Genomic DNA, 144179 nt, shown 5'->3' on the forward strand with positions numbered 1-144179 from the left:
GACAACGACAATGGCAAATTATGTTCGGCAAGAAAAGCACATAATTTGAGTTCAGCTCTTTTCTTTAGCTCTTCTTCTTTTTTTGGTTTAAAAGCTTCTTCTATAGATGTTGATTTACAAATAGCGTTAACATTTTGTTTGTGTTTTATAGTACTTTGGTGCTTTACAAGAGCAGGCTTATGGTTCAGTATACTGCAATTACATATTTTACAAAAGGCCGTGACTGAGCCGTTTTGTTGCTCCCTTTTTGAAATCCAGTTTTTAAACGCGATGTCTACTAGCCATTTTTCGTTAAAATTATAAACTTGCTTCCTTTTTTTTTCGGGCGGAGCCTCATCTACTGAGCTATCGATATTTTCTCGATCATTATTTTTTTCTTTGGAAGTAGATGCTTTAGCTGACAAAAACCTCTCCATTATCTTCAGATAGTGATTTTTTTTTGTCATAGCGAAACATGCAATACATCATTGACCACCACACCATACATGCAAAAAAGAGCGATAGACAAAGTTAGTACATTAAAACAGAGACAAAACCATGTCTCTGTGAAAAAAAAGATATGTGCGTAAATACCTATATCATGGCATCCCCAAAAAGTAACGTGCATCGAAACACAAGATTTATTAATCAAATTGTTAAATTAGTTCAAAGTAAATAGAAAAATAAATAGTACATGTTATGACTATGAGAACAAAATTATGTTATGCAAACTAGTTATTTCGACGTTGCAAAGATAAAAGCTCTCATGTGTAATTTTTTAGTTCTCGAGAATTTTGGAAATAACTGCGTATTTATCTTTGCAATTCCGATTTATTGTAGGTTATTTACGCAAGTACTAAGTAGGTTCACAAAATATTTTGCGTCGAAAGATACATCAATATGGCGAATAAGCATAAAAATATTGAGCTGGCAACACTGGAATGTAAGAGATTGTCCGTACTGCCCCCGTATTATGTAACTCCGAGTCGGGTTGGTTGGTATAAAATGGCTGACAACTTAGAGCATTATTAATTAATAACTTTTTACTGACTTATCTGATTTCACAAACGTTTATGTTGAATGTAAGGATATATTGGTAGGCTTCTTGCATATTTCTTTCACTAAGATTTTTGGTGTTTTCGGTTAATAAGTCTCTAAGTTGATACCAATTATCACCGGTTGCTAACTCTCAAAAAGTTACAAAATACGGGGGCTGAAGCCTTCTAGATTGCCATAGCATTTTGCTTCATATTTAAAAGACAATAAAGACTTTGACGCGTGACATATATGATGGCGCGCGGGCTCTAGTGATATTCGCGCGGGCTTATTAATTTGATTTGAAACATTCAAATTATAACTAGAAACAACTTACCTTGTTCGCATTGGCCGATATAGATAAACAAAATGAAATTCTAGCCCACTCTAGGTAGTTCCTGTAAATAAACCAAAGTTAACCATAAGTAAGTATATAAATAAACCATAAATACCTAGTAAGTAAGTACCTAAATAGCTAGGTGCATTAACTTATGGAAGCTAATGTGCAGTAAACACCACTATATTACGCTTTTTTACTTGATAATGAGAAGACAATACCAAAATAAACTTATTTCAGTTGCAAACACGACTTTGCTGTTGAATTACTGATTATCATTTACTTACCAAGTATTGTTAGCAACACAAATTAATGTATAGGGAACCAACTGTTCACAGCAATGCGTTCTGCAATAAGTAAAACAATAACCCAATCAAAGTTTATAAAAGTTGAATCACAACAAAACATCACCGAATCGAAAAGTTAGAAGACATTGTTGATTGTTTTGATTCGTTCGCGCCAGTTTCTCGCCTGATTAAGCGAGATGGAAGATGTATAAATACAATGCGAGTGAGTGTGAGGACAATGTCAAGTGCGCCAACATGACGAACAAAAACTTTCTTGGATGCGTTCCGTTTTAGGATTATTATTTTTTTGCTGATAAAAAATTCTGTATTTTTTATTGACCTAAAAGTAACTTGAAAGTAACATTTAGAGTCGTGTAACATGAAGGTAACATGAGAGGGTCAAAAGTAACGTAAAATGTTACAAAAGTAACATTCTGGCAACGCTGCTTTTTATGGCGAAACGAAGGTCACACGAAAACATAAATTAAGGGTCGGCAATAGGCAATCGAGGGTTGGCATTGTCATAGAATTATGTAGTAAATGATGCTCTACAGCCTTGAAAAAAATCACACAGGTAGCCGAAGAGTCTAGCTAGGTGCTGAATCATTCGAATTTAAGTAAATGCTTATGGATAACTGTAAATTAATTACGAAAAACCAGTAAATCACACTCCCGTATTGTAACAACTGTGTCGTAATTATCAAGAATTTTCATATGATTCTTATCAAATTATAAATATAAATGCTTGGACTAGGCGCTAAATACCTTGTTTTTTAATAAACACACACCTATTTTGTGTAAATAATCCCAAACTTGAGCAATTTTTTTCCCTCAAATCTTCATACAAATATCTATGGCGGCTTTCTGTGTTATAAAATCATAAACACAAGCGACGTTTGACTTAGTCGGCCGGTGGCCTCCAAAGAAGGGTCACGTCGGTTTAGGCGGCACTGACAGCTCGCGATCTAATTGTGTACAGACACAAAATCACTGCACATTGGTTGTCATTGCACTTTTTCAACTTTTATGACACCAACATAATTTGATTTGAAATTGAGGAAGCATAGAAGCATAATTCTTATACTATATTCAATAAATTAAATGATAATGTTTTTTATTAGTTAAGTTCATGGTACTTCTTGATTAAATTATAATTATTAATGCCTAACTAAAACTCACTAATATAAAATTAAAATTAAACTAAAAAGAAGATGCTGGCCAGATCGCTGCCACTGTCGGGTAGGGTACCCAAGACGCTGGCCGCGTTACCCCGCTATATAGCGATGCTTAGCCTTTGTGATAGGTAAGTGCCAGCCCTAGGGTCCCTTGAGACTTCTATTAGTCTGCTGCTGATGTCTTTAAAAAGCTGACGTGCCTCCCCACGGCCCTGGGATGAGGAGCAGGAATATAGTGAATGGATCTAAGTGATGACAATACGTAGGAAGATTAGGTTAGGATTCAAAAACACAGTCTCATGGTGCTGGTTGAGGCATGGTCTCGTGAGGATCTGATGAGGGCAGTAACACGGAGGTGACTGAATTTTATTTCAAAGATTTAATAGCTAAAAGCATCGAGTTTGGGCGCGGTGGTAGCTCAGTCGGGTAAGCGCCCGCTTCTCACGCAAGAGATGCGGGTTCGAATCACGGCGCTGACATGTACCAATGAGTTCTTTTAACTTAAGTACAATGTATACCATCGCTCTAACGGTGAAGGAAAACATCGTGAGGAAACCTGCATATCTAGATTTAGCACATCTAGATATGTGAACCCACCAACCCGCAGTGGACCAGCGTGGTGGGAAATGGTTCAAGCTTAGGAAGGCAGTTTAGACCTTGGGGATATGCACAAAGGTTCCACTCGAGAGAGCCAGGTGCAGGTACTTACACCCCCACAGAGAATAGAATAGAATCGAGTTTGGGCTATTAAGTATGTTTTTCAAAGAGAGAGAGAAAGATATTTTAGGTTTCCTCTGGATTAGTTAGGTTTACTGGGTTTACTAAATTCATTCGTAACGTAAAATTGTCAATGACGGAATATCTTCTATAGACAGTAGCCACTAATAAAAACAACGATATATGGCGTGATTTGCAAAAGTACCTATCTAGTCAACCTGCCACGGGGTGACTTCGGTGGGTAACTCAGAATAATACTACTTATATGTTATTGCATCAATAATAAAAAAATCAAGAAAATATTCAAAGTTTCCATCCTCGCTTTTCACGCACACAAATCACAAACTCATGCCTTGTTCTAGGAGCAGGGTCTACCCTGGTGCATTTCCATGACCACTTTTCATTAGCGTCCCACCGGTTTCGATGCTCAGCGGAATAGCACCATTAACCATTATTATTCTGAGATATCATCACTTCTTATTCTGAGTTACCCAACATAAAATCACGCCATCTATTAAAATCATTTTTTAAATTAGGTTTTGTCTATGGTGTGGTCCCCAAATTTAAGGGTAAAAGCCAAATAATTATATTTTAACCTTTTTTTATACCTATTATATTAAAAGACCTATTCAACGATACCCTACCTACACCATCAAAATAACCGGAAAAAATATCAGCCCCAATTTACTTGTATGGGAGAGGGAGTACCCCAATTTTTTTTGGGTACTCCTCATATCTATGCGAAATATCAGCATGATATCTTTACCCGTTTCTGAGAAAAAGGGCAGTGACAGACAGTCAGTCAGACAGACGGACAACAAAGAGATCTTATAACGGTTGCTTTTTTCCTTTTGAGGTACGAAACTCTAAAAATATGAAAAAATATTATTCTGCCACCAAAAAATATACTTACAAACATACATACATACAATCAAAAAACATTACTCTCCTCCTTCGGCAGTCGGGTTAAAACAAGTGAGACTGATTCTGAACTTTTGTTCTACGAGTTTTAAAAATTAACCAAAAACAACCTTTATCATAGAAACTTTGTTGACACGTGACTTTTTACCATGGAAAACGATTTTTTTTTTCCCGTTTTTGCAAAACTCGTAGAACTAAAGTTGTTCAGAATGACCCCTTGAGTCATCCCCTTTCGGCTTAGTATATCCTTAGTATAACTTATTATCTACACTTTAATACCTGTAGTTACCTTTCTACAAGTAAATACCACATTTGTTTAGAAATCTAATCGGGTTCCGAGTATGGAGAAAAGTGGCACCCCTATTAATTTCTACTCTTTCCTGGTGCTTACCAGTGTAATTAAAAATTAAACCTACCCTCAAATCACTACTTGAAAATAATTGTCAATAAAGTTGGCGAGTAAAAGTTTATCGACCCACTGTGCAAACTTACATGTGTGCGTGTCACTGCGTGTGCTGTGTGAAGAGCATTGAAAACCCAAAATTGGCGCGGCACGTCACCCTGTACGGGCCCTTAAATACGAGTAAAGAAGGTAAGTAACCACATTGGTACTGGGAAATGTTTAGAAAGTTCAAGTGAATGAATAAAGTTTTTTTTGCCGGCTGGCTTGACATTGCTCGATTGGAAATTTAATATCGGGAAATATCTAAGAAAAACTCAAGAACTTTTTATCGGACTGCGGAAGAGTCTAACTTTATTTTTTCTTAGATTTCATCTTTAACATTCTGCTATTTTTGTGACCAACATACTTTTACCATTTCTAAACTGCTCTAGAAAAAGATTTATATAGTATATTGTTTCGTAATGTAATTACTAAATATTATACATACCTACCTATTTTCTTTTTACATAATTATATTACGAAATTGCTCAATAAAACCTATATTTGGTGTACCACAGAAATTTTATAACCATTTATGCATGCCACCATTCTTCTCAAAGAATAGGCTTATTTTAAATTCTCGGGAGAGACTGAGTAAAATATTTATTAGCGAACTTGATATGTGTTCAAACTTTACCAATTGTTTTCGGTAATTGGCTACGTGATATGTGTGAGATAATTAAACTTTAAATATTTTAAGAATATTGTATTGGTTGTTTTAATAAGTATTATTGTAGCCCGTACTGTGGAGACGAAACACGCTTCAAAGTTTAGAGTCGTTAAGAGTTATGTCATTTTACAAGAAAAAAATTACATGTAAGCTACATACATATATACTTATTTTACTTTATCGATATCTTCTTTTTTACGTAATGTATTCATAGAACCAACTGACAGTTTACAAAACGCTTATAAAGCGGCAACTTACCTATTCACGAATTTTGACTTTTCATTTCAGAGTGGAAACTCTGGTTTCTCTCCGATTTACGAAGCTTTTACAAACCCACAGCATACGAGTATAACTTCTATGAATACGAGGTTAAATCTTTAATACCTAGCTAAATTGAGAAATAGCTAATGATCGCTCGTTAAAAATTCCTTTGTGAAAATAGCAGTGTCGTTCAGGTCCTCTGTACAAGCACAAAGAACGAGCCAGGGGGGTCACTCTATATGACGAGAAACTAAGTTTTGGAGCACTGCTGCGCGAGCCACGACTCTATCTCGCTGCATTAAACGATTTTGCACGACAGTTCTCGTTCGTTAGTTTTTCGTCAGTATAAAGTAACCCTCCAGGTGCTTCTATTGGAGTAGAATAGAATTTGCGCAGTCTATACGTTCCGCTGAGTGTGTTAGTATTACCGACACGATGTCTTTTATGCAAGCAATTTATATCTCCTTGCTCGATTTTGTAGTGAAGGAAATATGCGATAGTCCTGAGGCGGTATAAGACTGTTATGTCTAGGACAGCTATACTCAAACTGCGGCCCGCGGGCCGCATGTGGCCCGCCGGGCTTTTATCAGTGGCCCGCGTGCCATGAGAGATAATAGAGAATATACATTCTGTATAAAAAATATCCATAAAACAAAAAATGTTTTTAATTAATCCAAATTTATTTTATCACCTTCTAAGTTTGCTCCTTCAGAAACGATACACATACGCCAACAAATTATCCAATCATCACAACATTTTTTTAAACGCTGGTTTCAGAGTTGTGTTTATTACTCGCGGCGATTTTTTCTTAGTGTCTTCTATCGATTAAAAAAAGTGCCTCGAAGTGGTAATTTGAGTTTAGGGAAAAAATAGGCTAGAGCCGTGAGCTGCAGCCATATATGTTTAATACGGTGGATCATCAACATCATCATCACGACCCATCACGTCCCCACTGCTGGGGCACGGGTTTCCTTCCAATGAAGGAAGCGTTTTAGGCCTAGTCCACCACGCTGGCCTAGTGCGGGTTGGCTGGATGATCGATGGTATTTTGTTGAGTGTTTGCTCAAAAATTCATTCACAATGATGATCCTTGTGAGAAAGAAGCGATATCGTGGTAAAAAATCTTTTCTCGATTTTTTTTCCACAAATCTGGACTTTTTCGTCGAATTTGCTGTATTAAATTCTACATAACCCGCAAATAATATTATTTGCCTACCGTTTGACTTTATTGCAAGAATTCCGAGTGCACAACACCACGATAGTCAAAGAAAACAGTCAACATGACTTTACCGAGTACTAAACACAGCCTTTAAAAAAATGTTGTGATGATTGGATAATTCGTTGGGGTATGTGTCTCGTTTCTGAAGGAGCATACTTTAAAGGTGATAACATGAATTTGGATGAATAACAATCATTTATGGTTTTATTGATCTAATCCCGATACTTTTTACAAAGAGTAGTATATGCATGTGTTTTTTTATATTATTATATAAACATCTCTTTATAATAGTTTAAAAAAATAGCTTGCGGCCCGCGACACCATGACTTAAACGTGTTTGTGGCCCTTATATAAAAAAGGTTGAGTACCAATGGTCTAGGATGTAGATTATAACATTGTGATATTATGATAAAAGAGGAGAGAAAATCCTGTTGATACTCGAGGCTGGTTGAGAAAAGCCAAGGACAGAGTGTTGTTGCTTCTTGAGTGAGGTTCTGGGTCTATATCCAACAGTGGATGACTCGCAAATTTCCAAAACTTTTACAACAGAAGTTGTTTAGAATGAGCTCTGTATTTATCTTAGTCTGGTTTAATGGCACTTTTAAAACTAGCCAAAAAATGTATTGTAATAAAATGAATAAATAACATTAAAAACAAATTAACTCTACATTTTGTTGTATTAATGGACAAAAAAATACATTTCTTTGCCAGTCAGTGGAAGCGAATAACAACGGTGAATAAAACGATTCAATTCTCATGCCACACCTCAAAGTGTTCAATAAAGCCATTCTTAGAAAGAAAACATAGCCCTTTACCGCACCCACAGCAATAAACATATTTTTCTCTTTGAATAAACAAAAAGAGTATTTATGGCAGATAAATAAGAACCACAGGATCTATTCACTACCTATACATAGAGGTATTATGAGATGTTATAACTTCTGCCCCTTCCCTTCTGCGGAATCCCTTGAAATCAGACACAATAGAAATCTATTGTCGTCTTCGTCAGGCGCGATGTCGCAACTTCGGGACGCAAAAGGTTAAAACTTGAAGGTTTCCTCTCGTAGCTACATTCCATACCTTTGAAGCTAGCTTCAATTTATGTAAAAATAGATAATTCCCAGTGCACCAGAGTTTTACAACTGAAAAAGGAGTGAAATATCGCAACTAAAGAAATTCACAGTTCACATCACGCTCTGTTTTCCATTTTATTTACTCTTTCCTCACAGCTGAGATGAGTTTTTATGTAAATTGCTGCGACATTGTTATTTAAAAGGCGTTTTCTCCTTTTAAGTGCACCAGTTTTAAAATCCTTTTAGAGCTCTAAAAGGTCCACTCGCCGTTTGAAACATGAGGTTTATTTACGACGCAGCAATATGTTACATTTTATCGGCTATGTATTCTGAAATTTTATCATTAACTTAGTGGGTAAAAGTTTTAAAGTTTTGGAGCAGCTAATGTTTTTACTTACCAACTTTGAATTTTCTTGATGGTTTATTAGTGAAGTTATTATTTTATTTGGACAGTTGGACTGTATATCCATAGGTCGCTGGTTCAAATCCGGCTCGCAGGACCAATGTTTGATTCATGGACTGTGGGTTTGGCTGGCTGGTCTTCTTGATTAAAAACCAAAGTTTCACAGCGAGACAGTATTTTATTTTATCAAAACAACAAGAGCACCGTAGAGCAGTTTTATTGTAACAGCATATGATACGGAAGTGACCATAAACATTAATTAAAAATAAACTTGGATTTATAAGGGCCGCTGCTGCGCTAACCGCGTCCCTATCGCGTTGTGTCTCTCATTCGATTGATTTTTGTTGAACTTGAGTAGCCCTCCTAGTAACATGACATATACTTATTTGGCCAAAAGTGAACCTTAGGACAGGAGGGAAACAATGAATAAGATGGGAAGTTAAGACAACTACCCACGGAATGAGAATTTACGGCTGCGCTTTTTTTGTTAGAGTTAGGGTTAGAGTGTGTTAGTCAACATCGTGCCGGCAAGAGGCTATCGCTCGTCATTGTATACAACTTTTGTTCTAAGAAACAAAAACGCGAATATTTTCTTTTTGGCACTCTGAAGGACAAATAAATAACTACCTTTTTCAATAGTCAGATAAGTATTATCTGAGGAATAAATTTGTTCCTGTCACATCTGAATGTTTGTAATTTTAATTGGTAGATAGTAATTTAAATTTTGGGCAAGTATATAATTTGTGATTGGTACACTTACAGTATAAGCACTCCATTGTAGAATTGGTTGTTGTTGCCAGAGTCACCTTACTCTTTGCTATGCTTGCCGGCTGCCGTTTCCCAGATGTGGCTGTCTCACTGTGAAAAAAAAAAAAAAAAAAAAAAAAAAAAAAAAAAAAAAAAAAAAAAAACAATGTATATTGCGTGGACTGTAGATTTGGCTGGCTGGTCTTCTTCATTAAAACCAAAGTTTCACAATGAGACAGTATTTTATTTTATCACAACACAAGAGCACCGTACAGCAGTTATATTGTAACAGTATAGGATACGGAAGTAACCATAAACAATAAATTAAAAATATACCTGTGTTGCCATCAACATATTGCCGCCCAAGAAAGAGCAAACGATAAATTAACTCAAGAGATAACATTTGTATGACCAAATAAAGTGCAATCATGCTTAAACACTTATACCTAACATAGTTTACATAGTATTTACTTAGGCATTTTTTGTACATTAGATATTATGTCAACTCTAACTTGAAAGATACCTATCGAACAACAAGTTATGAAAATAAAGTTTATATAAACAAAGCTGACCGTTTTTAATTTATGTATTTACCTAACCAACATATTTTATGAATACCTACTATAACCATATAGAAGAGTACTTAAGTATATAATAGTAAATCTAACTATAACGATTATGCACCTAAATGTAACTAATTTCAACAGTAAACACACATGTAAGGCATATACTTTAATTTAACAAAATATTATTTAACTGCATCTTAAATGCTAATCAAGTATGTAAGTATATAACAGCATTTTACTAAATCTTAATCAGTAGTAAAACTTTATATAAGGTAAGCACACATTTAACTATAGTAACGTTTATCTAGCAATTAAGGTTGCAATTCTTTACATTATACAAACAACTTAACTAATTTTTAACTATAAGTACCTATTCATAACAACAATAGACATAGTCTTAGTAGTATCAATGACATACAATGAAACAATCTTAAATCTATAAAAAAATATCTATTTATAATCATTTTTCAATAGGTAAAACGCTTATGCTCTGCAATGACCTAGTATACAATTTACCATCAGCTGTTTTTAACTGAAAGGCTCTGACCTTGCCATCATTTCCAGGGAATACTTTCACGACCCGTGCCATGGGCCACACCAAAGGTGGAGAATTGGGCTCTCTCATAAGAACTAGTGAACCTTCAGTTACATTAGGCATAGATTGACACCACTTACTTCTATTTTGCAAAGTATTTAAATAGTACTTATACCAAGCCTTCCAAAACCTTTGTTGCAACTGTGTACATTGTTGCCAGAAGCTTAGCCTATTGTTCCTAGTTTCAGAATTATCTACCTCGGGATACATAGTTAGAGACGTGCCTATAAGGAAATGCCCCGGAGTCAGGTAGCAGTAATCATTTATATCCTCAGAGAGGGGCAAAATAGGGCGTGAATTTAGCACAGCCTCTATCTGACATAATACAGTATTTAACTGTTCATAAGTTAATGCAGCATCTAACACAATGCGCTTTAAATGATATTTCATGCTTTTCACAGCGGCTTCTGCAAGCCCAGCGAACACCGGTGCATAGCTAGGTGTGAAATGAAACTTTATGCCTTCTTTGGCAGTATATGCTTGCAGAAGTCCCTGATGATCAGCAGAACTATTAAGTTTGTACAGTTCCACCAGCTGGTTCCTTGCTCCTCGAAAACAACCACCATTATCACAGAATACCTCGCTGGGCAGGCCTCGTCTACTTGAAAATCGTTTAAAGGCTGCAAGGAACGCCTCAGTAGTGAGATCAGAGGTCAATTCCAAATGAATTGCCTTCGTGACAAAACACACGAATATACATACATAACCTTTGCTAATAATAGCTTTTCTAACACGCGAATTTTTTACTTTGACAGGCCCAGCGAAGTCAATGCCTATTTTCTGGAATGGTCTGCATGGTGTGACTCGCTGAGGAGGCAAGGATCCCATTAGCTGCTTCGCTGCACAAGCTTTGAGCCTAAAACAAACCAAACATTTATGAGTTACCTTTTTTACTTGTCGCATTCCATTTATTAACCAATATTTTTGATTTAAGTTAGCAAGAAGCGATTTAGGCCCGGCATGTAATAACCTTTTATGCTCACTTTGTATAATAAGTTCAGTTATTCGTGAATTTTGAGCTAAGATGATAGGATGTTTTTGTGATAGCGGTATGTCCGAGTTATCAAGTCGCCCCCCTACTCTGATCAAGCCGTCTTTATCTAAGAAAGGATGTAGAGATTTCAATGGTCCTCGCACGCAGTTGCCCTTTCGCAATGAGTTTATTTCATCATAGAAATAAATAGATTGCTCATGCTTTATTATTAAATGCAACGCATGTTGTAACTCATCAGGAGTTAGTGTTTTATCATGAATTTTTGTACCGCTCTTCAAGTTATTACAAAACCTAAGGATATAAGCTATCACCCTAGTCATTTTATCTATATCTGAATATTTATTTAAAATTTCAGATAATATGTCCTGTTCGATACCTGTAGTAAGTACCACTTTAGCAGGCAGTGGTGTGGTCTTGGATTTCTTCATCTCTGGCAAACTGACAGGCAGATCTAAGTCTTTACTTTCAAATTTGTACTCTGATTGCAGGAACTCTGGCCCCTCCCACCAGAGGGCGCTGTTCGGAAGCTCCTGAGGACTTATACCTCGACTTATGAGATCAGCAGGGTTAGCTGTGGATGGCACATATAGCCAGGGCCACTTATTAGTTTTCTGCTGTATTACCCCTACTCTGTTCGATACATAAGCTTGTAGTTTAGTTGTTTCAGTTTGAATCCAAGCCAAAGTTATTTTAGAATCAGTGAATAAGTACACATCATCAATTTTTACATTTTCATGCAAAGTGTTATACACTCTCTCCATTAAAGTGGACAAAAGCAAGGCAGCATTTAGCTCTAACCTAGGTATGGTTAGGGGGTTCGCGCGTGGGTTAACTCGCGACTTTGAACAGAGTAGGTATAATTTAGCCTTACCTGTTTTGTCGACCACACGATGATAAATGCAGCACCCGTATCCCGTCGTACTAGACGCATCAGCAAAACCTATTAGTTGCTCAGTTACTGCTGTGTTCGTTGGAATGTACCTATTTATATTGATAGGCTGCATAGCCGCTAGACTCCTAACAAATTGAAGCCACTCATCAGCTAGCTCAGCTGGAATACGTTCATCCCAAGCAGTATTATTAGACCAAATCCTTGATATTATACTTTTAGCTTTTATAACTATTGGACCCGCAAAACCTAAGGGATCATAGAATTTAGATATGTAGCTAAGCACTTCCCTCTTCGTTATGACCTCCTCATTGAAAGGCACTGGGCTGTTTATTATAAAACAGTCCTTCTGTACATCAAGATTAAGCCCCAAAGCCTTCATACTATAGTTACCTTTCTGAAGTTCAAGCTGACTAAATTGCTGCTCAGCCTCCGGTATGTCAGCCAATATAGAGGGTGTGTTAGAAGCCCATTTATGCAAACTAAAGCTCCCATAACTTAACATTTCACACAACTGCCGTTTTGCTTCAATTAATTGGTTTAAATCCGAACATGAATATATAATGTCATCAACATACGTACAATTTTTTATTATAAAAGCTGCTAGAGGCAGGTCATGCTCGTGGGTTTTTGCAAGCTCAAATAAACAGCGCGTCGCTAAATAGCTTGAAGATTTCATACCATAACTGACGGTATCAAGACGAATACACCGTATAGCCTGACTAGAGTTATCGCGCCACAGAATGTTCTGAAGTGAAGTGTGCTCCGGGTTTACCAGTATATTGCGGAACATTTTTTTAATGTCAGAGCTCAAAGTGTATTCCCCATATCTATACAATAGCACAATGTCAAACAATTCTTTTTGCACTGTAGGTCCATTGAGTAAAATATCATTTAAAGATATTTTTTTATTTGTTTTCATACTACAATCAAATACAACCCTCATGGGCGTACTTTTACTATTTTCGTTTATTACCGAATGATGCGGCACAAAATAAATTGGATCCTCATTGAAATTGTATGAGTTAATATCTACATAGTGCCCATGCCCCAGGGCTACATAGTCATCAATAAACTTTTGATAATTTGTAAGCAAATTGATGTTCTTTTGCAGTCTTTTTTCTAGACTGAGAAACCTGTGTAATGCTAGGTCAAATGAGTTGCCTAGAGTTTCATTAATGTTGCCGGTTTCTATTTTCAAAGGTAAGTCAACAGTAAACTTGTTATTTTCAAGCTTTACTGAGCTTACAAATAATTTTTCTGCCAACTCTTGCTCTGAATCCCGCTCTTTTAGTAACTCCGGAACACTCTCCACTTCCCAAAGCTTTTTTATATTGTCACTTACATCTGATTCACATTTAGCACAAAAAAGAGATACAACCTGATCCTTTATAATGGTATCTGTTAATGCTCCGGCGATGACATGGCCAAACTTAGTGTTGATGATGCTTGGAGATGAAGATGGTAGCTGATGGTTGGTTGAAGGTGAGCGTTGGGCCTCCTCAAGCTGCAGCAACACCTGGAAAAATACACCAGCACCAATTAGCAGAGATTAGATGATTGAATGACGGGTCAGCCAAGGTGATACCAGCGGGAATGTTCAAGTTTTTTAAGTCTACTGGTGACTGTGGTAATTTGCATGTGATCTTTTCCACCACATGACAGTCCACCAGGGTACTAAAGTTAGTTGTCAATGAATGAACTTGCAATGGTAAACAATAGCTGACTTTATTATTACTCCCAGTTACTCCGATGAGGTTTAGATTGTTTTGCTTGGGTGTAAAGCCCAAGACCTCAACGGCTCTTGCTGTAATGAGTGACACCTGTGAACCGGAGTCAAGGATACATTTTATATGAACTTCCTGTCCATTTTTCGCAAATACTTTGACCCGTGCTGTTGGGATTAATATATCATTTGCAGAGTCTCCAGAAAGGAGAACTACTGACCCTGGGCCACTTTCTTCGTCGAGGTGGAGCAGTGTGTTATGATTTTTCTTGCATTGCCCACACCTAAAGTGGAATTTACATTTGCCAGGATGTATATTTAAACATGTGTTACATAGGTTATTTTTTCTTGCAAATGACACTCTGTCTTGGGTAGATAGTAATTTAAATTTTGGGCAAGTATATAATTTGTGATTGGTACACTTACAGTATAAGCACTCCATTGTAGAATTGGTTGTTGTTGCCAGAGTCACCTTACTCTTTGCTATGCTTGCCGGCTGCCGTTTCCCAGATGTGGCTGTCTCGCTGTGATCGGTGTTCTCCAAAGCAAGAGCTCGCCTCTCCAGATAGGAGAGGAAATCTTGAACTGTTGGGTCATTCTCCAGGTTTCTCTCCAGCTGATATGACCTCCAGCTGTATGTGTCTAACTTACGCTGCAGAATACCCAGTAAAAACGGGTCTTTGTCATCGACATTCACCTGTAGGTTGGTGAGAGCGCTCATAGTCTGGTTCACTACTGAAACAAAAGCCCTTAAATCGTTAGCGCCTGCATACTTGGGCAACTTTTCCAAGTCTAACAGGGTGTTAACATGCTCGTTTACTATCTGATATTTGTTGTAAAACCTTTTGCTTAACAACTGCATGGCTTCCTCGTAACTCTCTGAGTTGAGTGGTAAATTTTTTACTAAGTCGAAAGGTTCACCCTGAAGGTAAGATCGCAGGTAGTATAATTTCTGTACATTGTCTAGGGATTTGTCATTATGAATGACTGACTTGAAAATCTCAATGAACGTTACGTATTCCGAGTATTTACCTGAAAAACTTGGAATGTTTATACTTGGTAACTTTGTCCTACTAGAAATGCTACTGGTACCTGACTCCGGGGTTTCACTAGCACTACTATGCGACTTAATGCTTTGGTTTAACACAGTTAAACAATGAAAATATTTATCCTCGACTTCACCAACATCCTCAGTGTCTGACAAGTCTAATGCCAAAATATCCTTATTAAGCTGATCATAATCAGCAAACGTGGTTGTTAACCTATCTCTTTTTGTAATGAGAGTTTCCACTTCACTTGACTTAAAATTTTCGCTATTTACAAATGAAAACAATCGCGTTACAATACCTTTTGCATAGCCTCTCTGGGCCTTTAGAGCTTTTAGTTGTTCCTCCATTATGATACACAGTTAAATTACACAATGTATCGTATTTGTTGCGACTCTAATGTTAGCTATTTACAATTACAGTTATTTACAGCTAAACTTTGCACTAGAAATCGAAAATTGAAAGCAAATTACAAATTATTGCAACCACCACGCCAAATAAAATAAGATGGCGAATTTGTTGACGTCGCATACGCCGTTCCGCTAGAGGGCGCAAGTTTCGCAAACGCAGCGCAGGCCTGCCAACCTAACTATTCTTACTTGACGTATGGTATGAACCAATGAGACTCGTCCGCTGCAGACTCGGAGTTCTTTGACGCGACGTGATTGGACGATGGTCGCTTCCCACGTCTCGCTGTTGATTCCGTCTTCGGTCTTCGCCGCTCGAGTGGGACGACTGGCACGATGCTATCTTCTTTCCCTTTCTCTCTTGCCGCGATATGAATTGGAATGGCGGGAATTGTTCTTGGTTTATTATTTTGATGCTATTTCTTATTTATTGCAACAACTTCTATCTTGAAGTTGTCGAGAAATATATCACTGTATGACGTTCGGATGATTTCGCAGATACTTGATAGCTTGATTTCGCAAGTATACTGATCCTCCCGCCTTTTTAGTTCTTGCTGCATGCACGCATTGCGGCTCCCGTGTGCAATTTTATCTCGCTGTCCTTTCGCACAGGAAACTCCGTCGGATCGTTATGGACCAATGTATATTGCGTGGACTGTAGATTTGGCTGGCTGGTCTTCTTCATTAAAACCAAAGTTTCACAATGAGACAGTATTTTATTTTATCACAACACAAGAGCACCGTACAGCAGTTATATTGTAACAGTATAGGATACGGAAGTAACCATAAACAATAAATTAAAAATATACCTGTGTTGCCATCAACAGTATTAGACAATGACAGCAACAATTTTATTCTTCAGATAACACTTATCCATACAGACTTAGGGCTGATTTTTCAATACCATTGAAAAATCAGCCCTAAATCTTCAAGTTTATTTTTACTTAAACATTTTTTAAATTTTTTGAAATCCATAAAACATAATTTTTCCAAAATCCGGTCTAAATGAAACGATATTAAACGTATCGGTTATCGCAATTACGAATCATTATAACTCCTAACGTGGGATCTTATGCCCACAACATAACCTTTCAAGCGATAACCCACGCTAACTCTACGCACATAAAATTGCATTATACGATTCTTTATTCGCACACACAAAGCAGCATTTCCTCGGACACATACAAAAGGACAAACACCCGTTGGGAATACACCAAGTGACACGGCCATGTGCTATTTTTCCAGGCAAATGCGAAGCGGAATATGTTTTTCTGGGCTTCAATTGCTGCTGGTTAATGTCGGAAAAATTATAAAATGTCTGTAAATTTTACAATAAAAAAAATATGTGGGGACGTCTCACACACGGCCATCCGACCCCAAGCTAAGCAGAGCCTATGTTATGGGTATCGGACAGCTGATTTATCTACACAAATACATAGATAGATACACATTAAATATAAATATCAACACCCAAGACCCCAGTACAAATATTTGTCTTTAAACAAATATCTGCCCCAGCCGGGAATCGAACCCGGGACCTTCGGCATAGCAGTCAGGGCCACTAACCACTACGCCATTCGACCGTCATTGAGATAGTGGGCCGGTCATATACGGGTATTCCGAAGATAAACAAGTTATAATAAGACAACAACCAAAGCGTAGTGAGAGGATTATGAGGAAGGCTAAGGATAGAGTGTTGTGGAGCTTTTTGGGTTAGGCTTGTCCGTATAGTCTTGTCCAACAGTGGACAACATTATAACATTAGATCTAAAAACAATACTAGCAGAAAGTGTTTTTATGTGTATTGTAGAGTTACAGTTTTATACAGATTTTTTATACAGAAGGCACTCAGAGTGTCTTGGACCAAACATTTAAACGAAATTAAATCTATTGCTGTCTTGCTCAGTCAGTATACTGTCAAAGCAATAGATTTTATTTCATTTAAATTTTTGATGCAATTCACCGTTAGACGATATAGTTACATAATATGCATAAGCACACATCTTATTATGTTATGTTATAATTACAGCTCCCCGTAACCATAACTATTACTGTACATAATGAGATGCTTAGAAGGATTATATCCAGTTCATTAGGCGGATTGTGCGTAATCTGAAGATTTCATGCGTAAGTGAAATGTTACGCTTCTCGTATTATAATACCATATAACTAGGTTATTACCGTAAAATTCACGATGACGCCTGGTTTTCTGATCTCGCCCACAAGCGGCAAAAACGTCACAGTCGTGTACCGACCACTAGCTGCACTTTCACTTGTAGATCCTGCGGGAGGCCTTGCCGCTGCCGTATCGGCTTATATAGTCACGAAAAATCGTGTTCCAGACACTAACTAAATCGTCTGTCATAGACGTACAACCCCACGATGATGATGATGACTTTTAAGGTGCGAATTGGCCGCAGACGATATGATGTTGCAAAAGAGGCAGGTCGCGACGTCACCAGTAGACTCCACTAATGGTGTATTCTGTATCTTTATGGGGATTCGTTCGGCGGGTAGCGACTTGACGCTCGACGACAAGTCCATATAAATACGTAGGAACAGTGCGAATTATACCTGTAATTTATGTATCAAATTACCTATTAACTTCAGCAGCTCGCATGACGCATACGCAAAATCCTATCCTAATCCTAACTAATATTATAAATGCGAAAGTAACTGTGTCTGTCTGCCTGTCAGTTACTCTCTCACGCCAAAACTACTAAACGGATTTAAATTAAATTTGGTATATATATGGTCTAGACCCTGAGAAAGAACATAGGCTACTTTTTATCCCGGAATTCCCACGGGAAAACTATTTAAGAGGGAAGTATATCACTTGCTCGTCCATGCAAAAAGAGAAAACGTTTACATCAACAATCTCCATGATTTTTTTGTATGTTATTGACACAAATAATAACTAGGTTTCTAAATTTTCTATAGATTTAAACTTAAAGGCACCTCAAATAACGTAATTTTTGTGATAAAAACTTTGTTGAATCAAAGCGTTTGTTGGACAATAACAATGTATTTTTTAAAAAGCGAAAGCTATAAACCTACAATATATTATGCTGAAGCGATTGCCATCAAAATCAAAGAGATTGGTTGATATTTAGTTAGTGTAAAACGTTTTCTCCCGAAACCTATTTTCATCAAGAAAAGTACCTATTATCAGTGGCGTGCTGCAGTGCATCTCTATCGCACCCGTACCCGGGGCATGAGAGTACAAGCGATAGAAAATGTATTCATAAATACCTATTTCGCTAGAATCGCGAAGGTATACGTGTCCTCTTAAGGCAAAGCGAAGCTCGCGGGAACAGCTAGTATGTAGTACATAAAATACAGGATAACCCCCTACTGTATCCAGCGAAACACATTCATCGAACGATTATGAATTTTAATACCTTCTAATAAGGACTGTGAAATCTGAAACACGTAAAGTGACGAGATAATGCCTCCAAGCGTTACTTTGATTGTTTATTAACAACTTTGTTTAATATTGTTTCACTCGTTTCGTTTTACTCTTCATGGATGAATCGGGCCTAATTACAGCCGTGGAGAATTTTAATAATAATATTTAGGCCCTGTTTCACAATGTCTGGTTAGTGGCTACCAGTGAGGTAAAATACATGCTTCTACAACTACTTTTTTATGTAAGTACCATTGTGTAAGTATCAGGGCCTCAAGTCTGCTAATGAATGGCGGCTCAATGCTGTGTCGTCTGAATAGTTTTCCGACTTTAGGTATCTGTTTTCTCTTGGTTAGTGAGTCTCAGTAGTGCAATATACAACACACAACACTTATTACTATTTTTAACGTTAGTTCTTTAAAAAATATGCAATAAATATTTACTAAAACGCAGATAATGAATACCTACAGAGGCTACAGAGCGAAACCCATACTGCCGACACACAACTGTGCCGCCATTCCTTAGCAGACTTGGGGCTCAGTACTATTGTTATGTACCAACTATATTAAAATCAAATCCCTAACGAGTTCAGTAAAAAAGCTTCGCGATTAAAAGCGTTGATGACCAAACATAAACTTTTCAATACTACTTATGGGTGGATTTCAACAAGTCCTAAAAAATCTTCATTTCCGTGGACTTTTTTATCTTAAGGTTTTTTATATCAGAAAAACGCTTTTATTAAAGTTTTTGTTAATGTTAGTGTTCTTACTAAATGGGTAGCAGATAAGTTAAAAACTTAACAAGATACGGATGATTAAAAATTTCGTGCCACGGCGATGAAACATGCGTTCACGGCAATGAAACAAGCGTCCACGGCAATGAAACAAAGGCCCACGGCAATGAAACAAACTTCCACGGCAATGAAAGAACTGTATACGATGGAAATGAAAGAATCAATCCACTGCAATTTTTAAAAAAGACTGTGAGGGAAACGCAAACTAAGACAGGCATGTATGGCAGAAATATTTGGATAGATATTGGAACGAAAGAAAGAACGACAGTATGTATAAAAAAATAAGAATATAGTATGGAATTCTCTAAGTAGCATTGTGGGGTCCGTATTGCGACGTATAAAACAAAATGTTTCATTTCACACTAATAACGTTTACAATATATAATAAACCTTACCTATAACATCTATATTTTTATTTATAAGGTATAATACCCAATATGTATACTGTTCATTTTATGTAAAATTCATAAAATATACTATAATATGACATATATTATCTGTGCTGAATTACACAACACCGGCAAAACACCTAGCACCAAAATATAAACATAGGCGTGTGCGGTTAGGTGCACATGTTGGTCAGCTAAGCGTCTCCCTACATAGCGCCAATAATAATAACGCAGTCAAAACTCCTTGCACCAAAACCTAAACATAGAGCGTCTCCCCATGTAGCCCTGCTTCGCTTTTGCTGAACATGTGCACTTAACCGCTCCTCCTCGCTTTTCTCGTTATCGCACCTATCTTTAGGTTGTGGTGCTAGAGGTTTTGATGGTGTTGTGTAATTTAACACACATTATGTGATATGATAGAATATTTTAATTGGTATAATAAAATGAAATGTACATGTTGTCATCATCAGCCTATAATCATCCAATGCTAGACATAGGCCTCTCCCAAGGAGCGCCACAACACTCGGTCCTCGGTCTTCCAAATCCAGCCACTACCGGCTGGTAACCTTAGTCCTCTGACGTATAACTTCTTTTCTGATACCATCCATTAGAGAAACCCCAAGCATAGCTCTCTCCATAGCACGCTGAGTGACTTTAAATCGGTGGACCAGTCCCACCATCAGTGTGTCCAGGTCTCTGCACCGGGTTCCCCTCATCTCGCCTAATCCTTATTATCCTAAACTCATTTCGCATAACTAGTAAGGTTTAAACTTTTTTGGTAGAATCATCACTTGGCATAAGACTCGTTTCGTCTAAAAGTCTTTTGGCACAAACTTGAAACATCTAAGTCTCGTTTGCTCAAATGGTTCGTATTGGTATAATCTTGTTTCTCCTAATATTATCTTACTATATTCAGTATGTTTTAAATGTACAAATTGTGGTATTTTTCTCCTACATCCCGAAAATCACGATATTGAATGATCAAAATATCGAAAGTGAATGACCATTATAATTATTACAATCGCCATTAAACCCGATGGGATCGAAACCTAAAGGTAGGTGCGACGACGAGCAAAGCGAGGAGGAGCATGTTAGGTGCACATGTTCGTCGAAAGCAAAGCGGAGCGCAGTGAAACGTTACCCACATAGCGGAAAATTAAATACCTAATGCAAGGCACCAGTTTGCGCTATATAGGGAGACGCGTCGTCAAAGTTAAAGCCAAATGAATATTAGTAGTTTTTATAAGCTATGCCATAGTATTGTTAGCCTATTTGAGATTTGACCATACCATTATTAGGCTAAATAAGATTATGCGAAATAACTTTTTACTAAACGAGATTTATGCCATACAATTTTCGGCGAAACGAGACTTTGACCAAACGTTACTATGCAATACGAGATTAGGCAAATAAATCTTAGGCCAAAAAAGGTAGAACCCTCTGCACCATATGTCATAACTGGCAGGGTGCAATGGTTGAAGACTGTCGGATGCGCCTTTCAGCCTCCTTGTCGAAGTTGCTTATGCCTAGCCGAATAGTCTGCCTCAGGTAGTCATATTATTGCACAACTTCGATAGTTGTCTCACGAACGATCACCGGCTCCGGTTTTATGTGAACATTCTACATGACTTTAGTCTTGCCCAAGTTCATACGGAGGTCTACACTCAAGCAGCATTAAGGCCACTTAGCATCCAGATGAGCTCCTGCAGAGATGTATGTTCTATTATATTCTATTCTACTATCTGTGGGAGGTGTAAGTACCTGCACCTGGCTCTCTCGAATGGGACCTTTGTGCAATGTGCATATCCCCAAGGTCTAAGCTGCTGCCTTTCTAAGCTTGGACCATTTCCCACCACGCTGGTCCACAGCGAGTTGGTGGGTTCACATATTACCTAGATGTGCTAAATCTATAGGTAGATATGCAGGGTTCTTCACGATGTTTTCCTTCACCGTAAGAGCGATGGTATACATTGTATTTAAATTCAAAGGAACACATTGGTACATGTCAGCGCCAGAATTCACACCCGCATTATTGGAGTGGAAAGCGGGCGCTTACCCGACTGAGCTACCTTCGGTCTTATTTATACATAACGTTCATTATAATTATGTTGTTATTGTTATTATTAATGTAATATTATATATTTCGTTTTTATACATCGCGATACGCACCCGTTTTAACGCACTGCAAAAAGAGGTAATTTGACTAGTTCTGTAGGTAATGTCAGTGATCGCTATTACCTGTATTACAGGTAAAAGATATGTTACTTTGCCTAATCATACATACCACGGCGATGAAAACATAAGTCACGGAAATGAATAACCTGGCCACGGAAATGAATAACATAACCACGGCAATGAATACAAATTATTTTACAAGACATGGCAATGAAATTTTTTTCATTGCCGTGGCTTTTTTTTCTTTGCCATAGCAAATATTGGCCACGGAAGCCACGGAAATGAAAGAATGGCGATGAAAATCAAGGCATTAAATATAAATAACTAAAAAAGTATTAACTATTCGAAGAAATAAACACTTTATAAGGTAAATATTTTCAAAAAGCTTTCTTTTGAATGCTTACTCTAGAAGACAAACTTAATTTTATAGAAGTTATATCTATCCACAGCAATGAAAGAAAAAATGTCCAGTCCCCAAAATTTTTATTGATTTTCACTATAGCGCAAAAACGCGGGCACCGATGTACCTCCTTCCACTTCGAGCAGTTAGGCGACACTTGTAAGAAACGATTAGCGCACTGAGGGGGGCACCCAAGTTCATAGGTAAAACAATAGCCTTGATCACGTTTAGGACACGGCAATGAACAGAAGTTTTGGGACACATGAATTTTCACTTACCGTTCGTTATATTCTTTATATATTTCAATAAATGTATTCCGTGACTATACTTTAACTATTAAAGTATCAAATGAAACTAAGTTTAACTATCAATACTCAATATTTTTTCATCAATGAAGAATAATACAAAACGTGGTAACGTGGGGACAGACACGGCAATGAAAGATTTGGGGGTTTAATATTTTTTTTTTAAATATCCATTAATCCTATTAATAAAATATTTAGTGCTACACATAGATAACTATTTCACTTAACCGGAAAAAAATATTAGAAAATTATAACTTGGTTCTTTAGTACCGATTTCATTGATGCCACGCAATTTTTGGCCGCGGGAAATTCACCCTTATGCGGTTTTTTTTCTATTAAAAAAATATATATATATTTACACGCTTTTTACTGTAGAAAATACTGTTGTGCGAATGAGGCCTAAGACTTCTTCGAAATAAGAAACCACAAAGTGCCCAACCCCCAACGCTATTCCAATGTAAAGTGGAAAGTCATACAGATAAAATCTCGATTATGTATATTGCCCTCAAATGGACCTGCCCCATTGTGAATAAGTCCACCCATACTCAATACCCAATATCGATACACTGAGAACCTTTTCTGCCCCGTATAGGACCCGTCACTCTTATTACTTTCCCCTTAGTGGCTACTTTCATCTAATTTCCAAGTTTCAAGGAAGGACGGGGCTAAAACTAGCGTAATTCTCAAACCGATGGCACCTAATAACATTTTGTTGACAGCCGCGAGAACCAAGAGACAGAGATGGGTTGCATTCAGTATGTATATAGAGCTGTTATGTAGTATTGAAATAAATGTATGTGCTCGTATATGGGTAACGAAGTAGGTATCCTTGAGGGTTAATTGGCCAGAGGATGAAAATGTCCATGACACAATGTCCATGTTACAACCGTATGTACACATAAAACTTTGATGGTCATGTGAATTTTTACTATGGAGAAGCAAAACAATTTCAATACTCAATCATTTTCAAAAGTCGTAGTGATTCACCCCTTTTCGGCTTAGTATTACTTACCACTATCGACAGACTGTATTGTGTCTAAAAATAAAAATTCTACCTTGGAACTTGCACTAGCAAAAAAAAGGCGAAGCAATGCACTTTTTAAAGCTACTATACGTTATATTTGCTTTAAAAAGTCATTGCTTCGCTCACTTATATTATTTATTTAAAATAGGTAGAAATATCGAAGCTAAGTAAAATAAATACTTAATTGCTCGCTAACAACTTTTACAAAAGACAGTCTTCAGGTGGCTACATTAGAATTCTGTCGCAAAAGTACTTATATTACCATGATCACAACCCATCACGTCCCCACTGATGGGGCTCGGGTCTCCTTCCAAGGAAGGGTTTAAGGCCTAGGTCCACCACGCTGACCCAGTGCGGGTTGGTGGACCCCAACACACCCCTTGTGCTGAGAGAGTTGCCGGATAAGTAGGCAACCCGACCGTCAGATGTTTTAAAGCTGCCTGAACGACCTATATTTTTATTTAAATATTATAAATTTATCAGCTCCAAAAACATCCGCCCACAGAACACAACCGCCCTTCAGTATAAACGGGAGCGCGCGCCCGCCTCGCGTCATTCGAGTTCTGTCTTGCGCCGCGAACGGACGCATTTCTCGCGACATCTCTGCTACCGCGTGCGTACGTAACATCTCTTATATTAATTGTTTTTTAATTTCAAAACTATTAGAGTTTTTCAGGTTTAATCATCGTAAAATATCGGTTTAAGATAACAGTTCATTTATCTTAAAATATTGGGTACTTAAATATTTTGTGCCGCAAGTTTTTTTATTGAAACCGGCACTTGTTTGGTCTATTCGATTTGGTGAGCGGTTTTGTTTTTTTTTCGGTCGCCTGTGATTGGATAGTGACGGTGGTTTTGTGTTCGGAGTGTTTCAGCGGCTTTTCTTCGGTGTTTGGTAAGATTAGATAAGGATGTTATTTGTGTAGCGGTGGAGAAGTGATCAGCTCAACTTTTGAGATCTTCGGGGTCTGTTTCTTACTGAATCGACCGTCTGGATTCTTTTCTTCGAGAGATTTGGCTATATGATCATCATTATTTCTACAAATATATATTTTATTTTCAAGGTTTTCGTCAGAGCTTTACATACTGAAAAATATGTAACGATAATCTACATCTACATCATCTACATCCATTTGGTAAAAGTATTGCCCACTTTTAGACATTACTGTCATATATAATACTCGTATATAGATCAAGCCTACCCCGGCCGGGAATCAAACCCAGCAGCTTCAACTAAAAAGTCAGTACCCAACCACCACACCTACACCAAGATCTAACCAATTTAAAAATCCCCAGCGGATATCGATCGACGGCACAATATTATAACAATATTTTCACCGAGCGCCGCTAAGTCAACAAGTTGAAGACCCACGCTGCGTGGCTTTCCATATTTATTACATTAGGAAACATTACTACGTGACCTCCGAGCCTGAAAACTCCTTAGCGCGTATTTGCGTTCCTAAACAAACATATGATTCAATGTTTTCCCGGGAGGCCTCGACGTAAGGCTGTCCACCAGAGCGGAGCGAGGTAGCGGAGCGATGAGCGAGGTAAAAATCTACATTTAAAAACAGACTTTAGTGTCACCGATTCTCTAAGAAGAAGAATGGATACGGAGCTGAGAAGCGAGTTGGAGCGAGGTATACTATTTAGCTCTAGCTTCGCGAATAAAGAAAAAGCCACAACTCCGCTCCGTTTCTACGCTCCGTTTCCCAGCTCCTATATGTAGCTCCGCTCCATTACTTCGTGGATGCAGTCCATTTATCCACTCCGCCTTTCCTCGTATCCCTGTATAGCTGCCTCGCTCAGCTCTGGTGGTCGCGCAGCCTAACTGGACCAGTAACAGACGGCGCTGGTCCAACTTATGATAAGCAGTATTTCCAGCTTCCCTAAGTTTCGGGTTAATTTGTAACTTTAATTCATAGTTGCCAGGTTGCCACCCCGAGTTTGCTTATGAATATGATAATTTATAAGTAAGCTGTTTGGTCTAACTTTCAAAGTATGAATATTCTTTGGAGATAATTAATTAATTATTTTTATTTCAATTAATTTGGTAAACTTTTCTTGGCTGTATTTCGAATGAAGATCACGTAGAGCTTCAAGCAAGATAAGGCTTTAGAAAGCTACATACTTTCGATATTAGAGTCGAGCTTCACAAATAAAGCTAGGTTTGTTAATATTGGACTGAAATAAAATATTTCACTATGCCGAAATATGTTACACATGCGAGCAATTAAAAAGTTCCAATGACAGCACCAAATTACTACTAACCGGAAAGCAATATCGAAGTACATTAAACTAAGAACATAATGTTCTGCAACAGTTTTTTGTATTAAATTGTAGCTATCTAAAGGTAATTAGATAAAGAAAAACCATTACCATTTGGGGTAGCAGAATTCTGGCCAAACGATCCATTCGATTACAAACTAAATCGGGGGGCATCTTTGGGTCTTCCAATTCTGCAGCGGACCGCACTAAGCACATCATTCAATACACATTTCAATTATACCGATCCAAGAGGATAGTTATACCTATGTATTTACCTCTAGGGTTGATTACTAGAGCAAAAGACGAAATACTCACATATTTTAGATTCTTACAATGTACTTAACCATGTACCTATTGCAATATAGAAATAGTTTTTTTAATAGATAGATAGACGTGTATAAGTAATAAATACATTTTCTACGAGTAGTTTTACTCGTACATAACGCTTTTTTATATAAATCATCAACTGCCATTTCTGAACAATTGTTGTTCTACAAAATTTAAAAGTTCGTGAAAGAAATCTCTTTCTCGCGAAGTCCGTGTCTTTGTAGAAATGGATAACCAAATTTTATGTTAGAAATGAAGATCCTAGTTTTCCGAAGCCATAGAATAATAAAATTACAGAATTACCATCTATCAGTCTGATTGATATTACTAATCACCCTGATATTACACCTAACGAGTAGAGTGGCCCAGACAGTGTCCTCGGCCTAGCACTCGGTCTTTGATCGGCCTTGGTGATTGCTAGCTATTTGATTGGTCGAGGATCGGCCGAGGATACTGTCTCGCCAGTCTACTGGATATAAGTGTAATCAGGGTATAAGTGTTCACTTTTTGCTAGTACTTATAGTGATCTGAGGGTTACTGATTAGGGGGTGTGTCAGTGTGTCTGCGACTGTACGGAGAATCAATCTTTCGGAATGGTTATTTTTTTTTCTCATTATAAGAATCTTTACTACCTAACATATCAAAAAAATCGACCCCGTATCTAACTGAAGTACTCACTTAGATAACGTTTGTATTTTTAACGAGTTATTGCTACTAAGATAATATGTTATTCATGGATAACGGATAATATTATATTCCAATAACATGCAAAACAACACAAAAGTTTTACATCGATGCATCAATACTGTTTTAGTTTCGCAAACTACAAGTTATAATGTGATACAGATACCATGTACAGAATATTTTCATCCACTGGAGACTTGGAGGTTTATGATGGATCAGTGATCATAAATTACATAGATATTTTGAAGAATTGCTTGTAAAGGCACATTCTCGCCCGTAAAAGATATTTAATGTAGAATTGCCAAACTGTAGTTTTCCATTAGACCTGAAAAATATGAGAGGTTTTTGAGAGTCCCTGAAAAATTGAAATAATATTTTTTTTCTAATACCGCTGAATTTTCTTGCTTTCTTTTTTAAAATAAATAAATAGCAAGATACAGCTCATGCATTATGTAGCGTTCACTTCCATTATACAGTGTGACAGTGTTTATTATCGAATAACAATATTTTTGCGCCCCAAGCTTTGTTCCACGGGTCAGTATCGATATTGTACGTTATGATATTGCTTGCATAAGCCGCTGAAACAAGCGCTGCTAGCGGGCTATTCTCATTATTATCGCAGGGTTATTCCGAGCAAACAACGCTTTACTAGTGGTGAACTTCCACGAATGGCTGTTTTCATAATGCACGGTTACTGTACTGACAAAGTGATACTGTACAGTGCTCCAAAATTGATAATGCGCATAGAAATCTTTGACAGATCGGTTGTTTTCGATTATGTGACACATGATATTGACTCCTATTTCTTTCGAACAAGGTGCAAAATGCAAGTGTTTTTTTAAGGCTCTTACGATTTGATGATTCGGGTGTGAAGATCTGCATGTGCATTATTAATTTTGGACAAGTGTACAGATAAGTATATATGGGGAACCGCCACCAACACTAGCATCGCTCTCTTGTCAAATCTGACAGATGTTTGGCTAGCGCACGACGCTGCTTATGGATTGCTTATGTGTCGGTGGTGGTACGGTAGCTGTTTACAGTCTGCAATCATTACTTAGACGGATGATCGGTGTAGTAAACGTGTTCTCTGCTGGAGACCACGAAAGGAAAGCTTAGCGTGGGTCGTCCCATGTAGCCCGTGGCTGGATGAGGAAGGCCCAGGCCAGAGTGGTATATGGTGTTCCTTGGGAGAGGCCGATGTCCAGCAATGGACAATCACGGGCTGATGATGACTATTTGGACAAAGTGCTTTCACTGCCTATACAGGGTGTTCGGCACATGGACCGATTGTTTTCTGTGATAAATGGAATGTATTTTATGTGGAAATAGGTTATGGAAAGTATTTTATTCTATTTTATTATTTGACCCGTATGCCCAAAAGCTAAAATTAGAATTAACATGTCCGTTTGAACGATAACTTCATTTTTAAGCGTCTGTGCGCATGGCGGCAGTGGCGAATAAAAAACAAATAAACTACAGCTTCCGACTCCAACAATGTAGTATTAATGGATGAGGCCTGAAAAAAATGGCTTTGCCACTGCGCTCCATTCTTTTTTATCGCTCTGTTATTTCGGCCTCAGAACACGGATCGGGGCGGGAACGGACCTACATTTTCGGTATAAGTTTTAAATTGAATTCCTACACCTACAGATTCAAATATTTTCAGTAAGGCAATTGTCTAGTTTTAATTTTTTTCTAAACCCGGAAAACGATTGCAAAGACGAATTAATACGCATAAGAGAAGTACTTATGTTCCTTGATTTCATGTTACTTATGAGAATTCTTATATCTTGTACAATGAAAACAAACAATGATTCCGTATTTTAAACATTTATTTATGATTCGAAATTAGGAATTATTGCCCTCCCTATCTATCTTGAGCATATCGAGCGAGAGGTAAAAAGGGAGTACAAACAGAACGTAAATTACTTTTGCGGCCGGTAATAAGAGTATTGAAATAGCTGAACAATCGTCGGAACTCGTATTTTGTATTGCCTCATATAATAAGAAAAAAAAGATTGAAGAATGTTTTTTTCCATTGTATGAACGTAACATTTATATGTAGGTACCATTCTATGGTATCGATATGGAAAACGTATACCTACTCGCGCTCGCGAGCAATGAGATAGTTCCAGAGACAATAGCACCAAATTACGCCTAAACGAAAAAGACTAGCTTAGTACGGTCAGGTGCAGAGAAACCTGACCCCCCTCTCATAGTAACAATGTTTCTGAGAGGGGTCAGGTCTTTCTGCCCTTTACTGTACAATACAAAACAATATAACTTTATTGGTCACCACAAATATTAATCTATGTATTAATATTTGTGGTGACCAATAAAGGTATATTGTATTGTATAGACAATACTTATAAACTAGAAACAATGAACAATAGGCGGCCTTATCGCTAAGAGCGATCTCTTACAGGCAACCTTAAACATAAAGAAATAAAGAAAATTTGAGGGCGGTCTACCTACTACCTAACTACTTATATTATAACTAAATAAACCATAAATTTAAATACTATAAGTAGCTACATAAATACTAACATAAGTTACATAATGACGCCGTCTGCAATATTGAAGTACATTTAATAGCGCATCAGAATTTACCATTTAGAAATCAGTGCGTAAGTATGTATGCATCACGTATTTACAAATGCACCCACCTACGTAGGCAATATTGAAACAAAACTTGGCAGTTATTCAACGGGCCATTCTCCACATAGATGGCTGATTGGAGAGAGGACTTGGCTCTCTCTACACATAACTTTCCTTTATTGTACCGACCCTCATCATTATATGGATACTTATTTTGAATTATTATCGTAGGTGCTGTATATTGATAACTCATTCATGTCGTTTACACACATATTATGTGATAATTGTATAAAGAATGGACACGCTTAAGGCATTTTGTAACAGTCAGCTTATAGTATTGTTTTTTCGATTCTCTGTATAATATATATTTAATTTATGGCTTGTCTGTACATGGCTTTAATATTTCAGTAAGTCGTCAATACCAATAATAGAAGAACGCGGACTCTGGTGTACCCTCAATCAATGATACCAATGGATCGGTAGAAATTCGCCTTTAGTGATAGTGGTGAATAATATCGTAGCACTTCCTGTCTAAGTATAACCTCAATTCGAGTTTACTTCCGGATAATATAGTAGGAACCGACATTATGGAAATATTCCTCAAGTTCCGTTTCGCTTCCGCAGACTTTGATGGAGCTGTTATAAATACTTCGGCTTTCTTGGCGTTAGTTTCAGTTTGATTATGTTATCAGATGTCACTTAGGATATGTAATACTTTCGAAGAATATTTGGGAGGTTTTCGGTTAATATATCTACAGTCTATGCTGTTTTATTTTCATTCAGGACTTTTACGAATGCGCTTTAAATAGCTAGTTTAAGGGTCGATTATTCAATGGGCAGATAAACCTTATCTGAGGAATAATTCTGATGCTGTCACATCTGAATATTTGTATTAAACAGTGACAGCAACAATTTTATTCTTCATATAACGTTTATCTGACCATTGAAAAATCAGCCCTACATAATATGATATACTACTTTGTACACAAGACACTTTGTAATCATTGTGCATCTCTATTCAATTTTAAATTTATTTACATTTGACTTACAATCCTACCAAAGTAAGAGTAACAATAGCAGAACTATTATATATTTCCATCCCCAAATAAGGACACCCAAAAATTTCTGTAGAGTTTTGTAACGTATCATTATACTGGTTCAGCCCAGTAGTCTGGAAGTTAGGCAGCTATCATTTGACACAGCTGACCTGGCACGTAGATATTGGGTTCGCTGAAAAACTTTTCATATTTTGATTTGTTTACCTTTTAAAGAAAGAGTACGAAGGACCAGTATATGTCCCATACAGGTAGGAACTTCTCAAGCCAATTTTTTCATTCACTAACTTGACTTCCTGATACTCATTTATGCCAATCCATTTTACCTTTTTTAATTTTCTTCAATAAAAATATTTAAAAATTCCAGGATTAAAAAAAAGCTTTTAATATAATATTATGTTACACGATCACCCAATTTAAGATCCTTTGAAACAAAAACCAACTAACAAGCAAAACCAACAAAAACCTAATTACAGTCAAAACTAAAAGCAGAATTGACATCTATCACAATTTTCTGCGTTTGTGGCGGCACTGTACTTACAGCATGTGTCAGCCCTGCGACCCACTTTCCAAGTTGTGTCATGTCAAAATGTTCTCTGTGCGGCTATTCCTGGAAGACTGTTGCTGGTGCTATTCATTAAGGCTGGGATATGTTCAGTGTAATATAATAGTGCTAACTACAGCCAGTAAGCTGCCATTGGACGCCAACGACATGAGTTTAAATTTTTTAAGAGGATTTAACTGAAGAGGAACTGATTTTCTAATATCATTAGTAGGTTTAGATGTAGTAGTGTGGTGTACACACGACACGACGTAGAAATTTCCTTCTGTCTCTCTTGCTCACATTGGGCGGCCTGGAGACCAAGTGAGATGGAAAACTTTTCCCTCGTCTTGTCTTGCGCATCGTGGACTCCATGCTAGGTATACCGACAGCCTTATTCGGGTCACTCTGACTCGCAATAGCTATCCTACTGTCAACGTTTAAGCGTTTGTTATGTCGCCTTTGTCTCCCCAACAGCGGGTATATTCGCGAGCGTTGTGTAAGTTTTTTTCCTCTTTTCCACACCCAGAACTGTAAGCAACTTAAGTACCCATTTATTTTGAAGTAGCCGTTTGTTTTTACGATGCGAGTAAAACTTGCACATTGAAATGGTGCTCACACGATGATAAATAATAAAATATTTTGTAGAGGTTATCTGTCATTTTAGTCGCGTACACGGCCTCTAATGCAGGTATAACCCGCCTTCTTAAAAAACACATCAAATATTGTTTTTACTGTGTTGGTTAATCAAGATATAAATATATACCTAGGTACTATAAAATAATCAACATAAATCTAGACTATAATAAAGAGAATATATAACGATAATAACTCGTTACTGACGCTGGTTTCATCCACAAACAAATAAGTTATTAATTACTGAGCTTTCACAAAATTGAGCACTAAGCATAAATTAACTCAGTAAATTTCATTTCGAATGATTTAATCTTAATTTAACAGCTGTAACACAAACAACTGAACCATTGTAGATCTCACAATCATTTAGCGGTAAATTAGAGCCTACAAAATATTCGCGACTTCCAAAACAAATACGAAACACTAAATCTAATTAGTCTCGCAATTTCCACAGAAAATCCCCTGATTGAAACAACTTTTAGGGTAAAAAAGCAGCAGCTCCGACGAACACGGCGGCCGCGAAGGCACCCGGTGACAAGGCTGCGTCTAAGCCCAACAAGCCGGTTCCCTCGGCCGCGGCACCCGTGACGCGTAGTAAGGCCACTGTGTCTAAGCGCTAATGTGTGTTTTATGTGCTTGTGTTCCCCATGAAAAAGTTTTTCAGCGATTCGTTTTCGTATTTTAGATTGGAGGTATTTTAGTATTTTTTCAAGTGATTCCACCGTCCTAATTTTGTGATTTTGTGTTTGTTTTTCAAGTGTCAAATTATGGTGATGTCAAACTGTCAATGTCATTGTCACGACCGCATTTATTCTGTTAACTTTCAGCTCAGATCAACTACAAATAGATTCGCAATCGCCGTGTGCACTATTCTCTTTCTCACTCAAACCATAGATGTTGCCGACAAAAAAATAAAACCTAAATATGGGGAAATTTAACTTATCATAATAACAAAAACAAAACTTGAGTATATCGTCGGTTGATAGGAAAAAGACACTAAAGGCTAATTTTTCAATAGCCAGACAAAAGTTTTGCTGGGAAATAATTTTGATGCTGTTGCGTCTCAATGTTTCTCAATGTTTGTATTACCCAGATAACATTTATCTGAATATTGAAAAATCAGCCTTAGTGAGTTTTTCCTGTCAACTGACGATATAAGAAAAAAAACTTTACTCATACTTATTTGATTTCAATATAATTATTTAATATACACAAACTGAGTGGATTGTATAATTCATTGTCTTCGTCCAATCGAAACCATCCTCTTCAAAATGTGCCGAACAGAATTTTTGTATGTGTCCTTGGTTCCCAATTTGTGCGACCGGTAATATCTATCCATTTTCTTGATATTTTTTTTTCTGTCGGAAACCTATGAAAGAGATAAATGGATGAGCATGAGCATTATAATCGTGGGCCAAATATGTGATGGGGTTTTTTTTAAAGGAAACACGTATTTCGTATCAATACTCCAGCTATCTTTTGTCACTACTGTCTTTCAACACAAATAATAGAACTCGAGCTTTTAAACCGTTTGCCCTTAGATCCTATATTAACAACACCTCGTTTTACAACCCTATTGTGCGAATGTGCAGACTCTACAACAGCATTGCGTCAATAGACTCTAATATAGATATTTATGTTGCGAACTATGTTAAATTTAAGGGATCCTTGGCAGATGCGCTCAGTCGCATAGACTAAATAGATACAAATACCTTTATTTTTATTATTATTTTCTTCTTTTTTTTTTCTCCATTTCTGGTTTCGTTCAACCATTTTTGTTATTTAGTGTTAGTCTTTTAGTTGCTTAGTTATACTATAGGTTAAGCATAAGCACGATTTGTTTAAATTAATTATGCTGTAAACACATATTTTGGATTTCAATTCAGATCTAAATTTATAGTACGTAATCATATTATTGTGATGTATTAATTGTAATCCGTTTTGTGTTTTAATAAATAAAATAAAAATAAAATAAAATACAATAAACTTTATATTATACAGAAGAAATCACACATGGAAGAAAAAAAAAGAAACGAACGTTTCCTCACAATGAGAGGCACCTCATTTGAAAGAGGAGAATGACTTCTACAAAATACAATCTTCACAAAAACCGAATTCGTGCGCCCCATTTGTAAACCCAACCCGAGTCCGTTACAATTTCTAGTATTTTCTTTGCATACTATAATATTTGTGGGTAAAATAAATTTTCAATAACTTGCAACACCATGTGATTTGTTATGATATGGTACCTCGTAATTTTTACTTAAAACTGATACTAAAAGACCTTACAGTATTAAAATTAGTATCGTTTTATATTAAAATCGAGCCAATAGATAGTACTATGATGAATGTAAGCTTGTTAAACTTGATAGTATCTACTTACATGTGAAAATATATCTCATCCATCATTCCATCGTGTTTTCGTTGAATATGCTCTATACAACCGAACAAAATCCACCCACCCATGTCACACACTCGTTAAGTGATGATAATAGTCTAATAAACTTAATAAACACCCACAAATCACTAGCAAATCAAAAATAAATAGCATTTAGAAAATTTTGTTGTAACTGTCAGCCTTTGTTTGGCACAGATTTTTCATTTGTTTCATTGTTTGGCACAGAGAACTGACGTAAACAGGCGCCACAGCAAAAAGGACAAAAAACATTTGCAGCTTAACGTTTCTTTCTTACGCTTAATGTAGCTAAGCGTCTCTTTTTCGCAATGTCAGAACTGTCACGATTATACCCCTGTGACTTTCAGTAATGATTAATTCGTTATTTATTATTATAGTAACGATAACGTATAATATGAACAACAGTTACTATTTTTATTTTTCTTATTTATCTCAGAATAAGTATTTCAGACACTTTAATTTATTTTCTTTATACAAAATTTAATATAGGGTTTTGGCAAAATTTGTGCAGGTTAAATAGGTATTTATATTAAATACTTTTAAAATAGTACATTTAGTAACACTTTATTTATTATAGTATATTGTATATTTAGGTATTTATTTTATATATTTTATTAGTATGAGTATTTATGATTCTGCCAATAGTGATGATAACGATGATTCTTTTCTCTCTTGTTCCTCAATTGCCACAGCCAGCAGTTGTGACTTGTCCTACGTTTCTCTCTTTTCGAATCTCAACAATGTGTTTTCGAACTGTCCGAAATCTTTGAATGTCGTTCACATAAATGCCCAGAGTATTCCGGCACACTACTCCGATATGCTTACATCTTTCGATAATAATAATATTCATGTCATCCTTGTTTCTGAATCCTGGCTGAAGCCTTCTCTTGACTCATCTTTTTACCCTCTTCCAGGTTTTCAGCTGATTCGGAATGACCGAACTAACAAGGGCGGAGGTGGAGTGGCTATATATCTACGTAGCCATATTCCCTTTTCGATCGTCAGCAAATCTCCGAGTGAATATTCTGGGAAAGCCGAACACCTTCTGATAGAAGTGCGTCTAGGCTACGCCAGGATTCTCCTCGGAGTTTGCTATAGCCCTTCACTGACGGTGAATTACTTTTCCTCCTTCGAGAAACTTCTTGATGATTTCTCTCCTTTGTTCGACAATACCATCGTCATGGGTGACTTCAACACTTGCCTTCTCAAAAACAACTCTCGGTCTAATGCCTTGCAGTCTATTGTCACTTCAAAAAATCTTCACATTTTACCTCTTCAAGCTACTCACCATTCACCCAACTCAGAACCTTCTCTCCTAGATTTGATAATTGTTTCTTCTCCCGATCTTGTTATGAAACACGGCCAGTTCACAGCTGATTGTTTTTCATACCACGATCTTCTTTACCTTTCGTATAAGGTCCGCCCTCCCAAACCTAAAAAGCGTACTATTCTCCAACGTAATTTTAAAAAAGTGGACATGCAGCGTCTTTGTGAGGATGCAAAAGCCATTGATTGGGCACAGCTGAACGACATAGACGATATTGACGAGAGGGTAACTATGTTTAACTCTCTGCTCACAAACCTGTTCAATAAACATGCACCCCTTCGTCCTGTCCGTGTCAAACAGCTCCCTGCCCCGTGGCTAACGGACAAGATCAAAGGCTTCATGACGAAACGTGATCACGCCAAGTACCGCTACAAGAAACAGCCAACCGAGGAGAATTTGAAAGCGTACAAAGAGTTGAGAAATCGCTGCAATAGAGTGTGTAGGGACGCAAAACGCCGATACATCCATACATCTATAGAAAACTGTGATACCTCACAGTTGTGGATTTTTTTGAAAACACTGGGCATAGGGAAATCTAAGGCAAACCCTAACTTTGACATTGACCTCTCTGCTCTTAACAAGCATTTCTCTACACCTCCATTAATTCTAAATGATCAAATTAGAACAGAAGCTCTTAATCATCTTTCTTCATTGCCTATCCCTGACTGCCCTTCTTTCAATTTCAAACTTGTTACTGGCCGTGACGTTAAGAGATGTATCTCTGACATTACTAGCAAAGCTGTAGGCATTGATGACATCAGTGCCCATATGATAGTTATGATTCTGGACGTCATTTTACCGCATATCACCAATTTGATTAACTATTCACTCCTGTGCAGTTCTTTTCCCAGCCTTTGGAAGAAGGCCTTCATTCTTCCTTTACCAAAAGTCCCTAATCCTACATCCTTATCCCAGTTCCGACCCATTTCTATCTTACCCTTTCTATCCAAAGTTCTCGAACGCCTAGTCTTCGAACAGTTGTCCTCTTACCTCTCCAACAACCAACTCCTGAACCCATTTCAATCCGGCTTTCGTCCAGGCCATAGTACAGTCACAGCCTTAATAAAAGTCACCGATGACATCAGGCACAACATCGACCATCAACAAGTTACAGTCCTTGCGTTGCTGGACTTCAGCAATGCATTCAACTCGGTTGACTTCGAGTTACTCCTTGGTGTCATTCAATCTCTTAACGTATCTCCGGCAGTTGTAAGTTGGTTCGAGTCTTATCTCAAAGGGCGTCAGCAGTGTGTACGTACTGATGCCGAGATTTCTTCTTGGTGTCCAGTTCTTGCTGGCGTCCCTCAAGGCGGCGTCCTCTCTCCTTTACTTTTCTCCCTTTTTATCAACATCCTGGCTAACAAACTTACTTCTAACTACCACCTATATGCAGACGATCTTCAGCTCTATGCCGGTGCACCACCAGAGAGTTTGAGCACGGCCGTTAGTGTTATTAATGAAAACTTGGAAACTATTTCTAAGTGGGTCAAGTCTTTCGGTCTACTGCTCAATCCATCAAAGTCACAAGCAATCATCCTCGGAAGCTCACGGATGCTTCGTAAAATTGACGTTTCAGCTGCCATGAGAGTCATGTACGATCAGACTGTCATACCATACGTAGCTTCGGTAAAAAATCTTGGCGTGATCATGGATTGCACACTTTCTTGGATTCCCCAAGTAGATGCTGTCAGCAAGAAAATGTTTGCGTCCTTCCATTCCCTTAAGCGCTTGCAGTACTTCCTACCACTGAACACTAAAGTTACGTTGGCACAGTCCTTACTGTTTCCTATTCTTGATTACGCCGATGTAAGCTATCTTGACCTCACTGAAGAGCTACTCAACAAACTCGAACGTCTCCAGAACCTGTGCATCCGATTCATTTTCGGATTGCGCAAATATGATCACATTTCTGAGTATCGAGCTCAATTACAGTGGCTTCCCATTCGCCTTCGCCGGAATACTCATATTCTCAACATATTGTACAGTGTTTTAAATAACCCCTCATCTCCCCAATACCTGAAGTGCAAGTTTTCGTTTTTGTGTTCACATTCTCAGGGTAGAGCCTTGAGGTCGGTAGAAAACAAATTGTTGAGCATTCCTGATCATAATGCTGCCTCCTATAGCGATTCATTTGCAATGAAGGCAGCATGTTTGTGGAACTCCTTGCCAGAGGAAGTACGACAGTCACCATCAATGGCAACTTTTAAAAAAAATGTTAAACATCACTATTTTGAATCATTAGGTTGGCAGGTAAAATAGATATATAGGTATATATATTTATATTTATGTAGTATTATTTATATAAGTATGATGTAATTTTTATAAGTTATATATTTTTATATAAGTTATATGTTATAATATTATGTTTATTTTATGTTGTAATCATGCACTGTTAATTTAAGGTTAGATTTAAACCATAGGCTAATTTCTGTTTGATAATTATTAATTAGTTAAATTATTATTAATTAATTATTAATTAGTTAATTAGGAAAACAAACACAATTAACTGAATAATTAATTTAATTTATATAAATAACTAAGTAACTTTATTTAAAATATTTTAATATTTTATGAAAGTTTAAACAGTAATACCTGCTAGCAACTATTATCTCTGCTGTAACATCTACAAGACCTGCACAAAATGGAGAACTTATTTGAGTCCATAACTGAGCTGAAGGAGCACTTCACAGTGAAAATGGCAGACTTCCAGAGCCAAATAACTAAGGCCCCCGCCTCCACGACCACAGATGGACTTGCCTCCGAGTTCACTGTCTTCAGATCCTTCATAATGATGGCACTGGGGACCCTTCAGAGGCAGGTTGAGATGGTGGTCCAACACATGGACCGGATGGAGACCTACAGCCGGCGGAAGATGCTGCTCCTTCATGGCGTACCGGATAGCAAGAGCGAGGACACGGCTACAGCTACAGTGAAGGCCATCACAGAGCACCTGCAGGAGCCTGAGTCATTCTGTGCGGGTGACATCGCACGCTGTCACAGGATGGGGCGCCTTGGGGACAAGCCTCGCCCAATTCTCATCAAATTTAAAGATCTGGCAGTGAGGAACAGGATCTGGTTTGGCAAGTCTAAGTTCAAGGGCAGCGGGAGGACACTGGCTGAGTTCCTGACGAAGCCACGCCACGACACATTCATGGCAGCGAGGCAGCGGCTCGGCGTTTCACAGTGCTGGACCAGGGGCGGCTGCATCGTCGTGCTGGGCCGCGACGGGAAGCAGCACACCATCGTGTCGATGGCGGAGCTCGATGCGATCTGCCCGGCCGCGGCGGATACGCCGGCCCCTGCTCCTGCGCCTAAAGCGAAGGCCGCGGTCACTGATGCGGCTTCATCGTCCAAGGCGAGGGTTAAAAGGGTAACCAGGAAGTAATCGCCATATTCCTGATCTTGCGCATGTAATCCGGCCCTTGGTACCTAATAATTCGCACTGTTTGGTAGTTGGTACCCTCTGTTTCTAGTTTAGTTTTCATTCATTATTTTGCAAGCAAATGTTCTCTTGTGACAATTGTGACATGTGTCGTGTTTACTTGTCTTGTCAATGGAGTGTCAATGCCAATTGCCAATGTGACAGTACTGACAGTGACAGCTGACTTTTTCGTGCGTTCATCAGCGTTCATTCAGTCATGACCCAGTCTTATTACTTTTTATTTTGTTATTCGCTGTCATTGTAATTTCTGAACGTAACCGATCTTTGTTTTTAATAGTGCGTTTTGTTATTGCAATATTGTTTGATGTTAATATTATTCTTCTTTACATTGAAAGTTGCTAGTAGTAACTGTAACTACATAATTTTAATTTAATTGTAACTATAAGGTACTCTTATTATATTTATATATATATATTGATTATTGCGATATTTATATTTATTTAATAATATTTATTATACTTCTTATTATAACTAATTATATTATTTGGTATATTTATGTTTGATAGATGCAAGATCCTGGTGCATGCAGTGATGATGAATTTGGTTCCATCGTAACTTCCGATGAATTGAACAGTACAGGTAGTAGTTTTTACAGTATACCGGATATTCCGGATGTTCTTAATTCTGTTTTTTCTGACGTTAAGACAAATTTTAATGTTGTCCATATAAATGCCCAAAGTATTCCGGCACATTTTACTGATATGTTGGCATCATTTGAAAATAAAAATTTACACGCAATATTAGTATCGGAGTCTTGGCTCAAGCCATGTCTCCCGTCTACTTCGTACGCATTGCCTGGTTATAGTCTGATTCGCAATGACCGCACTGGTGGTGGTGGCGGTGGCGTAGCTATTTATCTCCGATCGCACATTCCCTACTCAGTACTTAGTATGTCTTCTCAACCTCCACCAGGCGATGCTGGCGAACATCTTCTGATTGAAGTTACTCTATTGCACACTAAGATTTTACTTGGTGTGTACTACAGTCCCTCGTTGCGTGTGAATTTCTTTAGTTCTTTTGAAAACCTTCTTGTCAACTTCATTCCTAATTACAGTCACGTTATTGTTATGGGTGATTTTAACACCTGTCTCCTTAAAAATGACAGCAGGTCGTCTTCCTTAAAGTCATTAGTTAAGTCCTGTAATATGGAAATCCTTCCCCTTAATGCAACACATCATTTCCCTGACTGCGTACCGTCCCTTCTGGACCTAATTCTTGTTTCTTCGGGCCAACATGTTGCTAAACACGGGCAGTGTGCGGCGACAGGTTTCTCCTATCACGATCTCGTATATTTATCATATAAAATTCGCCCCCCTAAGGCTAAGCCAAGAACGCTTCTGCTGCGCAGTTTTGGTGGAATGAACGTAGAGGATTTGCGGCGCGATGCAGTAAATACGGATTGGGCTCCTGTTCTCAGTGCATCTGGTGTTGATGAACAGGTCACCTTATTCAATTCCTTGCTCACCAAACTGTATGACGTGCATGCGCCTTTGCGACTGATTAAAGTGAAACATCTTCCGGCGCCTTGGCTCACTGAGGAGATAAAAACTTTGATCCGTGTCAAGAATGCTGCCAAATCCAAATATAAACGCCGTTCAACTGAACTGAATAAGGAGAAATACATTGCTTTACGAAATCGCTGCAACAAGGCTTGTAGGGATGCTCAACGCCGCCATATCTATCAATCAGTTGAAAATGGAGATCCAGCTAAAGTTTGGAAGTTCCTACGGTCATTGGGAGTGGGCAAGTCACGTACTGATTCCATACCTAAAGATTTAGACATTGATTCTTTGAACTCTCACTTCTCTTCATCAGCAGCCATTGACAGTGCTGTAAAAACTAGTACACTTAGTCGCCTCACGGCTCTGCCTACTCCTGACTTTCCTTCGTTTTTTCTAAGTCAATTTACCGATTGTGATGTTAAAAAGGTCATTATGTCTATCGCTTCCAATGCAATTGGCACTGACAGTATAAGTCGAAACATGATAGTACCTATTTTAGATATCATCCTTCCCATCATCACCCACATCCTAAATTCCTCCATATCTACTGGTATATTCCCATCGTCCTGGAAAGAGGCTGAAGTGGTTCCTCTCCCGAAAAAATCCAATCCCTCCTCATTTTCTGAATACCGTCCCATATCCATTCTACCGTTCCTATCCAAAGTCCTTGAACGCCTTGTCCATTACCAACTTTCCAATTTCCTTACCCATAATAACCTGATGAACCCTTTCCAGTCTGGCTTCCGTCCTGGCCATAGCACTGTCACAGCGCTTATAAAAATCACTGATGACATCCGCCAGAGTATGGATAAAGGTCAAATCACTATCCTTTCATTGTTAGACTTCAGTAATGCCTTTAATACTGTTGACTTCGACATCCTGCTTGGAATACTTCGATCTCTTAACATATCTCCAACGGTAATCGACTGGTTTCGCAGCTATCTGCATGGGCGCCGGCAGCGTATACGCATTGAGGAGTCACATTCTCAGTGGTGTGATATCTCGGCCGGTGTTCCACAAGGCGGCGTGTTATCTCCACTACTCTTCGCAATTTTTATCAACTCCATTTCTGAAAATATTTCAGCTTCTTACCACCTTTACGCAGACGATCTCCAAATTTATAAGCATGCTTCTCCTTCAGAGCTTCCAGAGGCTGTTGCATCCATTAATATAGACCTAAATGCAATTTCAAACTGGAGTAAAAATCATGGGCTCAAAGTGAACCCCAACAAAACCCAAGTGATTCTTATAGGCAGTTCACGATTGATCTCCAACAACAACTTGCAGAATATTCCACCTATATTATTCGATGGAGTTCAAATTCCGTTCAGTGATACTGTTAAAAACCTTGGAATTTTATTGGACAAGTTTTTTACATGGGGCCCTCAGATGGAGGCCGTTAGCCGGAAGATTTTTGCGTCAGCAGGTTCACTTAAAAGGTTGCGTAATTTTCTACCTACTTCCACCAAGATCGCGTTAGCACAATCACTTCTCCTCCCTGTTCTTGACTACGCCGATGCCAGCTATCCTGATCTCACCGAGGAGCAACTAAACAAACTTGAGCGTCTTCAAAACTTTTGTATACGGTTCATATTTGGCGTAAGAAAATATGACCACATCTCCGAATACCGTACTAAACTCAAGTGGCTCCCAATTCGCTTTCGCCGGAATACCCACATTCTTTCACTTCTTTACTCTGTACTGTTCAATCCATGTACCCCAGCATATCTGAAGGAGCGTTTTGGGATGCGTTGCTCTACCCACAGCTGTACCCTTCGTTCATCGCAGAATCTCAGGCTGAACATCCCTGAACATAAAACTAAATTCTACAGCGAATCTTTTACTGTCCAGGCCACATTGTTGTGGAATGATTTACCCACACATATCAGACTTGCGCCTTCGCTAGCATCATTTAAATCCCTGCTGAATAAGCACTACAATAAATTATTATCTTTGCCAGAATAATATTTATTTATAATATATTATATATTTAAAAGTATGTATATATTTAAGTATATAAGTATGTTGTATGTAGTTTATATTACCTATTACTAGGTATAGATTAGGTATCATTTTATATAATTGTTAATTTTTCCTTTTATAAGTTACATATGTTTGTAATTTTTTGCACTTTCCCCTTTTCTTTTGTATAATTTCTCTCCTCCGAGGTAGTCTGGAAGAAATTACTCTTAGTAATAAGGCCGCCATTTGTACCGTCTATGTTGTGCATATTCTATTGTAATTTCTGTGTTTGTGTGCAATAAAGAATTATCTATCTATCTATCTATCTAATTGTACCTACTCAAATTAGTTAAAGGATCTAATGTCATTTATCTTTCACCCAGTCGTAGGTTGGCTGGAAGAAATTGCTTTTTGGCAATAAGCCCGCCTTTGTATACGTCTTGTGTTTTGATTTGTAACTGTTCTCTTTTATGTTTGCTTGTGTATGTGTACAATAAAGTGTATATAAATAAAATAAAAAAGAGTTGAGTGTTGAGTTTTAGAGAACGACCTACGTTTTTCTGTTTACAAAGCTAACAAATTGGGCCATATTAAATTTAAAATACGGTTTTTCTTCTTATAGAGATAGTGTCGGTAACAGCTACCTAATAGAGAAATAATTTTAGTATACCTTATCGTTTATAAGTTAGCTTAGGGTAAGGGTATGTTAACGACGTGAAATTATTAGTCACTCACACACTGGATATTCTTACTTTAGTTTTAGGTTATAGCATAGCCGCTTATCACCTAGGGCCGCTAGTCCAATAAATGTACTCATATAGAAATATGCCAATAGAATGTCTTTTGGATGTAAACGCCGGACAGATAGTTGATACTACAGTTGTAAAAGTCGACCAGAGGATAAAAAATCTATTGGAGGATAACCAAATTATATATACTATACGAATTTAATAACTTACCAAAGTACATAATAATTTTCTTCTTAAATAATACTTATTTTTACATACATATTTCAAAGAGTGCCTATCCAGATGAATGAGGCCGTGAGTTGATACTTTGAGACACTGGAAAAAATATTGGCATTTTTCCAGTCATATTTCCTTGCTTCGAGTAGGTAAAGGCTACTGGAAATTTACCGCAAAACGGATGAAATATTGGAAAATAATTCATAAAAGTCTACCCTGGTAGCTTTTTTTTCTTACCTTAGTATTTTGTTTCCAACGCAAAAAACATATTATAATTCAATGGCTCTTTTAAAGTTCATGTCTGTGTAGTTTCCAGAAAACTTGTAAGGATAATGAATAAGTACTTAAATAATTTTCCAAAAAATAATAATCAAATCAAATCAAATTATTTATTTATTTCAGACTCAAAGTCCATAATGAGTACCTAGGAAATTGTTGTTTTTGTTATACTACCTACTCTTTCAGTTTTTCTTTATTTAAACTCCACGATAAACTGCCTCGCAACCCCTTTAATCTGTAAGGTAATTTAAATGACAAAAGCCTATTAGTAAAACCTTTTCTCTTTTGCCCGGGAGCTCAAAGCTTAAAAGCATTTAAAAGTTGCTTATGGATGGGAGACAAAGTTTTTTATGAAAATAAAAGTATTTGTTGTGTGCTTCTGTGTACAAAAATTGAATATAAAAAGGTAAACACTTATGATACACTTAACGACGAAAATCTACTAGTTAACGTATTTCTCTCCTCTTATACCACCTACAAAAACCCAGCATGCATTTGAGTCCTAAATAGAAAATGGCAGGCTGGTAACACTGAAATTTAATCTCTTATTAACGAACAACTAGAAATTAACCTACAGTTTTCATCGACGGTTGAAACAGCTGACTAAAAGACAAGCAAGACCTCTGTTCCGACACTAGACTTCGCGGCAGACTAGTTTATAATACGTTAACCTAAAAGTTCATTTTCCGCGCGCTTAAGCTTACTTTCCAATAAAGTTTTCGATAGCTGAATTTCATTTTCAGTGCTGAAGAGGCGGCAATTCGGACTTAGCTATTATTTGATAAAATACGGCAAAGGGTTTTGTGTTCGCTGATATTTAGGAATACTTCGTCCAGAATATCAACTTATTCAGATCACGAACATGCAAACTGTAAGAAAACGTGCTATTATTTATTTATTGTGGAATTGAAACATATTTGTGATTACTTGAATATATAAAAAAATGCTTTTTTAATTATTTACTCGTTCATTCCCTTAGGAAGGTAGACATTTCCTGTAAGCATGGTTTAATTTGTGTAATTGCGATTTATAATTCAGTACCTAGGTACGGTGGCCTGCGCCTAAAAGTATACAGGCAGAGTTTTTAAAATAGCGATCTCAAGCTCACATGCTGCTCAAGCACATCCACATAAACACCACTGCTACACACATCACACACAACACGTCCCCAGATTTATAACAGATGTAGCTGGTCCCTTCATCATCAGGGATCGCTATTTTAAAAACTCCGCCTGTATACTTTTAGGCGCAGGCCACCGTACATATTCTAAATAGTTCAGAAAGCTGATTCTCGTCCTATAAACACAGAAGAAACAAACAGTTTAAAATCATTAATCGGATTAATTCCCACGAAGGTATTAAAAACGTTTTTAAAAAAGCGTTGTTCACCCCATTTTATGGCGTATAAAGCCACGGTAGGTATAAGCTTTAGCACGGCTATGATGCTATCCCACTGTACATACTCTCTCTCTGTAGATACAGGTAACTGAAGTTCGGTCCATAGGATGATATTATTAACTGGCGGCCCCATTGTACAATATATTTCAATAATTGTGCAATATAATTCATCGTCTAGGGTTAATATTGAAGATTGCGCAAACTTCATTTGAATTAAAAACTTATTGCACAATATTATTGTAGGTCTAGGGTCCGCCTATAAGAGAAATATATTTTGCGGGTTCGTACAAATTCCCATACGAGTTAGTTACTTCCATGGTTTAACCGGAAAAGCACTCTAGTCCATTTGGTAAGAGCTCGTCAGTTTTATGCATGACCGGTGACTGGTTTTACGGTCGATTTTACGACAACTTAGGACGTAAAAATCTTTACTAGATTATTAGAGTAGAACAGTGAAGCTTAACGTGACGCTCGGGAATTTGTACCTTCATCCGTGCGCATTAGGGGTTATATTTAACTGTGGGAGTATGTAAGGATATTTAGTGTTTATTGTCCTAGAGGTATATGCATGTATGCATAAGGCAGCAGGAACCAAAATCGCGTATATTATGTGTGTCTGAATTGGTCGTAAGCAGCATCAGCACACGATCTAGTATTACCAATTACATACCTAATACTGGAAAATAAGTAGCACTAATGTTAATGTGTTAGATTAGGCGACATTATTTTTGGAATGAGTTTTAAACATTGACGGTCGTGGGAAAATTTCCTGATTTCAGCAATGTATAGGTATTTGTGTACCTCTAACTCGTTTATGAAAAATTCATTTGTTCTATTTTTTTTTTTTCTTTTTTACCTTTTATATGAAACATTAATAAATAAGGGCACTTATATTTGATCTTTGGTAAGGCTCACTTGCACCAAAACTTTAAACGAAATTAAATCTATTGCTCTCACTGCTTTACAGACAGTATTCTGTCGTGACTATCAGCAATAATTCATTTTGTTTATATATTTGATGCAAGGTAAAGTAAATTAGTATTATATAAATAGAAAGGCATACACTATTTGTAAGATACGGATCCCTGTTGTAATAATGGTGTATAAATTAGCAAATTGGAATTCAAAGCACGCCTTGTTATTAGAGGGTTTCTGCTAATTACAACCCGTGATGAATTACCTAGTAGTCAGGGGAAAATGTCACGTCTATAGATCTATCTATCCATTGTATTTCAACAGGTCCTATAAAATCTTCATTTCCGTGTATTTTTTTAACTTTAGGTTAAAAAACGATTTTTGATAGTTTGCGATAGTGTTAGATAAGTTAAAAACTAACGAGATACAGGATTAAACAATTTGTGACACAGTAATAAGACTAATAATAAATGCAATTATGTTCTAAAATTATACTTGATAAGTATTTAAAAAATATAGGGTTTTCTTCGCAAACGGAAGGTAATACATATATCTAACCGACATCAACAAACCACTATCGTTACCAAGAAGAAAATACATTAAAATTGAAGTGAAAATATAGATTTCATAAACGCCTTGCGCTCTATCCGAACCTGGTCTATCTACGAGTAATTATCGCATTTTAAATACCGTTAAACCCAGTAAAAACTTTTTGTGGTACTTAATACATACAGTTTTTTTTAACTTTTGGTAAGGTTTACCCAATTTACGTACTAGGGTTGCAGTTAGGTACATAACGATGCACCATCTACCAGAGCGTCTGGCCGCCCCACTTGAACTGATTACTGCCACGGCGGTAATGTCATCAGAACAATCTTGAAATGTCCTAGAAAACTTGTCTTGTGGAAGGTGAAACTTTATCAGGGGACGAGGCATGTGTGTGTGCACCGAGGTGGGAAATAAGTACCTTTGTGGGTGTGTTTTTATATCATGTTTTTCTCATTTGAATCTCCGTACGTTTGCTATTCAAAACTTTACTGCATAAAGTGTAAACATTCATATTATAAATACACTGATTAAACATAATAATATACGTGGGTGGTCTGAAAAGTTTCCGACCTAACATAGATACAAGATTTTTTTTCTTAAAATTAATTTTTATTCTTCTACATAGCCTGTAAAACAGTAATTAGGCGGCGCCAAAACACGGATTTATTGCGCCTAAACTGCGCCAACAGAGCATTGGAAATGTTCATTCGAACACGTCGTTGGTCTGACTTTAGCAAACGCGGCAGCCAACGCGCGGACAGCCTTCTCATGCCTAAATCTTGATTTAATATGTGATAAACACGTTTTCTGGACATTTATATTGCGTCTGCTATCTCTCTCACTTTACTTCGGCGGTCGTCTAACACCATTTGGAGAACTTTAGCGATGTTATCGTCAGTAGTTACAGTTTTTGGACGTCCCGAACGTTCATCATCTCCGAAGCTCTTACGGCCAAAATAATATACGGCTGCCCAAAATTTTACAGTGGTAAATGACGGTGAAGAGTGCCCGTACACAGAATCTAACTCATCTTTGATTTGCGTAGGGGTGTTCCCTTTCAAAAACCAATATTTTAAGACAGCTCGATACTCGATTTTTTCAATTTTCACAGAAATGCTCACATCGACTCACTCAAACGACTGTAAAATAAAAACCACGCGTCAAAAATGGCTGAAACTTTGAAGTGTTGCTGTCAAAAGATGCACAGTTACATTCCCTGACTTTAATTGATGTGTGCTGCCATCTTCACGTTGAGGTCGGAAACTTTTCAGACCACCTACGTACATATAACATATACCTAGTCTTTCTATACGAGCATCATTTTCTTTTAACCAGCCCCTATCTAGTATTTCTATTACACTGGCATCGAAGCAGCGTCCAATTATTTTTAATCGTGCCACTTCCAAGAGATGCTTTATTTTCGTAGAAAAAACTAAGATATCAAGTTTATTTCAACGACATTTGAGCCGTTACTTTTAACGATATCGTTTCACGAAAACACCTCTCAAATAATATATTTTCTCTCTTTTTAATATACTGTGTACTCACCTACATTAAATAAATAAATGTAACTTGTTGTTTTATTTGTGCGTATTTAGTTTTAAAGCCAGGTGCACATCAGCAATTATGATATGAACCCAGGCGACCCGGCTTAGCAGAACCAGTAACATTCATTAACCTCAAACGTAAATAGTTTAGTTTACAGACATTTATTTAATCAATCTATTACCTATATACCCGAAGTGGCCTTTTCTTTTATACCTAGAAAAGTCTTTTATACCTACCTATAGACCAAAAGGTAGGTAACAAGCAGATTGTGCGAAAAGTCTCCTTTACTTTGTGTAATATGAATTGCTGACTTTGTACCCACAGTAAATTGAGACTGTTGAATAAGCTGTTTCTCCTAAAACTCAATCATAAAGGTGATACAATCATCAAAGGTGATACAAAAATATTTGCTCACAATTTTTACCAGAAACTGGCTAGGATATTGCATAATATTTTAAGCGTTGTAGCACATTTTGCTAATGAAACAATTTCTGACGCATCAAGCTCCAACTCACACAAAAAGAATAACTCTTGATGAGTTTTTAACAGTACAAAAAGTTCGGCCGTTCCCGCGATATGAAAACTGAAATTTTGTGCCAATTTATGTAACATTTTGTTTGTTATTGGGGGTGTATGAAACGATCCCCCCAAGTTGACCATGGAGACTATAGACAGTAAGCGCTGACAACTAGCCAAACAGGTTATGTAAATGACCAATCCTTTCACCAAAGTGACGAGCCCTAGTCCAACCCTAATATTTGTCACCGACACGACAAAAATGACCAATTTTCTCTTCTGAGAAAGTCAAGTTACTCAGAACTTGAGTATAGAATGCAGTTCTGTGATTGGCTGAATTTGTCGGACTTAAGTTTATGCATAGGTAGATTTACACAAGTGAGAAACTGTGCCTTTATTATACAAGCTTCTATCCTCAAACCGCCATCAAAATAAAGAGGTATTTTAAGCTGATGACCTAAACTCGGCCCAATTTGAAAATAACAGAAGCTCTATAAAATCGGATGAAAATAATGACGCTACAAAAAGGGTGGGACAAAAGTGTCAAAGGGCAATTAAGGAAGCTCCAAGCTTAAAGAGTTAAAATAGAAAGTAGCTCGTCTGCTCTCGGGGCAAATAATAGCAAATATTAGCTGGAGCCACCACACTCCACCGCACAGACTATTTTGTATGATAGTGGAGGTACGCTTAAACTTTTGGCATCGTACGCAACGGATGCATCGGATTCAGTATTATTTGTATAAAAATTCACTCAATGTACGTCCACTTCATCAGCATTGCCGACACCGTCTATGCATACATTTTTATGATTTTTCATAGGTGGACGCTTACCGTAATGGTTTATCAGATTGGTGAATGTGTGATTCTTTTAAAAAATGGGAAGTAGGCATGTTATGAAATACATGCAATCGCATGTAAAAGTACATTATCTATTATTTACATTGTAGGTACTTTTGAGTTTTCTCAGTACATAACATAACGAATCCCACAAAGTTGTTATAAAACCTAGGTAGCTATTTTGTATTTTTTTAGGAATACAGTGTACACGTACTGGGATAGAAATAAACATAAATGTTTTCTAATATAAATCAAAACTTTTTATAAGTACTATATTATTATATTTAATTTCGATTAAGATTATGACTCTAATGAGACCCACATTTAACAACCTTCAAATTTGTTTGTCGTTTTTGAATAACGTTAAATTATACGGAAGCGGTACTAGATTTAAGGAAGCCATAAAGCCTAATTATTTAACTATGTAAATGTACGAAACGAGGCCCTTTATACGGCCCTCGGGGCAAATGAGGGAAACCCAAGCATTTGAGTTTACAGTTGCTACAATCATAAACATTACATTACTTTAATTGAGTAACTTCTGGCATTGCTTTTGGCTCTGCAATGTAAATCAAACTAACAAAGCACATTATCTATATATTATAAGATATCTTTAATACCTACAAATGTATGTATAATTGTATATAGTAATAATAATGATTACATAGTTATTTACACTACCCTATACTTTGTTACTTTTTTCCGAATAACCAAGGTTGCCTCTAAGAGATCACTCGTATCATCATCTAGAGAGAGAAAAGCTAATCTACTACTACTCACGGGCAATGAAAATGTTCCATTCGCAAAATGCCGACACCAAACAACCACATTTTTTCAAATATTTAATTTATTTTTTTAAGAAACTATTACCGTTTTTAGTTGTTAATATCCTGATGCTCTGTTAAATGTACTTGAATGTTGCAGAAGGCATCATTAAGTTAGGCTTTTCCGTTTAGGAGTAATTTGGCGCTTTTCTCAGTGGAACCTTTTCATTGCCCGTGAGTGTATGTAATTTAACGCATTAACTTTTCACTGCTCGTATGTTGTGAAATACGAATAGGTTTACTCAAATGAGTAAAGTTTATACGTCTACTAATAGAAACTCAATTTAGCAATGTGGGGCTGTCGCTATTCCCAGACTCCCACTGCAATTTCGCTACTCTGTGCACGAATGCAAGCCTTTATTTTAGGCCCCGCTAGACTGCTGGCGAGTTGCCAGTTGAAACCAAAGAGTTAAAAATAAATCGGGAATAAAACTATGCAGAATTTATCTTAAAAGGAAATATGCATTTCGCCTTTGACTGCAAAGTTTACAGGTCAGCTCAGAATAAACAATTTACTCCTAGTCTCCTTTCTGTGATAGCCTAGCTCCAAAACGGCTTAACCGATTTTCATTTTGTTTGTTCAAGGTAACTGTTAATATTATAACCCCAAGTGTTCTTAGTCATATTTTATCAAAATCGACTAAGTTCTTCAAATGTTATACCTACGACTTTAAGTGTTGAATGTCGGGGTTTTAACGTAGGTTAGATCATTTCAGTATAAGTTATAAGAACGCCCCGTAATTTACTCAATAGTAAACCACATTTCCCAATTGGCTCAAAGAGTAGCAACGTTAGTACTTCTGGCGTTATGTCGCAACTAATAAAGGTTCGTTTATTGGCTCAACGTTATTGTGTTAGTGACGTCACTATCGGAACAACGGTCGGGTTTGGCTCCTGTTAATTCCAAACAAGCTTAGCGTGATTAAATTTTTAACGAAAATAAAAGCTTTTTTTATAATGCATCAATTATTAAATCCATGTGATTGCACACCTTCTTTTTTAAATTGTACAATAAAAGTATAAATAAATAAAAATAATGATAAAAAATAAGGATTATAGAAGACGTTAAAAACGTTAAATAATCAAAAAACCGGCCAAGTGCGAGTCGGGCTCGCGCACAAAGGGTTCCGTAGCAGCAAATATAATTTACAGTTAAATCAACCTATCTCAAAAACTATAAGAGATACTTTGATCAAACCAAAAATCGTTGAAAGAGTTAATTAGCATGCATCACCTCTATTTTTTTTAGAATTTTATACCCCGTAGTTATAAAAATAGAGGGGGGGGGACATACTTTTTACGACTTTGAGAGCTGATATCTCAAAAACCGTTCACTTTAAGAAAAATAATTTTTAGAAAACTTTATATCATTTTAAAAGACCTTTCCATTGATACCCCACACGGGTATGTACATCGAAAAAAAAAATTTCATCCCTCAGTTACATGTATGGGGGGCCCCACCCCCAATTCTTTTTTTTACTATTTAGTGTCATATTTTTGTAGCGGTTCATACAACACATATTCCCATCAAATTTCATCACTGTAGTACTTATAGTTTCCGAGTAAATCGGCTGTGACAGACGGACAGACGGACAGACGGACATGACGAAACTATAAGGGTTCCGTTTTTGCCATTTTGGCTACGGAACCCTAAAAAGAGGGGACTCAAGACTAGTACAAGTAACTACAAGTATTTCTGATCAACTTTTGTATGTAATATACATATTTAACTCAAATTTGTGTAACAGTAGTCTTAGCTGATGTCCCAATTTACCCCAAAACATTATTTTACATCTACCATAGCAATATTTATAGGCCTAATCGAGACTAATAGCTGAAAAGACACAAAAATTACCCGTAAAATTTCAAAAATGGCTATTACGCGATTATTGGAAATATTTCTTCTTAAACCGCGACATAAATGAAAATAAATTGGTGGCTTATGGCTACTTTATATTTGATTTGTTTTAAAATCCACCATTCACAATTTCGTACTTAGAGTATGACGATGGCATAATCATCAAGAACAATAGATTTATATATAATAATTATTATCATATTTTTCCTTTTACACAGGACACAACTGAATAAGGCTTTCACACAGCCCCATCAATGGGAGCTGAAGGAGCTCTAGAAAAGTGTTGACGCCGGGTCATCATCTCAAGATGATGCAAGCTTTAAAGGGCCGCCAGTTACAAATATTTAAAATCCTAATCCTAACTAATATTATAAATGCGAAAGTAACTGTGTCTGTCTGTCTGTCTGTCTGTTACTCTTTCACGCCAAAACAACTGCACGGAATTGATTGAAATTTGGTATACATACGGTCTAGACTCTGGGAAAGAACATAGGCTACTTTTTATCCCGGAATTCCCACGGGAAAACTTTTTAAGGCGAAGCGAAGCGCGCGGGAACAGCTAGTTAGTAATATTTTCAATTTATTTGCAATAAAGGTTAAACCTTGAACTAGTTAGGTAGGGAAGTTAGAACATAGAGAATTAAACTATCAAATAATTACTTAACTGACTACCGACATGATTTTGATGACTCATAACTTTGATATAAAACTAAACTAACTTCGCTATTTGTAATCCTTAAAATAGAGCCGTGAATTCTCTATCTTTATTGCAAAGTTGAGTAGCTTAAACTGCAAGTCTTTAGTGCTAACTCGTGCCGCTGTATTTTTCAAGTGGTTAAGTTGAGAGTTGATGCACAGCACTTTAGCTCAGTCCGAGTTTGTACAAACAAAATAATAAATCTTCATATATAGTAATACAATATTATGTTGTACAGAATGGATTCACATCAGTTTACTCCCCGTAATTTTACAGCCAATGTATTCTGCTAAGCCAACATCCCTTGGTTTAATTGGGAACACCATACATTATTTGGTACGAGAGATTTAATTAAGTTTTTGATGCAAGCTCTCACAAAAAAATCGTAATAATTTTAAATGAGATGAGAACTTTATTTACCAAGCATAGAATCTGTCAATCAAACGTCAAAGAACTCATGCTATACTTTGCAAAGTATAAGTAGTTACATTAAAATACCTCAATAAAACTTTACATAATACAAGAATACAAATAAATATTTAAACCTTGCTTGCAAGCTTTGTGAAACTTTCATGGATTAAAAAGTTAGTCGAGAGCTTGTCGGTTTCCCTTCATAAATATCGGTTTGATTTCCACAGCGTTATTGAATTTCTGTTTGTCGGAAAAACAAGAAACTTTCATTTGTCTTGCGTGATTTTAGTTTGTTTTTAAAACTCAAACTTTGCCGAGCAAACGTGCGTCAGCGATTTGTTGTTTTAGACCTCTACCGACGCAATGTTAAACTAAGTAAAGTCTGTTTTTTTAATCTCAATACTAAATTTACGGATTCTCAACGGTTTATCAACAGTCATTTGTGCCACCATTCAGTATCTGAGAATTTAGTATGTGAGATTAAAAAACAGACTATCGTACTCAATTTTTAGAAAATAATAATGTTATAATATGAATATAATACCTATGTGGGGAGGGGATTTCTCACACACGGCCATCCGACGACAAGCAGGCCTGTAATAAGTGTATCGGACAGTTGATATTTCTACACAGATACGAGTACATACAGACATGTTAGTTTTCGATTGCTAATCGCAAGAACTGAGGGATGAGTCTCGTCCACATAGAAAAAATATAATTTAATATACACACATGTGTAACACACTGTTTTTTCAATAGACATATGTTTTTATAACGATAAATTTGACCACGAAAAACTACCTACTCTTTAACTTCCATTGAGTTAAGTTTATAATTCTTGTTATTCAAAGTTGCACTCAAACAGAGAAACTAACTTGTTCTGAGATATTCGCTCGAAGAATATAAGATTCTTTAAGTAGATGTTAAACCTGTTGTATTCCTATTGTAAGACACATGCGGGTTGAGGAAAGTTTGTACAGACGTATGATAATGCGACCACTATGATATTGAAGTTAATTCCGGCATACCTACATAAGTTCACTTATTTTATCAGTAGTAGATGTGAAAGCAGTATAGTGGAAATAAATACCATAATTATACACTGACGGGCAAAGAAACAGTTCCACTTAAAAAATGCACACTTTAAATGGCCCTAAATGGATGTACTTAAATATTGCAGAAGGCGTCATTTAGTTACGTTTTTCCGTTTAGGAGTAAATTGATAATTTTCTCAATGGAACTTTTTCATTGCCCGTGAGTGTAAATACAAGTAATTATATATTGCATTAATCACTACGCTGTAGCATTAATACTGACACCGCATCGCATACAGGGCCACATTATAGGATTAAGTGCTACACCGAATTATTGTAGCATAAATTGCTACGCCGTCTCGTAGCGTATTTGCTACAACGTTGTATCGTAGCATACATTGCTACGAAACCGTAGCATCATGAATTACACTGTTGAAATTTATCAGTGAACTTATAAAAGGCGGGTCAATGTACCCAGCATGCTGAGTAACTTTAACAATCGGGTCAAGTCTATGAAAGCAGCTGTTATTCGTAATCCACCCTGGAAATAGCTAGTGCTACGCCGTATTACCGTAGCATATATTGCTACATCATAGTTTCGTAGCATAAATATCTCAATCACCAGCACAGATACTACTAGTACTTTTATTTAATGCATTATGTCTACGCCTTTCTCATATTTTATACCATAAGTCTTTAATTCAACCAAAGGTTGCCTGGAAGAGATCCCTTTTAGCGATAAGGCTCCTTCAATGCTTACAATTTCTTTGTAATGTAATTTATGTTGTGTGTTTTTCAATTAAGTCTTATATAATTAGGAATATACATACCTGTATAAAGTATTTAATGCTTTGGTAGAATTGTTTTAAAAAACTTGATAAACTTAATTTGAATTTTATCCCATCAAAGCTTTATTGGAATTCAAATATCGTATTGTTATAGAGACGGCTTGAAACCTCAACCACAACAATTAATAAACATAGATTGACTATTATGTAAAGGTCGCTAGTGCCTTATTTAGGCATATAAAGCCATTACAAAGCGAACGTAAAATGTATTTCTGATAATAATGATGATAATGGTTATAATGAAAGAGCAGTTGTTATTAGATTTATTATTAATACCACAGTTCCCTTATAACATAGAACGAGATAATCTTATAAACTAACGTACAAGTACTAGGGAAATAACGAGGTATCGAGGTATAGACTGGACCTAGGTCTATCATCATCATCAGCCAATAGTCATCCACTGCTGGACATAGGCCTCTCCCAAGGAGCGCCACAACACTCGGTCCTCGGCCTTCCTCATCCAACCACTACCCGCCACCCGCCTAAGGTCGTCAGTCCAGCGGGCAAGAGGGCGTCCCACGCTGCGTTTGCCTTTTCGTGGTCTCCACTCGAGAACTCGTCTACCCCAACGGTTATCGGTTCTTCGGCAGATATGACCAGCCCACTGCCACTTCAGCTTGCATATTTTCACAGCTATGTCGGTAACCTTAGTCCTCTGACGGATAACCTCATTTTTGATACGATCCATCAGAGAAACCCCAAGCATAGCTCTCTCCATAGCACGCTGAGCGACTTTAAATCGGTGGACCAGTCCTACCGTCAGTGTCCACGTCTCTGCCTAGGTCTATACTAACTACAAAAGTTTTTTAATTGAAACTTACGTGATGTCTCACATCTCCATGGAGATTATTGAAATAAACCTGATGGCGTAGAGGAGGCCTATGTAATGCAGTTAGCTGATCCCGCGAGCTTCGCTTCGCCTTAATAAGTTTTCCCGTGGGAATTCCGGGATAAAAAGTATGTTCTTTCTCAGGGTCTGGTCCATATGTATACCAAATTTCATCCAAATCCGTTCAGTAGTTTTGGCGTGAAAGAGTAACAGACAGACACACACAGTTACTTTCGCATTTATAATATTTTAGTTAGGATGCGTTACTTACTGAAAACATTTCAAAACTGCTATACGACTATAAACGCTGAGGTCTTCAGAATCAGATACCGGTCTAATAGCTATACATATTCCGGGAATCCCCCAGATGATATTGAGGTTATTAATCTGACCCTTTCGGGTTAATTTAAGGTCGTTGTATCGTAGAGGTAATGATCGATGTACGTAGGTGTATTTGTGAAAACTATTTATGCTTGTATTTTAGATCTTAATTGTATGGACATGGGATTGTAAAAGTGTTTTAAGCAAAATGACTCTCTCTTCGTTTTGTCGGCACTGTGGGATCATACCTAAGAAGTTTTACTATGTTGATATAAGATACGTTCTAGTATTAACAGCTGGTTAAGATTTAGTACCTTATATCGATTTAATTATATGGTAGGAAAATATATGGCTTGAAATTTGTAACATTCGGAATTTTAATCTGCTGCATTGTATACTACAGTATGTTTTTAGACTTAAATTAAATTATGAATATTCATGAACATAAACATCCTATCACGAAGAAAATATCCATTTACATGTAATTATTTTGCGAAAAGTGCGTAAAAACAGAGACTTTACTGAACTTTTCCAAGCTATAAACTTTGGAAGTTATTGCTCAATAAAAGTCGTTAAATGTTGTACTTATTCTGCGACCGAAGTAATCTAATTAATCTCGTGGGTCTCTGCTTTATTTTAATTGGCTAACATTTTATTGAAGAATAAAACAACAACGAACTTTGTAAAAGTTTTTTATTGTTACAAAAATCTTGCAATATCACTAAAGTTTCGGTTTATTAATTATGGTAATTAGCTCCAATTTCTCCATGGTCGGTTAGATCGTAACCAGGGAAAGGTTGATCAATTATACGTCATCTCCATATTAAAGTCTTGACAAAAAGTCAAGCAATAATCCCTGGTTATGCTCTAACCCGCTATGGCGAAATTTGCACTGTGTAATAAAATGCTATAATTTATCCAAAATCACTCAGACAGTCAAAAGTTATGAGATCTTTAGTCAATGCCTAAAATTGCTAATCTCGCAAAATTATTGAACAAGACATTTCTCATTCAACAAAATGATCAATGTAAAAAATGATCTTAATAAAAGTTCTGAATTCTAACAGTAAATTTGTCTCACCATTTTGTGTTTTGAATTACTGAAATTAATTTTGGATACATTGTTTTTTTAATTGGGCACTTTAATAAACACAATCAAAACTCGTTAATGGTCGGTTACTCGTATTTCAATTGGATATCTTATAATTGTTTTTGTTTCATTATAATTTAGTCTATTGAATTCCAATTCTAAGAGATTTACGTTTCAATCGCTAAATAAAATAAACTTTAAACTTTACTTTGACTAATTAACTTTAACGATGGTACCAAGTTAAAAAAAATGTTGTGTTGTTTTTTCATGGGTATTCAACTGGCATGAATAATTTGAATGAAATATTTAAAAAGGTACCTATTATATTTATTATGTTATGGCGCCTACCTCAGCTATTACAGCGCCTACCTCAGCTATTACAACACCCAGGCCTGCTACTCCAGTTTACTCGGGAGCTAGGCTGGCTGAGCTGAAATCAAGGGGATATGTACAAAGGTTCCACTCGAGAGAGCCACGTACAGGAACTTCACCCCCTATGAGAATAGAATAGAATAGAATATTATTTTTATTTTAACAAGACGCTAAGGCCCGGGTCTCCTATTACGCGCCGTAGGTCGCGTCCAGCGTCACGCCGTAGGCCGCGTCACGATGATCACTACATCTACGCGCCAACGTCGGCGTGTGAGGGAGACCGCATCAGTACATTTCTATAGTGAGCATAGTGACGCGGCCTACGGCTTGACGCCGCGCCGGAAGCGACCTGCGGCGTAAATAGGAGACCCAGGCCTAAATAATACGTTTCTAGAATTGGGCGATAATGTTTAAAACATGTTGATCAGTAATGCAGCTATATTGGTGGGGAAACATTATTTTCATTTATTTATTTCATTGCATACATACATTACAAAGTTACACATTAAACACAGAATGTACACAAAGGAAGGCTTATTGCCAAAAGCAATTACTTCCAGACAATTATTTTTATAAAGTTACTCATAAATAAATAACAAAGCATACACACGGCCATTAAAAAAAACATTGGCACGGCTATGAACAGTCAACAATAATGAACGATTAAGTAGTATAATATTACAATTCTTTTTTCAAGGGAAAATTTCCCTCTAGCTTTTCTAAGTCACGTTCACAATACAACCATTTTCCTCCGAAAGGGACTTAATTGGAACTTTTAGTGTGCTAAAGAGTTTGCAATATTGCTGTTAAGTTGTAAACAATTGATTTATTAGCTACAGCTGCTGTGGACTTCGGTTGTTTGGGGAAATTTCAGTAGCAAATGTGATAAATAGTGGTTATGATTTATATCTTAAACTTGACGATAAGATGGTCACTGACCTCCATAGTCTCCATTGCACATAAAGAAAGCTTTCCCGTAGCTATGATGGTTATTCTATTCTATTCTTTTCTCTGTGGGGGTGTAAGTACCTGCACCTGGCTTTCTCGAGTGGAACCTTTGTGCATATCCCCAAGGTCTAAACTGCCTTCCTAAGCTTGGACCATTTCCCACCACGCTGGTCCACTGCGGGTTCACATATCTAGATGTGCTAAATCTAGATATGCAGGTTTCCTCACGATGTTTTCCTTCACCGTAAGAGCGATGGTATACATCCTAACTAATATTATAAATGCGAAAGTAACTGTGTCTGTCTGTCTGTCTGTCTGTCTGTTACTCTTTCACGCCAAAACTACTGAACGGATTTGAATGAAATTTGGTATACATACGGTCTAGACCCTAGGAAAGAACATAGGATACTTTTTATCCCGGAATTCCCACGGGAAAACTTTTAAAGGCGAAGCGAAGCGCGCGGGAACAGCTAGTTGTACATTTAAATGCATTATGTCTACGCCTTTCTCATATTTTATACCATAAGTCTTTAATTCAACCAAAGGTTGCCTGGAAGAGATCGCTTCTAGCGATAAGGCTCCTTCAATGCTTACACTTTCTTTGTATTGTAATTTATGTGGTCATTTAGTATTGTACTATATACCACAGTAAGTATACATAAAGTATTTAATGCTTTGGTAGAATTGTTTTAAAAAACTTGATAAACTTAATTTGAATTTTATCCCATCAAAGCTTTATTGGAATTCAAATATCGTATTGTTATAGAGACGGCCTGAAACCTCAACCACAACAATTAATAAACATAGATTGACTATTATGTAAAGGTCGCTATTGCCTTATTTAGGCCTATAAAGCTATTACAGAGCGAATGTGAAATGTATTTCTCATAATAATAATGATAATAGTTATAATGAAAGAGCAGTTGTTATTAGATTTATTATTAATATCACAGTTCCCTTATAACATACAACGAGATAGTCTTATAAACTAACGTACGAGTACTAGGGGAAATAACAAGGTATCGAGGTATAGACTGGGCCTAGGTCTATACTAACTACAAAAGCTTTTTAATTGAAACTTACGTGATGTCTCACGTCTCCATGGAGATTATGGAAATAAACCTGATGGCGTAGAGGAGGCCTATGTAATTCAGTTAGCTGATCCCGCGAGCTTCGCTTCGCCTTAATAAGTTTTCCCGTGGGAATTCCGAGATAAAAAGTATGTTCTTTCTCAGGGTCTGGTCCATATGTATACCAAATTTCATCCAAATCCGTTCAGTAGTTTTGGCGTGAAAGAGTAACAGACAGACAGACACAGTTACTTTCGCATTTATAATATTTTAGTTAGGATGCGTTACTTACTGAAAACATTTCAAAACTGCTATATAAACGCTGAGGTCTTCAGAATCAGATACCAGCTATACATATTCCGGGAATCCCCCAGATGATATTGAGGTTATTAATCTGACCCTTTTGGATTAATTTAAGGTCGTTGTATCGTAGAGGTAATGATCTATATGTATGTAGGTGTGTATTTGTGAAAACTATTTATGCTGGAATTGTAGATGTTTTATTGTACACTAGCTGTCCCCGCGCGCTTCGCTTCGCCTTAAAAAGTTTTCCCGTGGGAATTCCGGGATAAAAAGTACCCTATGTTCTTTCCCAGGGTCTAGACCGTATGTATACCAAATTTCATTCAAATCCGTTCAGTAGTTTTGGCGTGAAAGAGTAACAGACAGACAGACAGACCGACAGACAGATACAGTTACTTTCACATTTATAATATTAGTTAGGATTAGTTAGGATGGGGTTGCAAAAGTGTTTTAAGCAAAATGACTCTCTCTTCGTTTTGTCGGCACTGTGGGATCATACCTAAGATTAAGTTTTACTATGTTGATATATCTTATACTATTATAGCTAGTATTTACAGTTGATTAAGATTTAGTACCTTGTATCGATATAATGATATGGTAGGAAATATTATATAGATGGCTTGAAATTTATAACATTCAGAATTGTTACATTCAGATAACAATCTGCTACATTATATACAGTATGTATATAGACTTAAATTATGCGTGTTCCTGAACATAAACATCCTATCACGAAGAAAATATCCATTTACATGTAATTATTTTGCGAAAATGAATAATTTGAATGAAATATTTAAAAAGGTACCTATTATTTTTATTTTAACAAGACGCTAAATAATACATTTCTAGAATTGGGCGATAATGTTTAAAACATGTTGATCAGTAATGCAGCTATATTGGTGGGGAAACATTATTTTTATTTATTTATTTCATTGCATACATACATTACAAAGTTACACATTAAACACAGAATGTACACAAAGGAAGGCTTATTGCCAAAAGCAATTACTTCCAGACAATTATTTTTATAAAGTTACTCATAAATAAATAACAAAGCATACACACGGCCATTAAAAAAAACATTGGCACGGCTATGAACAGTCAACAATAATGAACGATTAAGTAGTATAATATTACAATTCTTTTTACAAGGGAAAATTGCCCTCCAACGTTTCTAAGTCACGTCCACAATACAACCATTTTCCTCCAAAAGGGACTTAATTGGAACTTTTAGTGTGCTAAAGAGTTTGCAATATTGCTGTTAAGTTGTAAACAATTGATTTATTAGCTACAGCTGCTGTGTACTTCGGCTGTTTGGGGAAATTTCAGTGGCAAATGTGATAAATAGTGGTTACAAGATTTATATCATAAACTTGACGATCAGATGGTACATTGGCTAATGGGTCACTGACCTCCATAGTCTCCATTGCACATAGGATAGTCTCTAAAGAAAGTTTTACCGTAGCTATGATGGTTGTGGTGCCTACGGTTGCTACCCCAGGATATTTAAGGGGTCAAAACCAGCTTGACATAATTATCTTAAAATAATCACTGTAATGTATTTATAAATGATTATTCAAATGTAAACTACGAATGGTAAAAGAACATTTTTTTTCACCAAGCGCAAAATTCCAACTACTAATATACCTATCGGAAATTTGTCAGATTATTGATTGAAGCCCATTTCTTATTGTATAGCCAGGTAGGTATAGGTTATTTATATAAAGTTACTTAACTAGGTTAGTTTAGACATTAATCTTAACTAACATTATATTCCGGTAATGCTCATGTAAGCCAACTTTGCAACAATAACGGACAGAATAAAAATTAATTTGTTTCAGTACCTAACAAAAACATTCGTTGCCAACTTCTGCACGGGACGCTAGATACAACATACATACATATTTTTTTGTTATTTTTTTTACCACTGTTGAAAAATATACTTAACTATTTGTTCTACACTGGTTTTTAAAAACTATATTATTATATTAAACTAGATGGAATAGTAGTAATTCCGAGAAAAAATGCAAGTTATTCGCCGGTGAACGAACACGCTACATTTCGTATCACAAGTATCACACTAAGTAGGTCCTAGTAATGTCCTAAATTGACACACAAGATATTTAGGGTTACTTTTACCGAACGCTTTATCATTAAAGTTAAAATTAGCTATGTCTTTACCTTTCAGACCAACTAAACACACATTGCATAACCCTTGTTTAGTTTGGCAACTGTTCAGGAGACGCTACGTGTATAAACTACAAGATATCAAAAGCGCTCACAACACAGGTACCCAACATCAAGGGGTGATTAAATTGTAAGACATGAAGCTATGTCGCCACCCATCCTGTTATTACCTGATGTTGTGACTAACCAATACATACAAAACATATACAGAGTGTTGCAAAAGAGGTATGCTAAGCCGAAAGGGGGTGACTCAGGGGGTCATTCTAAACATTTTTTTTTTAACTTTAGGAATACTTAAGAGGAGAGTATACCTTCGCGATTCTAGCGAAATAGGTATTTAGGAAAATATTTGTTATCACTTGCGCTCTCATACTCCGGGCACGGGTGCGATAGAGATGCACTGCTGCACGCGACTGACAATAGGTACTTTTCTTAATGAAATTCTGGTTTCGGGAGAAAACGTTTTACACTACCTAAATATCAACCAATCTTTTAGATTTTGGTGCAAATTGCTTTAGCATAATATATTCTAGGTTTATAGGTTTTGCTTTTTATTAAAAAATACATTGTTATTGTTCAACCAACGGCTTGATTCAACACACAAAAATTACGTTATTTGAGGTGCCTATAAGTTTGAATCTATAAAAATTTTCCAAAAAAGTAAAAGCTATAAACCTAGTTATTCCTTGTGTCAATCACATATTAAAAAATCATGGAGATTGGATAGTATTTAGAGGTAGTAAAACGTTTTCTCTTTTTGTATGGACGAGCAAGTGCTATACTCTCCTCTTAAGTGCATATTCTAGTGTAGCTAGATAAATAAATCACATTAAGAAGAAGCTCAAAGTCATATTGCTTCCTGATAAACGTTTATTTGAGTCTAAAATAAGTTTATAATCAGTGCTCTAAGTTAAAAAAAATACGTAAAGTAATGACTGCTTTATTCAACTCCGATTGAACAGATTTTACCGTGTCAGCTACTGAATCAGGACGCTCTGAAAGGCTCCGCGTGTGAATTCCAGCAAAAAAACCTTTGTCTTTTTAACACCATATACTGTGGTACTGAAAGCGGAATTTCGTGTATTTGGTTGTTCCGACCGTTATTGGCTCCCTTAGATTAACAATATGCCAACAAGTTGGTTTCTCACATACGGAAACAAAGCTAAAAACTGTTCGCATTTTGTTTACTGTCAAAGTTTTAAATTAATCCTAATGCAGCTTTTTGTACCAATGAAAAAACATCACAAATCTTCACACACATCGATCGACAGTCCATCTTGTTCGTATATTGTTACTCTAAGGCTCCCCTTTATTTATCCCCTCTTGCTTGAGCTTAAACCAGAGCTTTGTCAAGTGTCAAGTTACTCACGCATCTTCGGTTTGATTCCATTTCAGCGCGGTTTTTTACGTAAAATCGACATTTGCTAAGAAAAAATTTACCCATGGAAAAAATCATCTTACCCACGATAATCGATTTGTTTATCTACTATTCTTTACCTACTCTATTACCCTTTGTATCAAGGTAGGTCGTTTGCGTTGCCCTATTGCAATAGAAGGTTGTCGGTTGTGTGGCAGCACCCTTATACATAAAAAATAAAGTTCGCTAATCGTCACAATCGAATGCTTTTAAAGTAGCTATCATAATTATATTTTAGCGTCATGCTGCCGTCACGAAAAAAAGTTTTCTTCTGGACCTACTGGTCTAAACATTCATATATCTCTTTGAATTAAATAGTACTTATGACTATTCGCTAAGTACTTCGCCTATCACGACAAAATACTCGTATACTCAGATTCCAGTAATTGAAACATAATTATACCATCGGCGTTTGAGAAACAGCATAAAACGTAAAGTGTTTATATGTATGATACTTTTTGTATGTTGGTGTTCTCATTGGTTTATGTTATGTGTAAAAGTGAATAAATGTTTAATCTATCTATCTAAACTTAAGAAACCCCACTCCTACTTAGTAAATTTGCTAGGAACTCACAAGTTGTCTACCTTAGTACATTTACTTGTAGATATCTCATAGAACATTTACTTGCATCTACAAAGTTAACTAACTCCTACTCCAAGCGTAGGTGTGGCGGTAAATTGTGGTATTAGTTCTATTCCGAGTATTCCGAAACGTCAATCTATTTATACCTACAGGTGTTTATTTAATTTAATTTAGGGACTGAATGGTGTAGTGGTTAGTGATCCTGACTGCTATGCTTAAGGTCCCGGGTTCGTTTCCCGGCCGGGGCAGATATTTGTGCTCGGGAATTGCGCTCAGTTGGGTGCATGTATCTATGTATCTATGTATCCATGTATCTGTGTATGCAGATATTATTATATATCAGATGTCCGATACCCATATTACAGGCTCTGCCTAGTTTGGGGTCGGATGGCCGTGTGTGAGATGTCCCCACATATTTATTATTATTATTTCATTGGGTCTAGAGCTCTCAACAAAGTTTCGAGACTACGTGGAGACTCAATATTATTTACTAGACTTTGGCATACCGATCATCATTCACTGTTACGAGTACGCCCTAAGATTAGATTACGTTTATCACCCCGGATCTTCTTTCAACGTGTCACACATCGATTTATCTCCCTAAATGTCCTTAGCCAAGTCTGATGGCATGAAATTGAGCCCGCTCAATCAATCAAAGTACCTACGATACCAACGAATATACGGGTATGTTAAAATCACAAGTGCCCACGTAAAAACAAAAGCATGAGCCTGAAAGGATTTCTAAACGTGTGTTATGAAGGCATGTCTGTCAGGCGATAATTGATTTGGTATTGTATCGTACCTATAATTTATGTGTTTATATCTAGGTACGAATATTTGCCTATTATATTATGGATAAACGCATCTATCTATCTATCTATCGTGGTGAGACCTACTGCATTTAGCCTCTGAGGTGGGCCATTATGCCACCAAGACGCCAGAAAGCCAGTAGACGACCTAGGTTACTTAGGACTTCCCGGAGAGACCCCGACATCTTGGTTCCTCCATGCCTTTGCAATGTAAATTTGCCTGTTAGTTTAGGGTTAATTACTGGTATGTAAGCTTTTGTTTGTACTCAGTGCTGTATGAATTTACAGTATATGTCATGCTGTAGTTCGAAAAGGTTGTTCTATCTGTTTTGGGTCCACTGGATCGAGTAACGCCAGATCCCTTTATTGCACTAACTTAACCTAAAATAAAAATTTAAAGTTGTAATAATTTATTACAAATGCTGTAAGCTTTACAGATTGTACTTAGTTATAGTTACTTCACGTGACCTTAATACAAAAAAATTGGTTTTACGTTGAGTTAATCCAAGCGGATAATAAGAGACACTTCACACTTTCATAGTATGATATTACATTTAAAGCCGATTTTAACCCCGTATAGATTTATCAATTTACTTGAGAAGCTGCCGCATAAACATGTACCTAACACTTTTTCATGCAAAAAATATTATTTTATGATTAAATCAAACTAAAGTGAAAATAGTTTAATAACTAGTTTTTTTTTAGTATTAATAAAACATATTATGGTCGTATAAAGTGGATAGATGAATTTGTATACTGCACATCCATAAATAGGTAAGGTCAACCGGGGCCATTGCGCCACAATACTTTGACTTTCATATTCATTTGATCATAACAAACAGACTATACGCCCTATTAAGCTATAACTTGTGATACATATTAGGAAATTTTATCTAATTTCATATTTTGATGCAATTTTGAAGAATTTTAAATATCTTCTAAGTGTAAACGACGTTTCTACAAAAAATGGGATTTTTAGGCGCAATAACCCCTAGTGGGGCTAATGCCTCTTTCACTAGTTTTGTGTGCTTAGAAGAGTTTTTTACAAGTTTAAGTGGATATCATTTATAGAATTACTGTTAACGTAGCTAATTATTAGATTGTAAAATAAATACAGCGCTTAGTTAAGGAGAATTAGTTGATCAAAAATTTTCGGGGCTATGTCGCCTACATACCCAAATTTCTTGTAGTGGCATTTACCCCATCCAAGATTCCAGGGGTGCTCAACATTTTATTTATAAATACTTTATTGAACATAAAAAAGTATAAATACTTACATGACAAATTAAAATACAGTATAAAAGCATACAAGGCCATATTTTTTCTAATTTGCAATCAAACCACAACTTTAAATTAGTAAGTGTAACGGGGTGGCTTCGGGAGCAATGAAAGACGGTGGATACGGATACTATGAACTATATTCAATTACTGAATGATAAGAGTATTGACAAAGTTATGACGCGGATACCTATTAGAACCGCCCAGAAGGGACCGCCGAGGCGATGCGCTCGTCTGTGCAAGTTAGACTGCACTCTTGTATAGGTACCTGGCCCGAAAACGTTCCAACAGAGGAAGCAAATCCGTGCGCAAAATATCTATAGAGGAGTGAGTTTCTAAGTGAAGCTCGATACAAACAAAATGTTCTTCGGCCCATATAAGTTAATTCGTAAACGAAACCATACCGCGATGTAGAAACGTTACACCAGCGCCATCTAGTTTTCACTATGGGAACTAATCTTTTCGTTACAGGCTCCCCCTCTGTCCGGAAAATCGTCCCGATGCGCGGACAGTTTAGTTGGACGTGTTCTTTCTAGGTCTTCCCCGTCCTCGCTTCTGGGTTACATTTGCAGATGGTTCTGTTTGTTTCCTTGGTCTTCCGCGACTTCTTTCCAGAAATATCTTTGTGAGATCCTGAGAAATGTTTTCTCAACCCCATAGTGTCCGGCTCTTGCATCATCGTGATATGTGGCCAGAACATTGGCCCATTCGTGAGATGGCACGACAAGTAACGCATCATCGGCTTCCACATATGGACAGTTTCGGTACAGTAACCTATTGTGCATGAGGTATCCTTTATTACTCCAGTACCGTGCGTTTTCATCGTCGTCGTTGGATTCCAGGACAGTTATGATCTTAGCGACATCGGGGTCCTTTAGTTGCTCTAGTCGGATGTCGGCAGGGCTACGGGTAGGCATATCTACGCTCACCGTGCAAATACCGCATTCTGCAGTTGTATCAGGTGTGCAACAGGGTCGTGACAGCGTGTCAGCCACTACGTTAGTTCTGCCAGGTGTGTATTTTATGGTTATATCGAAAGCCTGTAGTTGTAATGCCCATCGAGCAAGTCGGCCCGTCGGGGACTTTAAGTTCATCAACCATTTGAGGGCTTGGTGATCGGTTACCACTATAGTCGGTACTCCTTCTATGTAGCCGCGAAATTTGGAGATAGCCCAAATTACTGCCAATGCTTCTCGCTCGGTGGTAGTATAATTCCTTTCAGCAGACGTCAGTAATCGGCTCGCATACTCCACGGGGTGCTCGTCTTCACCCTCCCCCTGTACTAAAACTGCTCCGATGGCATAGGAACTAGTATCAGATTTTATGATGTAGGGTTTAGTTAGGTCGGCCTGCCTCAAAACAGGAGCGGAGGTTAGTCGGCGCTTCAATTCATTGAACGCATCGTCATCGGAGATGTTTTCTGTCTTCTTAAACACCTCGATCGCCGATATGAACGCCTCTACCCTTCCAGAGTCTCTACATCCGTTGAAGTTAGCTCTACATGTGTTGAAAGAGCCGTCTCTCTTCGATGCGAGAGTTGTTAACAGTTTCTCGAACTGCTCCGTGGATAGATTTACTGTGGCCATTTTTGTCGTCGTTCCACCGGTGGTCGCTACCCTTCCAGACTTCGTTACGTATGTTGCTTTTTCAGCCCTCACGTTGTGCGCCAGTTTGTAACGGGGTGGCTTCGGGAGCAATGAAAGACGGTGGATACGGATACTATGAACTATATTCAATTACTGAATGATAAGAGTATTGACAAAGTTATGACGCGGATACCTATTAGAACCGCCCAGAAGGGACCGCCGAGGCGATGCGCTCGTCTGTGCAAGTTAGACTGCACTCTTGTATAGGTACCTGGCCCGAAAACGTTCCAACAGAGGAAGCAAATCCGTGCGCAAAATATCTATAGAGGAGTGAGTTTCTAAGTGAAGCTCGATACAAACAAAATGTTCTTCGGCCCATATAAGTTAATTCGTAAACGAAACCATACCGCGATGTAGAAACGTTACACCAGCGCCATCTAGTTTTCACTATGGGAACTAATCTTTTCGTTACATAAGTATACCATTTTTAGAGTCTGACGGAATTTTGCTCTTACAAGGATAATCATGACAAAACTATTCAGAGTTTTAAAAATAAGTGGGATCATTCTGTTAATATGACTAATTTTTATTTATTATTTTTATATGATTATTTTCTATATACCGTGTTAACAACATCATAATGTCGACACCAAATGACGCCAATTTTTTAAAACATTTAGTTTAATATATATATTCAAATTATTTACGTTTTAGTTGGATTACCAATCGAAGAATGTTAATTCTAATACGCTGTTAAATGTTCTTCAATATTGCAGAAGGCGTCATTAACCTTGTATTTTTCGTTTAGGAGTAATTTAGTGCTTTGGAACTTTTTCATTGCTCGTGAGTGTATAAACTACTTTTATTATAACACAAAATGTTTAGAACCTCTGGAAATGGGGCTATTGCACCGCAATAGAGGCAATAACCCCATAAGCCCAGATGCATTTACCCCAAAAAAAAGCTAAACCAACAATTTTTTTTATTGCATTTTGTGTCCGAATCTTACTTTATTTCAATAAAATAATCAAAAAAATATGTAAAGCAACAAAACAATAACAGTATTTACAGTTAGGAAACATAGATTCTTTTAAACAAACACGCATTTGGAACGATTCAAAAAAACGTGTCAGGAAACCGGAGGAGGCCAAAAGAGGTGAAAAAATTAAAATGGCAGTTTATTTAAGATAATTTCCCCGGATACGACATCTATTGGTCAGTAGTAAAAGTTTGAGTTCCAAAGATAGATAGCAGATGACTCCAGTAGTTCTAAAGTATGTGGTTCGGAAGATAAATGGATTCGAGGCATTAGCCCCGTAGGCGACTTGGCCCCGGTTGACCTTACTACTTTTATTCTTCGTTTATCGTCGACACAATAAGAAGATTGTAATTTGTGTAAGTATTCCAATATCCAAGTCTAAATTAAATTTTGATTAAAGCCATACCTATATTAATTTGATTACTGGATGTTAATTATAGGCAGATGCCAATAATGAAACCCACCTTCATATACTATTAGCTACCTAATTTATTTCTCCTTTGAACTGAAGAAAACATTGTACATATGTATTATTCATCTAATACATATATGTATGAACGAGCACTATTATGGCAATCTATTCTATTCTATTCTATTCTCTGTGGGGGTGTAAGTACCTGCACCTGGCTCTCTCGAGTGGAACCTTTGTGCATATCCCCAAGGTCTAAACTGCCTTCCTAAGCTTGGACCATTTCCCACCACGCTGGTCCACTGCGGGTTGGTGGGTTCACATATCTAGATGTGCTAAATCTAGATATGCAGGTTTCCTCACGATGTTTTCCTTCACCGTAAGAGCGATGGTATACATTGTACTTAAGTTAAAAGAACTCATTGGTACATGTCAGCGCCGGGAATCGAACCCGCATCTCTTGCGTGAGAAGCGGGCGCTTACCCGACTGAGCTACCACCGCTCCCATTAATAGTGATAAATAGAGACAGGAAAATTGCCATATTATGGCAATTTTCCTGTCTCTATTTATCTTTAGTACAGCCTAGAGGTTGTTGGGCTGTGCGTGGGCTATTTGTGGCTGAGGTAGGTCATTATCGCACCAACCTTACAATCATTTGGACAGCAACAACAGTTAGTTGAACACACAACAAAACAAGACCGTTCTCAGCTATCTCTTTAATTCTATACACACATGCATAGAACAACGCCTATGTACATTGCACATTGCACACTTATATAATAATATAACCTGTGTACTCTGGACTATCCGGGTTGTGTCAACTTAACTGCTTTCTTTGTTATTCTTTCATCTTAAGCTTAACTCAATATACCTAATGATAAAATAATAAAATAATTATAGCTAACTTCGGAAAAACCATATGGGCATTGACATATATTACTAGATATTGGGGTTTTGTCATATCTGTAGATATTTGTTTAAACACAGATATTTGTTCTCGGGTCTTGGATGTGCCCGTAAAATGGCAATAGGCCCGCCCCCTATTACATTGGGACTAACATAACACTCTGGCGAAAAGTGGGTGCAGCAATGCACCTCTGCCTACCCCGCAAGGGAGTACATTAGTACAAGGCGTGAGTGCGTGTTTTTTTTAAATATATATTGGGGTATATTTTTTTATAATTTTAAGCTCCAATTTCTCCATAATCTGTTAGATCATAACCAGGGAAAGGGTGATCAATTATACGTCATCTCCATATTAAATTCTTGACAGATATGTCAAAAGTCAAGGAATAATCCCTGGTTGTGGTCTAACCCACTATGGCGAAATTGGCACGAAATATTAGTATTTAGTAAATTTTGATTCCATAGTTTACGACTACGATATATGAGAGCTTTGCCACGCTCAGCTGTAAAGCGTCTCAGGGGGCTAAGTCCAAAGAGGGGGGAGGAAGTATTTCCTTTGTCATATTTGAGTATACTTACTGTAATATCCCCAAGGTACCGATTAATGAAAGTGCAATATTGTCTTTTAACTCCTCACATATTAAAAGGTATCGTGAAAATATACAGGGTGTCATTTTGACATTGCTCGCCCATTAAGTAAGAACTACATTTTCCAAGAGTTCGCTAAACAAGCTTATACGTATTTAAGAAAAGTAATAATTCAGAATGATGGATGACCTTTAGATAATAAAAGCCATTTTTATACCTAAATTCTATTACAAGTCCCGAAGAATTCTATTTCTGTCCATTTTCAAGTAACAAACAATAAAGTTCAAGCCACAAAGTCAATTTGTATCTCAAAACTAATTTAAAAGAGCGCGTGTGACATGGGTGTGTATTGAAAAGTTGGACTGGCTGATAAATGACAACAACATAACAACTCCGTTCGAAGCAAAATTGTGCCCCGAGATTGGTTTTCAAAGTGCCCCTTCGGTTCAGCGGTTAATAGAATGTACGTATTTTATTTCAGTAATTTGAAGTTTAGAGAGTATTTACGAGTACTAATAAGAAGAGTCCAACAATTAACTTTGCAACAGAAACCAAAAAAGTTTATTCACGGTTTTTTTTGTTGTAATATCTGACACTGCGGTGAGCGGTGGTGGCGTTATGGATAATGGTCATCTCAATCGAGAGGCCGTGGGTTCAAATCCTGGCCTGTACCAATTCTTTCAATTGTGTTTTCAATTAACCATTTACTGCATACGAAGCCATAAATGGCTCTTGGAATTTCATATTTTATTCTACCTCAACTAATAAATAAAATCAAAAAATAATATCCAAAAAATAGAAGCCATAAATGGCATAGACATACAAAGTGCCAGTGCATACGAAGCCATTTCTGGCTCCTAATTTTTTTCCTAAAATAAAGTAGCTAATTTTTTTTTAAACAATAGAATGTTGTTATTGTCCCCTCTTAAACGATATTCAAGTAAAAAATATTTTTTATCTCCATCCCTTCATAATTCATGCAGTACGGGGTTAAGGAGTTTAAGTACCTACAATAATACCACGTGCTCTTACGGTGATGGAAAACATCGTGAGGAAACCTGCACATCTAGATTCTAGATGTGTATCCGAAGTGCATTGTACTTATCCCAAAACGGCGATATGGTTCGCAACCTATCACGTGAGTACAAATGTGCTGCGAAAAATGGGTGGCTCGCTTGTGAGCCACCTATGACTACCCCTTCGGGGACTACAGTCGTGAGTGCATATGTATCTGACACTGACGTTCTAAGTTTTATTCTTATTAATTCTTCAGCGCAAGAAAAAAACCTTCATCTTTCACCCGTTGTAAATCACGAATAGTATCATTTTTTATTTAGTCTCAAAAACATTATTCTATTTTCTACCGTATTAAACAATAAGTATAAAAACGTTAATAAAATTCTAATATAAGTAATTGTGTTTTAAATTAAATCGTACATGAGGAACTTAAATCGCGCGTTCTTAGTTACAGTTTCATTGGAAATGCTTAGAATAGTCTGCAGTTCAGTTCGGCACCGAACAGTTATTATAAACAGCTTTGCGCTTCTATAAAATCTGAGCGCACGGATTCGATCCCAAAAGGTGGCGAATAGTTCGATCGCTACAGATTCCGACTAACATAACAGCTGTACGAGTATGTGTGAAATTGGACACCGCACTGCACTTTTGGCAACTCCAATGATTATAGAGTTGTATTTTTTTACAGAAAGTGGGTGTTTGTGTTGTTGGGCTTTTTAGTTAAGTGTCGTGATATCATTTATCGGTATTATGATCGCACCAGCCTACAGTCGCTATTATGTATATGTCGCAGGCATCTGGTTTAATCTCCTGTTTGATTGAACCGCTAGCCCGTTCATTGGATGACGCTGCTTAGTTGTATGACTAGGCCGAACGTTGATTGCACAAGCGTCACAAAACGTCCAACTAGTTAGCGGACTTAAAATAAGTCAGGTGGTGAACAAAACAAATATGGCGTCTAACAGCTAACAGCTGACACAAAAAGCACCTATATTTTTAGTTTTTTGCAAATAAATTAGCTTTAAAGTGCGTTATTTGTGTTAAAATAGTGTGACAACATGGATTTACCTATTATTACGCCGCGGGCGGATAGTTTAAAAGAAAAAATTGTGGCGTAACTGGATAATTATAAACAACAATATGATGGTACGTTTATTGTTATTGTTTAGTTAATTTGTGAGATAAGCTTTGTAACATAGTCTTTTTGTTGACTCTTGTCTGGTCACGTTCACCCTAACCAGACATTACAAAGTTGCTATACTATATCCCATTCAACGACTCCGCTGAATGACGTTCAGTCAAGACGTCGAACGTTACAATCAACGACTTGACGAGTTGTCCTTTAGTCATACAACTGAATAGCGCCATCCAATGAACGGGCTAGTGGTTCAATCAAACAGGAGATTAAACCAGATGCCTGCGACATATATATCATAATAATATTTAGACACTAACCCACTGACACCAAACCTATGATTATTATTTAATTTCGTAAGAATTAAATCTCTGAACATGTGAACAGATTAGGATTTATTAAACGTAGATTTGAGAGTTAGCATATTTTGGCCTTGTGGTCTATTTATCGTTTACTTTCAGGCAAAAGTCATTTCGTATAATTTATTTTTCCGGGGCCCCAGCTTCAGGTCCAACAGTCCACATTGTTGGTTTACGATGTTGTCTCGAACATATTTCAGCGCGGCACTTGTTTTTGTTTACATTTCAGTTGCTGTAAACATTCATTTTTCATGTTTGTCCGCGTTAATACAGCAGTATTGTTTGAAGCAATACACATGCATTTATTGCTCTAGCGTTTAGATACTTGTGCCATTCTATAAGGTTAGTCTCCAATCCAGCTGGATGTTCCGTAGTATAGAACACTGACGGATGTTTGTCTCTTTAGCTTCGATGTGGGTATGCAGGTATATGAAGTATCAAAAATAAATCTGCACATTTTTATATATTTTGAGAGAAGCCAAGGGATATGAGACATGCAATTGTTATTTCAGATTACACTGTTATAACTACGACTCTTAATACAGTTTGTGCTCTGGGTGTGATAAAGGTAAATATTTGCTTGTCGTAGTCGTATACCATCCGATTATCGGTGTTAAAAGTTGTCAGTAAAATCAACAGGCCAGCAGTGGCTAGCTCAAGGGTTGCTGTAGAACTGTGTCTCTTTTAACAGTATGATTTGTTTGCAGGCAAGCGCAGGTATGGGGCACGAGGACAGCGTGGAACAATGGCTCTTATTGTGATTAAGATTTTATTCTTCATTCTTCTTCTTCTTTCGTGTCAGTGAACATGCTAATTTTTAAATTTGTCCAGACCAAAAAGAAGCAACTTTGATAGCATTCTGGTTGGCTTGGAGTAAGTCTTCCCGAGTGCAGGTGGAAGGGCACAGGGGACAGGAGAGTAAATGCTCCATATTCTGGGGGGCGGTACCACAGTCGCATAGGTTGGAACCGTTGGTACCGACTGTGGTACCGCCTTAACGGTATTCTTCATTGCAACTCACGCACTGCCCGGCACGCTGCGTCCCGACATGGACTGCTCGGATCTTAACTATGTCTCTTGTACTAGTGTGACTGAGGTTGTGATAGACGGTCGAATGGCGTAGTGGTTAGTGGCCCTGACTGCTATGCCGAAGGTCCCGGGTTCGATTCCCGGCTGGGGCAGATATTTGTTTAAAGACAGATATTTGTACTCGGGTCTTGGGTGTTGATATTTATATTTAGTATGTATCTATCTATGTCCGACACCCATAACACAGGTTCTGCCTAGCTTGGGGTCGGATGGCCGTGTGTGAGATGTCCCCACATATTTATTTATTTATTTATCTGTTCACAGGCACGCAGGATGGGGCGCGCGGGCGCTCTGCTGCTGGCGCTGGCGGTGGTGCTCGCCGCCGAGTGGGCGCACGCCTCTTACATTGACCCAGGTAATCATTCTTACTGGATACACTAACGAGCAATGGCAAAATTCCTCTCACCATTGACGTTCCATATGTCAGGCTGTTTTTAACAGCATGCGGATTTGATCATGCACGCGGGATATTCCACGCGTTACAATGAATACTAGTAAGAAAAGAACACGGGGCAATCTCGCGTGCGTGATGATATCCACAAATCCACATGCTATTAAAACGCTCACACTGGAACTTTTTCAATGCTCGTGAGTGTAAGTACTTACTATGTTTATGTGGTAAAAATATTTAGGCCATGTAAGAAAGTAGATGAGACGATTCAACATAATAATAATCTGTTAGCTTGTCCACCTACTACAGAAACAAGATTATCTATTCTTGGATCAACAGAGCGCCTATTGCAACACCCAGGCTTACTACTCCAGTTTACTCGGGAGCTAGGATGGCTGAGGTTTCACTCGAGAGAGCCATGTACGGGAACTTCGCCCCCTCTCAGAATAGAATAGAATAGGTATAATTATGATTTATATGGCAATGCTGCGCATGACACACTATACCATACATGTAGTGATTTCTGCGCTGATGTAAGGTATAAAAATCACTGAGAATATAAGAGAAGACATTTAAATTCATATAGTTAAAGATGTATAGTGCCACAAACTTATCTGTTCCGGTGACAGTTCAAGTAAATGTCTAATATTTCTTAATTTTATAATTTTAAGTTTGCCCGTAGTGGTAATTTGCCCTTGAGGTTTTAATAAACCCATCTAATCCATATCAATATACAATTAATTAGTAAGTAATGAGATATGGATCAATTTAGTTCACTCTCACCGGAAAAGTTTGTGGCACTATACCTAAAGAGACACTCTTTCCGCCCGTTTAGCAAGGTTAATCGAAAAAGCTATACTTATTACGTAAAGAGCACCTACAAGTATAAATAAACAGGGAACATTTTATCTCTGTAAAAAATATATTTCAACATTACAACAACAAAAACGACTAGACTCGAATTTTCCAAGAAACTCTCTAGCGTTTTTGCAATTCTTTATCAGTTGGTATAATGTTTCGCACAAGTTTGACACGACCACAAAGATATTAAGGTTACATAAAATATCTCGCCCCAGTCGAGTTCACATAACAACAGAAAGATTTCTCGTATAACAGGGGAGGAAATTCACACCGAAAATACTTCGTCATACGAGTCGTCAAACAAAAGCTGTCTATATTTATGTTATCTTTATTTTTCTTCGAGCGAAGTGATCGAAGATAAGTTCAGAACGTTGTACATTTCTGCTTGGTTTTTATGTATACTTGTTTTGCTATGCTTGGTTTCGTTTTAAAAAACATCGTCTGTAAGTCAAATTGCGCATGTCCTTATATTTACTTACAACATGCATTTAAAGATAGGTAATAATAGGAATAATATAGGTATAATTTATGAACATAGTATTCACGAATTTTGTATACATAAATAACACAAAAGCAAAAGCCATTAGACAGTAGAGATAGATACCTATTGACCAGAAGTGAGCCTTTACTGCTTTACGCATCATCGTTTATGTTATGTTTTACATACAAGTGTTGTGCTATCATGAATATATAATAGAACGCAAAGTGCTGGAACAGGCGAAGCAATTCATAACAGCAAAGTTAGTGCAACCCTTCTGACTGGATGCACTAAGCTCTTATTTCATAATTTACGAACTTGTGTGAATAACTATCTATTACGAGTATTATGGTGGTAGCCAAGAGTTCCACTGTAAGTCATATTAAGTTACGCATTTAAAACGTAAACGAGTCTACATATTAAACAAATAGACAACCAAAATAGGTATCCAAAAATACCGCCGCTAATTATCCAATAGAACTAATAGAAGTATTATACTTACTGGAGTTGATGGTGAAAATAATATGGTGTTATTTGTCACCAGGAGACCAAGACTTGGAAGCTAACCTGGCAGAATACGAAGACCCGGCCGATCTGCAGATGCTACAGGACGTTGGCAAGTAAGTTCATACCACTTGTATGAATAATTAGGAAAAACCAGTAAGGGTGTCTTGCACAACAAAGTTAATCAAAATTAAATATATGGCCTCTTGCTCTGACATTATACTGTCAGAGCAAGAGATAAACTATTTAATTTTGATTAACTTTGTTATGCAAGCCACCCTAAATCTTACAAAAAGAAACGAAGAGAGCTGTCACGCAATCGGTACATTTAGGGACACATTTACCAAACTCTAAACGTTTTTAAATTGTATTTAATTCTAAATGCATTTTGTCCTAATTAAACTGATAGACGTGTTGTTTGACAGGACTATTACGTTTATCATTTGGTAAAAGTCCACCTTATTACTATTATACCACCTTATAACAATATGACAATCGTGGTTAGTGCAGTAGCGATTCGAAACTTCGTTTTTGTAAACTAAATTGACCCCCCTGAACCAAATCGTAATCTAGACGTCGTATTGTATGTGCCTAAATATTGATTAGTTAAGTAAACTTACTTCCAAATTTACTTATTGTAAACAGTTCATAATGTCCAAAATCTTTTAACTTTCTCCGTTTAGATGGGGCTTCCTTGTAAAATGTAATAGCTGAATTCCTTCCTTGCAATGTGTTAGTGTCGAGATAACGGTTCTAGATCGCACAAGAATTGGTTCCGTGCCAAAGTAATTAACTCTTACAACCAATAAAGAATTATATCGAAGCTGCAGAGTTTCATAATGTGACCGTTTAACTGCTTTTCTATAAAACTTTTTAATGTGGTTTGAAATTTACGCTTTGGAAGCTTAGATACTTCAAACCATTCGGTATATTTGCCATAACTAGTATAAAGTAAGAAAGTAAAGGCACATTTTTCTTTTATTTATATTTATTTTTCTTTTAGATATAATTTCTCTCTTTGTGTACCTTGGACAACACAATAAGTTACTAAAGAGTCAATAAAAGTGCCAATAAAGACATAAATAGCACTAGAATGTTCGATAAACTGTTCTGAGTTATAGCGGTTGTTATTAACCCTTTTATAGATTTATTATTGGTTCAGTGAGAATTGTAACAGATGTTTTCTAGTGTTCGCTATATCAGCTGGTGCATCTAGAATCTAGATGTGCAAATGTTTCCTTCAGTTATTAAGTATTATTGTCTGTAAATAATAATTCATTGGATTACCTTACATGAATGGTTTCAGATTCACCAAACAGTTATCCTACCTAACCTATGCGTAATAGGTTAGGTAGGCATTCACTAAAATACTGTCAAACTCCATTACTAGCTGCACTTAGGGTACACATCTAGAACCTAGATGCATATCAGGTTTCCTCGTGATGTTTCCCTTCACCACAAGAGTACGAGGCATAATTGTACTCAAATTCTTTATTTCTAAATAATTAATTGGCACATGGCAGTATTCGAACCCACGGCCTCACGAATAAGAGCCGAGACCTTATCCATTTTGCCATCACGCTACCAGCCTCGCACAAACTTAGGCTAGCCTTCGATGATGTCATTTCAGACGTTCGTCGCTGATCTACGTTTTCAGGCGCGCGTGCATCCGCCGCGGGGGCAACTGCGACCACCGGCCCGGCGACTGCTGCCACTCCTCGTCCTGCCGCTGCAACCTCTGGGGCTCCAACTGTCGCTGCCAGCGCATGGGCCTCTTCCAGAAGTGGGGCTAGAGCGAGACGACATGTGGCGCGCCGACCCGCTCCCACCAGCCGACCGGGCCGCCACGCCACCACCACACAACAACCACGCGACAACACGGACCTTTCATTTCATTAGCAATGCTTTTTCTAACATGTTCGAGCGAAACAGGGACCTAGACTTTATTAGTTGGATATTTTTGGAATTGTTTACAATTTAGACGACGAAATTCTGTTCGGTTTTCCGTTCGTTACGACTTCCCGTTTCTTTTTCTGATTAGGCCGGGTGTCCGCTTACGTGGTTGGGCAATCACCCAGCCTTATTGCCCAATCAGTACGCCTCGACGCTATACTCGGCCAATCAGACGCCCGCAACTGCCGCCGCCGGTGACGAGCTCTTGGCCAATCGTTTTGTTTAACTCTTTTGTTTCGACCAATGAGCGCGTCGCCGCCTGCGCAGTTCGTTCTATCGCAAGTATGTATGTAGAGATAAGTAAATTAAAGTAGAGAAATAAAATCTGTAGCATCTAACAAAATTGGTGGTAAACTTATGTCGTTAGGAAGTAGAACAATACAAAATAGACAAAAAAAACTTAAATGTAACTTTAAACCTAAATGTTCTAGTCGATTAAGGGATATGATCTAAAGAAAAACTTGGTGAAAGACGCTATTGTAAGCCTTTGTAAGAAGTCGCTTGTACTTGCGATTGGCAACTTAGATTAAAATGGAATATTAATGTTCTTAACATAAAGCATACTAATATAACAAGCATTTAATGTACTACTACATATAACTCTTGGACAGGAGGTATATTGGTATTGCAGCCTCGTAGATCTCTGTACGTAGCTTCTTATAATACCTGTGCGTTCCTCTTGCGGAATCATATTTGTATTATTATAATGGAATATGAGAAAACGGTAAATTATATTAATAAATGTTTATGGACAAAATTGATGTTTCAATTATTGCCTTTTTTATTTTGACTCCTCCCTGAAATAAGTACTTTTAGTACCTGAATAAGTAGGTAGGTACCTATATAAAACCTGAGTGAAAGCGTAGAAATGGACCGGAACTAAACGGCACGACCAAAGAAAGTCTTCGAAGATTGAGAAGAACACTTACAGACGGGATGTTTCATTTTGATATATCCAATAACAAGGTCACCTTAAATTTAAAATCGTATTGATGAATGAATCGTACTCATAACCATATTTAGAACAAATGATCATCAAATCTTGATAATAAAAAGTATGAAATGTTAAGTATATTCTAAATCTAAATCATCATTAACTGTTCTGTCTGTTGGACTATGTCTAGATTTGAGGCATCGAACACCAAATAAGCGAACGTGGGACGCCCTGCATCCCACTGGACCTGAGACAGGAAGCTGTTTGTGGTTGGATGAAGAATTCAGAGGACATGGTTTTGCGGCGCTCCTTTGTATCACTCTATGCAGCAATAGATGATTTTTAGCTGATGATGATAATGTTGAACATCAAGATTTTCTTCAGCAGGCACCCTACTCAGGAGCACCTAAACTTAAAGGCGAAGGACTAAGTATGTACGTTTTCAACAAAACAATGAGATAATAGGAGGTACCTAATGTATTAACAGCCAGTTCCACAATGTCATGGTTAGTAGATACTGTTGTGGCGAGTGTCCCGGGTTCGAACCCCGGCTGGGACAGGTAGGTATTTGTTTAAACTAAGAAAATTGTTATCTAGATTTGTTTGTAACCAAAGGGTAGCAATAGGCAAATCAAAATATTGTCTAAATAAATATAATCCTAAGGCTCAGGAAATAAGTTAGTTATTACCTACGTTACCATCCTTTTAAAAAAAGTCCTTCCAGTTTTATTTTAGCACTTAAAGGGAAAATTATAGATATTTTTTCTATAAAAAAAACCCTACTCGTATGAGAAGATGGGAAAAACCGTAGTAACATGAATCATAACTTTTTTCTTTCCTCTGTAGTCTTGATAAATAAATCATAGAACTTTACGATAACTTGGTGTTTGTGTTTTGTTATCAAATGAAACATAACAAAATCCGTGTGCTCTTAGAATGCACTTAGACAAATATAGAAAAATTTAAAAGAGTTTAATGTATATATATATAATATAATATATTTATTGCTTGTATTACAAAAACATTATTAACCCCCCTTCAAGCATTGAAAACAACAAAACAAAGTTACAAAGTCAAAGTGGAAGTGTCCTATACATAATGAAACTGAAGTCTTCAGTATGTATGAACTTCTTGCTACGCGACTACGCCGTAGGCTTCTTGATACGAGTCCACGGCGTAGCATAATATACTTGTCTAAAATTATAACCAATAATATACATACAATGAATAAAATAAAATAAATACATTCACGAGCAATGAAAAAGTTCCACTCTCAAAATGTCAATACTAAACGACAATTTATTTTAAACATAGCTGTTCCCGCGCGCTTCGCTTCGCCTTAAAAAGTTTTCCCGTGGGAATTCCGGGATAAAAAGTAGTCTATGTTCTTTCCCAGGGTCTAGACCGTATGTATACCAAATTTCATTCAAATCCGTTCAGTAGTTTTGGCGTGAAAGAGTAACAGACAGACAGACAGACACAGTTACTTTCGCATTTATAATATTAGTTAGGAGTTAGGATTAGGATTCAATAAAAATAACACAGTATTTACGTTATAGTTCAGTATTTAGATCGCGTATTTAAGCTAGCCATTTCCACTGAGGAGAAATTTGGTGCTATTGTCACTGGAACTTTTTCATCACTAGCGAGTGTATTATGGTCTGTTATTATTGTATCTAACACTTACTGACTGCACTCGGAAAAATATGGTTCAGGAAAAGCGTGTTAAGTAAAACATATTTCAACACACTGAGAGGAAGCTCTCTCGTTATGTACGTGACAGATTTTTATCAGAGTGTCGGTCAGCTTATTGGAACTGCTTAAGGGTAAGTTATCGGCAACGAGTTCAGATGCGGAGGGATTTCAAAATCGGTTTGTTTCAATTTAATGTTCTTTTATCGTTATGGTATTTTCAATATGTTTATTGCCACCCGAAATAAGCCAGTATAAAAATCACATCCATCACTTTCCGTTCGTTAAAGGTAAGCATTATCCACGTTTTACCCCACAAGTAGTTTCTTGTTTTTTTTTATAATGGAATAGGAGGAAAGGCTTTAGATTTGATATCTTCATATTTAGACAAGAGACAACAAAGGGTCGATATTAACAATACTAAATCACAGGGGGCTCATGTAAAAATAGGCGTCCCTCAAGGATCTATTCTAGGACCATTTTTATTCCTCATTTATATTAATGACTTGCCTTTTATGGTTGAAAAATTGACTAATATAGTTTTATTTGCTGACGATACTTCTTTGCTTTTTAAAGTTAAAAGAAGAGAAAATAATTTTAATGAAATTAATTCAATTCTATCTGACATACACGATTGGTTTACCGTTAATAATCTTCTATTGAATTCTAAGAAAACGAAATGTATTAAATTTACACTGCCGAATGTTAGACAATGCGATACTAACATTATTCTAGATGGGAATAAATTGGACCTAGTTAATGATACTGTCTTTCTTGGGATGACTATAGATTCAAAGTTACAGTGGGGACCTCACATTGAAAAATTGTCTGGAAGGTTGAGCTCCGCAGCTTTTGCTGTACGGAAAATTAGACAGCTGACCGACGTTGAAACCGCCAGATTAGTTTACTTTAGTTATTTCCACAGCTTATTATCGTATGGCATTTTGCTTTGGGGTAGAGCAGCTGATATTGAAACTATATTTGTATTACAGAAAAGAGCCATCCGCTCTATATACAAACTTGGTTCCAGGGATTCATTGAGAGAACTATTTAAAGAAATTAACATCCTTACAGTTCCATGTCAGTTCATTTTTTCCAATTTAATGTATGTACGAAAGAATATTTCAACTTTTGATACAATTGGCAGTAATCATGACATTAATACTAGGAACAAGCATAAGCTGGCTTTTCCAGCGATGCGTCTGGCGAAAGTTAATAAATCGTTTTTAGGGTACTGTATTAGATTTTATAATAAGCTTCCAGCAGAAGTTGCTCAAATGCCAGAGAATAAGTTTAAGTGTTACATTAAAGAGAAACTCAGTAAAAAAGCTTATTATAAAATTTATGATTACTTAGAGGACGTTAATGCATGGCTGTGATAAGTAGTTAGCTCTGCTCATATTATTATAATAATAATTATTAAGCTTATATGTAGTTATTGTATACCAACTAGTTTTAAGTCTTTTTTTGAAAAGATGGCTCAGGAGTTTCTTGCCTCCGTTCTTCTCCTTAGACAGAAAGAGCCCCCCCTTATCCGAACGGAGAGTAATTTGTAAAAATTGACGTTCATCAGAAAATTTTATATTTGTACGATGAATAAAAAATTTTGAGTTTGAGTTTTTGAGTTTGAGTTTAATGGTAGGTGAAAAGATTATCAAAATTAAAAGGAAACGATCCGTAAGTATGTATAGAACGTCCGTTTAAGGTAAACGTCCACCTTTCGGCATTTTACGCAACGGACACATCTTATTCAGTATTCTCTGTGTAAAAATTCACACAAGTGCGTCCACTTCATCGGCATTGCCGACGCCGTATCTCCATATATTGATGAAAATCCGTTTGGTCCGATACGTACGATACCGATAGGTGGACGCTTAAAACGGACCTTCAATTCATACTTAAAGAATTTATTTATTTTCTTTTTAATTTCTCCTTCCACTCATTATAAAAAGAAACCATGAAACTACTTGCGGGGTAAAACGTGGATAATGCATCACTTTTCTCGGACATTGATGGATGATGATAACGCCTAATTGTCTTTATGAACTAACTAAATCAAACAAAACTAAGATGGATGTATATTTTTCTTCTAAATTACGTTCCTTTTCTATATTAATGAAATTATACTATTCATAATTACAATTCTATTCATAATTATCTGCTAGGGTCTATAATAACTATAAATATAAATAATATTTATAGTTATTATAATAACTAAATAAATATATTATAATAACTAAAAATATAAAATATATATAATAGCTACTTATGCTATTCCTTTCATGGGTAAAGTAAAACTGGGCCCAATTTTGCGTCAGTAAATTACAATAAATGTGTATCGTAAAAAAGTAATAAAAGGATAATTTCGCCTACTCTGAGAAACAGAATAGGGCGCTCTGACATAAAACTTATCTTATATCTATCGTAAATGCTTGTTACAGGGTGTTCTGGCGACCCTACACAAGGAAAATGCAGTCTTTCAGGCAGAGATGTGATCTCCTGATAGTCATTTCACGCATCTTTGTACCTGTTTTCCTGCACCTCCTGTAGGTTGGCTGGTAGAAAATGCTCTTAGCATTAAGCCCACCTTTTGTACATGTATTTTCATATTTGTAAAATAAAGAGTTTAATAAATAAATTTCAATGACTTCCTAAGTCTACGGCTGAATAGTTATCGGAAACTTATAAAAAAGATGTTGCAAAAGTTGTATACCATGCCAGATATTTTTACATGACTGTATCTTAAATCATTTATTTGTAGTTTCCCTATGTCTTACTAAACTTAGGTAAACTTGGATACCTTTAATCACATGAATTGAAAGTTCATTTATACGTATCTATCAAACCTAAAACCCTGCGAAGGGATGTAAATTTTGTACCGAATTGCCTCAGTAGGACATCATCATCGAGGAAATAAAAAAATAGACATTCTCCACTCACAATCTAATAATAACTTACACAATACACATAAGTATACATAACTTGTTTAAGTATATAACTACAATGTAATAGGATTAAAGAGATTATTGTATTAGCACACTATTTAACACTTAGCTCGTGTCCAGGATTATGGTGTGTTTACACTTACACTCTAATCCGAGTGTATCTGCAAAACAACAACATCAATAAATAAATGAATAAATATGTGGGGACATCTCACACACGGCCATCCGACCCCAAGTTAGGCAGAGCCTGTAATATGGATATCGGACAGCTGATATATCTACACAAATATAAAGATAGATATATATTAAATATAAATATCAACACCCAAGACCCGAGCACAAATATCTGTCTTTAAACAAATATCTGCCCCTGCCGGGAATCGAACCCGGGACCTTCGGCATAGCAGTCAGGGTTACTAATCACTACACCATTCGACCGTCTTGGCATACCTTTAACAAAAACGACTTCGCCTTAAAATCTTTGAGCAAGAAAACATAACCACTACGGCCGTTAGCCGCCGCTGTCAGGGAATTTTACGACATAAATTTTTCTGCGGAAAATCACGTAATAAAAATTGAATCTCATTTTTTCTGAAATTCCTCCTATACGTTAATGAGCAGGAAATGGAATTTATGCGACATAAGAGACAATTTATTATCCACTATGTATTACCTACACTAGAGATGCAAACTTTAATCTCAAGCTTATAAGAATATTGAAGATAGAAACAACACAAAATAGGCAATCAATATGAATAGGTAATGTGTCTGAGAATAGGGGAGCGATGCCGAGAGGAACGTATTCAACATATAATGAGTATACATTATTTATCACCATACATATACATACAATTACATAGGTTACATCGATTTAAAAAGTGTGCATCCGTTACTGGAAACTATAACGAAAATATTTTAAAAGTGCGTTGAAATACACTAACTCAATTCGACAGAATATTTTAATATATCGATGCTAGTGAATGCATTTTACGTTACACTCACAATAAACAGTATTTATAACAACAAATTGTACTATCTATAGGTACACTACAACATATTTCATAACCACAGCCAGTAATATCCCATAAAGTATAACCGAACAATAAACGAACGGAAAATAGCTGTAACTTACAAACGCATACATTTATGACCGTTTACGCCGTCGATATACGTGAGGTAATGTTAATGTTTACAACTGAATTTATTTATAGACACTTCTACATAACGCCGTTTCTACGTTTTCAGACTAGACTATAGGGCGGTTTCAGACTAGCATACATTCGCGTGTTTTCCGCGCGTATACATAGTACATAGTACATACCCTCTTAAAATCCAGTTTCATAAAAAAATTGTCATCGTCCTTATATGGGCTTAGAAGCATGTCTACGCTCGTGACATACGAGTTAAGCAATGTGTAAATCATATGTAGTTTGTTAAATATAAAAATATGCTAGTCTGAAACCTCTCTAAGAAAGAAATCTATATATATATATATATATATATATATATATATATATATATATATGTATATTTGAAACAGTGACAGAACATAACAGACAAGATCAGTACCTAAAATACCTACATAAATAATAAAATAACAAATTGAAAACTCCATGAATTTTCATTAACAAACACCTTAAACCAATAGTATCCACGGGCTCAAAGAGTAAACACTTACTTAGCTAAAAGACGCCAAAGGTGCGACGGGGATTTAAAGGTAAAGTTCTGAAATCCCTGGAGTAGAGTAAATCGCATTTTCGATAAGACAACCTTTGCTGTTTTGTCACGTGCAAACAAGGACTTTTCGCGTAATTTCGATATTTTAAAAACATTTTGTTCGCGCAAGTGTCACAGATAGACACGATAAGTAATTAAGTGTAAAACCAAAAAAAAAAACATTCAACCTTAAAAAGTTGTGAAATCTATGTAATAATACAAAGTCGGATAATTTATTTAGTCCCTACTTAATATTTATGTAGCTATATTTTATGTTACTATTTTATAAACTGGTTAGGGCAGGTCTATCGTGGGCCCAAGTGAAGGAGACGGCTCAATATAGGGAAGCGTGGCGAAGAATGTCTGTAGCCCTAAGCTCCACAGGGGAGTAACAGGACTATAAGAAGAAGAAGAAACTGGTTTTAGAGAAAATAAATCGTCTCTTCTATACACAATAATTAGATCATTATATATGATAATATCAAATAAAACTTAGCTAGCTTAGTAGTTGGCTCTGTCTTTTCAAAAATATTTACTAAAAAAACAACATCCAACTAACTTCCAGGAAAAGTGTTTACTTATATGAATTTATGGAGGAGCGAAGGTGTTGCCACTCCTCCATTGAAAAGGGAGGATCCTCCGACCAAGCTGGGCGGTTTAGCTTGGTGGGCAACTGCCCGACGGTTACATGTCGGGATTCTGTATATATACTGAGTAGCTGTAATTCTTAGATACCGCGATGTAGGTTTTTGGTATTTTGCTTTCACTCTTCCATGCCATCTGTTGGTCGTCCTTGATATCTCTTTGCTGGATCTATATCTTGACTTCTATGCTTGCACGTATTCATTATAGATGTCGCCACATCACTCCCCCCCGAGACCGTAGGTCGATATTCCTCAGTGCTTCTGATACGTCTTGTTCACCAGGTCAGATTGCCGCTAGTCCGCCTTTCAGGACTATCTGCGGTCTTCATTCGCCGTAACCCCAATTCGTCTTCAACCGGGAGAGTTGACGCTCGATCGTACCGGCTTGAAGAGTAGTGCATGGTTAGGCGCGTGGCGATGTCCCCAATCCAGCTTCAACCGGGAGAGTTGACGCTCGATCGTACCGGCTTGAAGTGGACTGCAAGGATCGCTCTGCTACGACTGTTCCGGTGCGTTGCCCCAATGCTTCTTCGACCAGGAGAGGTGGACCCTGGACCGACGCTGCTACGGCTGGCCGAAGTGCACTGCAAGGTCGCTGCAGTCTGTCTGCTCGAGGGTGTGACCAGGCTCGCGCATTTCCGCTGCAAGCTGGTGGTCACGGTGCCCGTGGAATCTGCAAGCTGGTTGACTCGGGTGGCTGCTGAAGGATGCTGTGGGGGTGATGGTACTGCTGGACTTCATCTTGTAGCTGCTGGAAGGTCTGCTGATCGTCTGTGAGGTCATCGACATGGTGGAAGATGTTCTGCTGCTGCTGTTCTGCATGGTCATCATCAGGTCGTGTTCCGGTTGTAGGGGTCACCAATATGGAGGAGCGAAGGTGTTGCCACTCCTCCATTGAAAAGGGAGGATCCTCCGACCAAGCTGGGCGGTTTAGCTTGGTGGGCAACTGCCCGACGGTTACATGTCGGGATTCTGTATATATACTGAGTAGCTGTAATTCTTAGATACCGCGATGTAGGTTTTTGGTATTTTGCTTTCACTCTTCCATGCCATCTGTTGGTCGTCCTTGATATCTCTTTGCTGGATCTATATCTTGACTTCTATGCTTGCACGTATTCATTATAGATGTCGCCACAAATTCATATGAAAAACTCCTGGAACGACTGGAAGCAAAACAAATAATGTACAGTTACAAGCACATTTAAAACATCCATATTTATATTTAGTATCTATCTATCTATGTATTTGTGTAGATATATCAGCTGTCCGACACCCATAACACAGGTTCTGCCTAGCTTGGGGTCGGATGGCCGTGTGTGAGATGTCCCCACATATTTATTTATTATTTTATTTTTATCCAGAGAATACATTGATACCAATAAAAAAATCCTGAATTACTGCAGTGTCAAGTGCATTTAAAAACGGCGATACGGCTCGTGACATATCACGTGATTAAAAATGTTCGATAAGACTTTTACATTCAATCAATCAATCTTTGTTTGTGGCTGTGTGCCGTGTGTGACTAACACAGCAAATTCGGCCAAAAACGATTGTGTTAAGGTACACACTATGTTAATTGCTGTCTTTACGGTGGAGATTTAAAGATATTTACAAGGTTAATACCTGAAACAAACAGACGGACACAATTTATACAGGGACATCACAAACATAGGGTTAGTATATTATAATGAACACAAACAAATTTATAGTTTAATATTGTTAGTTTTGAAGAATTTATACAGGATGTTAGCGATTGGGGTATGTACAAGTGTTAGTAGGTAATTGATATTTACAGGTCTTGGGATAGAGGAAGGGAGGATCATAGAGGGAGGTTTGAAGGTTAGGACACTCAAAGAAAAGGTGGTCGACAGATCCTTCGCTGGTGCCGCAGTCACAAACCGAACTATCACGCACCCGAATCCTAGCCAGGTGCACAGGCGTGCACGCATGACCAAGACGGAGTCTGCAGATTGTCGAGGTGGAGGTTTTATCTAGGAGTCTTGCTCTAAAAAACCATGGCCTTTTGGGAATATGTGGTTGGATTAAGGAGTAATACTTACCTTTAATGTTCCTGGAAGCTTCCCAGGACTCCTTCCAGGAATTATCAAGTCTCGGTCCTGCGAGCGAGGCAAGGTCGTGGGCAAAATTATGGTAATGAGTATCCAGGCCCAAGCTAACGGCATCCTTAGCGAAGGAATCTGCACACTCATTACCAATGATGCCACTGTGGCCAGGTATCCAGGCAATAGCCACCTCTATACCCTGAGTCTTGCAACGGAAGAGAGTTTGTCTAATTTGAAGAATGATAGGGAATTTAGATTTTGATTTAAAAGGAAATAAAATAATTGAATGTAAGCAGCTAGAAGAGTCTGATAGAATAATAGATTTATTGAGTTTGTGAGACTCAGTGTACAGAAGTGCCTCCAGAATAGCGGTAGCCTCGCCCGTGAAGACCGAGGATTCAGGGGGGAGTTTGAAATTAAGGGTAATTTTGTACTTAGGAAGCCAGACAGCTAGACCAACATTGCTCTTATCTGAAAATTTGGAGGCATCTGTGAAGACTGGGAGCCAACCAGGCCACTCTGACTGGAGTTTATGAGTCAATGTTTTCTCGGCCCCCGGAGCGTTTTTCACAATGCCCATGTCCATAACAACATTGGGCTGAAAAACCAGGGCATCATAAGGGACACTAAACAGAGGGTTCATTTTAAATTTAATTGAAGGATGAGGAAGGTTGGAAGCAAAAATGAATGATTTGAGAAGGAAGGAAAGGCCATGGGTTTCTTGAGCATGACATAACCGCTTAAGGGTATCGAGCTTAGACAATAGAGGGTGAGACTCTGACTGCCAGATCCCGAGGAAAAACCGGTCACACAAGTACTGTCTCCGCAGCGAGAGAGGGGGGTCGACACACTCAACCTGAAGGGCATTGGTGGGGGTAGATTTCATTGCACCGGACACTATTCGAAGACACTTGTACTGAACCTTATCAATTTTTTCTAATGCAGCCTTATTACAGGGGTCCAGGATAAATGAGGCATAGTCAAAGTGACTTCGAACAATGGCGTTGTACAGTAGCTTCTGGGAGTATGGATGTGCGCCCCACCAGACACCTGACAGTGACCTGAGGACGTTGACACCCCTCTCGCACTTCTGAGCCACGTAGTTCATGTGATGGCTACCCGACAACCTGGAATCCAGAATCACACCCAAAAATTTAACTTTATTTGACACAGTGATTGAATGCTCTCCAATAACAACATCCAGATCTGGGATGTTTCTTTTTCTAGTGAAAATCACTGCTGTGCATTTAGTGGGAGAAAGAGATAACCCATGTCTATCCAGCCAATCCGTGAGGTACCTAAGAGCCAGGTTCAGCTGGACATTTGTCTCCGCTAACGAGGGAGAAGCATAATAGAGGGCCAAGTCGTCAGCGTACTGTAGAATGTCGCAGAAGCAGTCAACGGATTTATCTAGATCGTAAGTATACAGACTGTAAAGGAGGGGGCTTAAGACCGATCCCTGGGGGAGGCCTTTCCAAACAAATTTTGGGGAATCAAGGGAGGTGGTAGGGGATTTTATGTAGATGGATCTCTCCATGAATAGGCTGCAAACCAGACGGGTAAGCTTCACTGGAATGCTCAGCTGGCGCATTTTCTGCCTGAGCACAGGAAGAAGTACATTATCATAGGCAGACGCTATGTCAAGGAAGACACCCACAAGGTATTCTTTCCTCTTGAATGCGATGTGAATATCTGTTGTAAGTATTGCAAGGCTGTCTAGAGTACTCATCCCTTTCCTAAACCCAAACTGGGTTTTGGCTAGGATTCCTCTATTCTCAATTAGCCATTCGAGCCTGCATTTAATTAAGTGCTCTAAGATTTTCGCCAAAGCAGAGGAGAGGGCGATAGGACGTCGGGAGTTAGGATCACGGGGGTCCTTTCCGGCCTTCAATATGGGAACAACTATTTGCTTACTCCAAGAGCATGGAGTAACTCCGTACTCAAGAAAGTAGTTTATCAGCTCCAAGTAGGCATGCTTGACCTTGAGGCTTGATTTTGAAAGGAAAGAGTATGGAATGCCATCAATACCTGGAGATGAATCAGTTAAACCGGATAAAGCAGATTGGAGTTCATCCATAGTAAATGGAGAATCCAATCTGTCTGAAGATAGTAAGAGAGCTGGTGGGGGACGGAGAGCACTGGAGTGTGGGACATAAGGTGGAGCCAGTTTATCGCTGAACCCTTCTAGCCATAGAGAGGGATCATTGCTCAAGATATCTTCGACGTTAAGGGAACCGCGATATCGGCGAATGTATCTCCACACCAGAGAAGGGGGGGACCTAGGCGAAAGATTTTCACAAAATCTGATCCAGCCCTGTTTCTTTTTCTTCTTAAGGAGCCGTTTGGTGCGTGCAGCTATCCTTTTGTAGTTTATGAAATTTTCCATGCTCATATTAGCGATATAAACATCCTCTGCATTTTTGCGCTCGTCAACAGCCAAGGAGCAGTCGGAGTCCCACCAAGGAGGTGAGACTCTTTGGCCTTTTCGCAATTTTCTATTTTTGGCAGAGGATGTTAGAGCTTTTTCAAACTGATCATAGTTATTTAAAAAGTTGTCACTAGTACAGGGCCTCAAGTCTGCTAATGAATGGCGGCTCAATGCTGTGTCGTCTGAATGGTTTTCCGACTTTAGGTATCTGTTTTCTCTTGGTTAGTGAGTCCCAGTAGTGCAATATGAAACACTTAATACTTATTACTGTTTATTAACGTTAGTTCTTTAAAAAAGATGCAATAAATATTTCCTAAAACGCAGATAATGAATACCTACAGTGCGAAACCCATGCTGCCGACACACAACTGTGCCGCCATTCCTTAGCAGACTTGGGGCCCTGGGCTGGATCAGACTGAGCTTATCTTCAACCGAGGTGATGAAGTTGGACCACTCATTCCTGCCTATCACGTACCTTGGGAAGGCACATGTATCAGCAAGAATGGTGGATCTGGTAGGAAGCGTGATAGATATGGGAAAATGATCACTCCCAAAGGTATTTGGGAGGACCCTCCAGAATATTGATGTTGAAAGAAGAGGGGACGAGAAAGTGAGATCGACAGCACTTTTTGGGTTCTGACGGGGGAGGACTCGACGGGTAGGAGACCCGTCATTTAAAATACAAACATCTAAGGTATCAAGCATGTCTAAGAGGGCGATTGCAAAAGCGTCAGTGTGATAAGAACCCCATGAGGTATGGTGGGCGTTAAAGTCCCCCATGATCAGGAGAGGTTGCGGGAGAGAAGAAATTATATTATAAAAAGATGGGAGGTGAGAAGGGTGGGGATCAGGGAAATACACGGACACGAAAGTAATGTCTAAAGCCCTAAGGGCCACAACATTAAATTCCTGCCCGTGGGGAGGGGTAGGGATAGAGGAGAAGGTAAGGGAACGCTTCACAAGTAAAGCGCACCCAGCAAACCCGTCATCCCTGTCATCCCGCAGACACGAGTAGCCCGGAACTCGGAAACGAGAACCCGGCGCTAGCCATGACTCAGAGATGGCAACGATGACGGGCTTGATGTCATCTATTAAGTTGAGTACTTCATGTTTTTTACTTTTAAGGCTCTGAGCATTCCACTGAAGGACCCGGGTCGGGTTCAGAGCCATTCTGGCTGAAGGATGAAAGTTCTCTAATCTTAAGTGCAACGTGGGGCGGTATTGTGTCGCTGAATTTAGACAGCAGACTGACAACTAATGAAAGTAAGTTATCCAATAAGTTGTCATTGGGGGTAATCACATTCAGGGCACTTCCATTAGGAAGTGAGGAAGATGGTGATGAGATAATGGCCTGATGGGCAAGTCTGTCATAGCCGGAAAGAGGAGACCTAGGCCTGCGTTGAGTGGTCACAGTCTTTTTGTAGGATTTTTTTAAAGATGGTCCATTAGGTTGTGAAGATGCTACTTCAGCAAATGATTTTTTGCTTTTAGGAAGTCGAGCATCGGCTTCAGCGAACGAAATACTGTCCTGAGACATAATGACTTTTATGGATTTTTGTCTAGCTTGTTCTGGACAGTTCTTATCCGTGGAAGCATGACTTCCTGAGCAGTAAATGCAAGTGGGAGGATCTGCATCGCAAGTCTCACCCAAGTGTGGTTGGGCACACTTGAAGCAGCAAGGCCTTGATCGGCAATTAGCCTTCACATGGCCAAACCTGCAACAAGCGTGGCACTGGATGGTTGGGTAGGTGTATCTGTCGACTTCTACAGCAGCACGGAAAGAGTAAATTTTTTCTGGGAGGTATTGTCCCCTGAAAGTGATTACTACGCTTTGAGTAGGGACATATGAAACGTTTCCATTGTTGATCACTTTGCGACTAAATCTGCGAGCTTTAAGAACAATACCGCATCCATGGGGGAGGTCCAAAGAACCCACAAACTCATCCATGGAGAGATCCACTGGGACTCTCCTAGCAACACCCATACGGGTGATGTGGTAAGTTGGGATAACTGCCTTAAACTTGTTTGGGGACAGAGCTGGGTGGTTGATAAATTCGTTGGCCGCTCCCGCAGACTTAAATTCCACAGTAACACGGTTACGACCGGTCATTTTGACACCACCTCTGGTGATGTCAGTCACTTTGTGATTGTACAAAAATTGTCCAAACTTAATAGCCCTCAGCGGGGTCCCAGAAGCTGGACTTCCTGAAGAGCTATCCTGAGAAACGTGGACGATAAATGGTCCAGGGTCACTGTCATCGTACACCTTAGTGGCGTCGAGACTCGGGTGCGTATAAATGGTCTGAATGCTAGCAGACGCGAGATCGGGGTTTAAGATAATTCTCTTACCTTGTTGAGAAGGTTGTATATCATCCCTAGGGCGCTTTCGCGTCTCCTGGGGAGAATCCGTCAGCATTATATCCGGCGAAAGATCTGGCGGGTCGGGATCTGGAGGACGATCTGAATGGTACTCCATTTCAGAAAGGGAAAGAGGGTTTACTGACAATCACAACACTCACCAGTTACCACCACCACAATAACAACAAATAACAGGTATTAACTATGTAAATGGGGGCTAACGCGTGTGAATTTGCCGCTAGGGGCGCTGGTGTTGACTGAGGTTAAGTGACATTTTACTTTTCATATAATTTGTTTGGCGGGCTTCGTGATAAATTATATTTTCGTTCATTTCCCTGTTGAAAAGTGATCTCTTTTTGCGAAATTATCGCAAATATGGATTATTTGTCGTTGAAAGCTGAATAATTAAGCAAAAGAGGCGCAAAAATAAGCAGTCTCAAAGAGCAGCTAATTTCGAGGTTAGTTTGTTTACTGTTTACAAACTTATTGTTTACGAAGTGTATGCTTGTTTGCTTAGGTAACAATGATTTCAAAAGGAAGGATACGCCCTTCAGAACATTTTGCTCAAACCTTCTTCATACAAGTAAAATAACTGCCATCTGTCATAATTTGTTGGAACTATGTCAGAGCCGAGCTACTTATCCTGACGACGCAACCTTGTACGTGCGTTCATATTTTACCGTCACCGGACAGTAGGTACATAATAATATGAGTGAGTTGCATACGGACGTCCGTACAAGGTTACATCGTGCGGCCATTGTATACTTTGGTAGTAAAATAATTATCGCTTTAAAATGTGTTTATTTATTAATTATGGATGATACGATATTCCATATTCCTTTTTGACCTTCGTATCATAGTTTTTGTAGCCTTTCACAACAAAATAGGCATATTTATCACAAGAAACAAAGACTCATCTCTCCGTCACAGACAACTGTCGACTGAGTACTGTTGGCCCTAAAATGTCTATTTTAGGGCCAACGCGCGGGTGCCATTTTCTTGAGTGGTTTGGCCTGTCCTTACGCAGTAATATATATGTCAATGTTAGGTAACAGCTATGTTTTTTCTTTTTACAGACACCAAGACTATGACCGTAACAGTAACTTGGTTGAAAACGTAGAGGACAGCATCATACAACAACATGATTCAGTGTATACTTACTGTTGAGTGGCCTTCAGAAACTTTGTATAGCAGTGTGAACACTAAAAATTAAACTCCAGATCTAGATATTGTCACCAATGAGTACTTTGGAATTTATGTACAATGTATACCATCGCTCTTACGGTTAATTAAAACATCGTGATAAAACCTGCACATCTAGATTTTCGAACCCACCAACCTGCAGAGGACCAGCGTGGTAGGAAATGGTCCAAGCTTAGGAGTGGAGTTTAGACCTTAAGGCGATATGCACAAAGGCTCCATTCGAGTGAGCCAGGTGCAGGTACTGACACCCCCACAAATAATAGAATACTTACCCCCTTATTCATAGAGAAGTTACAAGACGTTTTAACTAATAAACTGTTTTGTCCCTCTCCGACAAGGAACAATTTGTTCTTTGACAGAGAGGGACAAAACAGTTTATTAGTTAAAACGTTTTGTAACTTTTCTATGAATAAGGGGGTTAGAATACTATACTACCATTATTTAGTTTCAACTAACAACTCAACCAGCATTCATTGTGTGGATTACTAATGTGTTATATTTTAGTCTGTCAGTGTGTTTAAACGGAAAGGATAAATAAAAGTTAAATCAGTGTGTACCTAATTCTTTTATTTTTATTGTATTTATTAAATGCCTAATCCTTATTTACATTATGTTCTTTCTGAAATTTGTTATAATGATTTTCACAAACACGAGATTGTCGGATAATAATTATTTCACAAGCCACTGTTTTAGAACAGTTTTATCACTTGTTAACATAAGTCCTCCTTTTCTTTCCGAACATAACGGATCTACACTACATTGCGGCATAGTAACTCGATGTGATGATAGTTATTTTATAATTAATAAGCTTATAAGATTCAAAATTTTAAAACTTTATTTCGCGCCAATTTGATACAGTCTCCTTTGATAAGTTTGACAGCTATGGTACCTCTTAACCACAGTCGACAGTGGCGCCAACTGGTGAGCAAAAAAACGGTAGTCCCCATTGGCACAGAAAAAGGTCCGAAATCGCGATGATTGTTAGGAACACGTGGGTACCCCAGTCACGCACGAAACCGAATCCGACTTTTACATTTATATGTGTGTAGATTGAAATTAATGTATGGTAGGTAAATTTTACTTTGACAAGATGTCAGTCGCGGTTAATCTTCGCCGTGTTGTTCTACCATAATTGTGTGATTTTGGGAAATATCAGTAAATATCACTAGCTACCATTAAACATTGTTTTGTACACAGTGAATTTTGTGAGTGAACGTATCACGATTCCTTCGGATTCCATCTTGGAGGGGCCCCCACGCCGAGTGCTGGACAATCGACTTCCCTGCGTGAGCAAAACCTATCATATTATTTATTCCTTTCCTATATACATATTAAAATGTAGGATCTAACAACAAATGTAAGTACAGCAAAAATCGGGTGACAATCTGACTTCGGGGAAGGGAAGGTTAAAAAGATCGGATAATATGAAAGAAATATGGAACAATCCTTCACACAGAAAAAAAAACGAAGCGAATACAGCATGGCGTTTTACGGTTTTTCTACAGCGAGTTATCATTATCACTAATCACACATTGAACAAATATCACAAGGTTTGAAAACTTGTGTGTATCTGTTAAATACCTACTTAAATAATTTAAAATTAGCTGAAACAGAAACATATGATGCTACACTATTATAATATTAAATCAAGCAAAGCAAAAATAGCAAAATGAATCCGTTGGCAACTGTAAGCCAGCACGTTCCAGCTCAATCCACTGTCTCGTGGGAACCAGTGGTTCTCAATGTTGCTACTGAAATGATTAAAGATTAAACTTTATTATTTATGTTTACTTTTCCCTTGTAAAAGTTCCCTTAACAAAGCGTAAGAACACTTTTTCTACACTCTGTATACAGGGTGTTACAAAAAGTTTTTTTTTCGCGAAATTTGAAATTTTGATTTCAGTTTTGGGCTTAGATATACCATGCTACACATGTAGGATTCGGCTTAGTATACCCTTTTTGCAACAACCTGTATACCGATTTCTGATTATAATAGTCCATCTGGGCTCTATCATCTGCAGATATAAGCAATATTTCAAGAAAATGGTCTCAGTCTCTCAGCAAGTCCGCAGACAATTGAAAACGTGTTTGTAATAGGCACTATTAACTTGAGCTTTGTCTCGTTAGTTAGTGCTGAGAGTATAAAATATATCTTACAGTTGACGAATGAAATTATGACAAAAAGCATGCGGCGTATCTGTTAATTATACCAGCTTTGCACCTACACGGAATGGAATAATAATTTGCTGTGACGAAGATGCGTGTGTTGTATTAAATTAAAAAATAAACAGTTAAACCAATGAGCCGTTTTCCTTGACAGCTGTCAGTTGAGTTTTTGTTCAAGCCGATAGATGGCGTGATAACACAGTGCATGGGGAGTTGTACCAAACGTCAAATATTGCACACAGAGAACAAAGAGATTGAAGTATTAAACTTGTTCTTAATCCTTTAAAATCAAAATGTCTGATAATGGGAACTAAGAACCAACGTCAGCAAATAGAAAAACATGACCCCAACATATTAATTAATAACGAACCTGTAGCTAGAGTAAATTCCGTAAGAAATTTGGGTCTCCATGTAGATGGCGAGTTGAGATACGAGGAGCATGTCAACAGTCTGGTAAGAAATGCATTTTACAAGCTAAAGGTATTATACGGTATTCGGGACTATCTGACAGAAGAAGTTCGCAAGATCTTGACAGAGTCGCTGGTTCTTTCTCCCTTCAACTACTGTGACGTTGTATATGGACCTCGGCTATATGTGAAAACCGAGAGAGCAATCCAACGCGTACAAAATGCCTGTGCCAGGTTCTGTTATAGAATACCTAAGCGTGCTCACATTACCCCATATCTAGATAAGCGGAAAATTTTGAAAATGAAAGCAAGAAGAGAACTTCATTTAGCGGTACTTATTAAAAAAGTTATAAAAACCGGACAACCTATCTACTTATATGATAAACTTTCTTGGGCTAAAGATGCACACAATATAAACACACGCAGTAAACCTAATAATAATTTGTCGATACCAGAGCATAAAACGGTTAACTACAGAGGAGGTTTTAAGTTCTCTGCATCGAAAATCTGGAATGACCTTCCTCCTCCTTTAAAAACATTGAGTATGTCATTTGGTACTTTCAAATTAAAGTTGAAAAATATACTAATTTTAAAACAAATAGAGACCTCAAAAACAATATATACAACCATAAAAAAATAAAAACTGATATCGAAACATATATATATTTATATTAGATTTTTAAACATATATATATATATATATATATATATATATATATGTTTAAATATATATATATATATATATATATATATATATATATATATATATATATATATATATATATATATATATATATATGTTTAAATATATATATATATATATATATATATATATATATATATATATTTATATTAGATATAGTATTAGTGTATTATATTAGTATAGTATAATAGTATAAATATAGTATATAAATTTAATTTTAAGTTTAATGTTTGAACATTATCATAATATTATAATTGTATTTGTTAAAGAGTGCAACATTAGGTTTACTAATAAGGTAATTGTACCTATATAAAATATTTATTAAACACGGAGCAGACTGGAAATCAGCGTTGTTCAGACGGATGTCTGACAACATGGCTGAGTCTGTTGCCATTTGCCTCAGATAAATTATGTGTAGATATAGTTACTAAGGTGTTACTCTATTAAAAGAATTAGATTATGTTAAATTGTAAGGTAAGGTTTAAGTACATCTTTAAAGTGTAAAACTTCGTCTGTGGCAATAAAGATTATTTTCTTTCTTTCTTTCTTTCTTTCTTTAAACTCAGAATAAGAACTCACTACTTTTAATAGTAGGTACTTCTATTTAGTCTAATTTACAAGTTCAGAATGTGTATTTTTCAAGTGTCGTTGCTGTAGAGAACGCCCGAGGGGAAAATATAGAATTTCCTCCGTGGAAATAAGATGTGAGCTGTTACAAAATCTGTGTTCTGAGGGTTTGACAGTTGGTACAACTCGGACAACGCCATCTGTTTCTCCAAAAATGAAAACTTTTTTTTTTTAACAAACGGCTCATAATACCAATCTATCAATACATAGCTAGGTACTTCGTCATTGTCAGACCACGTAATTTAATACCTCAGGATATAATAATTATACGTGCCACGCCATAATCCATATTTCATGAAAATTCGCTGTCAAAGAAACACCTTCCGTTCTGACATCCAATCATTTTCAAGATTTGCATAATAATGTACTGTCAACGCGCCTATCTATTGCCTAAGGGGCCGTCTGCACAGGCGGGAAAATCGCGACGAGTTAACGTATCCGCGCACTCAACCACTCGGCGATAATAATTAGTACCTAGGTAGGTACTTATATTAATATCTGTATTTAAACAAATATCTGCCCTGGGCGGGAATTGAACCCGGGACTAACCACTGCACCATATAATATAAGGACGTCAATATGATATCATATTTGAGTTTCCAAACATTCATTCATTGAACAATTTCAGAGAGCTTTTGAACATATAATAGTTTTTTGTTTATTTACAGTACGAAGGTAAACAGAAAAGATACATAACCGTTGAAGCTTTACAGCAAATTCATTGCAGCTCTACTGGTCAAACAACACAATATGGGTACTTTTTTAATTCATATACAAAGGAGAATTAAAAGTATCATCAAATTATTATGATCATCACAACCCATTACGTGCCCACCACGTGTTGGGGCTCGGGTCTCCTTCCAATGAAGGAAGGGGTTTAGGCCTAGTCCGCCACGCTGGTTTAGTGCGGGTTGGTGGACTTGTAGAATAATGTAATCTACAAATAAAAATGATGTAAAATTCATGTGTTCTGCTCAGCTGTAACCACATAATATACATATTATAATCGTGAAACTTGTCAAGTCGTGAGGGAAACTTGATCTAACTGAATGCAAGACTTTCCTTCTCTTATAGAATGTGGGTACAAAGGCATACATTCTTGTGACAACAAATTTGGCGCTAGTGTTGTGCCAACGGCCGCACTTATGTGGAAGACTTCCGATGGTTTTACTAAATAGTCTTTTACACGTACACAGACAATTAAAATTTTACCGTTGCAAAGTAACATTTAAAGTCGGTTATTTATATACACATAGCAAAAAAATATAAAACCAGTTTTTCATTTATTGGAGTAAAAGTAAAGCGCTGCAAGTCATTATAACCTTAAACGAACCTTGTTCGCCTTAAATTAACTGTTTCTGATATAAAACCAACAGATAGCATTTCATACAAAGAATTGAAGTAATTCGTAGTCATCACTAGTACTGAGCTGGTTACAACTTAATATATTCACAATCTTGCGGGTTTTACACTGAATGTGAAACTTTAACTTTGTTGCGGAATGTCGCTGAAACTGTTTCGTTAAATTGTTCAAGACTGAAGTACTTAGTAGTCACTGTTAGAGTGCTTTTCCACCAGATATTATATTATGCTTACATATTATGAATGTGTTTTAATGTCCACCAATTATTATGCATTATTATTATTATTAAATTCTTTATTGCACAAAGTAAATTGGTAGAAAATGCTTTGAAAAACCTTTGGTGATGTTGAAAAAGTGATTGGTAGTGCTTAAGGCTTTCACGATAGAAGATGGTCTATGGTATGGAGTACCTAACCGAATTAATATATACCTACCTATACAATACATACACATGAAACCTACATAAATACATTAGGTACATATATACATAAATACATACATAAACATTACTATCATGATCATTCATTGGTTTACATAGGCGATCTATGATCTAAAAGAACACGGCAGAACAACACACAGAAAACTATCTCTACTTGCGTTTCTGTGTTCATATACACAATTCACGCAATCTAATATTATAAATGCGAAAGTAACTGTGTCTGTCTGTCTGTCTGTCTGTTACTCTTTCACGCCAAAACTACTGAACAGATTTAAATGAAGTTTGATATACATATGGTCTAGACCCTGAGAAAGAACATAGTCTACTTTTTATAACGGAATTCCCACGGGAAACCTTTTTAAGGCGAAGCGAAGCTCGCGGGAACAGCTAGTCATCATATATTTGTGTAGATATATCAGATGTCCGACACCCATAACACAGGTTCTGCATAGCTAGGGGTCGGATGGCCGTGTGTGAGTTGTCCCCACATATTTTATTATACATATATATATATATATATATATATATATTTATATATTATTGTATATATCATGCGGGGTAGTGTAAGAATCGCTTATCTGATCCAATGAATATGATCGGTGGCTTGGTGGATATCAAAACACTGGTGGACAGGCACCCTTATATTCTGCACAGAGAAGTGACAGCCTGAAACTGTCTCAGCCAAATGAAATACTTAAATCTGTTGTATCTATAAAATGTAATCTAAAATACGACGCTGGCCAAAATTGCGATGTGAATATTTTAATCAGTATGGTGACTTTTACGTATAGTGCCGAAACTAAGAATCGTGCGTTCCTTAAAAGAGATCCCCCTCAATTCTCATATACATAGAATCTAGATAGGGAATATACTTAGAGTAAGTATACGATACGGGTATAGTAACTGTATCGACTTCCTGCTGACCTACATATTTACAAAAAAATGCGAACATAATAATAATAATACTAAGATACTGCAATAAAAAGTCACTTTGTATACAGTATACGTGCGACAAACAGGAAAAGTGGTCTCCAGATAATTTATTAGGGATTCGGATGGGCCAGACTGAGGTCAGTTGACCCCAATCATCTTTGTATTGCTTGCATAGCTTCGCAGGTTTATTACTTATTACAAATAGATAGTGATTCTAGAACGAAAGGCAAATAGTTTCGGATGAGAGGCAGAAAATAAGGCACAAAAAGGCGTAAGCTGAAATAGAGTCAACTCTCGACTCGTCGATCTGAACAACTTTTGCTATAAAGCCTAAGTATTATGTATCGTGAAATAAAAAATAGTATAAAATCATGCAACTAATACTTCTATAAAAACATTTTTGCGATTTTTTAAATAAATATGTTGACACATCCCCTCTTGGCTTACTAGTTATTAACTATTAGGTATAACAGTGTCGCCTACGAATCTTTCAGTTACCCCGAATCAACACCGGTATCGTTTATCAATTCTATTGACATACTGCTAATGGTGTTTACTTTATACTATGTGCAGTGGCCCAAGTACGAGTTCTTTAACAACAGCATGAGCATTGCGAGTTTTTACTCCATTCGAGAAGCGGCGAGTAACTGTACTTTTGCCCCGCGCCATCGTTAGGTAGGTATCACTACTCGATCGGTTATGAAAAACCTACACTAAGCCCTCTGAACAGATTGCAACGGATTGTCACAAATGTACGGAGTAATGTAGGACTGGACTAGGGCATGCAATACCGGAAATATTTTCAATACCGGTATTAGACTTCCTTGTTATAAATGGCATATATTTTGTTTGATTCCGGTATTACTTCAATACCGGTATTAACTTTCAATACCGGTATTGAAAAAAGCGTGAATTGCATGCCCTAGACTGGACGCAATGGGTTAACTTTCTTTAGAAATAACATTAATAATACCTGCTGAATTTGATATATCCGTTGCGTACGATCCCGAAAAGTGGACGTGAGCCTAAAAACCCAAGCCATAAAAAGGCTCAGTACGTCTAGTACCGGTTTGATAGTTTGTCGAAAACTATAAAAGTTTCCGTTTTCTCGCATACAATGGCGCCTGTAGCGAAAACTATCATGAAACTTTTGACAAATAATGTACATATGCAGGTGACAGAAGAATACCAAAACATTTTTCGTTTAAATAATTGCAAAACTCGTACTAGGGGCTCAGGCGTCATTTACGAATTATCAACAATAACGTGACGTTAGTAATGACGTGCTGTGTCACTGTCGAAGGGTTTTATGGATACCTTTTAAAAGCTATTTGTAGCAAAACGGGAATCCTACCCTTTCCATGACCTAAGAGGAGAACTCTTTAATAAAAACTTTGAAAAGGGGTAAGAAACTGATTAAACTCGCGTAATTAGCATACTTTTGTTTAGAAAACCTTATAACAAACAATTAATTAAGGTTTCATAGTTGCCTGTGTACTCTGAAGCTAAGATAAAAGGAAAATTCCAGGTTTAGCCGCAGGTGTACTAGACTTTGCTACCTAAATATTTACCTAGTTGAAACTGTATGTATTTATGAACATGGTACGGTTTGCCAAGCACCAAGTTATTTACAGTCGACTCCATCAGTTTAACACTGTATTTTTATTGATATTTATAGCTGTAGCTGTATCCTTGTATATGTGTTTATAATTCTCAGATAATATTTCTCCTTAATTTATGCGTTCATCGTACGCTACGGACGTATCGCTTTCAGCATAATTTGTTTAGAAATTAACTCCGAAAGGTGGACGTTTGCTTACCTTTAAAGTTCTTTCCGAAGTCTAAAATGCTACGCTTGTCAGTACTCATTAAATGATGATCTACAGGGTGTTGCAAAAAGGTTAAGTAGACTAAGCCGAAACCAGCATGTGCAGCATGTTATATCTAAGCCCGAATACGAAAAAAAGAAATTTCCATAGTAAAAAGTCACGTGACCAACTAAGTTTCCATGGAAAATGATATATTTTTTTTCATGAATTTTGATATTCTTAGATATAATATGCTGCACACATGCTGGTTTCGGCTTAGTATACCCTTTTTACAACATCCTGTATATTTATGTACCTACCTATAGCTATAAAGAAAACACAACTTTTACGCCGTTGCTGTCCGGCTTACGATCCCCTAATTGAATTTAATGTTTACCAAAGAATTGGTTCGGGGCTATGAAAATATCTTAACTTTCCTTTTTTAAAGATCGGTAGAACTTAAATTCTCCGCTCATATATATGTCTTTAGAATTAATTATTGATATTATTACAGTAAGGACTAATTTTTCAATGGTCAGATAAAAGTTATCTGAGGAATAATTCAGATGCTGTCGCGTTAGAATGCTTACGTATAACAATTTTATTCCTCAGATAAAGTATATCTGACTATTGAAAACTCTGCCCTAAGAATACTAATAAAATTATTTAACGTATCATTATTTTGTGTTTTGCCTATTCATTCTAAGGTTTTTTTAATATTATTTAATCTTCGTCTCAGCTAAAATGATTCCTGTGACGTTATGGAGACGTTTTTCGTTTGGCGGTTTAGGGATATTCCAAACTCTATCGACCTATCCAATGAAATGTAATTACTTGACACAGATTTCTCAATAGCATAGTAGTAGTATAGAGGTATACGGATATAAAATTATTAAAATTGCCTGTTTAACCATGTCTGAGCAAAAGTATTCGAGTCATAAAAGTCAGCTGCCTGTCACGTTTTTGTTATGTCAGAATAATACTTTAAAAAATCTCCGAAATTAGAGCCCTCGCTAAGACTCCGGGAACCAATCCCCGTATCGGAATTAAATACACCATACTAACCATAGTCGAACCTAGGCTAACAATGAATATTTAAGTATTTTATTTCGAAAAGCTTATCTTAAGGCCACACTCTAGTTATACGAAGTTCAGAGGAAACTGCCTAATTCTGTTACAACTTTGTAAAAGACATCCATTAAATACGACGGCGGTGAAGACGGTGTTTCGTTTTATTTTTTGACTATTATTTATTTTAAGGCAGTTATTTTTCCTGTCAGCAAATTATCGTCAACTTCCCCACAAGAGAAATAATTTTATTTTGTAAAACACTTTTATCATTGATGTTGTGTTTTTCATGATCAGCATGCCGAGTGCGAATATTTTCGTTTTTTTTTTCGAGAAAGGTGAGTAAACGCTAATTTTGGCGAGGCAGAGTTGCCACCTTGCTGAGGTACCTACTCGCGATGCACAAGCTCGGTACCATATAAATTTGCGTGCATTTTACTGCTCGATCGGTAAAAAAACTTCACTAGGTCATCGGCTACACTTGTACTTATTCATGTTTACCATTTTCAAAGTACATTCAGAATTCAGAAACTGACAATTAGTTTATTGTATATATAGTTATAAATTTATATAAACTGTATTTATTAATGGAGTCCACTGTACTTCGTTCAGTGATTTCAAGTAGGTACAGTCCGTTTCGCTTCCCGTTCCTTAGCCACTCAGATACACACATCTACCTACACCTACATGGTGTTCATAAAAGGCTTAACTATAGTACTTAAGCCAAAATTTAAAGAGGATGACTCTTGGGGTCATTCTGAACAGGTCTGTGCTACGACCTTTGAAAGAACTCAAAAAAAGAAAGTCCCTTATATTTTTTCTTTGCGAAGTAGAACATTTTTTTCATATCCAAAAGTCATAGCACAAAAGTTGTCCAGAATGATGGCTGGAGTCACCCTTTTCGGCCCACTATATCACCTTTGCAACGCCCTTGTCGCGCTTATGAGAAATGGCTAGCTAAGTGGAGAGGAGAAATGAGAAGCCAGGGTTCAGCTTGACACAAATTTATTTAAGAGGTCAAGTGTGGGTTAGGCCTACACTACACGATCAGTCAGTTTTCAGTTGGTACGGATAGGGACTCCCCTGAGTCGAAGAGTATCGGCGTGGAATCCCGATAACGCGACCGGCGTGGAAGTCCTCTTCTCCAGTGGCCAGGTAGGTAGGCAGGCAGGTCACGTGGCCGTTGCGTGCGCGTGGCGTGTAGCTCGGCTGCGCGGCGTGGACAGCAACACGGAGGTAGGGGGTTGCCGAACCAGCACGGAGAGGGCGAGCCGTAGAAGCCACGTAGCAGATCCGTGTAGTCGGTAAACCGTACCGTGGACGTAAGCGTGGACCTTGGAGTAGTAGCGTGGACCTTGGACCCCAATATTGGGGAAGACACACACACGATACCACTGGTAATGTCTAGGTCATTCGACACTTTAGAGCGGGCTAGGCACCTAGAGGACTGCCGTGAGGTAGGGTCACGCGCAGTCGATGCCGTAGCCCGTGGCCGAATGATCGAGAGCCAGTGGTCACCGAGTGGGGCCGCCGCGATAGGTGGGGACAAGAACAAAAGACCGCTTCGCTGTCTAGGGATGGGAATGCGTCGATAATTTGAAGAATTATCGACGCCGAAGATTAAGTTATCGATAAAGTCGATACTTTAAAAGGGAATTTACAAATAAATTATGAATTTAACTATTAATATGTAAGTTATTTCTCTCTCTCAGCCTTCTGTAGTCCACTGTTGGACATAGGCCTCTCCTAACGATCGCCACCCCAAACGGTCACCCGCCATCTGCATCCAGCGGCTTCCCGCTACCTTCCGCAGATCATCAGACCAACGGGTTGGGGGGCGACCGACACGCCGTTTGCCGACACGGGGTCTCCACTCCAGAACCTTTCTACTCCAGCGGTCGTCGGCTCTGCGGGCTACGTGGCCAGCCCATTGCCACTTCAGCGTGCTAATCCTTTTGGCTATGTCGGTAACTTTAGTTCTCCTGCGGATTTCTTCATTACGAATCCTATCTCGCAGGGACACGCCTAACATAGCCCTTTCCATAGCACGTTGAGCAACTCTGAGCTTGTGGATAAGCCCTTTGGTGAAGCACCACGTCTCGGCTCCGTAAGTCATCACTGGCAACACGCACTGATTGAAAACGTTTGTTTTCAGACACTGAGGTATGTTTTCAGTGAAGATGTGTCGTAATTTCCCGAACGCTGCCCATCCGAGTTGGATTCTACGAGCTACCTCTTTATCGAAGTTGGATTTACCTAATCGGATCACTTGTCCTAGGTAGGGATACTGATCGACAACTTCGATGGTGACACCTCCTACAGTTACGGGCGATGATGAAACATGTTCGTTCGACATGACCTTTGTCTTGTCCATGTTCATTTTCAGCCCAACTTGTTTAGAGGCATCATTGAGGTCTGTGAGCATTTCGCCTAACTCCTCCAGCGTTTCCGCCATAATAACTATGTCATCAGCAAATCGTAGATGAGAGATATATTCGCCATTGACGTTAATGCCCAGTCTTTTCCACTCTACAAGCTTAAAAACATCTTCCAGTGCACAGGTGAACAGTTTCGGAGAAATAACATCTCCCTGTCTCACGCCCCTTTGCAACTGGATCGGTTTTGTGCTATGTTCGTGTAATCGAACTGACATTGTGGCAGCATTGTACATACATCTCAACACCTCGATATAGCGATAGTCTATATGGCACCGCTGAAGGGATTGAAGCATCGCCCAGAGCTCAATAGAATCAAAGGCTTTCTCATAGTCCACAAACGCTAGACATAAAGGTAGATTATACTCCTCGGTCTTCTGTATAACCTGCCGAAGCGTGTGTATATGATCTATGGTACTATAGCCTTTTCGGAACCCGGCTTGTTCGGGTGGCTGGAAGTCGTCGAGTCTTTGCTCGAGACGATTCGTAATAACTCTCGAAAACAGCTTGTACACATGGCTCAGAAGTGCAATGGGTCTATAATTCTTCAATAGGGCTTTGTTGCCTTTCTTGAAGAACAAAGTCACTACACTTCTGCTCCATGCCTCCGGGCTTGTGCCTTCGAGTATGACGGAATTAAACAGCCTCCGAAGTGCTATTAAAATCGGTCTACCGCCGGCTTTCAGAAGTTCTGTCGTTATTCCATCATCTCCCGGAGCTTTGTTGTTTTTAGCTGTTTGAGAGCTATACTAATCTCGTCTAGACTGACGTCCGGAATATCTTCGGTATAGTGTCGGGTGAGTGGCGCTCGGCTGTCGTGAGCACCGCTGGTAATAGGGTTTTGTGTTGTGGTGTATAACTGTCCGTAGAATCTCTCAATTTCTCCCAGAATTTCGGGCACTGATGAAACGGTGTTGCCAGTGTCGGTCTTCAGTTGGGTCAACAGAGTCTGCCGAACAGGTCGATCTCTAGCAAAGACTTTGGAGCCCTTGTTTTGCTCTATTGCGTCTTGAATGCGCTTGCAATTGTAGCGTCTCATATCGCAACGTCTTGCTTTGGCGATCTGTCTGTTTAGACGTCTGTATTCGACCATATCAACTGAAGACTGCAACCTCATTTCTCTCCGTTCTCTTATGAGACTCAGAGTCCCATCTGAGAGTTTTTGAGGTCCTCGGTTGGTTCGGGACGAAAAATATTTCGATCCTACCTCTACCTACCTAAGTTATTTATTTAGAAGAAATAAATAACGTTACACCCTGTATACAATTAAAGACACTTCAAACGGATAACACTTCAGGTTTTCGTACCGTGTAATGTGAAATGAAAGGAATTCCCGGGAAATCTGAACCCTGCTTAAGTGGTTTTCGGTTAAATTGTGTTCCGAGTGTGCGCGATGAAAATCAGTAAGTGGCTGAAAGTATACCACTTGTCTGAGCTCGCAGATTTCAATACTAAAACAGCCGCTTCTATGGGTCCAGCCACATTCGCCCCATTCCGTTTTAGTAAAAGACGATAACGTCTAGGTACTTTGTTGAATGTATGAAATGTACTGTCAGCCACAAGAGTTTTTTTACTGAAATAAGTTGTTGTTTTATGTGCTGATGAATTATCCTAATCCTAATCCTAACTAATATTATAAATGCGAAAGTAACTGTGTCTGTCTGTCTGTCTGTTACTCTTTCACGCCAAAACTACTGAACGGATTTGAATGAAAATTAGTATACATACGGTCTAGACCCTGGGAAAGAACATAGGCTACTTTTTATCCCAGAATTCCCACGGGAAAACTTTTTAACAGCTAGTATTTCTATATTGTACGAACCAATAATGATTTAGAATAAGAAAGTGTACAGTTTGCCACAGAGATATCTGAGCACCCCGAAAGTTTAACAAGAGTATTAATTATTGTGTATTTTTTACCGACCTCGAAAAAAGGTGGTTCTCAATTTGTCAGTATCTTTTTTTATTTTATTTATATGCACCGATATTTTAACCAGTTTTGGACCGATTTTATTAATTTGTCTATGTTGTTTTGAATTTAAAAATAAAATAGGTATCTTCAATTTTTATATTTATACATATTGTCAACAGAAAAGATTGATGAATACGTCTGAAATTTTATGTATTATCAAGAATTTTATTATGCTTTATAGACGATTTGCGTTTCATCCCTTTAGGCACACGTCCAATATTGATAGAACTTACCTTTTTATTACTTTCGTATGTTTTAGAAATAAAAGAAGATAATATGACATATTAGGGGTTTGATGGATCACACGTCCAAGGGAAGGGTAGTTCGCAAAGTAAACAAATGAAAGTAATGATTGAAATTGACTTTTAACCCTCTACTGCATGAATTATGAAGGGATTGAGATAAAAAATATTTTTTACTTGAATATCGTTTAATAAGGGATAATAACAACATTTTTAAGTAAAAAAAAAATTTAGATACTTTATTTTAGAAAAAAAAAATTGGAGCCAGAAATGGCTTCGTATGCACTGGTACTTGGTATATCTATGCCATTTATGGCTTCCCATGCACTACATAGACAGATATCAGTTTTTGTGAAAATATTTAATATAATTAATTTTCTGATTAGACATACCAAAACTATAAACTTTTCATAATTGGATTGAAAAATGGTTAATTCTGTTTGTTTCTATCAAATTCAAACACAGCTAAAGCAGGTCCTCATCTCTACAGGTACAGTTTAACGTTTTTTTTTGGGATGGTCCAGGAGATTCGTGTCTACCTGTAAGATTGTCTGTTCTGCTAGCATTTGATAACATTGAGGAGTCTCCCTTGCCATCTATCCTGGGATATGGTAGCTGGACTACTGCAGGAGGCAAATAAATACTATCACAATTCCTGAATTGCTTTATTACAGCTCTTTTTTCGGATCAGAAATTTATCAGTGACAAATTATTATTAAATCAGAACATATATATATATATTTAAATAAAACAAGTAAATTTAGTTAATTAGTAAATTTTAAAATTTGTAAAATAAGTCATTAGTGAAATTACGTAAGGAGTCGACATCAGGTATTGTATTTTTTTAGGTATAAATAAACGAAGTATTTGTTCTGAAAAGATAGGTTAAAAATCTAGTTAGTATGTACGAGTGCATAGGAAGCCATTTCTGGCATAAATATTATAGCCTCAACGCATAGGAAGCCAGAAATGGCTTTCTCAGATAATTAAGAAAATAAGATATATAAAACTAATAATAATTAATTAATTGACAAGTTCCAGAAACTATAAGGTATACACAAAAGGAAAACATTTTTTTTACTACCAACAACGTACTTTTTATATTTTTTGCAGAATTTCAAAGTTTCAGAAAAATCACATTCACAGAAAGTAATCATTGCACCTGGGATAAGTTGCGATTATATTCGCAGATGACACATACCATGGACAAAAAAAATATGTTTATATAAACAAAGAAGTGACTAAAAGTATAGCGATATCATTTTTTAAATATTTTTTTTGGTTGGGGTAGAATAAAATATTAAATTCCAAGAGCCATTTATGGCTTCGTATGAAGTAAAGGGTTAAGGCGATACGAAGTATTATTAAACTCGTATAATTTTGTGTAAAAATTCCACAGGTTCAGAGAAAACTATGATATTCGATTTCAAAGCAAAGATTCGAATCAAGAGATTCGATATCAGTGACGTTCCCAGTGACCTTTCCATGTAGCCGGCATAGTAAGCAAGGAGACCAAAATTTACGACAACATTTTAATAACGGCAACGTCAATGGTAATATACCACCCTGTATATATTTCAATAGAGCTCTAACTCCACAGCTGCAGCCCAATAGTAGCGGTTCGATAAACATTATAACTTCGCTCATCGTATAAAGCAATTCTTCGCACAGTTCGCACTAGACAGGTAAAATCAGAACAGTGGCAAGTCTTCCCTTAGATTTTGCTAAATATAGTAGTTATGTAAGCTTCGTGTACCCTTCTACCCTCTAATCTTTAACTAGCTGAAGCAATTACATAAGGTTGTCTGTAAGAGATCGCTCTCGGCGATAAGGCCAACTTTTGTACATTGGTTCTTGTCTATAGGTATGTTTTTGTATGTCTGATTTATGTGGTGTTTAATAAAGTAATATTCAATTCTACCTTTTATACCTCCGGCGTAGCCTAAGCCTGGGCAGTCACAGAATGACATGACAACTTATCATAATAATATTATATTTTGAATATCATAAATATTCGGCTGATAAAATAATAATAAAAAAATAGAAACCGAATTCAAATAACCACTAAAAAGTAAGAAATAATTTAATGTTTAGATCAATTCTATGTGACAGTACAAATATACCTAAGGAGGTATACTGTTCTTTTTAGATGTTGGTGCGGTGACAAAGTAATCTGAAGAAATATCAGATAGACTAAGCCACTGTTGAAGTTCTTCCACTGTACCTACTACCTACACTTCACATCCGTAGTGAAATGAACTGCAATACAAAGTAGCGTTGCATTTCTACTATCGATAGGATATCGACTTGAGATCAACCTATAAAATCGCTAGTTACTTTTATTGTATCAATGGTGGTAGTAAAGTTTATGTGTTTATCACAGACATGATATAAAATAAAAAAGATACTACTGTGTGCTTCCATTTTTAACCCGTGACGAAAAAGATAGGGTTTATAAGTTTAATTTATGTGTGTATTTGTCTGTGGTAGCGTATCTCCTACACGGCTGAACCGATTTACGATTTCGATTTGTCAAAATCGGCTTTCTACAAGTTTCAATTATAGTGCCACAAACTTATCTGTTCCGGTGAGAGCTCACGTAAACGTCTAATATTTCTTAATTCTATAAGATTTTAAGTTTGTCTGTAGTGGTAATTCGCCTTTTGGGTTTTAATAAACCCATCTAATGTATATCAAAATATAATTAATTAGTAAGTAATGAGATATGTTCATTTCTTAGTTCGCTCTCACCGGAACAGATAAGTTTGTGGCACTGTACTCTATCTATCGCTAGCTGACAGTTACTTTCATACGATTTTGACAGATTGTAACTTTTATGTGTCAAAATAGTATGAAAGTAAGTACCAGTCATCGGTTGATAGAGTCATTGAAACTGGCAGTAAGTTGTTCAAAAGTTATGTGACTTTTTGTGTTGAATATCAGGGTTTTTTAACGTTGGTTAGGTTAGGTTATGTATGGGTTGTAACTTTTAATAGATGTATCGATACAAAAAATATCGATGAATCTCCACAGTACACGCTATTTCGGATCAGGGTTCCGCACTCGATCACACACTTCAGACGAGATGCATACGATTCACGGTTTTATTAGAATTTTCATTTTGCTCCTGTTTTGAATACATCCATGGATTCCATGCGTATTTGATTTGAATAAACAGTATTACACACATCGGTGGTACTTACCGCAAAATAAATATGTAAGTACTGATTTTAATAGTAATATCACTCAGTGGGTCTTACTATAATAATAAGAAGTGGGGACATCACAAGTTATTGACACCACTTGTTAGCTAGGTTAATTGTCAGCTAATCTTGCTAAAAAGATACATTTCATACAGGGAATCATTTTTTTTTTAACATTTCGTACCATCATTTATAACCTTACGGAAAAATAAGTGACGTAGAAAAAGTACCTAAATGTATCAACAGGGAATATGGAAAAGTACTGACTGAGTTTGCTCAAGTAAAAGCCTGCCAAGTGAAGGGTTAAAGTGTCGGATGCTTTCACACCCTCCATCGTATTGGTTTACAGAATTTCTTATACACAAGACAGTATACAGGATGGAATTTTATCAGCCGTCTAAAATCATTTTTTTACTTTATCTGGCTTCCAGACATTATTCTTAAATGAATCATTTAGTGCAGCAAAACGACTTAGTGGCGTTTCTCAAGACAATGGGAGCCTTATTGAACGATGATAGCCTGATGGTGATAATAATGATAACATCAGACAGACTTATTTGTAAGCTGATTGTGTTGGAGCAGATTATATTTAGTCGCTCGCCTGTCAAACCTGACGTAACTTTTATGGATATGACAGATGTTTGATAGGCGAACGAAGCTGCTTTAGGATTGTTAATTGCTAATGTGACGGTGGTGGTATACGGTAGCTGAAAAGCTGATGTCCAGCAGTAGCCTATGATGATGATAGTGACCCTTTTGTTAACTAAATCAGGGCAGAGTGTTTAACGTACGTGCTCAAACTGTCATAATTAACCGGTCGTCGTATCGTAATGTTATTACTTAGTTAATTGGGGCAATATCGTCACGTATGAACGGTAGCTAATCAGAATTTCCCGCTCGGGTTTCTGATCACACGGCTATTATACAGGGTGGCTAGCAGCGGTGGAAGGGCATCCACAGGGTGATATCTAAGAGTAAGGGACACTCACAAGCAATGGCAAAGTTCCACTCCTTAATGCAAAAGACTTGCTTAAGACGCCATTATTCTGTGTGAAGTAAATTTAACAGCGCATCAGAACTTTTATCCTAATCCTAACTAATATTATAAATTCGAAAGTAACTGTGTCTGTCTGTCTGTGAATAAAACTTGGTATACATATGGTCTAGGCCCTGAGAAACAATATAGGCTACTTTTTATCCCGGAATTCCCACGGGAAAACATTTTAAGGCGAAGCGAAGCTCGCGGGAACAGCTAGTGTTTTATAAAAACAGAGTCATTTGGTGTTGACCTTATCGCTGAGATGAGTAGGTACATTCTAAGTAATTAATGTTACGGATTGTATTGTTATTTATTAACCCAGATATAGCTACCGTCGTTTTAAAACAACGCATACAAAATAAAATTATATGACAAAATGAGGGTAGTTTTTTTAAATTTTGTTTTTACCATTGAACTGGTAAGTGCTTTGTTAGTTCCAGTCTGTATTGTGAATGAGTTTGGATAATAACGTTTAGTGTTGTGTACCAGTTTATGAAGTGATTTTCAACTATGAGTTTATCAAAGTAAGTATATATAATTAATTCTGTAATAACATCAAATAATGTATCGATATCGTATTGTTAGTATCACAATTTAACAAAAACTATTAAATAATAATCGATTGGAGACTTTTACAAAAGAGTAATTATGAAATAAAGTTCACGTTGTTTATAAACGCCAGTAGTAAAATGTGCTACTGGCGTAGGTATAGCATAGGCAATAATTCCCTTTGTATTTGTTTTAGACTACAGCGACGAAGTCTAAAGCTGCATGAAATTGTGGAGGAGTTGGAGAAAGACGAAGGTCCTATACCAGATTCTGTCATCATATTTCCACCAGAAAACCACAGTGCAGATATTACAGACGAAGATTCTGGGGATGAAAATCAAGTGTTGCTGGATAATTTACCTGGATCGCAACTTCGAGCTCAAGCTGAAATTCACTATGGGTCTTCAGATAGCGAGGAGGAGGACAATTTGCCACTTCATCAAGTTTCAAAGAGGCAGCGGCTTGACGGTGGAAATACTAGTTCCGTTCAGCAACAATTGCAAGTACCCATCTCTTCTACACCTACTGTATCAGAACCAAGAGTTGTTGTTGATAAAAATAAAATTTATACATGGTCATCACGAGACATACATCCTACGCAGGAAACGTGGAAAGATAGACACAGTACAACTTTGAAACAGACGCCTTTGTACTATTTTGAACCATAGAACAACGCGGACTCGGGTGTAGGTACCCTCGGGAAGCGTCATAGCGATCTTTCTTGATACAAAAAAGTCTGCCAATTTTTGCGGGGGGAAATTTTACCGTTTACCAGGATTATGTCTCATGGGACCTATCATTATGAGTTTTAATTCCCAGCAATAAGGGTTACGTGAAGTGACATTTAATAATGAACACAGTGTCCTCATTTTTCTTGCCAATGGATGTAACAATTTTCGATAAGTGTTATCGATGAATTCGAGAACATGGGTTAGAAATACTAATTTCAAATTAATTAGGTATAGTTAAATTTAATAAGGAATGATTAATAAACGAAGTCACCCGCTTTTCGCTGTACATTTATACTCACGTGATAGGTCGTGAGCCGTATCGCCGTTTTTGAATGAGTACAATGCACTGAAGTTGTCGAGTAAGTGGGCAACCCGACGGTCAGATGCTTTCAAGCCGCCCCTTCGGGCGGCCTCTGACTAGGCTTAACGACTGCTGCCGAAGCAGCAACCGGGACCCACGGCTTAACGTCCCGTCCGAAGCACGGAAGCTTCCAGAAAAGAACCATTTGAAATCGGTAACTCTTGCTGAACCTACCAATGGCTGACCGTGTCAGTTGTTGCTTAACCTCAGTGATCAGTTACGATTAATGAAGCCAATTCGACTACGGACGCTTCCCAACTATGACCTTTTTTGTCGATTAATACATATCTACATACCGGTACATCACTATTGCATTTTTTTGACATTGGTTGCTAGGAAACAGCTAATAACAATAAACCATGACCAAATCTGTGATCAAATCCGGAATCCGGATATTCTATGAATTGAAGCTGTCATTTTAGTATGTAAACAAATCATTTTCTATGAAACGAACGCTTTGCCAACTAGATTGAGTCTAGTGAAAATTGAGACTGCAACTAGTTTTTATAAATCGGTGGGCCTTTCTGGCCTACCACCCCGCCAGAGGGGAACGTCTGCCTATTTCGTCTCCAGACCATTCATACTCAATGTTTTGAATGCCTGTTTGACAGCACAATTATAAGCTTATTCGTCAAGTACACCAATCTATATGCTACTAAAAATAACAACGTAGGAAATGTGACTGATGATGAGATAAAGTGTTTCCTTGGCATTTTGCTTTTCAGTGGTTATGTCGTGGTACCCAGAAGGCATATGTATTGGGAGAATGCTTATGACTGTGGCATGCCTATAGTTTATAATGCCATGTCCAGAGATCGATTCTCTTTTATTATGTCTAACTTACACTGTTGTGACAACGATAACTTACAAGCAAACGATAAATTCGCTAAAATTCGACCGCTTTTGGATGCACTGAGTGTAATTTTTTTGGATTTCGCCCCATTTGAAGAAAACCATAGTATGGACGAGGCTATGGTGCCTTACTATGGTGGTCACCCATGCAAACAATTTATACGTGGAAAGCCCATACGATGGGGATATAAATTCTGGGTGGGTGCAACTCGTTTAGGCTATGTCATCTGGTTCGAACCCTATCAAGGACAATCTGGAGAAGACTTGAGCCAATACAGAAAACTTGGTTTAGGGGCAAGTGTAATTCTACAATATTCTGATGTTTTGCGGAAAATTGACGCACAAGCGCACTTCCATTTGTTTTTTGATAATTTTTTTACGTCAATACCACTAATGGGAGATTTTCCAGTAGTTCCAAAATCGACCAATAGATGGCATTCGGCCTGTCGTTTTTAGTAGTGAGCTACATTCTTCTGAGGAAACGGAGATGACAAATGTCACAGACCTACTACAAAACAAATGTTATGTCATTCGGTTTCTCTTGTAGCTACGCGAATGTCTCCGGTGCTGTGTTTTGTGATAATTTCGACGACTCTGGCTATTCTTTTGGACTTTTGTGACTTCTATACCCGACCGACCTTTACACTCCCCCTGGACCCTTGCTTGCCATTACGATTTACCCCTGCCTGTACTCCGGACCTTGAAACAATCATGGGAAAAGACTATGGATCATGGTCAAAAATACACTTGGAACAGCTTCTTTTTTTAGCATTTTCCTTGATTTACCTATAAAATAAAATGCCTCAGGTTTATTTAAAGATAATAATTATTAAAAAGTTTGTTTTAATTACCTACCTACTGAATGAGCAAGAATAAGTAAGTAGTATTACCTAAGAGGTAGTCTGATGGTTTGAAGTGGCCGGGGCATATTCTTGAATGCTTTTTTATGTTTAATCCAGGCTTCTTCTAATTCTTTTAATGCTTCCATCCATTTTGCCCGTCTTGTTTCGTTTTGTGGAATTTTGTGCACCCCCCTTTCTCTACAGTAAGCTACAATACAACACGACGACATATCTACTATAAATGCTATTCAGAGAGTCGGAAAACTTTAGTTTTGTGGTGTGGGTAGAGAAAACTAAGTACCCACCTACTAATGTCTGCTCTACCATAGAGAAATCATTACTTCCAACGTGCCTCAGAATAATTATGATACTTACACACGGCGGTCGCGCCTCGGACATGGACAGACGATGCAGATGATCTCAACTAGTTCACACTTAATATTATGTATAACTACATATAACAGCAATTTATTATTATTAGTTTGCACGTTCTCAACAAATACCAGTTATGCTACGAAATCATTTGTATTTGGCAATATTTGCCTAATAGGCAACTTGTAGGCAAACTATTTAATCATAGTATTATTCTGTGGAATAAACATGGATTTTTGTATTGGCTGAAAGGACTCGAATCCATGCCGGCTATAAAAAAATATGCAGTCCTGTTCAGTATGAAGATTTACTAGCGCCATCTATTGTCGGGTTTTGTCTATGGACGTTGTCTATGGTTGAAAACCTCCCATTGACGAACTAGGTCAAAGAAATTTCAAAGCTACTGGGACCATAAGAGAAAATCGCGTATCTAGGTGTCCTTTACCGAGTAACAAAGAAATGAAAAAGTCAGAACGGGGTTCATACCAATACAAATCATCGAGAGCCGAAGAAATCGTTGTCTGTAACAATTTACAGACAACGATTTCTTTCTTCGATGCCACTGTAACAACGCTGTTGTCGTGATTGCACGACAACAGCGTTGTTACAGTGGCATCGAACGCCGCAAAAGTAATGCCAACAAACAAAATAAAAAGGTTTTCGCAGAAGGACAAGAAACATGTAAAAGTCAACCAGTCAGCTATTATAAAAACCTACAACGAGAACATGGGAGGTGTTGACAGATCCGACCAGAACATCGGCCTGTACAGAACATCAATAAGAGGCAAGAAATGGTATTTTTCACTGATTTCCCACTGCCTGGACATGGCTCTGCATAATGCGTGGCAACTGTACAGAGCCAACAAAGGTGAACATGATCATCTGAAATTCCGTAGGAGTGTAGCCACCGGCATTTTGGAAACTTACAAGAAGGATCAACGGAAGTCTGGTCGTACATCTGGAGCTTTTCATGAGTCTTCACGTTACGATGGCATAGGGCATATAATAAAATACAGAGAAGGGCAATTACGCTGTTCATTTTGTCATAAACATGCAAACTTTTTTTGTAAAAAATGCAATGTAACGTTGCATCCAAAAAACTGTTTTGAGCAGTACCATAATATACCAATGTAATTTATTATATAATATATAAGTACACGTTTTTTTTACTTATTTCCAATAAACGATCCCATAAATAAAATGAACTACTTTTATTTCAATACAAACCCCTGATAGTAGTACATTTTACTAGCGTTGTTTAAAAACGACACAGTTTTTCCGATTTTCCAGTGTATAATTATTTTTTTAATGATTTTTCCTATCTTTTTTACTAAATAATAAGCCCAATTTCAAAAATTCATGTAGTTTGGACCTATATTTTTTTTCAGTAACAACTGGGTTAAGTAGAATAATGTTTACCCTCAGCGTGTTTACGACAGTTTTCTGCATTTCCTGTGTAAGCTGTGACTACACGCTGGACATAATTATTACAATGTTCTGGAACTAGGCCGAACTCCAATGCGCAAAATGTTGGTTTGCTTTCTAAACATAACTATACTATTAGCGAACTAAAATTATTTGAATAAAAATGAACCTATTACTTGAATTTTACAGCTGTTATTAGCAAATGTTTTTTTATTTTTCTAACGAGTGCTGAGTACCTATCTCTATATTTATATCTTTCGCATATTTCCGATGTTGACAGAGTGAGATAGGTGATTGTTAGGACCGATAGCAACGTTAATACATATATAACGTAGACCAATAGCAACGTTAATTGAAAAAATAGGCTGTACTGAAATAAAATATTTTATAATAAATTGAGAATCGATCACTATAAAATTTAATAAATTAATGAGCTGTTCTGAATGCATCACATAATCACATCCGTTTTAGTGCCGAGTATCCACAGATAATTAATTTTCATCAGTTCATTAATACCAATTAAGTATTTGAATACTTGATGCATCAATTAACAATTTATATAATAATCAATTTCAATCATTAACTTAGCTGTAATTATTAATATGATTCCCATGAATTTGGTCTCAACGTACCTATCTATATTTTACGTATACAGGGTGTTGCAGACAAGCTATCGAGCAAGAGCAAAAAGTTCCAGTGATATAGCTCCAAATCTGCCCTATGCTAGCTTAATAACGCCATCTGCATTATTGAATTACACCATAGCATCAGAACATTACCAAGTAAAAACGTAGGTATTAAATATTGTGTTAAAATTTTCTTCAATGTTTTGGAAAATGGGATTATTATGTGTTCTTTCGAAACACACAGCGTTGAGTGAAGAAGCAATTATTTGATTTCTTAGTATAAATAGGAAAAAATGGGTTTTTACATACCAATCTGCTGTATTTTCCTCTCTTTCACTTTAGCCAGTGGACAGTGCAGTCTAGAATCTGGATTCTACTCTGTGACGCGCTGTCAAATTTCTGACATAGCTTTTTGATTTCTTGAATCAAACGCGTTTATATATTTTTGAAAATGGATTTTTTACTAATAATCCATGATAACATTCGTGTTTGTGGAATAAAACAATCAATAAAAGTGTTAATTCACTTAATGTATAAAAAACTCTGTATGAGACATCGTACTTTTCGTCAATGTACAAAAAAATAATTTCGCGCCGCTACCGACGCTCCGCCCGCGGGCCGGTATTAATATTTTTTTCAGAAAACCGAGAAGATCACAAGATTACATGAAGATATTATGATAAATCTCGGTGATAGTGTGAAATATGCTCTCCAGCAATTGGATTCATACCTACCTTCGAAGTCTGAACTGAGTAAGTCAGAAAACTATTTCACGCATGAATCATTTTTGGTACAAAAACATTGCAATTTACAAATGATATTTTATCTTTGTGCTTATACCTTTAAACCAGAAACCAGCTCTGTTCAATGGTGTTTCTTTATTCAAATAGTATTTACGTTGTTACATACTGTATTTACATAGTTTAACTCCATTTGGTAAAGCTAAAAATTCTCATAAGAGAATGCTTACTTATATGAGAACATTTAATTTTGTTCCTATTCATTTAATGCCATGTTATCTAGCATTAGGAAGCCTCTCAGATGGGCTACAGATGCTTGTTAGACCTTTGGTTGTTGGGTTTATAACCTTTACACTGCTAACTTTGAATTTAAATGTTTCAATTCTAAACATGGTATTGATTCTTGGTTTCACAAGTTTGAAAATATTTTCACATCTGGTATTAATTAGTTAACATGTACCTACCTATCTACATAATATACCAACCTTTTGATTGCTGCATGCATAGATGTGTTGTCGCAAAATATTTGTAATTTGTTGATTACATTATTTATTTACCAAGTGTTTATGAAGGGTGACTCAATGAAAATAAGTCACTATTTATGCCCTTATGTGGGTCACCTCTGACTACCCCTTCGGGGATTTGCAGTCGTGTGTATATTATACAGAGAACTTTACACTTATATTAGCAGTTTCACGATTGAGACTGTCATCTTAAAATAAATTAAATATGACATGCAGTGCTGTGGTTGACAATATTGACTTGCAACCAATGGCTTAAGCCAGTAGCATAGTTTGACCTAGCGGATGGGTCGATGAGATTATAATTTATAAAATCTCTTGGCTAATATTTATCCCTATATTTACAACTTTTGTTGTCTTATAGGTTTTTTACCATAATACCTTCTTACAACTTATATGTATACATGTTGTTTTATGCTCACATAGCATTTAAAACTGGCTCGGGGCCCCTATTTACCATATTGACTTAGTTATTAACCATAATAACTTCTTACAACATGTATGTGTACATATAAATATGTTGTTTTTTGCTCACCCACAGGATTTAAACTGGCTCGTGGCCTTTTTATTCCTATTTACCTATTACCTAGGTATACATATTATGTCCTTTTACATGCGGGTGTAATGGACAGAGCAACAAAATACATTGCCAGTCTAAATGCTGATAGGCACTGGCTATGATGAACTCATGGATCATCTCATAATGTATTTTAACTTTGCATAATTTCATTAAACTTTCGGAAAGTTAAATGTAGCAGTTACTAACTGCAATATTATTGATGACACACACATTGGTGGTGTCGGACCCATCTTCAAGTACCTAATTATTGGGGATTTTATGCAAAGTTTATGAAGGTTTGAACTTATAAGTTCATTGTAATACATTAACCAGTCGAAATGCTGTTTATGGCACTGGTGAAGTAAAATGTATTATATTATATTTGCATAATTGCTGGAACCTTCCTCGCGGAGAGGTAAAATCTTATATGGTATCTGCAATTATTCACACATATTGTTCATGGGATACCTATATATGCGAAGTTTATGATGGTTCACAACCGCTTTATATAGCATTTAACCAGTCGAAAAGCCATGGGCTCTGGTAAACTAAAATGCATTGCCACCAAGTTTTTGCAATTATATATGCAAATATTATGATGTTTAACAACCATTTGTATAGCTTTTAACCAGTCGAAAAGCCATGGGCTCTGGTGAACTTAACTGTACTTACATAAAGATAATTAACTATTTACTTGCTATCTGTAATATATTTTCATGATTATAACTTTTTCAAAGTTGTTCATGTCATACCCTTGACTTTGTAGCTATTTGGGGTTTTTAAGCAAGAATTTATGGGAGTTTCAATACTTAATACTCAATCATTTATTGCATCCATAAGTCTTACAGTTTAAAACTGATAATAGGCATAATCCACTCATAAAAAGGTGAATTGCCAATTTTTTCTCCTGTTTACCAAAGCAGCTGCCCGCCAGAACAAAGCACAGCCCAAACAGGTTGGGAGATCCTCCCTTTCCAGTGGAGATAGCATGGGACCACCATCACATCCCTATTTATTTTTACAAATAACTCCACTTAACGGTTTCTGGCTAAACCCATAATGACAAGATTGTTGCCGCGGAGGCCATGTGCTATTGGGACATTTGATTAGTGATATGCAGTGGCCAAACATAATGAAAGCTGATGAAGCAGCTTTCTAGGCCCAAGCCCTTCCTTCATTGGAAGGAGACCCGTTCCCCAGCAGTAGGGACGTGATGGGTTGATGTTGAAGCGTCTGCGCCTTGGCAGCTAGAGTTACACATTTTCAATCTAATATATTGTGTTGTAACTTGCTTACTTTTTCAGGGATCTTTTCTTGAAAGACATAACCTCAGATCTCATATCTTCTATCTTAAAGGTGAGCTCTTGTATTGTGCCTATACTTAATATTGCATACAATACATATTTTTTCTGAATTTAATTTGGTCTTAATAGCTAACACAGGCTTGCCATAAAGAAGAGCTCAGTGATTACAACAGTAAAGTTGACTTCAGAATGAATGTTTATTCAGTAGACATTGGCATTAATATCACCTATACAAGGTGTATGCCTCAGCACATATATTACCACTATGTTGGCTGATATTGTTTGAGCCCGGATTTGAGTACTCCTCATCTAGTGTACCCACATGGCAGGTGGTTGTCAAATGATTTTGCCCAGGTAGCTTTCTATTACCCACATTGCACAAGTTTGTAGTCTCTGGAGAGTACAAACATGAGATAGCTACAAGTCTAAGTGCCTATTATTGTCCTGGACTTTTGTTCACCAAGTTGTGTTAACATTTGGCCTTTATGAGCCTTTCTAAGGATCTATCTGGTAAGGTGCCTATATTATATTGATTTTTATATGTATACCATATACCTACATCATGTGGAGCCTATGACTGATGGCTGTGAAAATACCTATCCAATTATCCATATTAGTTGGGCTATTGAATAGTCCCTATAAAGTGTTTACTTGCATTTATGGTGGATTATATTGCAGTAGTAAATTGTTTATCAAGTATAGATAGAGATGATGTGCGGTTCTGAAACTTTATATATTTCAACCTGAGAGAAGGGTGTAAGCCTAATAGCTGTACAAAATCTGTTTCTATTCTAACTGGCCCTTTACTTAAGTAGGTTGCTACCTACATGCAGGCTTGACTTTTTAAAGACTGTTGGTCCTGTAAAATCTTGGTAAAATTAGTCATGTTTGATTTAAATTGGTAATCTATAAATTTTTCCGTGTACCTAGAGACTAGTCATCACCCATGTATATCTCAAAAGGAAAATTATGATAGTGTACACATAGACAGCTGTCATGTAATCCTATTTCAGTAGGCTATTCAACTACCTAGCAAGGGTGGTGCAGTGACATAAGTCTAATACAATCCATATTTCTGTGCTTTATAAAGTTCAATTTTACTTCAACTAAAAAGGAATACTACCTAATAATATGTATGACTACCTAATAGGTACAAATTACCTATGGTTATGTATTACCTAGAGGGCCTATGTAATACAAATTGATAGGTACTTATATAAAGACAATGATGTAAAATTTTATATTTTCTATTGTCTGTTTCTATGCTATTAGGTATTCCTCACACCTGGATTGGTCCTTTACTAGTTCTAACTTTAATTTGATAAGAAATTGGCTTATTTATGTTATACTTACTTACTTAAATTAATAATGGTATGATTTATGATCCCATTAGCAACATACTTACAGAGCATAAGTGTAGGTAAGTATGTGACATGTTGTGTATCACACTAGGTATGTAGTGGATACACACCTATTGATCATTAACTAGAGTACCTATGTACTTATAAATTTTGTTTTTAATTAATTTTCTTTCTTTTAGGTGCAAGTACCTTTATGATGAAGGTGCATTTTAAGTATGTTTCCTTTACAACTATGATGTTGTCTAACAGGAATCTTTATTATATTTTAGGTATATTTTACCTAAAAAGGAGATCACATAGCGTTTAGATTTTCTAATCTCTTTCACCAGCAGATAACAAACAAGTCTTCACTCAACGCTGTGTGTTTCGAAAGAACACATAATAGACCTGTTTTGCATTACAACAAAACAGATATTATGTGTATGAAGAAACACACAGCGTTGCAGCAACGGCTTGCAGGTGAGTTTTGAAGACTACTATGTCAGAAATTTGACAGCGCGTCACAGAGTAGAATCCAGATTCTAGACTGCACTGTCCACTGGCTAAAGTGAAAGAGAGGAAAATACAGCAGATTGGTATGTAAAAACCCATTTTTTCCTATTTATACTAAGAAATCAAATAATTGCTTCTTCACTCAACGCTGTGTGTTTCTTCATACACATAATATCTGTTTTGTTGTAATGCAAAACAGGTCTATTATTATTTCGCACCATTCACCAGTACGTGGAACTTTTTTGTTGCTCGCGCGTGTAGTTCGTTTGCTTATTGAATGTCTCCTTTAGTAAATACTCAATAACAACCAACGACATTTCCGGAGAGGGTCTGGAGGGTTGCTCTATAAACGAACGAACGAGAGCTTTCGTGCAATCGACACGTTTAATACAACGACATAGAGTCGTGGTTAGCGCTGCTTTTCTTTTGTTTTTCCGAAGTGCGAACCACGGTTCTATCTCGTTGTAATAAGCGTGCCTATTGCTTCAAAAGTTTTCTACGTTCGTTCGTCGATTTAGAGAGTGACCCTCCTGGTTATTTTTAGCGCGAATTGAAGGTAGGGCGGAGAGCAGGAGGGAAGGCTGTTAAAGTAACACGACTCCGGGGAACTGGTTTCACTTACAAAGGAGACCTATTTTGGCTGACGTAGAGCCATCCTGGTTCTGCAACCTAAATGCTGATAGCTACTTTGCGAAAGTTAAATACTCGTACCTACACTCAAGGGCGATGAAAAGGTTCCACTGAAAAAGCAGCAAATTACTCCTAAACGGAAAAGACTAGCTTAATGACGCGTTGTGCAAAATTGAAGTAAATTTAACACAGCATCAGGATATTACCAACTAAAAACGGTAATATTTTGTTAAATTTTTAAATTAAATGTTTGGAAAAATAGGTGTTGTTTAAAATAGGGTTTGTTTGGTGTCTGCATTTTGCGAGTGGAACTTTTTCATTGCCCGTGAGTGTAGTTTGAGTTTTGTTTGGAATGCGATATACGGCAGGTAGTGCTGGTAAACCCCCTGACATACTTATTCATATCTGTTTAGATTAAACCGCTCTAAAATATATTTATGTAGCTGCAGATGTGACATAAACTCTTTTGAATTAAAAACTTTTCAGAAGAATGACGGAATGTTTGATAATCGGCCGAAAGGATAATTCAACCTGGGAACCTAACTACAACAATGAATTGATGCTACACAAATGAGACTTGATCAATAAGTACCTATCAATAAGAACTGAAATCTGTTCTTGTGTACAAATAAAGAATATTCTATCTATCTATCTATCTACTTACTACAACTTACACTCCAATACTGAAGTTCAATCCAGGACGTCATCGATCAGCGATCGAGAATAGGGAGCACAGGGCAAAGCTTATGATCTCACTGCTTAGTTGTAAAGGTTGTTTATACGCCCCAGAAGGCTTATAGGATGTGAGGCCAAATCTGGATACGCAAAAATAGCAATTCTGTGGTAACCGAAAAGAGACATGAATAATAAAAGCTTTCACAAACAACTACTTAGTTATCGTTATAAAAATAGGACCTTAAAAATATAAAGGTGATCCTTTTCTTTAAAAAGAAGTTTTGATAGGATTACAGTCATGTAGGGTGGTTTTCCCTGAATAATGCATAACATAATATTATTGTCTAAATGTTACTTAAAATGCACAGTTACTTGGTAATTTTTTCTTAGGTTCGAGATCTCAAAATCAAACCTTCCTCAAATTACTCTCATACAGAAAACTATTTTACATACTTATCTGTATTTCCGTAGTTAAAATAAAGTACTAAGCGGCCATCTTGTGTCTATCTCCCGCCAAGACTTTGCCTCCGCAAGTACCCTTTGTTTCAGGCAGATTAATTTCTTAAGCGCTCAATTGTTGAGATGACGTGGAATGTCCTCGGGGTAAGATAACACGGCCCCAGTGACATTTCCCGGGAATTTACGACGCTGAGACTGCGGGACAAAAATTCCTGGTAACTTTATTTAAATTAAAGAAATTAGTAGCGGATTTATAGCTTGGTAGGTAGGTGTTTTGTAGGTTGGATGAAGAATCTACATTAAAGCACAATATGATTAAATGTAAAATGTTACACATGCTTTATGAAAACTGTCAAGCCATGCTCCTTTGTACACCAACCTCATCCAAAGTGCGAGTTTCATTTTTACCTTTTGAGGTCCGGAACTCTAAAAATGTAAAATATATAAATCTCAGTGTCCCATTGCCGTCTATGTCTTTTCAAGTTATCTTCTTCTTGTAGTTCCTCTCCATCATTGGAGGTTGGCAGTCAGCTCTTTGCAGCGCTCTCTATTCTTGGCTAGTTTAAATATTTCTTCCATGGTTTTTACACCGGTCCACTCTAGTTATACTTCAGCAAAATGTAATTAAACCTTAAAGGTTAAAAGATAACCTATATTCTGAATGGGATGGGTGTTAACCCACAAAGGTAAAACTAATTTGTATAAATACATTTGTTTAATTGGTTCCGTAGCCCTCGAGGGAAAAATAAACACGCGTTGATTTGAAGTTTTAACTCGGTTATTTCACTTAATTTATGAAAACAACCTTAACAGGATTAGAATTAGATGGATAGATAGAATATTCTTTATTTGTACACAAGAATAGATAATACAAAGCTTAAATACAAACACATAGGTACAAAAAAGGCGGTCTTATCACTAAAAGCGATTTTTTCAAGACAACCTTTGGGTGGAAGAATATTTATGTTCATATATTAATTAATGTAATATTAGGTACAAAATAAGTTCCAGAAGTACTTTTAACTATTAAAAGTTGCAAAATGACTAGCTCTAGACCACTAATGGCTATTTCAAATCTAAGTTAAAAAAAGATTTTTAACTTAGATTTGAAATAGCCTGCGCTTGGAATTATATATTATATTTGGTGCATTTTATGAAGTAGAACCACAGAGGTGTTATACTATCATTATACAAAACGTATTTGTCTGGCTCGATCCCATCTAGGTACCTAAATATAACACTTTCAGTTCAAATCTAATTCCTATGGCACAGGAACTAAGGACGATTCAATGTACATACATACCTAATGAGTCTTAGATTAACAATACAAACAAGGACGTATTCGAACAAGGTGGTGCGTTACTCAGTATTACCATAGACAAAAATGGTATTACATACAAAAACAAAGCAAAAACTATCCGCATTTTGTTTTCAGTCAAACCGTTTTAAGTTCAACCTAATGACAACCATTAATGAATGAAGTAGCAAATATTCTAACCGAACAAATTCAAAATAAGAGCTTATTGGAAAAGACGGTGTTATTTGTCGAGACATTTCTTTTGCACTCACACTCCATCTCCTTCGTATATTGTTAATCTAAGTAATGAGTACACAAATGTACCACAGAAACCCCCCGAAAGGCTAATCCCCCAGATAGATCACACTATTCACCACACACATCCTATTTTGGTAAACCGGGCTTTATCTGTAGACCACTGCCATTCAAACTTGGGGGGCTTAATTCGGTTACAGTAAGCGAGTTTGCGATCTTTTGATAGCTGGTGATAAAAGTTTGGGAACAAATGGATGGTGGATTAAAGTTTTTACAGTATATAAAAATCTCAAATGGTACGAGTTTAGCTTCGAAGCTGTGATAGGTACAAGATGGATAGAATATTATTTATTTCTACACGCACAAAGATTATATAAAGGTTGTCTGGTAGAGATTGCTATAAGCAATAAGGCCGCCTCTTTGTACTGTTTTATTTTTAAGTTTTGTGAAATGAAATATTATTTATTGGACGTAAAATTTTACAATTATTTGTCCATTGTCATAATATAATATCACTCTACCACCATTTCACAAGGGCCCCGTCATTATTTTTTTGTAATATTTGTTCTTGGTGCCAATAAAGTGTGTTTTATTGTGATTTTTATACAGTCCTTGTTTTTACGTCGCGCTCACTCGCATCGCACGGCGTCGGGAGCGAGTGCGACGGAAAACTTTTGTCACGTCTTGATGTGAGCGTCTTGCACCCCGTGCTAGGCCTTCTGTTTCAATTTCTGCGTAAACCTACCTAGATTCGTTAAACAAGAACTCAATCTGGACCGGAGTGCTATAATTCATTGCAAGAGCACTTTTCAGTTAGTTCCAGCTTCAACGGGAGCAGAAATTAAACAATTTACTTCTGTAATTGCATTTTTTCCAGTAAATTTTCCTCTTACAGTCTGAAATGGAGAAATTGGCGTAGCTTTGTCTTTCGAACGGAAATGAGTAAGCTATTGTGGAATGAATTTTCCGTGTTTTGCTTTGAAGTAGGTCACGTCAGGTTCACAAGTACCTAACTGATTATGTAACAGGATTTTAAGATGTTACATATAATTGTTTTAAAACATCATACATCCAACACCATATTATATATTATATTATTAGAACAGTTCTTAAAATAGTTCATTTCTCTCTTTTCATTCTAATATTTGCATAGAAATTAACACAAGTGCGTCCACTTCATCAACATTGCTGATGCCGTTGCTCCATAGACTTATGAAAATCCGTTTACCTTAACGGTATCCTTATAAATAGATGTATGGTGTAGATAAATAGATGAAAAGGAAAATAGGAAATTTAATAAGTTAACACACTACAACGAAAACCCATTTCGACCGCCGCAAATTCAACGTAATTTTGTTTCAGTCCAGCAGCCTGCAAAGGTTAAATAAAAATTCTTCACAAGTTAATGGGTTTTCAGTCTATGAAAGAAACTCAATTACATGCCATGGACGTATGTAGGTAGGTAGAGTCCGAACAAGCTATGTTTGCAACAGAAACAACTGCCAACAGCGAAATTAGTTTATTTGGGCAACATTTATTTGTTTATACTTTTTAATTTCAGACGATGTGACGTTACTCTTTTTATTAAATTAGGGCTAACAAATTCGTTGCAAAATTAGTGTTATTGAACTTTGAAAATCGTTGTGAAAACCAGTTCGCGATAGGGAGCCTGATCCATATTTTAATATACAGTGATATTTGACACAAGATCAGGCAATAACCGTCCACCGCGGGAATCGCCAAAGCACCCACTCGACCTTCGTACCGTAATTCTAGAGAGCAATGAAAATATTAAATGTCTCATTGGTCAAATATAAGTAGCTACTCCCAATGAACGTGCGTCACTGAGTCATACGCATTCCTCGTCAAATGCAGAGGGCCATGAGATCCTTTTACAAGGGTCCCCGAAGTCGCTTGACGTCGTAAATAAGTCAGATGACGTAGCCCCGTGCTATAAATCACAAGGATTATTGCCGCCCAAATAAGGCGCTTTCCGAATGCTCGAAAACCTAACCAACGTTAAAAAAACCGACATTCAACACCAAAAGTCGCATAACTTTTGGACGGCTAAGCCGATTTTGATTAATGGCCAAGAACACTTGGGGTAACATTATATCTATGAGCCAAAAACATGATAAACGAAAAGCGATTCAACCGTTAAAAAAAAAATTAAAATTTGAACTGTTTATTTCATAAAAAAGGTTAATTGGATAAATTAGTAATTCAGAATAGAATAGAATAGAATATTTTTATTTGCATTCCCGGGTTTAATCTTTACATATTTGAGATTTTTATCCCTGGGAAGGTTGCCGTCATTTACATAACTATGTGGTTATAATTAAGTGCCTAATCAATACAAACATAGTACAATTATCATTCTGGATGTGAATTATCTGCACGTACATCCCCTTCTTTCTTATATCTGTCATATATATAGTAACATTTAAGTTAACTTCGAACTTGCTTTGGATTTGCATCTCTTACATTATTTATTAAAGTTTTTGGTAGTGAGTTTAATATATGGGGTAGGCTGTACGTCCAAATTCTTCTTCCGTATTCGTTATTACAATTAGGTATATTAAATGTGGGTGTTTTTGCCAGAGTTCGTAGGCTACCATATATCTTCTTTAAATTAAGTGACTGTATCTTATTCTGATTATCACATACAATTGCAAGTTTTACTTTATCATATACACTAGAGAGCGTTAGGGAGCTACGTTACCACAGACAGATACACAGACTCGTTAAACTTATAACACTCCTCTTATTCGTCGCGATAAGATGAGAGCTATAAGGTAAAGGTACTTTTTTTCAATGCACATAGGTACTGGCTGATAATAATGATGACGCAACATAAATGGTTATCTTGAGTAGATGTGTGTTTAGTGTGCGTGTTTGAGACTAAAGAAAGTAAGGAAACCTAGTTACTGCCTTTTTTCGCGCTTGAATAAATATTTTTGAATAAACAATGTTTACCGGCACGCTAACTTAGTTCCGGCACTGACATCATTCGATTATGATAGCCAAATTTTAACACATTCTGTAATTTTTTGTGGCATTTATCGGGAAAGCTTGTTTGTAAGGGCGAAAAATAATCATTACCATCCAGTAATCGTCAACAGCTGGACATAGGCCTCACAAGGAGCGTCATAACTTTTAATCCAGCCACTAAGTACCTGCTATTGGTCTGGTCGGCGGTCTAGCTGGCCGGAGGGCGTCCCACGCTACGTGTGCCTGTTCATGAAACATACTAATGGCATGAAATTGTGCGTATTGCAGAGGACATTTATTGTAAACCACATTAGCGGATTAATTATTAGCCATGTGGTTTGCGATTGTGGTTACATTCAAATGGATAATTAATTTGTGTGTGTTAATTCTATAAGGTAAGGTAAATACAATGTGCATTATGTGTAATGGCATCTAAATTATCTATTTTATTTAAGTATTTATTTATTAATATATATTATAAATATATAAGATAAATATATAAGAGACTCCGGTCCCATAGACACTTTAATAAATATATATTATATATATATATATATATATATATATATATATCCGGACCGGAGTCTCTTTTAATTACTTATGTAAAACTAATGATTCATAATATAACAAATATATGCAAAAAAAATAAAAAAATAACCACATAAAAAATATAGGACTTGCTGGTTGACACGTCTGCTGCAGCCTCTTACTACAAATGTGCAGCTTGCAAACCATTAAGGTCGAGGCCCCATTGCGGCGTTACGTCGGTCGCCGCGATGCTTTGTTTTCCATATATTTAACATGACATTATTCTGAAAAAATGTATGGAAAACCACACAGCGTAATTTATCATTTGCAGAATTATTTGGCATTCAGCGCACCCCTCTAAAACTCACTTACCTACCCATTTTCAAACGTCAATCAATAGTCCATACCCTGCGAGAAATACACGCTGCAAAAGCAATGTAAATTGATTCCTAGCAATATTTCAATATTAAACTGCTATACCTTCGAGATTAAATTAAAAACAGCTTCAATACACGCTTTCAATTCATATTTTACTTTGTTGCCAGCGCAAATTACAGAATCAGATACCTAATAACAAGCTATGAGGGTGCACAGGTAGCGGTTGTAGCTCAGTCGGGTAAGCGCTCGCCTCTCACGCCAGAGATGCGGGTTCGGATCCTGTCGCTAAAGTAGTGTACCAATTAATTATTTAGAATTTATAATACAAAGTATACCACCGCCCTAACGGTGAAGGAAAACATTGCGACGAAACCTGCCCATCTAGATTAACTCATCTAGATGTGAACCCACCAACCCGCAGTGGACCTTTGGAATATACACAAAGGTTCCATTCGAGAAAGCCAGGTGCAGGTCACCGCAGAGAATAGAATAGTTTTTACGGAGATATGCGCCATAGACAGAACGATGCCATCCTGCCATAGACCTCATCCTGCATTTTGGTTAAAGCTTAAATACAGGATATGCAAAAATGAATTTGAAATTTTGCACTAAAACAAAACACCTACGCGCGCTTGTATGAATTCCTTCATCAGAAATAACTTCCGACCAACCTCTTGCCAAGGAATTTAATTTAAATTACCGGGAATTAATTAATAAAACATTTTGTAATATGAACACACATGTTGCGGAAAATATGTGACTTGAAGTACAATGTTGTGTTGTTACAATTCAGCTGAATTATTAATAAAATAATTGTTATAAGTCTGTTTGTTGTCCAAAGGAAACATTTTTGGTTTTTGGACACCACCTTAAAATATAGGAGATTACTGTAAGCTTAAAAACACTAGTTGAGATATAACTAGTGAGTAGGTACTTACACCGTATTATATGTGGCTTCGATGATTAATAATACCTACGACTGATAGGTTTTTTAACCTTAAGAAACTTATATGTCGAGATAAGTAAATTTTTAAACGCAGCAGAGTTTAAACTTTTGTCCATTGTGCCAGCCGCTGTTGATAAAATTGAATCCATTAGGGTTGCCACTGTCTCATGAAAACGACTTCTTTGTTTTACGGCTGAAACGTGACGGAATTACCTAGTAGAGGGAACTTTTATATTTTGCTATACAAGGCTTCATGTCTCTCCAGGAACTAAACAGCCGCTACTGGTTACAGTTAATCACTTGCTATAATCGATATATAAAATAAGTTTAAAAAAACATAGAATTAATACACTCGTTAGCAATGAAAAAGTTGCACTAACTAGGATAGTTGCTATGTCACTGGAACTTTTTCATAATATGGCAGCATTGCGAACTTGCTCAGGTAACAATGGTATGTAACATTTTCACTTTAAGAAGGGTGAGGTTTCTTTGTGCCAGACTGAAAGTATTCCACACAGTACATTTTATCGGTTTTAATATAAAAACTAAACACATGAAAAATATATATTTAGAGCTTCAAATACCTTATGTCTTCTGTTAAACCTACTGTTCGACAAAACTAGATATAGTGTATTGTTTTTACAATGGTACTTACAGTTTTTTCAGTTTTATTTACAGTGATACTGACCGCTGCGCGCAGTAAGTAAAGACTAACATAACGAAAGACTCATCAATTCTTACTCATTTATAAATGATATTTATATTTAATATGTATCTATCAATGTATTTGTGTAGATATATCAGCTGTCCGATACCCATAACACAGGCTCTGCCTAGTTTGGGGTCGGATGGCCGTGTGTGAGATGTCCCCACATATTTATAAATGCCTAGTAACGATTCAGAGTCTAAAATGATCTGCACAACCCTGAAATCATAGACGGTGGCGGCTTTTCTCACAAGTAGACATTTTCTTACATTGTAAGTTCACCTTTCACGGGTGGGCTGAATACTGAAGTCGTTCAACGGGTAAGTTTTGTTCGTATTTCTAAAGACATCGTACGGTATAATACAATTTTTGATAAAAGCTATTGTCGCACGAAGTTTGTACCGTTCTTAATTCAGTAGTAGGTACGTACCAGTGGTTTAACTTTGCAAAGTTTAAAGGTTTTTTAACCGTCTTCGAAAAAAGGAGGAGGTACTCAATTCGTCTGTATGTTTTTTTTAATTTATGTGAACCGATTAATCCGACATTTATTTTAACTTGTTTTTATTATGTGGTAACTTTTGTTTCTCTCTGCTGGGGACAAAGTCTGCCTATGAAAAAGCGCATTTAAGTATAATTATCATAATGTTGTTTATGCTAATAAATGTAATGTTTAGATATTAAGGGCGACTTGCACAAGAATATTAAATGTAGAAGTCGCCCTAATTGAATTAAACTACCTATAATATACCTCTTATGAGTAAGCACACTATACCCTATTCTAATCTCGTCCATCCATCCAAAGGTGGTTTGGAAGAGCTCACTATAATGGTCGGCATAATTTAGCTTAGCCTCCGCCACTGAGACGTACTGTGTAGTAAGTGTGGGTCTCATTTAATTACATTCCCGTACCCGCCAGTCGCCGTCAGGGTGGGAGTAATGTATTTTTGTTTCACATTCATTTCACACCCTACGCACGTCGACAACAAAAGGGCTCGATGCATTGTCATACACAACACAATGTTACTGAAATAGAAATACGCCAGTATTTTTAACCCCCGGCGAAAAAGAGGGGTGTTATAAGTTTGACTTGTCTGCGTATCTGTGTGCGTGTATCTGTAAGTTCTATTGTAGCTCCCAAACGGCTGAACCAATTTTCAATTTGTTATTTTTTTGGGCCATAGGCATAGGTAATGTCACTCCCCGTGTTTATGGCCAGATTTTATCAAAATCGATTTTAGAAAAAATTATAAAATCGTGACGGCCGAATGGCGTAGTGGTTAGTGACCCTGACTACTGAGCCGAAGGTCCCGGGTTCGATTCCCGGCTGGGGCAGATATTTGTTTAAACACAAATATTGTTTCTCGGGTCTTGGATATGCCCGTAAAATGGCAATATGCTCGCCCCCTATTACATTGGGACTAAACATAACACTGTGCACTGGCGAAAAGTGGGTGCAGCAATGCACCTCTGCCTACCCCGCAAGGGAGTACATTAGTACAAGGCGTGAGTGTGTGTGTGTGTGTGTGTTTTATAAAATCGTAGAACAGATTGAAAGTTGATCAGTTTGTCACCCTGAGAATTCAATCTATATTCATACTACTGTAAGCCATCAGCTTATTTACTACTGCTCCATCAGCTTATGTACTTAGTGTCTACATAGATGTACGTAACAGGGTGTGCCCACGCAAATTCCCACTGCCCACCCAGTCCAGCGTGTGTGAATATTACCAGAATTCACAGTACCGAGAATGCTATTTTGGTTTGAATGCTCTCTGTTGTTCAATACGGTTCGTATTGTGAATTTAGTGAATGCCAACATTTCGTTTGATACGAGTAGGTAGATGAAATTTGAGATAGATATATTATGGTATTTAACATGAACACATTAGGTACCTACTATATATTATACACTCTTGTGCTGGTACTTAGAAGATACTAATTTGAATGGCTCATCTTTTTACTTTGGTGACTGAAGGAAATCGTCATCGTACATTCGGCATCGTACGCAACGGACGCATCGCATTCAGTATTCTTTGTATAGAAATTCACACAAGTGCGTGCACTTCATCGGCATTGCCGTCACCGCACCGTTTCTCCATACGTTTATGAAAATCTGTTTGGTCTGATACGTACGATACCGTGGACGATAGGTGGACGCTTAGGTACCATAATTCTAGTTTTTATGACCGACTTTTTACAGTATAAAAGGACAGGTAAGGTAATAAAAAAAAATAAAAAAAAACATTTACATTACTGCTGCTCTGACACTAACACGTTACGATAGGTACACTTAAACATTTTCCTTTTAAATTGTATTACCTTGTACAATGTATCTACAGTATTCGTAAATGCTTTTCATTTTCACACTCAACCGTCAAATGAAATGCGTGTGAATGAGCAAACTGTTAATTCAAGCTGAAATTCCTGAGCGTCTAGTACGGGCTTGCAATATATGTCAACGTTGATAGAAATCGTAAGCACGCCAAACTATTAGTTTCCAAGTTAATTGGTAGTATGAGTTACATTTTTTGATTATAGTTCATGCGATATAGTTTATGCTACAACTCGATTGTGCGAACTTCACTCTAGATACTTTACCTCTTTCTAGCGCTTGTAAAAAGAAAGGGCAAACACACATGTCATTTTGGCGTCTTGATTTTCGTATATTATATGTCAATGACTCTAACCAAAATATATATGTCAATCAATGTCAATGACTCTAACAAAAACAAACTGAAATTTGGTTTACAAGCTTTTATTTATAAAAATTATAAAATTAAGAATGATCCTCACAAGAGCATCGCAATTCGAAGTACCTAATTGTAGATTTTATGGAAAGGTAAGTACCTACCTACCTATATACTTATTATGTTTACGATAACTTAAGGTAAAATTTGTTTCCAGCGCAAATTACAGAATCAGATACCTAATAACAAGCTATGAGGGTGCACAGGTAGCGGTTGTAGCTCAGTCGGGTAAGCGCTCGCCTCTCACGCCAGAGATGCGGGTTCGGATCCTGTCGCTAAAGTAGTGTACCAATTAATTATTTAGAATTTATAATACAAAGTATACCACCGCCCTAACGGTGAAGGAAAACATTGCGACGAAACCTGCCCATCTAGATTAACTCATCTAGATGTGAACCCACCAACCCGCAGTGGACCTTTGGAATATACACAAAGGTTCCATTCGAGAAAGCCAGGTGCAGGTCACCGCAGAGAATAGAATAGTTTTTACGGAGATATGCGCCATAGACAGAACGATGCCATCCTGCCATAGACCTCATCCTGCATTTTGGTTAAAGCTTAAATACAGGATATGCAAAAATGAATTTGAAATTTTGCACTAAAACAAAACACCTACGCGCGCTTGTATGAATTCCTTCATCAGAAATAACTTCCGACCAACCTCTTGCCAAGGAATTTAATTTAAATTACCGGGAATTAATTAATAAAACATTTTGTAATATGAACACACATGTTGCGGAAAATATGTGACTTGAAGTACAATGTTGTGTTGTTACAATTCAGCTGAATTATTAATAAAATAATTGTTATAAGTCTGTTTGTTGTCCAAAGGAAACATTTTTGGTTTTTGGACACCACCTTAAAATATAGGAGATTACTGTAAGCTTAAAAACACTAGTTGAGATATAACTAGTGAGTAGGTACTTACACCGTATTATATGTGGCTTCGATGATTAATAATACCTACGACTGATAGGTTTTTTAACCTTAAGAAACTTATATGTCGAGATAAGTAAATTTTTAAACGCAGCAGAGTTTAAACTTTTGTCCATTGTGCCAGCCGCTGTTGATAAAATTGAATCCATTAGGGTTGCCACTGTCTCATGAAAACGACTTCTTTGTTTTACGGCTGAAACGTGACGGAATTACCTAGTAGAGGGAACTTTTATATTTTGCTATACAAGGCTTCATGTCTCTCCAGGAACTAAACAGCCGCTACTGGTTACAGTTAATCACTTGCTATAATCGATATATAAAATAAGTTTAAAAAAACATAGAATTAATACACTCGTTAGCAATGAAAAAGTTGCACTAACTAGGATAGTTGCTATGTCACTGGAACTTTTTCATAATATGGCAGCATTGCGAACTTGCTCAGGTAACAATGGTATGTAACATTTTCACTTTAAGAAGGGTGAGGTTTCTTTGTGCCAGACTGAAAGTATTCCACACAGTACATTTTATCGGTTTTAATATAAAAACTAAACACATGAAAAATATATATTTAGAGCTTCAAATACCTTATGTCTTCTGTTAAACCTACTGTTCGACAAAACTAGATATAGTGTATTGTTTTTACAATGGTACTTACAGTTTTTTCAGTTTTATTTACAGTGATACTGACCGCTGCGCGCAGTAAGTAAAGACTAACATAACGAAAGACTCATCAATTCTTACTCATTTATAAATGATATTTATATTTAATATGTATCTATCAATGTATTTGTGTAGATATATCAGCTGTCCGATACCCATAACACAGGCTCTGCCTAGTTTGGGGTCGGATGGCCGTGTGTGAGATGTCCCCACATATTTATAAATGCCTAGTAACGATTCAGAGTCTAAAATGATCTGCACAACCCTGAAATCATAGACGGTGGCGGCTTTTCTCACAAGTAGACATTTTCTTACATTGTAAGTTCACCTTTCACGGGTGGGCTGAATACTGAAGTCGTTCAACGGGTAAGTTTTGTTCGTATTTCTAAAGACATCGTACGGTATAATACAATTTTTGATAAAAGCTATTGTCGCACGAAGTTTGTACCGTTCTTAATTCAGTAGTAGGTACGTACCAGTGGTTTAACTTTGCAAAGTTTAAAGGTTTTTTAACCGTCTTCGAAAAAAGGAGGAGGTACTCAATTCGTCTGTATGTTTTTTTTAATTTATGTGAACCGATTAATCCGACATTTATTTTAACTTGTTTTTATTATGTGGTAACTTTTGTTTCTCTCTGCTGGGGACAAAGTCTGCCTATGAAAAAGCGCATTTAAGTATAATTATCATAATGTTGTTTATGCTAATAAATGTAATGTTTAGATATTAAGGGCGACTTGCACAAGAATATTAAATGTAGAAGTCGCCCTAATTGAATTAAACTACCTATAATATACCTCTTATGAGTAAGCACACTATACCCTATTCTAATCTCGTCCATCCATCCAAAGGTGGTTTGGAAGAGCTCACTATAATGGTCGGCATAATTTAGCTTAGCCTCCGCCACTGAGACGTACTGTGTAGTAAGTGTGGGTCTCATTTAATTACATTCCCGTACCCGCCAGTCGCCGTCAGGGTGGGAGTAATGTATTTTTGTTTCACATTCATTTCACACCCTACGCACGTCGACAACAAAAGGGCTCGATGCATTGTCATACACAACACAATGTTACTGAAATAGAAATACGCCAGTATTTTTAACCCCCGGCGAAAAAGAGGGGTGTTATAAGTTTGACTTGTCTGCGTATCTGTGTGCGTGTATCTGTAAGTTCTATTGTAGCTCCCAAACGGCTGAACCAATTTTCAATTTGTTATTTTTTTGGGCCATAGGCATAGGTAATGTCACTCCCCGTGTTTATGGCCAGATTTTATCAAAATCGATTTTAGAAAAAATTATAAAATCGTGACGGCCGAATGGCGTAGTGGTTAGTGACCCTGACTACTGAGCCGAAGGTCCCGGGTTCGATTCCCGGCTGGGGCAGATATTTGTTTAAACACAAATATTGTTTCTCGGGTCTTGGATATGCCCGTAAAATGGCAATATGCTCGCCCCCTATTACATTGGGACTAAACATAACACTGTGCACTGGCGAAAAGTGGGTGCAGCAATGCACCTCTGCCTACCCCGCAAGGGAGTACATTAGTACAAGGCGTGAGTGTGTGTGTGTGTGTGTGTTTTATAAAATCGTAGAACAGATTGAAAGTTGATCAGTTTGTCACCCTGAGAATTCAATCTATATTCATACTACTGTAAGCCATCAGCTTATTTACTACTGCTCCATCAGCTTATGTACTTAGTGTCTACATAGATGTACGTAACAGGGTGTGCCCACGCAAATTCCCACTGCCCACCCAGTCCAGCGTGTGTGAATATTACCAGAATTCACAGTACCGAGAATGCTATTTTGGTTTGAATGCTCTCTGTTGTTCAATACGGTTCGTATTGTGAATTTAGTGAATGCCAACATTTCGTTTGATACGAGTAGGTAGATGAAATTTGAGATAGATATATTATGGTATTTAACATGAACACATTAGGTACCTACTATATATTATACACTCTTGTGCTGGTACTTAGAAGATACTAATTTGAATGGCTCATCTTTTTACTTTGGTGACTGAAGGAAATCGTCATCGTACATTCGGCATCGTACGCAACGGACGCATCGCATTCAGTATTCTTTGTATAGAAATTCACACAAGTGCGTGCACTTCATCGGCATTGCCGTCACCGCACCGTTTCTCCATACGTTTATGAAAATCTGTTTGGTCTGATACGTACGATACCGTGGACGATAGGTGGACGCTTAGGTACCATAATTCTAGTTTTTATGACCGACTTTTTACAGTATAAAAGGACAGGTAAGGTAATAAAAAAAAATAAAAAAAAACATTTACATTACTGCTGCTCTGACACTAACACGTTACGATAGGTACACTTAAACATTTTCCTTTTAAATTGTATTACCTTGTACAATGTATCTACAGTATTCGTAAATGCTTTTCATTTTCACACTCAACCGTCAAATGAAATGCGTGTGAATGAGCAAACTGTTAATTCAAGCTGAAATTCCTGAGCGTCTAGTACGGGCTTGCAATATATGTCAACGTTGATAGAAATCGTAAGCACGCCAAACTATTAGTTTCCAAGTTAATTGGTAGTATGAGTTACATTTTTTGATTATAGTTCATGCGATATAGTTTATGCTACAACTCGATTGTGCGAACTTCACTCTAGATACTTTACCTCTTTCTAGCGCTTGTAAAAAGAAAGGGCAAACACACATGTCATTTTGGCGTCTTGATTTTCGTATATTATATGTCAATGACTCTAACCAAAATATATATGTCAATCAATGTCAATGACTCTAACAAAAACAAACTGAAATTTGGTTTACAAGCTTTTATTTATAAAAATTATAAAATTAAGAATGATCCTCACAAGAGCATCGCAATTCGAAGTACCTAATTGTAGATTTTATGGAAAGGTAAGTACCTACCTACCTATATACTTATTATGTTTACGATAACTTAAGGTAAAATTGTAGGAATAAATAATATTTTACTAGACCTAATCTATTCGTACTATTTACAGGAATGGGGACCTAAACAAGCCTGCCGATGGACCCCACGGCAGGTTAACTGCCATAAATAAATGTCCGTACATGGTGTAGAATCTCCTACGACCTATTCTGCACATGTGGGGAGCCCAAGACGCTCTGTCGTTGGACGAAGCCCAAGATGCCCTGTCGTCGGAAGAAGCCCAATACTTGTTGCCCCACTGAGACCAAGGCAGAGTCCTAGGACAACCCGTCGACGCGTGATTCGTCCGAGGCAGTCAACGCCGCGACGCTATCGTCCTCTCGTGGGGATTCAGGCCATTTATGTAATGGATAACTATATACGTTTGACTTTGACTTTGACTAAGTAATAAATGATTATTTTTAAACATTTATTTTTCATTTCTAAGGGTGCTTACGTAAAGAATCGGGTTCCCTGTATCTACCCGTACCGGTAACTTGATTAGGTATCGCTCACTGAGAAATTTAAAACCGTGAAATGCTCTAGCGCACTCGCTGAAAGATAAACAGCAGGTTACCGGTACGGGTAGATACAGGTAACCAGTATCTCTATGTAAGCACCCTAATGGTGATATACATTGGTTCAGTGCCTGGACGCAGTAAGGCAGATTTCACGACACAGTCGCATTGGACTTGGTTGAAAATAGCGTCCAAGCGGGATCAGTACCAACATAGTACTCTACTGGGTCCAGTCACTGAACCAATATAAACTATCTCTAATAACAAGCACTATTCCTGCCATCATTACTCCGCATTCTTAAGTTTGTGTTAGTTCCTAGTGGTTAATAGGGTTTCCTCTGCCTCTGCAGCCATTCGCCACGCAAAATATGATAGCTGATAGTCACAAATTAAATTCTAACTAGATCCTAACCAACAACAAAAACGCTTCTCACCTACAAATTTTCAGTGAGAGCAACAACTATGAAAGTTTTCGAATTCGTTGAAGCTGACTACCTAAGATCTGTCAAACATGTAACTCGTACTACCAAAAAGCTATAATTTACACGTAAACTTATTTCGTTTTTTAAAACTACGATTTGAAATAACTCATACTACCAATTTTAGTTTATGATAGTTTCCGCTAGAGGCGCTGCTTGTAAATGTATGGAAGAAAACTGAAACTATAAACGTTGTGTCAACTATCAACAACCTATACTAGACGTACTGAAACACATCTGCAACACTAGACCGATTCATTTATAGAAAGCGTGTTGCATTGCTATTAAACATTAAACGGAAATGATCACTATATGTCGTGATTATTATGATGATGATGATGCAATAAAACTGCGGAAATAAAAATAAATGCATTAGGTATAGGAACTTAGTTAGAAACGGAAACCTAACTCTTGTATATTACTTTATTATCCACCACATAAATTTATTTGTAAGTATATATATTATAGGATATAAACACCGGTAGGTAGTTTTATCTTTGTATTTATTGGTTCGTGTTCATCTATAAAAGCACATCCTACTCTTTTACTAAACATGTTCTTCCTAAGCTTGTGTTTCTTTCCAGTTTCAGAATATAATATATAGTTTGTTTTTTAAATTAAATTCAACAAACGCGAGAGAAATAAACGTGGACCGCGACCTCTGATGCAGCTGCTACCAACAATGTGTTTCAAAGAGACGTTTTAATTTCTTACATTATGATATTATTCTTTAAATGGTGTAGATGTAGACAAACTTTCAAATGTAGATTAAACGATCTTAGCCCGAAACATTGTAAGTCTCAATGATGTCTCACCATTATAATGTCGTAATTTAAAACAAGAGGATTTAAACTTATATTATAGGAAGGTAGTCCATACCGCATCTTCTTTTTATCGTAAAATAACAAACACTAGAGCTGAAAGCAGGGAAACCGAAGACAGAGAACATCAAAATGTTTTACTGCCACATCCAGTACCAAGACCCAAGGAGTACCTTAAAACTCAGTCCTCGGCCTTCCTCTACCAACCGTCCGCCCGTGGAAATGTTATTCTGAGTCACACAGGGCCACAGCTTCCATGCCTTGTCTGCACAAGCTAATATCAGATTTGGCTGGATATCACAAGAGCAGAGTGGCGCAGTGGAAGCGTGCTGGGCCCATAACCCAGAGGTCCGTGGATCGAAACCACGCTCTGCTAAAAATCATTTTGGTCCAGTGTGTGTTCAGTTCAATGTGTGGGCGAACTTACATAACAAAAAGCGGGGGTAAGTTTGGTGTTTCCTTCATTATTGATTTATGTATTTTTAATTAGAGATAAAATAACTATCATTATTAGTAATTTATCTCATGGTATGGTAGGGAAATTTATTTAATAAATATCTCATTCGCCTTATTATTTATTTATCAGCGAGCGTTAAATAAATGCTATATCTTAACTATCTACCTACATCTGCCATTTTCAGTTCCCATTTAATACATTTATATATCACCGATTTATATATGACCGTCCTTTACTTGAGATCTTATTAAGTGCTTAAGTAGGTACATAGTATATGCCCAAGCCCCGAACTATACGCGTTTTCCGGTCCGTTACTTTGACGGCTTGCTCTTAGGGTAATGGTCTGAACCTCAGACAAGGTCAAGATGTACTAATACCACACCGAAGAGTCTCTAGATTGACAAAAAACGTACGAACGAGAGCTGTCGTGCAATCGGTACGATTAATAGGTAGATCTTAGATTAACAATAAACTAACGCTCGTATGTAGTTAATCTAAGTGGTTAGCGCACAGCAAGCTGAGGCGTTAGGAAACTTAGTTTTTCGTAAGCTAGAGTAACCTTATTGTGACGCTTCATAGAGCGTTCACGTTAAGGACTATAATAAAAAATATACAGCGCTAGGTTATTTTAGCATAGCACATAATACGATACAGTAGGGTAACCACCACCAAAGAAACTCGTACTAGATACGTAGTACGCCCTGATAACGTGTCTTGACCTACAACATCCATGTAGTTTCCTTGTAGAGACGTTAATCAAAAGAGCCGTACACACGAACACCCGGCGACGTACTAATGTAGTGGCCTCTCGGAAATGCGATGTTATAACGTCATTAATTTAAAGTGCTCCCTGTTATAATTATAATGGATGAGTTCTGTGTAGTGGACACGAGATATTTGTCTGAATTGTCGGAAATTTTAAGAAAGAAAGAAAGGAAAATAGCGTTTTGGTAGGTTTTGGGGCGTTCATTCTATGAATGTTCTTGTGGTTTGTATATTTGTACAAGTCTTTTTTTTTATAGATAACGTAACTTATTTATAACTAGTGACCCGCCACGACTTCGCAAAGTTGCAATGCTGATACCAAATACACGAAGGAAATCTTTAAATTTAATGGTTGTTATTATACCTACATATAAACCTCCAACTTCAATCAGTCTATCTATTAGAAAAAACCGCATCAAAATCCGTTGCGTAGTTTTAAAGATATAAGATAACAAAGGGACAGAGAAAGCTATTTTGTTTTATATATGTAGTGAAAGTCTACGTGCATACTCTTCTAAACGAACCTTGAAATATGATGTCATGATATCCCGTCAAGGACAGTTATAATATGTATATCAGTGGGAACGTTGCCGATGTTTATGTTGGTCAAAAACAGATAATAGCTTTTTCTGCGATGATTCTGCTGACGATACTTAATCCTGTTTTCATTTTCGAAATGGGATTTAAATTGGTGGACATGCAACACGTTTCCAGAACAATAAATCATTTATTTTAACTATCAGCAATGCTAACTATATTATGTAGGTTGAATGCTACTGAACGCTACAGGGCGAAAAATCCATTTTACCGTAACTTTATACAGGGTGTTGTAAAAAGGGTATAATACTAAGCCGAAACCTACATGTGCAGCATGTTTTATCTACGAGCAAAAAAGGAAATCAGAATTTCAAAATTCGCGAAAAAATTTATTCATTCTTCATA

General features: G+C 37.2%; 2 protein-coding genes and 1 non-coding gene across 5 annotated transcripts; 2 read left to right on the top strand and 1 right to left on the bottom strand.

Annotated features, from left to right (window-relative positions):
* Positions 1-12943: 12943 nt before the first annotated feature.
* On the bottom strand, positions 12944-15783 carry LOC119693830. Its single transcript, XM_048625381.1, has 3 exons — positions 15384-15783; positions 14463-14771; positions 12944-13829 (listed from the first exon to the last, which is right to left on the bottom strand). Exons 1-3 carry the CDS (start codon positions 15430-15432, stop codon positions 13813-13815), a joined length of 375 nt encoding a protein of 124 aa, XP_048481338.1. The 5' UTR covers positions 15433-15783; the 3' UTR covers positions 12944-13812.
* Positions 15784-24499: 8716 nt separating this feature from the next.
* On the top strand, positions 24500-79704 carry LOC105388187 (U8-agatoxin-Ao1a). 3 transcript variants are annotated; one of them, XM_048625337.1, is made up of 4 exons: positions 24500-24598; positions 75025-75115; positions 77035-77110; positions 78625-79704. In XM_048625337.1, exons 2-4 carry the CDS (start codon positions 75034-75036, stop codon positions 78785-78787), a joined length of 321 nt encoding a protein of 106 aa, XP_048481294.1. In that variant the 5' UTR covers positions 24500-24598; positions 75025-75033; the 3' UTR covers positions 78788-79704. The 3 variants fall into 3 exon arrangements, with proteins under 3 accessions (XP_048481294.1, XP_048481295.1, XP_037976292.1); XM_048625338.1 differs by having other exon boundaries at positions 78652-79704; XM_038120364.2 differs by having other exon boundaries at positions 24535-24594.
* Positions 79705-142319: 62615 nt separating this feature from the next.
* Trnam-cau lies at positions 142320-142391 on the top strand. Its single transcript has one exon. It is a non-coding gene; the product is annotated as a tRNA-Met (tRNA).
* The last annotated feature ends 1788 nt before the right edge of the window (positions 142392-144179 follow it).

The sequence above is a fragment of the Plutella xylostella genome, chromosome 14, assembly GCF_932276165.1.
Source record: "Plutella xylostella chromosome 14, ilPluXylo3.1, whole genome shotgun sequence".
Classification (NCBI taxonomy): domain Eukaryota; kingdom Metazoa; phylum Arthropoda; class Insecta; order Lepidoptera; family Plutellidae; genus Plutella; species Plutella xylostella.

What these genes read in the sequence shown, in the direction of transcription:
- LOC105388187 (XM_048625337.1), top strand. Translation starts at nt 75,034, where the DNA reads ATGGGGCGCGCGGGCGCTCTGCTGCTGGCGCTGGCGGTGGTGCTCGCC. An exon ending in CGCCTCTTACATTGACCCAG is followed by an intron (nt 75,116 to 77,034) that starts GTAATCATTCTT and finishes ATTTGTCACCAG; the next exon opens with GAGACCAAGACTTGGAAGCT. An exon ending in ATGCTACAGGACGTTGGCAA is followed by an intron (nt 77,111 to 78,624) that starts GTAAGTTCATAC and finishes ATGTCATTTCAG; the next exon opens with ACGTTCGTCGCTGATCTACG.
- LOC119693830 (XM_048625381.1), bottom strand. Translation starts at nt 15,432, where the DNA reads ATGGAGGAACAACTAAAAGCTCTAAAGGCCCAGAGAGGCTATGCAAAA. An exon ending in CCAGAGAGGCTATGCAAAAG is followed by an intron (nt 14,772 to 15,383) that starts GTATTGTAACGC and finishes CTTTTGTTTCAG; the next exon opens with TAGTGAACCAGACTATGAGC.